This window comes from Miscanthus floridulus, chromosome 1 (genome assembly GCF_019320115.1).
Source record: "Miscanthus floridulus cultivar M001 chromosome 1, ASM1932011v1, whole genome shotgun sequence".
Taxonomy (NCBI): Eukaryota; Viridiplantae; Streptophyta; class Magnoliopsida; order Poales; family Poaceae; genus Miscanthus; species Miscanthus floridulus.
In genome coordinates, this window is record NC_089580.1 from 112,760,994 (window position 1) to 112,905,172 (window position 144,179).

General features: G+C 42.8%; 5 protein-coding genes, 1 long non-coding RNA gene and 2 pseudogenes across 8 annotated transcripts in view; 7 read left to right on the plus strand and 1 right to left on the minus strand.

The window, feature by feature from the left end:
* Window positions 1-36,664: 36,664 nt before the first annotated feature.
* Window positions 36,665-38,076, minus strand: LOC136491179 (GDSL esterase/lipase At4g26790-like). Its single transcript, XM_066487417.1, has 2 exons — window positions 37,558-38,076; window positions 36,665-37,475 (listed from the first exon to the last, which is right to left on the minus strand). Exons 1-2 carry the CDS (start codon window positions 37,951-37,953, stop codon window positions 36,786-36,788), a joined length of 1,086 nt encoding a protein of 361 aa, XP_066343514.1. The 5' UTR covers window positions 37,954-38,076; the 3' UTR covers window positions 36,665-36,785.
* Window positions 38,077-41,765: 3,689 nt separating this feature from the next.
* Window positions 41,766-42,092, plus strand: LOC136461581 (uncharacterized). Its single transcript, XM_066460867.1, has one exon. It carries the CDS (start codon window positions 41,766-41,768, stop codon window positions 42,090-42,092), a length of 327 nt encoding a protein of 108 aa, XP_066316964.1.
* A 13,266-nt stretch (window positions 42,093-55,358) lies between these two features.
* On the plus strand, window positions 55,359-89,304 carry LOC136491187 (cell number regulator 4-like). The gene is made up of 4 exons (XM_066487429.1): window positions 55,359-55,481; window positions 55,712-55,783; window positions 55,900-56,124; window positions 88,906-89,304. The coding sequence occupies exons 1-4, from the start codon at window positions 55,406-55,408 to the stop codon at window positions 88,968-88,970; spliced, it is 438 nt and encodes a 145-aa protein (XP_066343526.1). The 5' UTR covers window positions 55,359-55,405; the 3' UTR covers window positions 88,971-89,304.
* Window positions 71,635-72,784, plus strand: LOC136510448 (carboxylesterase 15-like; annotated as a pseudogene).
* LOC136510459 (carboxylesterase 15-like) lies at window positions 76,233-77,546 on the plus strand (annotated as a pseudogene).
* A 21,550-nt stretch (window positions 89,305-110,854) lies between the features above and the next one.
* LOC136491196 (uncharacterized) lies at window positions 110,855-112,710 on the plus strand. Its single transcript, XR_010767969.1, has 3 exons — window positions 110,855-111,027; window positions 112,000-112,172; window positions 112,268-112,710. It is a non-coding gene; the product is annotated as an uncharacterized lncRNA (long non-coding RNA).
* A 20,267-nt stretch (window positions 112,711-132,977) lies between these two features.
* On the plus strand, window positions 132,978-136,053 carry LOC136491204 (protein NRT1/ PTR FAMILY 8.3-like). Of its 3 annotated transcripts, XM_066487453.1 has the most exons (6): window positions 132,978-133,111; window positions 133,281-133,393; window positions 133,835-133,937; window positions 134,048-134,265; window positions 134,372-134,895; window positions 135,018-136,053. In XM_066487453.1, exons 2-6 carry the CDS (start codon window positions 133,337-133,339, stop codon window positions 135,835-135,837), a joined length of 1,722 nt encoding a protein of 573 aa, XP_066343550.1. In that variant the 5' UTR covers window positions 132,978-133,111; window positions 133,281-133,336; the 3' UTR covers window positions 135,838-136,053. The 3 variants fall into 3 exon arrangements, with proteins under 3 accessions (XP_066343550.1, XP_066343558.1, XP_066343541.1); XM_066487461.1 differs by lacking the exon at window positions 132,978-133,111 and having other exon boundaries at window positions 133,139-133,393; window positions 134,420-134,895; XM_066487444.1 differs by lacking the exon at window positions 132,978-133,111 and having other exon boundaries at window positions 133,140-133,393.
* Window positions 136,054-144,045: 7,992 nt separating this feature from the next.
* The window catches only part of LOC136491224 (uncharacterized), a 3,591-nt gene continuing 3,457 nt past the window's right edge, over window positions 144,046-144,179 (plus strand). The window contains exon 1 of the mRNA XM_066487471.1: window positions 144,046-144,122. The gene's annotated coding sequence lies outside the window, so the exon portion shown is untranslated. The remainder of the gene's footprint in view (window positions 144,123-144,179) is intronic.

Consider the following 144,179-nt stretch of genomic DNA (forward strand, 5'->3'; position numbering starts at 1 on the left):
GCCGAACAGGCTGTGTGTCTCTTGGATAGTAGGGCGACGTTACTCGTGTGGGGCCTGGACAGCGCGCGCGGACGCGCGGGTCGGAGCGAGCGCAGGCGCTGGGAGGGGCTGGCTGGTTCAGTCGGTGCGGGGTGGGTTGGACCACGTGGTTTGCTGCGGGGCTTGGGTGGCTCATGGTGTAGAATAACCCTCTCTCTCTCTCTCTCTCTCTCTCTATATATATATATATATATATATATATATATATATATATATATATATATATATATATATATATATATTACCCTGGGTACTGAATAATAATCAGTACCCGAGTTCAAATCACCGAGCCAACCACGGGCACTTCGCCGCGCCCGTCCCCACACCCCCCGCTCCCACCTTGGATCCGTGCCTGTTCCCCCCTCACAGGCCCGGCCCACCAACTCACGAGCTCGAGCTATCCTGCTCCGAAGCTCCCCCACCCACCGATGATTTCTTTGCGGTTTCTATTTCCTCACCCCGTCTCTCCTCATTCCCTCCCTTCCCTGGAACCGCCCATCCGACCCCTCTCCCTACCACCGCTGCTGCCTACTTCTCCACCGTGCGACAGCACGCCGCCCGACCGGGCGTTCTCGGCTGGCGTTCCCCAGCGCCCCGCTCCGCTGTGGCGTCGCCCAGCGCTGTGCGGGCATAGACGCATCGTGTCACTCGTCCTGGCGTTCTCGGCCGGCGTGCCCCTGCCTCCGGACCCATCGCATGAGCCCAGCTTCGCCGCCACCGAGGGCTAGTGCCTTGTACCGCCGAGGGCTAGAGCCTAGCTTCCTCTGCCCTGGCGGATCTAGAGCCTCATACCGACACTCCTGGCGCCGCTGGCTTGGCTAGGGCAGCGGCGGCCCCTAGCCGTAGCGTCCCTTCCCCTCCGCCAGTGGATCAGATCGTGACTCGCCATCCCCTTGCCCCTCTGGTGGTTGCCGCAGCAGCTGGGCCCCTCCCCTGCATCTGGCCGTGGCATGGCCATCCCATGCGGACGGTGCTCCCCCACGATGACTGTGGCCACGACCCATCTCCCCTTCACCAACAGTGGCGGCGCCCCATCTCCGCTTCACCGGCGTGGTCGTGCCGGCGTCCCCTGGCCCATTCCCTCGTGGCGGTGGCACCCACCAGGTTGCGATCTCCATCCCTATGGTGGCGGCACCTTTAGGTGTGGCGCATCACCATGAGCACAACGCCATCATGCCCCATGGCCTCTTCAACGGCGGAGGGCATTTCCAGGCCTTCCGAAGGTTCGTTTCATACATGTATTTGTTCTGATTTTTCTGAGGTAAACCATCTCACACGCATGCAGCTTGGTAAACCATCTCACACACATGCAACTTGCCATTGATAGGACCATGCAGGAGGGCATGGGAGAATCGACATCCAATCCACAAACATGCAGAACTGATTTGAAGATTCTCCAGGTTAATTAGTCCACACTTGCTATAGCCAAACCAGAATGCATCAAATGTACTCTTTCTTTTCAAGTGTCGGGCTCCTAGATTCTTTCTTTGTTATCATGCTTCAGCCACATGTTTCTTTATTTGGTTTGACATAGATTTAGCAACAATATGACATTTTTCAGATCTATTATGACAGACATAGAAATAGATCCAGGAGACTATTTTGATCTTGTCACTTTATTTGCGGTCTTATGTACTTATGAGCTTGTTGAACTGATTGTAATAATGAATCACACCTAAGGAGACACTCACCTAAAAAACTATTGTGCATTTAATTCCTAGTAATTATTTTTAGTAGAACACATTTTCACATTTGAAAAAAATACCTAATCTGTTTGGTGTGTCATTATGCGCAATAACTGATAGGTATTGCCTCTTGTGCTAGTTAGATCAAGTTTCTGGTGAACAAGCATAAATTATTTTTCTTAACCATAGTTCCCTGCAACTAAACTGAATCTTCTTAGCTTTAGGAATATATCAGTTTTTTTATCTCAAAAGAGCTAAAATGTTTGTTGCTAAGACCTAATCAGCTACAAAATGCAATATTCAAATGTCATATCATGAAAATTTTATATGACAATTTGCTTTCACGTAAATTCTCAGCTTATAAATAATGTTTGTCTGGATGTAAGATGGGAAGCTATATTGCAATATATATTATTCTTCATCTGATGTTTTTTTTTTCAATTTCTTGTCAGGGTCCGGAGGCTAGGATTTTCCTAATGGTAAACTTCATCTGCTTACCATTTCCTTTTCAGCATGATATTTTGTTTGCCCGATGGTGGCAAAGCATTTCATGTTGCTTTTGAGCGACACTTCAGAGTTTAGTCACACCCTAAAGTTTGATCAAGTGAAACTATTCCATTTTAAGCTAGCACTCTCTTTGCATCTTTACTAGCATAAGCAGGAGAATGCAGCAGTGAAATGTGCAATCCAGGTATAATAGAGAAATTCATCCTACTATTTTGATTTTGAGATGGATTAGTTCATTCCCAAGCTTAGTTTTCTAGATTGTAGACCATGGAACTACTGCTGTGTTCTGGCTTTTGTATTTTTTATTAGAATCAATGATCAAGAATTAAGAGTATGCTTAGATGCTGTTTTTCAAATATGGGTATGCTTAGATACCTTTTTCAGATAAGTGTATGTTTGCATGTCTTTCAGATATTTTTCATATTACATTATAACTTGATAAAAAAAATTCTGATTGGATTGGAATCATGATGTTCATGAAGGGCTCGAATATATGAGGGATGAGTATGGCACAGTGAAGTAGCAAGTTCAGAGTTTATAGCTGAAGCTATCTTGTAGTGAGTGCATATATGTTTAGTTTAGATAACTTTTGTCAGCATGTAGATGCCGCAGAATTGCATATCTGTTTGCATCTACATTATAGATAGAGTTACTGCAATCAACTGGAGAATGCTTTGCTTCTGTAAATGGACTAGCCACCAGTCTTATGAAATTAGAAGTGAGTATATATGTGCACAACAAAGGGAGTATATACTTTTAGTCCCTTGTAAGATGTACAAATACTCCTCAAAATTGTATACACCATATATAATCCTTTTGTAAAGTAGTATGTATACATACTCTTTTTAGAAGTACATTTTAAGATTGTAGTAGTATCTATATATAGTACATTTTAAGATTGTAGTACTATATCTATAGATAGTCGTATGTTGTAGGTGCCTTCTTTCTCTCTCTCCCTCCCTCCCTTCCTGCCCTCCTCCTTTTGGTTTGCAAGGTCAAGTGCCATCAAGCTGTCTCCATATAAGAGTGTGCAGGTTTTGACTTTGTAAACAAGGCAAAATCAAAGCCACCAAGGTTCTAGAACTATGTATTACATGATGATTGTTGGCGCAAAAATGTGTCAATGCGTCTAGCGCACAGTAAGCCAGAAGGATTTGCTTGATGGAGCAAGGCTAGATGATCCACTTGGCTTCAACGCAGGACCAGTCGACCTTACAAATTCCTCTAGAGGGCGTGCCAGTCAATTTAACCTGCAATTGACAAAGAGAGAAAGTTTATCAGTAATTTAAGGTGGAACATGCCGATCTAACCCAGATAGATCCAAGTGTCGCTTTGGGAGCAGCCAAGGTTAGCCCACTGGATCTCTGGCACGGAGATATCTGACCACTCACTAGTATTGCCAAGCACACACTAGTGATACCGACCACGAACTATCGTTGTCCTACCTCTGGTCATAGTGTGTGGTTGGACAACGTTAGTCGTGGTCGGCAACGCTGATGAGTGGTCGACTCACCCATGCCGATGATCCAGTGGGCTGACAGTCAGACAGAAAAATCGATCTAATAGCTGATATGAGAAGAAAATTGGCTATTAAGGACTGTAACACTCGTGGGTTGTGATTGATTTTATAATGACTGCGATGTACCCAATTTTAATGATTCTTTCCCTTAAGCTATTAACATGTATGTGTCAGAGATACATCACTAGCTAAATTAGATTAGATCAATACGCAGTGTAGAGCCAATGAATTTAGTAAGAAAAAGGGATATGCCACGCACACAATCGACTGTTTGATACAGACAGACCCATGAACCATCTAGATCTAATCCATCACCGTCAATAGTGAGGTTTGACCGGATCGATGCAGCTATGATGATGATGATAGTCTAGAACCAGAAAACCCATAGAACCGACCATACTTCAACAGGTTCATGAAAGCGTGTCATATCTGTGAAAGCGCAGGCGAATCGGCTAAAAGAGCCGATTCAGGTAGAAAAAGGATCATAGCATGTGAATAATCAACTATTCAATACGAGCAGGCCTATCAACTCCTCAAATCTAACCTATCATCTTTAACAGTGGGGTTCGACCAGATCGATGGTAGCCATTATAAAGATAACAGATTAAATCTTTAAAAAAAAGATCTATTCATATTTAACAGGATCATGAAAACACACTTTGAGCATTAAAGTACAGGCGATCAACTATTTAGCCGATGCAGGCATAGCAAACAACCAAGGTCAGGCCTGGTTGAAAGCGAATCTACCAACTAGCATCCTCCGATCTTGAGTGCCAACAGTGGGGATTGACCAGATCATTAGAACCATAATAGCGGTCTATAGACCAGATTTAACCAGTCAGTAAACCACCTCAAGATCAGACATGCCTTAACCGCGTACTATGCACGGCCAAGATCGAAGTAGGACAACCGATGAAACATAATCCATCATTTAAAATAAGAATCATCGCAATGTGGCAAATAAACGGGGGACTAAAGGATATGAGGCCGATCTAGTTCGTTCTTGATCAGGCAGGCTGATGTTGCTGAAAAACTAATGATAATAAGAACATCAGCAATATCGACAACTTAATGAATCTACCCAAAGGATGCCACCCTTAGGTAGAGCCGATAACTTGACCTCAATCTAATTTGAGCAGTGGAAATCGAACTTAACCTATGCAGACGTACTTGAACTAGATAAGGATCAATAACTAGCTTATACTAGAGCTCGCAGTGGAGGTCAAACTTAACCAATGTAGCCGTACAAACCGAAGTATAAGCCATGACGGTACTTATAGAGAAGACGGAGGTCAGACGAACCGATGCAACCCTGCTTGTTGAAGAACTCACCGAGATCTACACTACTCCTACTCCTAAGGGTTGGCACGGAGCCAAAAAAAAGTAATTGGTATTGATTGATTGGATGTCTTTTTACAATAGCTGGGGTCCAATATTTATACTCGGAACCAAAGTATGAATACTACTTAAGTACGACTTGTTACAATCTTTGGCATAAGAGGAAGCATTCCTAACTTAAGATAACTTGGACCCTAATCTTGCCCTTTCTGTAGAGTCTGACATGTCTTTCCCGACGCCAACTGTAGCTTATTGACGTTATCTACTGATGTTGCCCGAAGAAAGCCGATCCTAGTGCCGCATCCAACTTAGCTGATGTCGATCCTTATGCAATCGATTCCTTGATGACACAATTTTTGGAGGCTTCGAGTTCCTGCGTCCTTCTTCCCAAATTCTGGTGTAAACATATGCCCCCAATTTTGGAATAAAAGTAATTTTATTCCAAAATTACCACGTTTGTACCCTAATGGGTCCGTATTCAAGGGTAGAGAATCGTGATCTGGGGCCTACTATCCATCATCACCCTTGCCTGCTTGTGAATCCATACTACAAAACTTTACGAGAGCATTATTGCTTCCACGGGCGCTTGTATTCATCCTTCCGGATGGACTATAAATGCCCATCTGATTTCTAGCGAGAGCAACTCAACAACTCAGTTATGTTTCTCTTCTGCTTGCCTCCTCGAGTGCCTTTGGCTCTGCTAGACCCTCCATGGTATAATCTCTTGCTATGAGGGTCTTGAGTGGTTAGAAGAATTCTTGTGCAAAGGGTGATTGTGTCGCTCATTTCAGCGCCTTATCGAGGAAGAGGATCAGCTGCTATGGTTTGAAGAATTCTTGTGACATCACCTACGTTTTCTCACCATGATCGCAGAGCTATCCTAGTGTTCGCAAGGGTTAAAAATGTGTGGACACCTTTCCCTTGTTTACTCTATCAAATGCTCATCTGGGAAACCACGTACTTCTTTCCCATGGTTTCCCAGTCACCCAAGAAATCGGTTGGATATGTGGGCATCTTTTAGTAGGTGGCCTTTTCTCTTCCCTAGGCCAATATGACTCGGTTCATGATGATTTTCGGCCTTGTGGGGATCCATACTCCCTTCAATCCAAATAAGTCTTAGTGGGTTGATTGTCGGTTAATGTAAACCTTTTGTATCAATCCCACGGTATCTTGTAATCATGGGAAGCAATAAGTTCAAATCTGTTTTTTCTTCATGATCCGTCCCCTGAACTTCCAAAGTGTAGGTCCATTTCCATGACTGACTTGAATTCCATAACCTCAGCAAAGCCTATCTTTTCACCTTCTAGGCTATATATATGGGCCATGGCTGTGGATTGAAAAGAAAACAATCTGCTTCATCCCAAACCTTCTGTGTCTTTGGTGCAATTTGCTTTTCAATAGGCTCAAAGGCATGGAGAATGGTAAGAGGTCTACTGAAGAGGCCTTTGACAGGTCTATGTCACCACGCCAGCATCTTTGTCATCCAAAGGATGCAACCCGTGAACTCGGGTGGATGGACCTTCATCTAAACACGTTGTAGGACGCTCCCATCATTGTGGAACATACGTCCGACTCCACTCAACCTTTGAGGTCATCTTCATCAACAATTTGCTGCTCGCTCCCCCGCTACTTGAGGAAGAAGATCAACAATGACGATTTGATAGTATCCATCGATCAGGTTGGCTAGAAACTCACCGACTGCCTCTCCATCATGGAATTGGCTCTGACCACTTTGGTTCAGCACCAACCATCCTCCAATTCCGATCTATCGGAGGCCAACTAGGAAACTCTAGGGGTTGTGGCCGCCATCCATCAAGATGCCCTAAGGGGCAGATTCGCTGACCAGGTGGGGGAGAGGCTGGCCGAGGCCGAGGCCAGAATCATAGGTGAGATGCCCACCATAATTTTCTGTTTCTTCTTTTGTCTTCAAGATCTTGATCATTCCTCCCTTGAATCTTTTAGATTTATTGGCCCAGCTGGAAAGCCTTCGATCAGCTGTAGAGTACGTGGCAGGATTCATTAACGCCAAGGGTGCCATGCCGGTGGTTTGCTTGTATGATGTCCTAAACCACCTCAGAGAGGTTGCCCTTCATGGTGTTCGTCATGGTGCTACCATGGCATTGGCTGCTGTGCAACCTTGCTCTGGCCATGAGCTTTGACTTCTTCCCCATAGTTTCCTAGCCACCGAACACCCTGAGGATCATGAGTGCCTGGTCAAAGACTTCTTCAACACCGCCAACTCCATAGCCCTTGCTTCCCAGGCCAAAGACATAGTGAATAAAATGTTCCCTGGCCTTTAGCTTGTAATAGGAGAACCTTAGCAAGCAATATCTTCATTTTAAGAGACTTCTCTTTTACCCTGTACTTAAGTTCCATATACTAATTCGTCTATGCTTGTTTTGCTCTATAGGAGATACATATCATATCGGCTTTTACCCGTTCGGGTCTATTCTTTGAACTATAGGCGATACCCTTCTGGTATCGACTATTAGAGCCAATGACTGAACAAATCGGCTGTTAAGTATTAGTCCAAACGCTAGCATAATATTTCTTTAGATGTTTCTTGTTGATCACTCTGTCAAATTCCTCTTCTCCTCCTAGCATTTCCAAAATATAAGCATTGCCAGGCACGTAATGTTTAATCCGATAAGGTCCCTTCCAATTAGGTGACCATTTTATAAACTTGCTAACTCTCGATCCAATCGGTAATTTTACCTTCTAGACCAAGTCTCCTTTAGAAAATTGTTTGCTTTTGACCTTCTTATTGTAATATTTCACAATTCTTAGCTTATTGGCTTCAATGTTCTCGAGAGCACGTAGTTGATGACAACTTAAGTCTTCTAAGTCATCTATCATAAGATTCTTGTAAACTTTGGCTGACAAATCATTTTGCAACGTGACATGCCTCGATCTAGTTTGAATCTCCCAAGGAAGGTCTGTATTATGACCATACACAAGTTCATAAGGTGATGCTTTAATCAATCCATGATAGGCCATCCTATATGCCCATAATGCCTCATTAAGTGTTGAATATCACTTCCTTGGTTGCTCTTCGATCTTTTTCTTAATCAGCTTAATCATAATTTGATTGGACGTTTTTGCCTGGCCATTAGCCTGAGCATAGTAAGGAGAAGAATTTAATAACTTAATCCCCATACTGGTAGCAAAATCTTTGAACTCTTCTGATGTGAACATTGTTCCTTGATCAGTAGTGATAGTTTGAGGAATTCCAAAATGATATACAATATGCTCCTTGACAAAATCAACCATGTTCTGAGGTTACTATCATCAAAGGAATTGCCTCAACCCACTTAGTGAAGTAATCTATCACTACCAATATAAACTTATGCCGTTTACTTGAAGGCGGAAAAAATCTAGTCAATTAGATTAATTCCCCAACCTTGAAATGACCATGGTTTGATTATTAGATTCATAGCCGATGCGGGTGATTTCTAAACATTACCAAAATGTTGACAATCTTGGCACCCCATATAGTATTCAAAACAATCTTCCAGCATTGTTGGCTAGAAATATCTAGTCCTACGAATAATCCATTTCATCTTATAAGCTGATTGACGAGCTCCACATATCCCTTCATGTATTTCACCCATCAACACTTTAGCCTCTTCTTGATTTAAGCATTTAAGCAACACCCCATCGACTGTCTTGTAATATAGCTGATCATCTAGCAAAACATACTTAGTTGATTTATACCTTAGCTTCCAGGTAACCTTCTATGATGGATTCTTAAGGTAATCATCTATTTCAACTCTCCAACATTAGTCGAGGTTTCACTACTTAAGACCTCTTGAAACACTCGATAACGTGACACTTTGAGCTAACCGATTGGCCTCTTGATTCTGTGCTCTCGGAATATGTTGAAGAGAAACATGAGAAAACTCCTTCAGTAACCTCTGGCATTTATCATAGTATCCCCTCAGAATATCGTCTTTACATTCATATAGGCCGAACAACTGATTAATAATTAGCTATAAATCTCCAAATACTTCAATTGCCTCGGCCTTTACTTCACAAAGAAGTTGAAGCCCCTTAAGAATAGCTTCATATTCTGCTTGATTGTTGGTAGTCATTGGTTCAATTGGAAAAGCAAACTCAAATCTCGCCCCTGAGGCAAAATAATAATAACACCAATGCCACCACCTTGCTTGCATGATGATCCATCAAAGAATAACGTCCAAGGTACCTATTCTACATAGCCAATACTTGGCTTATGGTGCTAGGTGACGAAATCGGCTATTACTTTCCCTTTGACTGCTTTAGCTGATTCATATTTCAAGTCAAATTCCGACAACATGAGAATCCACTTTCCCATTCTCCCATTTAATATCAGCATTGATAGCATGTGCTTGATCACATTAGCCTTGGACACAACTGTACACTCATCCGATAGCAAGTAATGTCTCAACTTAGTGCAAGAGAAATATAAGCACAAGCGTAACTTTTTAATAGGAGAATATCTCGTTTCTGGATCCAACAGTCTTCTACTTAGATAGAAAATAACTCATTCTTTTCCTTCAAACTCTTGTATTAAGGCTGATCCAATTGTTTGGTCATCGGTCGATAAGTACAACTTAAAAGGCTTGCCTTGCTGAGGAGGGACTAGCACGGGTGGACGTTTCATGTATTCTTCTATCTCCTCAAACGCCTTTTGTTGTATGTCACCCCACTTAAATTCTTGATCATTTCTCAACTTCAACAAGGGAGAAAATGACACAACATTTTCTAACAAAATTGAAATAAACCTCCTGATAAAATTAATCTTACCAAGCAAAGATTGTAACTCTGTTTTAGTAGTCAGGGGCACTGCCTCATCAATTGCTTTCATGTTTTTCTAACCAACTTCAATTCCTCTCTCGTGGACCATAAAACCCCAAAAAAGTCTAGCTGATACTCCAAAGGCACATTTATTAGGATTCATCTTTAGACCATGTTTTCTTGTGCACTCCAAAGTCTGCTGCAAATCAGCTAGATGTTCCTTGTACCCCTTAGATTTTACCATCACATCGTCAATGTAGATTTCAACAATCCTACCGACCAACTTATGAAAAATATAATTCATCGCCCTTTGATAAGTTGCACCAGCATTCTTCAAACCAAAGGTTATCACACCCCATTCAAATAAATCGATTGTGCCAGGGGACCTAAAAGCTATTTTTGCTATGTCTTCCTCAGCCATAAAAATTTGATTATACCTTGCATTATCATCCATGAAACCAATAACCTTGTGCCTGACCACTGCATCTACCAACATATTGGCTACCGGCATCGGATAACCATCCATGGGTGTAGCCTTGTTTAGATCTCTAAAATCGATGCAAACTCTTAATTTCCCATTCTTTTTACACACAGGAACAACATTCGATATCCACTCTGCATATCGGCATGGTCGGATAAATTTCACTTCTAGTAATCTTTTAGTCCCCTTTTTGATATCATCAAGAACGTTTGGGTTGAACCTCCTCGGAGCTTGTTTAAACGGCCGATATCTAGGTTTGATTGGCCACCGATGCTCAATAATTGATCGGTCTAGACCAGGCATCTCATAATATTCCCAAGCGAAATAATCTTTAAATTCCTTTAATAAATCCACCGACTCTTGCTTGTACTTAGGATCCAACTTGGCACTTACATACATCAGCCTAGGCCTATCTCCGAAACCAATATCTATATCTTCTAATTCATCGGCCGATGTAAAGCCATGTCCTAGTTTACCATCCGTACCATCTATCAGATTATCCATTAGAACAATCTCTCAAAGCCGACTTCTTGGATCAACTGTTGGCTTTCATCATTGATTTTAATGTGGCCTCCTTCCCATAGCTTGCCAGAGAAACACTCGAAGTCTTCTAGCTCCCAATACATTGGATCGACTGTTGCGATACTTATAGAATCATCAGCGCGAACTAGCTCAACATCATCTCCATGCCACTGAATCAAGCATTGATGCATAGTTGATGGTACACAACAATTTGCATGAATCCAATCGTGACCAAGGAGTAAACTATATGACCCCTTTCCATCAATGACAAAGATCATGGTGAGCAAAGTTTTACTGCCGATTGTCAATTCGACGTTCATTGTCCCCTGGTCTTGGATGCATTACATCCAAAATCCTTAAGCATCATATCAGTTTCAATTAAATCTCATGGTCCTTTGCCAAGTTTACAAAAAGTAGTGTAAGACATGAGATTGACAGAAGCACCTCCGTCCACCAACATTTTGCTCATCAGCTTCCCATCGACAAAACCTCTTACATATAAAGCCTTTAAGTATCGATGCTTGACTGGCTTATCAAATATAGCCTGTTGTGTTACTGCCAACTTGGCAACTATCTCCTCATACTCTGATTCATCAAAGTCTGAATAGACTTCTTGGTCTACTAGAGCCCTAAATTTTGACTGCAACAGAAAAGCCATTTGAATATTAGTCAATTTGTTTAGCATGCCATACTTGAGATCTACCAGATGCCTAAGCCTGTTCTAGCTCTTTGTTCCTTAGGCGTTGCACCCTTCTTTTCTGGCTTCTTGTCAAACCTCCTAGACACCATTGCCCCTCCTGCCAAACACACTCTTCCTCATTATCTTCTTCTCCATAATCAGCCCAATTTTGATCAATAACTCGCTTCCCAAGCCGATCATGAACACTTCTAATTTTTAAGCACCAATCCATGTTGTTATGATGATACTCATCTTGAGCATGGACAGACCGACGGTTGACTTGAGATTGCCTAAACTCCCAATATTGCTCACTCCACTTTGGACAATTATTTCTAGTAGGCAATTTCAAACCTTTATTCCACAAATGTCTGAAGAAAGGACAATTCCAATACAATTCAGCTTGTTTTGTTTCATACCTCTCATCTTCTTGTTGACGCTGGTATTCTTTCTCCTTTAACCAACGCTGATAATCCTTTTCCTTCTGCCGCTGCCATTTATTCAACAAAATTTGAGATGTGACACGTGGCCTTATCGCACCATCCCTTGACATTTCTCCCTACTCATATCAGCTCTAATGTTGATCACAACATCTTTTAATCTCTCTATATTTGTTAGCCAATATTTGCATCTTCGGATTGATGGTTCTGGCTTCTTTGTCCCTAGTTGAGGTTAGGACCTTAGTCTTCCCTTTGAGCAACCTAGCATCGACCATGTTCTGACCCCTTGGGAAAGAATTATCATTAACTTTCATCTTTCGAGGTGTATCAAATTTGAGCCTTCCTTGCTGAATAGCCCTCTATATGTGTTGCCGAAAAACTCCGCACTCAATAGTAGAATGAGAGGTAGCATTGTGAAATTTGTAGAACTTTTTATTCTTCAACTGATCAGGAGGCAACATAACATGATTGTCAAGTAACTTGATTTGTCCCCTCTCAAGAAAGAAATTGAAGAGCTTGTCTAATTTTGTGATGTCGAAATCATAGCTCTCTTCAACTCCTTTTCCCCAAGGATTTGGCACCATTACTATTTTCTTTCCCCAATTCCATTCAACCGCAACAATCTCTTCTTCCTCGTTGTCCTCATAGTCATCATCAACTGAATATGGATTATAGGCTTCGGCAATTGCGACATTCTTCTAGAATAGGGTATCTCTGCGCATACCCTAGAATTGGCTATTGAGTATTGCCACCCGTTGAGCCAACTGACCTAAATTGTCAAATTCTTTCCTAAGCAGCTTCTCTCTCCATGTTAGCAACATTCCTTGAATGGATAAAGCAGCTAGCTGATCATCAGTCAAGTTTAATGAGAAGCACAAATTTTTGGTCTCTCGGAACCTCTAAAGAAACTCGATGCCTGATTCATTAGTCCTCTGCCTTATGGTTGTCAAATCGGAAACTTTCTTTTCTCCTGTATCAAACTTCTTCGCTAGGTCAGCCCAATTGGTGATGGAATTGACTGGTAGTGATGAAAACCAAGTGAAGGCTGGTCCTGACATGGACAAGGAGAATAAACGAATTCTATGGGCCTCTTTAATGGATGCTTCGCCCAACTATGTAAGATACCAACTAACATGTTCTATTGTACTTGTGCTATCTTGGCCAGTGAACTTAGCAAACTCCGGGAGCCTATAATTTGTAGGAAGGGCAACCAAATCATACCATTCTAGATATGGACATTTGTATGAAAAGGTCTACCCTTTTAGCTTCAAACCAAACTGATTCTTCATCATCTCGGTCACTCTAAGCAATAACTCATCAGCACTTAAATATGGATTTCTCTGCAAATGTTGACCAATCAGCAGATTAAAATTTCGGGTACCTTGATACCCCGAGTTTGGAATCATATGTAGGGTATTGTAATATATTCCATAATGATATCCTTATGGAATCTCCATCTATTGGGCCCTTGGCTGGTTTGCTGCTTGAAGTGTCTGGTTGTAGATGTCAAGATTTGTATCTCTACTTATCCTTTGGACAAATGGCGCTATTTTTTGAGCCGACGATGGTATTTGGCCTGATGCGCCAAAATTAACCACTTGATTCTGAGCTTGCCTCATTGGCTATAGCACATGCTGTACTGATGGTCTAGGATTGTACTGCATCTGGTTATTAGTAGCACCCTAAACTTGCTTAGATGAGCTCTGAACTGCCTAGACATCATCATTGCCATTTAGTGTTGCTTCTTCATGGCTAGTATCGGCTTGATTGGTCCCTGAGTCGATTGATGTGGAATATTATAATAAGCCGGTCCAACCTGATCAATAGGATATCCATGAAACACCTCCTTCATGGTATTGTGGAATGTGTTCAAAAAAGTTGTATTATGGTTCAATATGGCATCATGAACATATTTGTTTATGACATCAACGAAGAAACACCTATCCTCAACTTCGTCTGCATCTGACTGCCCATGCATCAAAACTTTTGGTAGTGGATATTTCTGAACAACTTTATTGTCTCATGTTTTGGTGTAGGACAATAAACACTTATTCTGAAATTCTTCTATAGCTTTACTAATGACATCCTTATCTTTACCAGGTAGGTCTTCATAAGGCACCATGAGAATGTCACTATTGTTGTAAGTTTTCATGACGATTGTGGGGTCCCACCGAGAGTGCCAAAACGTGTGTCGGCGCAAAAATGTGTCAATGCGCCTGACACACAGCAAGCCAGAAGGATCTGCTTGATGGAGCATGGCTGGATGATCCGCTTGGCTTCAATGTAGGACCAATCGACCCTATGAATTTGTCGACACATAATTTTGTCCCATGCCGAGGACACACGCAGCAAGCCAGAAGGGTCCGCTCAATGGAGCAGATCCACCTAGCTTCAGCGCAGGGGTGGTCGATCCTACGCAATCCTCCCGAGGCATGCTAGTCAGTTTGACCCTGCAATTGACAAGGAGAGAAAGTTCATCAGTAATTAAGGGCGGAACTTGTCGATGTTGCCAGACAGTTCCGAATGTACGGCTGTGAGAGCCGATATAAAAGGAAATCGGCTAAATAGCCGATTCCAGTATATTCATGAGAATAAGTCTGTTAGAGCTCATGGGGTCATGTGAAGAGAATCGATTATCATTCAGGATAAACATCATTTAAACGGATATTAATCAATGGCAACAAGATGTCAATGATGATCGGTCCATACCGAGCCAATGATTATGAGTAATCGAACTCTTTTTTATATAAAGAAACAATTCAACATCACTTAATCGTTTAATAAAGATAAATCTAATGAACATGTTAGATCTCATCCATCACCACGACCAGTGGGGCATGAGGCAGAATCATGCAGGCCATAGAAACAACAATAGACTCGACGACCCTAACTCATTACTAATATCAGTGGGGCATGAGGCAGAATCATGCAGGCCATAATACAATAACAAGATCATGGGGCTAACACATCTTTCAACTTATCTCTACTTCAACGATCTCGTGATGTGAACTATTCGTGAAAGCATTCGATATTGGCTCAATAGCTGATTCAGGCATAGCGCACAATTAAGGTCTTGTCTTCTCAGGAATGGGTCTATTAACCAACGATCCCCACTCCATAGTGCCAATAGTGGGGTGAGAGGTAGAATCCCATAGGCCATGGTGATGGGCCATGAAACGGTTCTCGCTAACCGATAGATCTACTCAAGATCGAACATGCCTTAACCGCACGCTATGTACGATTAAGATTGACGCAAAACAGCCAATAAAACATAACTCATCGCTTAAGATGTAGATTAGATCAGTTCTAGATTAGCGAACGATGAGTTAAACAAGATGTAAGGCCGATCCAGATCAATCTCAATTAGGTAGAGTTATATTGTTGTAATTAGATCAACAATGAAAGCAATAAGCAATATCGGTAACTTAATGAATCTGCCAAAGACTGCCACTCTAAGATAGAGCCGATAACTTGACTTTGATCCAATTCAAGCAGTGGGGTGTGAGGCAGAATCACATAGGCTATACTTGAATTAGGCAAGAGTCAATAACTAGCTTATACCAGTGCTGTAGTGGGGGTCGACCAGATCGATGTAGCCATACGAACAGAGGTATAAACCATGACGGTACTTACAACAAGCAGTGGAGGTCGACCGAATCGATGCAGCCGTACTTGCCGAAGAACTCACCGAGATCTACTCTACTCCTACTCCTAAGGGGTGGTCGGAGCCGAAAAAAAGTAATTGACTTATATTTGATTAATTGGTTCCTTTTCTACAATAGCCGGGGTTTGGTATTTATACCCGGAGCCTAAAACAAACCCTACTCGAGTATGACTTAATACAATCTTTGGCATAATGAAAATATTCCTAATTTAAGATAACTTAGACTCTAATTTTTCCTTTTTGTAGAGTCCGACATGTAATTTCCCGATGCCAACCGTAGTTCATCATTGCTGTCTGCTGACGTCACCCTAATATATCCGATTCCAGAGCTGTATTTGAATCGGTTGACATCGATCTTTCTTGACTGGCACAACCTTGAAAGCCTATGAGTTCCCGCATTCTTTCTCCCAAATTTTGGTGTAAACACATGCCCCTAATTTTGGGATAAAATAGTTTTGTCCCAAAATTCTGACTCATCGGTTTACCGTGCCGCAACCGTCCTTATCCGAGAAATACGCATAACTCCTGACTTTTTGGCCTGAGCCTCACATAACATCAATAGTGCCTCTTTCGACACACTCAGCCTTTTTGTTTTCCCCTCTTTTCTAGAGCCAACTTCAACAACCGACGCCGCCGTTACTGGGGACCCAAACCCTTGCAAATCCGCCGTTCCGTCAAACCGTTTATTCGAGCTATCTTTGTTAGATCTAAACTTGCTCTGGCTGTGATGGTGACCTATGATCATGTTCCTGAGGTATGTTTCTAGTTTCCGTTCTCTAGGTGTTGGCTGTTACCCTGTATTTCTGCTCCTTTTGAATTTATTTTATCTGATTTCTAGGAAATGAAGAATGAGATCTTGATTCCATCGGCTATTGTTCCTAATGCTTACTTCCTCGGGCCGATGGGAGACCCTAATCCATCTAATTTTATCTACCAAGAAACCCACCAGATCCCTTTTAAAAGGTCCATAGTGGACTTGTCTTCTTGGAACAAGACTCCCTTTAGAAACTGGCCTAAAGCACCTAAGGGATGGAGAGACTGGTTTTGTAGGGTATCCGCGAAAAAGGATGGAGATTGGGAGCTTTATGATCTAAACCAGTGTCTGACACTTTCATTGTCCGAAATGGAGAGAAACGATTCACTCTTGATCTCTGCTTCTTATTTTTGGTCCAATGCTCTAAATGCTTTCATTTTTGGCCATGGCCCGATGACCATTACCCTGGCTAATGTATGCATGTTGACCGGCCTTAGAACTACTAGATCAATGCAACCTTATGAGTACTTGACTGCTGGTTCCAAAAGACTGGCAAGATAGCAGACTGTACTAGATGGGCAAGTTACATTCTGAATCATCTTGAGGATGGATCATCTATTAGTGAACGAGAGTACATGGCCTTTCTGAATATGTGGTTAGAGAAATTTATCTTTTGTGGGTCGTCTTATGGCCCGACTTATAATTACAAACTTATGGCAGAACACCTGCATTAGGTAAGGATATCCCTCTTGGAAAATATCTACTGGGAGCTACTTATCATCTAATGTACCAAGTGGCTGCTCAACTGCTGAAGAATGAACCAGTACAGACTATCAGCATCCCTTGGTGGCTGATACAATTGTGGCTCAATCTATACATGCATAAGTCGGTAAGGCCTGATCTTAGAGATCTGAGTTTTCCTTCCTCCAATTTTGATGAGGAATACAGAGGCGAAGAAGGAAGAACCTGATAGTGTATGAATTATGGTGAGGCTGCATCGGCCATAACCATTGACTTAGATGTTGGCCACTTCTTCAAAAAGCTTTACAGAGGGTTTGATGTAGCTGTCCTGACTTGGCTACCTTACAAGGAGGATGATGAACTGATCTTTCCATTCAAGTTCCGATTTGAGTCTGGCTGCTCAGACGAGATAGCGGCCGCGATCTTTAATACCTTTATCAAGCCTTGTGTTCTTCCGGCCGAATTTCATCATGGTCGTGGCAAAATAGTCAAAGGCTCCTCCACCCTAGGCAATCCTCCGACCTACGAGTTCTACAACCCTTCTTTTGTTGCCCGTCAGTTCGGCCTCGACCAACTCCCCCCCCCCGCCTATTCTTTGAGAACATCTTGAAGCCGAGGGAAGATGTCAGCGACGTGCTGGAAGCTTCCAGAATCTTTCAATTAGGGTTAGACCTTCCTTCTTTTTCCTTTCACGACTGGGTCATATCCAATTTCTCTTCCAACCTCTTCGACACCAGGTGGAAAGAATGGCGTTCCCATCTTTTTCGTGGGCCAGTCCACCCTCTGTGTATAGCTCTGGACAAGGAATTTGCTTCTGGTAGTGAGGTAATCTTTTATTCCCTTTTCAGATAGACTATGTGGCGAATCTTTTTGCCAATCGTTCTGATTGATCCTTTTAGGATGTCGAATTCGACCCTCCAAGCCTAGACAGGAGAGAGCGTCCCATAGATTACCAACCCTCATGCCTAGTTTCAAGAATGGGATCAGCCGCACCTTCCTTGAAGAGGTTGATGAGAACCCCTACTGCTCCCACAATTGTGACATGTCACCCCCCAAAGCGCAAGGCGTCTCTAGGGGTAACTCAGAAGGCTACTAATGGGAAGAGACTGTGTAGAATGAGACCATCAGCTATTCAGGTAATCAATTCACCTTCTCCTCAGATTGGTGTTTAACTTTCTAATCTCGTTCCTCCATAGTTATCGAGCATTGCATCATAGTCTACTTTGGGCGTAGGATTGCTATCCTAGGCATTTGATTCAGCCTTAACTGAACCTTCATCGGCTGATCGACGAATGGAGTCGATCTTAGCTGAAATAACCGATACTCCCATAACAACAGAAAATGTAAGTTCCATCTTTGAAATTTATTGGAGCATCCTTCTTGATTTTCTTGATTCATTGTTATCCCCACTTCTTATTTGGCTATTCATTATTCCAGACATCCTTTGATGAAACATTCATGCAAGAACAAGAATCTAGTAGTTCACCTATTGGCAATGATCCAATTGACATTGGGAATAATCCTGTGGTCGATGTTCATACTGCCGATGCCCCAATCCGGCACACGCCTGATGGTAAGGAAACTATACGTTTTTTCCATCGCGATGATCATGAACTAAAAATTTCCCCTATCATTGTAGATGCCAATGCTGGAAGTTTAGAGCCGACTTAGTTGGATGTTATTGGAGCATCATCAGCTGCCCCTTCCCCTCCGACAGAGGCCGCTATAGAGAAGGCGCCATATCTTCTTTGTTGTTGACTTTGCAATAAATCGAGCCAAACCTTCTAATCAAGTTTTCCCTTGTACACAGGCATCCAATCTTCCAGCCCAGAGCCATTCTCTCAATTTTGAGGAATATTTTGATGAGGATGAAATCAAATCGTCAGCTACTTCTCCTAGTGAAGCCTTGTCAGAAGAGACCAGAAAGCGGTTAAGACATATATTGCCAATGCTCGAGAAGGACGTAGCCGATCTGATCCAAGACACCAACTCGATGCAAAGAGTCTTCTTGGCTATAAAGGGTGATCCATCTCCAACCCTCTCTAGAGTCTTGTTATATTTGTCTTCTTTTGAAGATCAAGCTCTGAAGGCGAAAAAGATTCAGAGAAACCTATCCAACCACAAAGCTTTGATGGCCTAGGACAGCTTTAACAAGCAAGAGGCTAAAGAGTTGATGTGGCTAATTGATGATCTAAAAAATTCCTCCTCTAGGACCGATCTAGAACTTTCCCAGCTAGAAATCAAACGTGCTGAACTTGAGAAGGAACTAGAAAGCGTGAAAGCTGCTATTGACCGTCGCAAGTTTACTTTGGCCCAAATCCCTGATGCCATCAAACAGAAGAAATAGGAATTGCTGGCCAAAGTAAAAAGAAGCAGAGCCATTCATAGCAGTCCTGAGAATACTCCTAGAATAGCAGAAGAGTACGAGCAAAAGATTGCAGAAGTTGATGTCGTCTGGCTAGAACTATTGAAAATTATCTAGGATGTCTTGAACTTGTAATTCATAAGTTAATGCATGTATGACCATACTTTCCTATTGTCTTGTTATATCTTTGTTTTGACCAAAGAGCTGATTTAAAACAACTGATCTCAGACTTCTGATCTTAATCCAGTTGAGTCTAAAAACATGGCTTCTATTAAGAGAATCCTTCAATTTCCCTCCTTCAGCCGTTTGGTACCTTTGTGTATGACTGTTTTTTCTTTTGCCTTTGTTCTATAGGCGATACACATCGTATCAGCTTTTACTGTTTTTGAAGATTTTTATTTTTTGAACTAGAGTCGATACTCCTTTGTTACCAGCTATTAGAGCCGAAGAATGAATCGGCTATCGAATGTTGCCCGGGTGTCAGGATAACGTACCATAGAAACTTTCACATCAAAAGTCAAACGAGCAATCGACCCAGGTCAAACATCCTGTTAAGTGAAACATGACTTCTTCAAATCCATTAACTCTGAATTTGCCACCTTATCTAGCATTCATGCATCGGCCTAAACCTCACAACTAATACTTGTTTTCCTTTATTCCAATGGCCGATATGAAGCCGTAACCTTTTTTACTAAAATAAACTCTCAGAGCCGATCGCTTGCATCGGCTGTTGGCTTTCATTGCTGATCTTAATGAAGCCTCCTTCCCATGACTTGCCAGAAAAACACTCGAAATCTCCTTATTCCCAAAAGACTGGATCAGCTGTTGCGATGCTTATGGACTCATTAGCACGAACCAGTTCGACATCATCTCCATGCCATTGAATCAAACACTGATGCATGGTCGATGGTATGCAGCAATTCGCATGAATCCAATCATGACCAAGGAGTAAACTGTATGATCCTTTCCCATCAATGACAAAGAATGTGGTGAGCAGAGTTTTACTCCTGATTGTCAGTTCGACGTTTATTGTCCCCTGGGTCTTGGATGTATTTCCTCCAAAGTCTCTAAGCATCACATCGGTCTCAAGCAAATCTCCTGGTCCCTTGCCAAGCTTACGAAAAGTGGTGTATGGCATAAGATTGATAGAAGCACCTCCATCCACCAACATCTTGTTCATCGGCTTCCCATCAACAAAACCTTTCATATATAAAGCCTTTAAGTGCCAATGCTTGACTGGCTTATCAAATATTGCTTGCTGCACAACTGTTAACTTAGCAACCATCTCTTCATACTCTGACTCGTTGTAGTCTAAATAAACTTCCTAATCTATCGGAGCTCTGAATTCTGATGGTAACAGAAAAACCATTTAGATATTAGCCGATGGTTGCCTCTTATCAGCTATCTGCTTGGTACGCCATACTTGAGTTTTACCGGGTGCCTGAGCATGTTCCATCTCTCTATTCCTTAGGCGCTGCACCCTCCTCTTTTGGCTTCCCGTCAAATCTCCTGGGCACCACTGGCCTTCCTACCACGTGTATCTTCTTTTAGTGCCTTCCTCTTCATGATTAGCCCAGTCCTGTCCAATGACTCTTTTTCCCAACCGATCATGAACACTTTCATTTTTTAAGCGTTGATCCATGTTGTTATGATGATATGCATCTTGAGCATGGATAGACCAGCGGTTGGTTCGAGATCTATACTCCCGATATTGATTGCTACATTCTGGACAGTCATGTCTGGTAGGCAACTTCAAACCTTCATTCTAGTAATGTCTAAAGAAGGGACAATTCCAATGTAATCTAGCTTGTTCCCTTTCATACCTCTCTTCTTCTAATTGATGTTGGTATGCTTGATCTTTTAACCAACGTTGATAATCCTTTTCCTTCTGCCGCTGCCATTTATTCAATAGAATCCGAGATGTGACCCATGGCTTTGATGTCTCTGCTTTTGATGTCTTCCTCTGCTCATATCAGCTCTTTGCTCGGCACGACGTCTTCTAATCTCTCTGTACTCATCAGCCGATATTTGCATTTCAGGATCGACTGTCCTAGCTTCTCTTGATTTGGTCAATGTTAGGACCTTGGTTTTTCCTTTGAATAGCCAGCATCAACCATGTTCTGATATCCTAGGAAAGGATTATAATCGACTTTCATCTTCTGAGGTGTATTGAATTTGAGCCTCCCTTGCGAATAGCTCTCTATATATGCTGCCTGAAGATTCTGCATTCATTAGTGGAATGAGAAGTAGCGTTATGGAATTTGTAGAACTTCTTGTTCTTCAACTGATCAGGGGGCAACCTAACATGACCATCGGGCAACTTGATCTGCCCCTTCTCAAGCAAGAAATCGAAGAGCTTGTCAGATTTGGTAACATCAAAGTTATAACTCTCCTCAACTCCTCTTCCCCAAGGATTTGGCACCATCATTGTCTTCTTGCCCCAATTCCATTCAGCTGCAGCAACCTCTTCTTCTTCGTCTTCATAGCCATCATTGACTAAATATGGATCGTAAGCTTCGGTTACTATGGTTTTCTTCTAGAATCGGGTATCTCTATGCATACTCTAGAATTGGCTATTGAGCGCTGCTATCCATTGAGCCAATTATCCCAAGTAGTCAAACTCTTGTCCTAGCAGCTTTTCTTTCTACATTGGCAGCATTCCTTGGATGGCTAAAGCAGCTACTTGATCATCGGCCAAGCTCAATGAGAAACACAGATTCTTAGTCTCTCGGAATCTCTAAAGAAACTCAGTGCCCGATTCATTAGTCCTTTGTCTCATGGTTGTCAAATTAGTTATTTTCTTCTCTCTAGTCCCAGTGTAAAAATATGTATGAAACTTCTTCTCTAGGTCGGCCCAATTGGCAATGGAGTTGACTGGTAATGACGAGAACCAAGTAAAGGCCGGCCCTGATAGGGACAAGGAGAAGAAACAAACTTGATGGACATCCTCAACTGATGCTTCGCCCAATTGTGTAAGATACCGACTGACATGTTCTATTGTGCTTGTACCATCTTGACTAGTGAACTTGGTGAACTCTGGGAGCCTGTAATTTGCAGGAAGAGTGACCAAATCATACCATTCTGGATATGGGCGTTTGTACAAAAAAGTCATTCCTTTTGGCTTCAGACCAAACTAATTCTTCATCATCTCGGTCACCTTGAGCAGCAACTCGTCAACTTGCGGATTTGGATTTCTTGGTACTTACTGACCCATCTGTGGATTGAAATCCCACGTGCCTTGATATCCTGGATTTTGTATCATGTGGAGGGTGTCATAATCCATGCCATAATGATAGCCTTGTGGAATCTCAATCTATTGGGTCCTTTGTTGGCTTGCTGCTTAAAGTCTCTGATTATAGACATAAGGATCTATATCTCTATGGATCCTCTGAACGGATGGTGCTATCTTCTGAGCCGACGACGGTATGTGGCCTGATGTGCTAAAATTGATCATCTGGTTTTGACTTTGCCCTACTGGCTGCTGCATATGCTGTACTGACGGTCCATGATTGTATTGTATCTGATTTGTAGCAGTACCCGGAGTTTGTTCAGATGAACCTTGAAGTGTCTGGATGCCACCATTACCAGTTGGTGCTGCTTCTTGATGACTGGTACTGACTTGATTAGTCCCTTGGGTTAACAGATCTAGAATATTATAACAAGTCAATCCAACCTGACCAACTGGAATTCTATGAATCGCCTCTTTCATGGCGTTGTGAAATGCGTCAAGAAAAGCTTCATTACGGCTTGATATGGCATCATGAACAGACTTGTCTATGGCTTCCGTAAAGAAACGTCTGTCTTCAGCTTCGACCATATCTATCTACCCATGTAGTAGAACTCTTGGTAGTGGAAATTTCTGAATAATTGTGCTGTCATGTGTTTTGGTGTAGGACAACAAACCCTTCTTCTGAAATTCTTCCGTAGCTTTGTTGATGGTATCCTTATCTTCATCAGGTAGGTCTTCATAATGTACCATAAGGATGCTGTCATTGTTGTAAACCACCATGACGATTGTGGGGTTCAACCGAGCATGCCAGAAACATGTGTCGACATAGAATTTCGTCCTGTGCCGAGGACACACGTAGCAAGCCAGAAGGGTTCGCTCGATGGAGCAGACCTGCCTAGCTTTAGCGCAGGGGTGGTCGATCCTACACAATCCTCCTAAGGCATGCCAGTCAATTTGACCCTGTAATTAACAAGGAGAGAAAGTTATTCAGTAATTAAGGGCAGAACTTGCCGGTGTTGCCAGACAGTTCCAAATGTACGGCTGTGAGAGCCGATATGAAAGGAAATCGGCTAAATAGCCGATTCCAGTATATTCATGAGAATAAGTCAGTTAGAGCTCATGGGGTCGTGTGAAGAGAATAGGTTATCATTCAAGATAAACATCATTTAAATGGATATTAATCATTGGCAATAAGATATCAACGATGATCGGTCCATACTAAGCCAATGATTACGAGTAACTGAACTCTTTTTTATATAAAGAAACAATTCAACATCACTTAATCGTTTAATAAAGATAAATTTAATGAACATGTTAGATCCCATCCATCACCATGACTAGTGGGGCATGAGGCAGAATCATGCAGGTCATAGAAAGAACAATAAACTCGATGACCCTAACTCATTACTAATATCAGTGGGGCATGAGGCAGAATCATGCAGGCTATAATACAATAACAAGATCATGGGGCTAACACATCTTTCAACTTATCTCTACTTCAACGATCTCGTGATGTGAACTGTTCATGAAAGCATTCGATATTGGCTAAACAGCCGATTTAGGCATAGCGCACAATTAAGGTCATGTCTTCTCAGGAATGGGTCTATTAACCAATGATCCCCACTCCACGGTGCCAACAGTGGGGTGAGAGGCAGAATCCCACAGGACATGATGATGGGCCATGAAACAGTTCTCGCTAACCAATAGATCTACTCAAGATCGAACATGCCTTAACCGCACGTTATGCACGATTAAGATTGATGCAAAACAGCCGATACAAACATAACTCATCGCTTAAGATGTAGATTAGATTAGTTCTAGATTAGCAAACGATGAGTTAAACAAGATGTAAGGCTAATCCAAATCAATCTCAATCGGGCCGAGTGATATTGCTGTAATTAGATAAACAATGAAAACAATAAGCAATATTGGTAACTTAATGAATCTACCAAAGACTATCACTCTAAGATAGAGCCAATAACTTGACCTTGATCCAATTCAAGCAGTGGGGTGTGAGGCAGAATCACACAGGCCATACTTGAATTAGGCAAGAGTCGATAACTAGCTTATACCAGAGCCGCAGTGGGGGTCGACCGGATTGATGCAGCCATACGAACAGAGGTATAAACCATGACGGTACTTACAACAAGTAGTGGAGGTCGACCGGATCGATGCAGCTGTACTTGTCAAAGAACTCACTGAGATCAACTCTACTCCTACTCCTAAATGGTGGCCAGAGCCGAAAAAAGTAATTAACTTGTATTTAATTGATTGGTTCCTTTTCTACAATAGCCGGGGTTTGGTATTTATACCCGGAGACTAAAACGAACCCTACTCGAGTACGACTTAATACAATCTTTGGCATAATGAAAACATTCCTAATTTAAGATAACTTGGACTCTAATTTTCCCTTTTTGTAGAGTCCAACATGTAATTCCCTGGTGCCAACCGTAGTTCATCATTGCTGTCTGCTGACGTCACCCTAATATATCCGATTCCAAAGTTGTATTTGAATCGGCTGACATCAATCTTTCTTGACTGGCACAACCTTGAAAGCCTATGAGTTCTCGCATTCTTTCTCCCAAATTTTGGTATAAACAGAATTCCTCCCGAGGGCATGCTAGTCAATTTGACCTGCAATTGATAAGGAGAGAAAGTTTATCAGTAATTTAATATGGAATATGTCGGTCTTGCCCAGATAGTTCCAAGTGTGCCGCTTTGGAAGCAACCAGGGCTAGCCCACTGCATCTCCAGCACGGAGATATCTAACCACTCACTAGTGTTGCCGAGCACACACTAGTGATGCCGACCATGAACTATCATTGTCCTACCTCTGGTCATAGTGTGTGGTCAGACAATGTTAGTCGTGGTCGGCAACGCTGGTGAGTGGTTGACTCACCCTTGCCGGTGATCCAGTGGGCTGACAGGTAGACGGAAAAATCGATCGCATAGCCGATACAAGAAGAAAATTGGCTGTTAGGGACTGTGACACTCGTGGGTTGTGATTGATTTTATAATGACGACTATGATGTACCTAGTTTTAATGATTCTTTCCCTTAAGCTATTAACATGTATGTGTTAGAGATACATCACTGGCTAAATCAGATTAGATCAATACGTAGTGTAGAGCCAATGAATTTAGTAAGAAAAAGGGATATGCCACGCACACAATCGACTGTTTGATACAGACAGACCCACGAACCATCTAGATCTAATCCATTACCGTCAACAGTGAGGTTCGACCGGATCGATGCAGCTATGATGATGATGATAGTCTAAAACCAAAAAACCCATAGAACCGACCATACTTCAACAGGTTCATGAAAGCGTGTCATATCTATGAAAGTGTAGGCGAATTGGGTAAAAGAGTCGATTCAGGTATAAAAAGGATCATAGCATGTGAACAATCAACTATTCAATATGAGCAGGCCTATCAACTCCTCAAATCTAACCTATCATCTTTAACAGTGGGGTTCGACCGGATCGATGGTAGCCATAATAAAGATAACAGATTAAATCTTTAAAGAAAACAGATCTATTCATATTTAACAGGATCGTGAAAACATACTATGAGCGTTAAAGTGTAGGCGATCGGCTATTTATCCGATGCAGGCATAGCAAACAGCCAAGGTCATGCCTAGTCGAAAGCAAATCTACCAACTAGCATCCTCCGATCTAGAGTGACATTAGTGGGGATCGACCGGATCGTTACAGCCATAATAGCGGTCTATGGACCAGATTTAACTAGCCAGTAAACCTCCTCAAGATCAGAGATGCCTTAACCACGTACAACGCATGACCAAGATCAAAGTAGGACAACCGTTGAAACATAATCTATCGTTTAAAATAAGAATCATCATAATGTGGCAAATAAATGAGGGACTAAAAGGATATGAGGCCGATCTAGTTTGATCTTGATCGGGCAGGTTGTTGTTGCTAAAAAACTAATGGCAATAAGAACATCAGTAAGATCAGTAACTTAATGAATCTACCCAAAGGATGCCACCCTTAGGTAGAGCCGATAACTTGACCTTAATCTAATTCGAGCAGTGGAGGTTGAACTTAACCGATGCAGCCGTACTTGAACTAGATAAGGATTGATAACTAGCTTATACTAGAGCTCACAGTGGAGGTCAAACTTAACCAATGCAGCCGTACAAACAAAAGTATAAGCCATGACGGTACTTATAGAGAATATGGAGGTTGGATGAACCAATGCAGCCCTGCTTGTTAAAGAACTTATCGAGATCTACACTACTCCTACTCCTAAGGGTTGGCACGGAGCCAAAAAAGTAATTAGTATTGATTGATTGGATGTCTTTTTACAATAGCCGGGGTCCAATATTTATACTCAAAACCAAAGTATGAATACTACTTAAGTACGACTCATTACAATCTTTGGTATAAGAGGAAGCATTCCTAACTTAAGATAACTTGGACCCTAATCTTGCCCTTTTTATAGAGTCCGACATGTCTTTCCCGATGCCGACCATAACTTATTGACGTTTTCTGCTGATGTTGCCCGAAGAAAGCCGATCCTAGTGCTGCATCTGAATTAGCTGATGTCAATCCTTATGCAATTGATTCCTTGATGACACAATTTTTAGAGGCTTCGAGTTCCTGCGTTCTTCTTCCCAAATTCTGGTGTGAACAACGATTTAGGATTCATAACTGCAATAATCAACGCTAGTAACCCTACTTGCCACACAAGACAGTTTACTAGAAAATAGGTCTTTAGACTCCCATATTAATCAACTAGCTTTTTTCCTATTGGCTTGTTGGATAAAAATCCACATCAGTTACCAAAGCGATGCATATGCACATGCTTACTTTTTTCAGTAAACATGTATAGGTCACAAAAGCACAACACTTGTAGCAAGTTGGCCACCATTGTTATGCTGGTTATGTGGCAGACCCTAAATAGCCTACACGACTAGATTGAGACATTGTATTACACGTTGAGTACTACCTAAAAAATGATGTGTGTGTGTGATTTTATCAACTGTTTGCTTAATTTTCTAGTTGAACCTACCAATTTTTATATGCATGCTAATGTTTCTGATTTTCTAGAGCTATATTACATTCTTGTGTTCTTTAGCTAATGTTTTAGATTATGTTATTTCTTAAATAGTGTAAATACACGTTGTGTTAAAGATAATTCTTTTTATAGTTGAATCAGAAAAATACAAGTTAGGAATAAAAGGGCAATAGATACCACCGAGTGCATCATGGCAGCATCTTTGTTTGCATCTTCATAACCATAAAATTTTATCCTCATTTCATCTATGATTGTTGTGACATTTACATATGCTTTTGATTGTATTCTTGTGTCAAAATTATTATTTGCTGATCCATATTGACAAATTGTTCTGTTAATTTTACTGTAGGTTCTTGCATGCATGTTAATCCCCTTTTCCTTGTGGTCCAGATATGCTGACAAATTCTTATAAGCACTACAAATGATCCCACAACTTTGAAGAATCAGGACACAAAGAGGATGCATCCTAGGACCTACCATACATGTCATTTTTTTTTGCTTAACAATCTTAAATTTCCCTTACTGTGAACGAAACAGCCAATACATATTGCTCCTGGTGCTAATTAGATCAAGTTCCTACAATTTTTTTATGAACAAACATAAATTAATTTTGTTGCAGAAGCTTAACAAAGATTCGAACATAGTAAATAGAAAAATGAAAACATAGACGCTGGTAAAGATTTGTTGGAACTTCCTGTCACTTACCTTTACTCTAATTGAAGTAGTTTCTGAGCTCTAAACTTGATTGAGCATTTAAACTTGCCAGGAGTGAAATGTTGTATGCAGATGGTATGTGATGAACTACTATGTACAATTAAGGTCAAGGTTTATAACCTCTTTTATCTTATTCTCTTTCCTTAATGCAGCACAATTTCATTCCAAGGTGAGGAGCTTCCAAGACTGTGTATGCCCTCTGCTCCTCAGCATCCTCTTTGTCCACTTCATATTTCCTTGTCAAATTAATTCTTTGTGTGTTCATTTGGTATCAACTTGTCTGAATCAGAAATCTCTAGATATCAACCTGTTAACTAGATTGATTGTGCACTGCATGTTAGAACCTATGTTTGTCTGAATGAAACCCGACAACATCTTTATAACCTGCTCCTGTCGTGGTTATGATTGTATAGTTGCTGGCTTGCTGCCATTGTGTACATCTTCCATCAGCTGATTTCTCAGGGGAATAAAATTTCATAGGACAAATTTAGTAAATAAAATTTAGATTATCTCTGATAAATGACACCCACCTTCCATTATTTTCATGCTTCGGTAGTTTTTCTTTCTTTTTGTTAAAAGAAATACTTTCATTAAATAGTTTTGGATACTTGAATTCTTCATAATAAATTCAATAGTACAAAAATGTTTTTTCTAAATACTATGTTTCTAAGTGTCATATTTGAAGAACTTTATAAATTGTCAATCTATTTACTTATTTACCTCATAGAAAATAAACACACGGAGAGATCACAATTGAAAAGGAGACATTACCAGATTGGTGTGTAGATAGATTCTTTGTCTACCTATCACTCTAGTTAGGTTTCATGCATATGATAGACTGGTAGTTTTCATAGGAACCTTTTATTAATTGGTTTCATGCAGATAGATTCCTACATTCTAGTTAGGTTGCATGCATATAGATTCCCGCAGGCCTTTTGTTAATCAAAGCATTTCCAGTTAGCTTTTCCACTAGTTCATTAGAGGTTCATTAGTATTCAATATATTTGTGTACTTCAGGTCTGCATGAAGGCATGTGTGTCAGAAGCCATTGCAAGGGAACACAACTGATGCTTTTTATATCATCGCTTTGTGTTTCATAGAGCAAGGGTTTTTGTAGCAACTTCTAAACCTTAGAACGATCAGTTTCTACTAGGCTTGCTTTTTATAGTCAGCATTGCTCTGATATCACTTTGTCGCACCCAGTTTTAAGAATAAAACCAGGTACACACCATATGTGAGCCTAGGAAGTCAAATATCACATATAGCTACAAATAAAGGTAATATCAATAGACAATGCTTAATATATAACATACTTAGTATAAAGGACATAACCTTAGATAGCAAACAGCGAAAAGACAACTCTGATCTTTGGGTGAAGACTCCAATTCCACAGGGAAAACTAGCTGATTGATCACAAGTCTAATTCCTCCAAACTCTAGCAATCTGGTACCCATCTGGGATTTTTATCCAAATAGTTGAAAAATAAAGCAAGCGTAAGTACATGTCGTACTCAACAAATATAACATGGGGTTCATGAGGCTCAAAAGGCTGACACTGGTTTAACTGTGATTAGCATTTAATGAGTCATGATTTTAGCAATAGGGTGACAACAAGTTTATTCACAAGCCTGTATAAACACATGATCAAGTAAGCATGAATAATGAATAACATAAATAGTAATCATTAGTGAGCATCTTCATCATCCGTATCATCAGTGTTCATCATCTATTCCGTAAGGGTTCCAAGGCTGCTCGTGACCATGAGCACAGCTGATATACCAGTTTGACACTTTGCAGAGGTTGTACACTTTCACTGTGAGTCATGATTTACCCTTTCGCCCGAGGTAGCTAATCTCTTGACCCACTTTCAAAGAAGGTCAGCAGGGTTCACTATGAAGCCTTTCAAAGGTTTGTCTAAAAAGTTAGGGCCATTAGATTCACTCGACAAACAGATGTAGAGCCCCCCTTCCTGATGGCACAATGACACGTAGCCTATACACAAGGGGACAGAGGCTGCACTATACCCGATTCAGCAAGCCATTCTTATGCCAATAAACGTAACCACTAACAAGCTAGAAAAGGTCCTCATACTGAGCTAAAGCCAGAGCCATGTAGCCCTTATAGATGTACTGTATGTCTCGGATGATCACTTATAGATAAGTCCTTAGGGAGAGGAATCTAGAGCACCATAAAAATAGCCCAATACTCTAGCCCCATGGTTCCATGTTGCTAAAACAATATTTTAATGTTTATTGCATATTTCATTAGTCAAGTTACAAGATCATGGCTTTAGTTGAGCACTAGCATCATACTACCCAATACAATAACCCATAGGTATCAAGGAACTAGGTACAAAGTATTAGGAAATCCTTAGTGGTAATCAAGGTAGACACATGCAACATGGATTAAATGATCAAAGGTGTATAGGACAACAAGGAAGATCCCATGCTATACTTGCCTTAAACTCAGATCCTTCTTCAAGTCCAAAACTTCAAAGATCTGCTTCTTGATTCACCACATATAGCTCACCGACTGGACATGTTCATAAAGCACCACACAAATATCCATGCAATCATACATGAGGCAAACAATAGAACTACATTAGAATAGTACACCAAACATATGAAATAGCAAATGAAAAGGTTTTAAAGACGTTCTACACATTACTACAAACACATAGACACGAAAAACATGCTAATCGGAGCTATAACGAAAAAGTTGTGAATTAAACAAGATTTCATTTAATGAAACAATAGATTAAATCTAACCTCAAATTTCAAAATTTGAAAATATATTTAAAAGTAGGATGAACATGTAAATTACATAATTACGAATCTAACGCAACTTGAATGGATCAAATCGAAGTTAAAATGGAGATTTTATGGCCTACCAAAGGTAGTGGCAATTTTATAAATAGATGGAACTTGATTTTTGAATTTAAAATAATTAAAATCTGATTTTAAATCTGCCTAAGGACTGCAGGTACTATTTAAAGAAAAGTTAGGGGTTCTTTAGAAAAATGATAGGGACGACAGGTTATATTACGCGAAATTGTAAGGCACTTTTGTAAATAAACCTGGCGAAGGGGTATGGTGAGATCTAAGCCATTAGATCTAACTTGGATGGCCTGGATTAGAAGAGGGGAGGGAAGACGTGGCTGGCCGGCCGGAACAGGGCCAAACACGGCGGGACGCCATTACCGGCGGCAAGCGCTTCGCCGGAGATCGTGAATATGGCCCTAGACACCATGGCTAGACTCGGGGATAGCACGGAATGATAGAGGGCGGTGACGCAAACTCACCAAGGTGGATTTCGGCGGTGCAGAGTGAATGGAGGCGACGCACGATGCTCGGCAGCAGACGGTGAGACGCGGCTAGGGTTATGTGGCAGCGCTGCAGCTCTAGACGCGAGACAATGCAGGCTAAGGTTATGTGGGGGCCGACGTGGCTTAGGAGCTCCTATTTAAGGGGGCGGTTGGCGTGGAGCGCACGGCAAGGCGTGATGGCGTGGGCAGCGCGGACTCCTCGGCGGCGGCGGCGGAGTCCCACCCGGTGATGTCGCGAGGAAGATGGTGAGGAAGGACACAACACTAGTGGCTGGACCTGGGCTGTCAGCGACAGCACGCGCCGGCTGGGCGCGTTCGAGCGTGGGCTACGAGGAATGGAAACTAGGCCACGGGGCGCTGGCGCTGCTAGGCCGGGCAGAATTGGAGAGCGGATCTAGGCCACGTGGGGAAGCAAGGTCGAGCGGGGTTGGGTCGGCTGAAGGATGGGCTTCTAGCGGAGTGGAGCAGGCCAGGCCGAAACTGAGAGGGAAAGGAGGAGCAAGCAAAGCTAGGCCAGAAATGAGAGAGGGAGAACTGGGCCGCTCGGGCCAGAAATAAAAGAGGGAGAGTTTTCAATTTTTTCTTTCCTTTTGTTTCTATTTCAAAGCCATTTTCAAATCTATTTTCAAAACCAATTTGAATTCATTCTGAATTTCACACAATACAATAAATCCAATGCAGAGGCATGAATGCTCCAATAATGTTTCTAAACTTTATGATAAATTTTAATTTAATGAATTGTTTTCCTATATTTCATGAGCACAAAATTTAAAATAAATCTTTTTAGCTATATTTCAAAAAAAAGCAAATTTTAGGGTGTTACAACTAAAGGACTAAAATATCATGTTACAATGTTTTAAAAATCATCACAAAAATCATGTATTTAGTACACCTAAAGTTAAGTGTAGCTGCAACAATTCAGATTAAAATTCATCTATGATGCTAAGATTAAAAAAAGCAGAACTGTTAATATTACAGATTTAAGGTTAAAAAAGCAACAATTTGGCATTGATTTTATGATTTATCCATCTTGATCTATGTATGCACTTGATATTACAGATTTAAGGTTTCGGACTGTTAATCATTATGGTACGCTTTTGACAATTACATGTGTGAGCACCTGATGCTCATATGCTCTTGAACCCCAAAGCTGATCATTGTTGTTCATATGCTCATGTATTCTAAAATTTCCGTATCCTATTATGCATGCCACTTTGCTTCATGTAAGACCATTTGTATACTGCTCATACTTATATGTTTCATGGTTCGCTGGATTTACCCCAACTTTATCAACTATGCGATTGCAGGCTGATAAGATTTTTTCACTCACATGTGGCACCACAACATGATCTTCCTTTTCTATTTCCTTTTGAGCTGATTAGTTCACACATGTCAGGACAGATTTGTTGATGCCTTGTGACATTCCATTCAAAGTTTTGAAGATTTTTATTGCTATCTAGCACTAGTATGCCTTATAATATTGAAATTGCTACCTGACATGAACCTCAATCAAGATGACTTAAACTAATGTTCACACCCATACTATGAATGAATCCAACATCCAAATTTCAAAACATGGATGAATGTGTGTTGAATTGGTGATTAGTTTGGCTTCCAATTTTGATTTTTTTCTATCATAATTTTCATGGTTCCTGAACAATATAGACAGATTCCTGATTGTTATTATGAATCTTGTTTAGTCATAATTATACTTTTTTCTTTACCTTTACAGTGGTTTAAAGAAGCCATCAATGGGCTTGCTGATGCCGGATGGTCTGTGATTGAAAGTTATCTCTCCAATTTATCAAATCTCTTTTGCTTAATGTGTTCATTTCTTAATTTCTTATGTAAGTTTCTCGAGGTTATAAAATTGGGAAATGATAATAATTATCAAACGCGCTCCTGCAGCATGACCTGTTTGTATGCATTTTTGCGATATCAAATGTTAGTGTTTGCTATCTTCCAGCTTAGTTCAACAAACTTCAATGATGATAAGCTTTTGTCAGATGCCAGAAGTCAACATGTTGTTTTAAAGTCCACTCTAAATATCTTTGATCATGCTTTGTGGTTAGAGCTAATATTTTTATCAGTGTTATTTATCTCTTTTGTTCTTTCTTAGGTTCTGTGTGCAAATCACAGGCGTTCTCCATAAAAGCACCCACCTCCAGGTACACTGCACTCTAAATATATTTGACTAGACATTTATTTTCTAGGCTTGTTTTCCATGCAAATTGAGTTATTCTGTGGTGCTTTCAAATTAAACTGCAAACCACTCACATTTTCCTTGTGGCTACAATAAGATGAAGGTCGACTGGGAGAAGCCTTGAACTTTGCCTTGTGGAGCTGTCTCCATCAGATGTGCTGCCTACTGGACCACAAATGCCTATGCCTTGATTAGTGTTGTACCTTAAAGTAGCATGCCCTCCCAACTTACTATTTATAGTAATGTATAAAGGTTCGGAGGCATGTTTATATACCAGGCGTGATTTTTTTACATACCACTTGGTGGGTATGTGTCTAAGCAACGACTGTGTGTGTGCTGATGTTGAAAAAAACATTACTGACAAAAAGGTATGATTTTTTTATTGCCCTTTCTTTGTGACACAAATAATTTAACAAATCTTATATGATGCCTTTCATCATAGAATAATGCCCTTATCCCTACAGCCATTTATATGAACAAACAAATATTAAACCACAATAACTATAGTCACACTTTTCAATACCTTTGTTATCTAATCTTTTCTATATTTCTAACTACAAATTTATTTTTTCCGGTCTCTAGGAAATTAATTTCCCTTCATACCTAAATAGGATATCTATATTGCTTGTCAACAAATCCCGATCCACCTAGTCAGAAATTTTAAAAAGAGAAAGCTAGCTGGACAACAACCACGTCAGAATTTAATAAAAAACATAGAAAAACCAGATGGATAACAACCACGTCATATTTTTTTTTTAAAAGTAAAACCGGCAGAAAGCAGATCGTAGAGGCGCACGCTAGAAAAACCAGCCCATGGTTCGAGGCGCGTGCTGTAGAATCGGGCAACCGGCCGTCTGAGCGGGCGCAACCTGGAGGGGTCGGGTACTGAATATTATTTAGTACCCAGGTACCTACTAGCATATATATATATATATATATATATATATATATATATATATATATATGTGTGTGTGTGTGTGTGTGTGTTAACAGAGAACTCGGACAGATTCGAGTTTCAAATTCTAAAATCTCGAGTTACTATTCACAACACTATTCAAATTCGGCTTTCACTATTCAAATTTGCGGTTACTATTCAAATTCGGGGTATGAACAGTGTGCAAGCACTCACCCGAGAGCTGCTCAACCACTTTACTATTTAGGGCACGGGGCCTCTGCAGATATGGCGTGATGTCGCTTTCGCGCGCAATTATTTTATGGATGAGTGAGTGATTAACGAATATGAATATTTCTCAGGATGATATGTCACGTTCACGATTAGTTAACCTAGTGCTTAGTGAATATGTGTATGCGGATGAATATTTCTAAGGATCTTTTGCAGGCTGGCGAGACCAACAGTTCAGCCGGTCGTGCGACTATGATTGTGACAGTCCTACTCGGTACTCACCGTATGCATCACTGGCTCGCTTCAGAATCAGGCTAGCCCGGTCTACTCCCTCGCTATCCCCAGCCACACACACACAGGACTCAGGCTCTATCGTCTCTCTAGGTAGTTCCACCCGAAGGGAACACTTCTCTGCGCACATAGGGTTCTCTACAAACACCGCTACCAGGGCTAACACGAGAACAACACACGCAGAGGTTTCTCCTCTAGGGTCCCTAGCACAGAGACATCGCCCTATATGAACGAGCTTAAAGGAAGGCAGGGATTAAAACAGGAAAGCTTAATTCATTTCCACTGAGCAAGCTTACATACGGCTTTTCCTTTCGGGAAACCCCAAGCACTTGGCACAAACCTTAGGGATTACCTTACAAGCGCAGAAAGATCACGGGGACCTCCTTTATTCTCTAATTTACAAAGGTGGAGTGATACAGTGGTAATGGATGATTACTACTAATGGTGGATGATTCTCAGAGTCGTTCTGAGATCATGTCTTCATGGTGTATGTGTGAGTGGAGAGTTGGTGGAAAGGGTGGTGGATGAGAGTGTGTCTGAGGCTGGTGATTCTTGGCTTCTACTTCTTCGGTTGATGCTAGGTTCTTCGATGCTGAATGAATGCGCCTGACGTCTTGCTTTATAGCACAAAGGCAGTGTCCTTCATGCTTATCGTCTGAAGGAGCCTTCGAGGCAAAGTCTTTAATTATTCCTTCTTACTATTGCCTGGACAGCTGGACGGAGAATAATTGTCCTGGAATATATATATATATATATATATATATATATATATATATATGGAGAGGCTATTCAGCAGCCGGCTACAAAATAAGTTATTCTGTAGCCACCTCTATTTACCATAATTTTATATACTAATTTACCATAATGTCAATATATATTTACGATAGTTGGGTTACTATAACACATGGGAATATTTACCATAACTTTATAGTAAACCACTTAGTAAGGAGTTACTATAATCTCATAAATTAACATAGTAATTATCGTAACTCAAAGTGGCTACAGAATAAGTTATTCTATGGCCAGCTACAGAACAGTAGTTCTATATATATATATATATATATATATATATATATATATATATATATATATATATATATATATATATATATATATATATATATATATATATATATATATATATATAGAGAGAGAGAGAGAGAGAGAGAGAGAGAGAGAGAGAGAGAGAGACACAGCACAACACTACAAAATACGTCATAGTGCTTATGCTTACTTTCTGCATTCATAGCTTAGAATGCTAGTTACCTCCTACATTGAATTAGACTCGAGTACAAGACGTATATATGTATAGAATTCAAATTCACCGAAACGAGATAATAATAATGCCACTACTAACTACTCGGGTCTGTGTGATGCGGCATGTACAATTGCGTCGGCTATGATCTTGTAGGCTGTGTGTGATGGATGGACCGCATCAAAGAAGACGTATTTATCCGCATCCTCGCATGTGAGCGCATTGTCCAAGCTGCACAGCACTCCTGTCTCGAAGTATCCCGTGCCGCAGCATCCTCGCACTGAATTCTCAAAACCATACGCCCATGGCCCGGCCATCACGTCCGCCAAGAGACGGTAAATGTCGACGTACACCACCTGCGCCCCCGGCAGGTCCCGGCTGAGCCTCGTCGCCATGGCTCGGAGCCCGCGGTTGAACCTGCGCGCCACCATGTTGTGCCACCGGTTGCAGTCCCCGGGCGTGGCGAGGTTGACGGTCCGCTGCAGCGGCAGGCACCCCAGCGGCGGCAGCCCCGGGAGGCGGACCCGCCGCGCGCCGAGCGCGTACACGGCGCGCACCGCCGCCTCGGCCGCGCCGACGAGGTACGCCCCCGCCTCGTACTCCAGCAGGGTGCAGCGCCCGCGCCTGACGGGGAAGAGGAGGTAGTTGCCCAGGAAGTCGCTGGCGCCGACGCTGAAGAGGTAGAGTGAACGAGCGACGATGTGGTCTGCGGCGGCGCCGCCCAGCTCGCGCCGGAGCTTCTCTTTGTACTCCTTGAAGTGCTCTATCTGCTGAGTCAGGGTCACCGCCGACTGCATGCTGGAAATTGAAGTTACGTGATTTTTTATAATACTGTAATAATGGAAAAAACAACTAATTGGATTGGAAACTCACAAAGATTTGCGCAGTTATATCGTCGAGCCCACTACCAGCCGAGGCGAAGCTGACACCCGACGCGAGCCGGTGGATCCTGTGGCCGGGGTCGAGGTACGCCGGCACAGCGGGAGGCAGGCCGAGCCCCTGGGAGACGAAGTCGGCGGCGAGGCGGCCGTTGGAGAAGCGGCCGGTGGCAACCCCGCCGGCGAAGTCCCGGCCGTAAGGCGTGTAGTTGCCTCGGAGGAGTGTCTGGATGAAGTTGTTGTTGCCAGTGTCCGCGGTCGAGTCGCCGAACACGATCACCGCCGGGACCCTGCTGTCTGCCGCGGCGCCGCGGAGGAGTTGTAATAACAGCTGCATTGCCAGGAACATGTCCAGGAACACCTTCGTCCTGGCGAGGAGAAGGGATGACATCGTTCGTGCTACCTATGCTCCAACATGAAATAGGTGGTGATTAGTACTTGATTTGTTGCAGAGGGGTTGTCGCTCATTTGTGGTGGATTTATAATTTTGTCCTCGCAGCGCGCAAGGAACCGAGGACAATTATAGGTGCACAAGTTCGTCGGCCAGTGCTTTCGATTTTGGTTGGAACAGCTTAGGCCGGCACGCCAAATGATGGGACGGTGGCCGTGCTTCGTGTTCATCCATCTCACACTCAGGCTGTGGCGCGCGCGGCTGCTGCATGCACCCTCTCTGCTGCAGACTTCTCTGTGCATTTATTTGATCCGAATTCTCGGTGCAACCCGTCGCTTCCAAATAGTCTTCAAGATGGACCTGGAGGCTGCTACAGTGGGTGTCGTTTATACATGTCCAATAGGGCCGCGCCTTAGCGGGCGCACGAGTCACAACCCGAAGAGACTCGTGCCCATGCCGGTCCGGCCCACGGCCTAGTGCTCGGGCGGTTGGGCCGTACCTATGGGGGTAGGTACGATTCTGTATATCCATGACATACTATATGGATTGCGTCGCCGGGGTGGTCCAGCCCATAAAGACGAAGACTTACGGTGTATGGTACTGCTCGGCATGTACCGCAAGACGTCAAGGGTGATATCCTGAAGATGCTACGAGATCTGTTAGGATATGCTTGATCCCATGATTCCTGTAATCTGTTATTACTTACCGGTTATCTCCCAAATCTAATCGACTTGTAACCCTATCCCCGGCTATATAAGGCGGGTAGGGGACTCCCTCAAAACACACGCAATATCATACGATAGTCAATACAAACCGACAGACCACATGAGTAGGGTATTACGTCGTGCTGATGGCCCGAACCTATCTAACTCTTGTGTCTCTGTTGCCTTCTTTTTCTTATTACGTGTACCACTGCCGATCAATCTACCTTCGTGGGATACCCATCGAAAGACTGCCGACGATAAACTGCCGATAGTTGGCGCGTCAGGTAGGGGTGTGCGTGCTGTTTCCATAACGAACAAGATGGTACATTTTGCAGGCTCTTCGTCCTCTCCAAAGCCCGACCAGATCTTTATAGTTGGATCGATCTCTTGGGCCATCAATGCTGACGGAGACAGAGAGATCATCGAGCCGGTGCAGATCGATTCTGCGCCAACCATACCAACACCTGCAACGATAGATCCGATCTCAGAACCGCCTCCGAGGTTGTCATCACCAACAACTCGCCGCCTGTTCTCCCGCTACCCGAGGAAGCGGATCAGCAACGACGATCTGATTGCATCCATCGATCAGGTCGACCAGAAGCTTGCCGGTTGCCTCTCCCACACGGAATCGGCTCTAACCACTCTGGTTCGGCGCCGACCACCTTTTGGTTTCGATCTATCGGAAGCCGAACGGGAAACTCCAGGGGATACGGACACCAACCATCAGGATACCCTACAGGACAAATTCGCCGATCAGATTGGAGACATCTACCCTCTCACCAACCCGAACGCTGACCAGCTCTCGTCGACTGTTAATATGCTGCAAATCGGCCAATGTCCCAAAGAATCCCTCCACACCATCCTGGAGGAAAATCCGGACTCCGAGTCCCAAGGCTCTACGGAGATTGTCACCGAAATCGACGGCGTCCAACCTCCTTTTCTGCCCTTCCGAGGAGGTGGGATTTTTAATGTCAGCATCGATAGTCCTCCTCAAGATGGAGAAACCAACGAGGACCACGCAGCTCAGGTCAATAGAAACACCAACTATGCACAGCGCCGAGCGAATGAGGACGCCATCGCGCTAGCTGAGGCTGCTCGCAACGGAGAACAACTCGACTCGCAAGGGAGGCCATGCCCACATCGCCGCAACCTCAACGATGAATTCGTCCGTGTTGATGGCCACAATGTCTACAAGACCCCAAGCGCCAACATGGTAATGGCCGCTAATGAGCTCGCTCGGCTTGAGCAAACGCCAGAAGTCACCAAGGTCACCGCAATGCTTAAAGCTACACACTGCCAGGTCAATGAGATCCTACAGGATCAGGGACCTTCCTACTCGATAAGCTCGAATCGCCGATCCACCGCGCCAAGATCCAGTCGCCACCCCAGTAGAAGCCATTTCACCGACCAACATCGTGATGATGGACAACCCCACCAGGGGAAGCTAGGGGGAACCGTATCAACTACCCTCGCCAACTCGACCAAGATGTCCAAGCGCACATCAACAATCTCTGGGATGCGTGACGTCATATCGACGGGTGCCGTTTCACTTGGCATGAGGAGGAAGTACGCCAGCGTCAAGAATACGAGCAAGAATTTGGTAATCCGGATGCAGCCCTCCAGCCACTTAACGCTAGCAATGCTGCTGATCCTGACGGTGATGATCCCGAAGGGCCCCGAGCATTCACGAGAGCACTCCAAACATTCCAGTGGCCCCGTGGTTTCAAAATCACCGAGGTCAAGCCCTACGAGGGGCGGATGAACCACACACAATGGCTACAAGCTTATGCCACCGCTGTGTGCGCCGTCGAGGGAGGTACCAGTGTCATGGTGAACTATCTGCCCACCATGCTCACATCGACCGCAATAAACTGGCTTACAAGCCTCGTCCCAGATTCTTTTGAATCTTAGGAACAGTTGAAGAAGGTCTTCACCGACAATTACATGGCTACGTGTACTCGGCTGGGCACCAAGCACGATCTGAATCGAATCTATCAGAAATTGTCCGAGCTCCTCCGTAGCTACATCAGACAATTTTTCGAGATGAGGAATTCTATTCCAAACATCATGGAAGCTGAAGTCATCACCGCCTTTATTAGAGGACTCCATCACTTTGACCTCCGCTCCAAATTCAATCGTAAGCCACCAAAGAGGATTGGCAAGATGATCACAGCCGCCGATCAGTACACCGACGTTGAAGAGGCCAAAGTTCGCTTCAATGAGGATGCGGGCACTCACTGCCCAACTCACCGCAGCGACGAGCGCCCCGACGAACGATGCCATAGTGACCGCCGCTATGACGACTGCGGCCACCATCAGGACAGTGGCCGCAAATAGTCGAAAGGGTCTAAAGCTGGTCAGTATCGCCGCCATCGACCAGACCACATCATCGCCACCGTTGACAAACCTTGCGCCAAGCGTAATTACGACGAGCAGTACAAGAAAATCCTTGAAGGCCCATGCCCCCTCCACAAGAACAGCAAGCACAAGATAAAGGATTGCCTTGGCTTGGCTAAGGAGTTCTAGATCAAAAAGAAGGATGACGACAATGATGAAGGAGCCAGAGGTCATCGACCACCTAGGGACAACAATAACACATTCTAAGATCATGACAAAGTGGTCGCCACTATCTTTGGGGGCCTCGCCGTCGTCAAGAGCAGAAGAGATCGAAAACTCACCGCCCACCGGGTGCTCACCGTCAACACAGATGACGCTATCGCTGACCCTAGCTATTGCCCCTGATCTAAGGTCCCCATTAGCTTTAGCAGGGCCGACCAATGGGCGGACATTCCTTACACAGGGTGTTTCCCCCTCATTCTCGATGCAACCATCAAGAAAGTACTCTTTAGGAAAGTACTCGTCGACAGCGGAAGTGCCCTGAACCTCCTCTTTGCCGGAGCCCTAAAGGAGCTGGGCCTTGGAGTAGAAGACCTCACCCCCTCTGACTCCTCCTTCTAGAGTGTGGCACCTGGCAGGGCATCCAAACCGCTTGGAGAGATCACCCTCCTGGTACAATTTAGCACGGCTAGCAACTTCCGTGTCGAGCAGATCAACATCTACGTCACCGACTTCAACACCGCCTAGCACGCCATACTTGGTTGGCTAGCTATGGCCAAGTTCATGACCATACCACACTACGCCTATCAGGTATTGAAGATGCCTTCGCCTATAGGAGTTCTGGCCCTACGGGCCAACCTCTCCATCGCCTACCCCTGCAAAATAGAGAGTCTCTCCCTCATCGAAGCCATCGACCTCTCCATCCAGATGGCCAGTACAGTCACTGACGCCAAGACGGTGCCTGCCGATGACCTAGAGATCCCAGCGCTGGAGCCTCCATGTGCCTCCGCTAAGTCTAAGGAAACGAAGGAGGCCAACCTCGGCCTCAACGATCCCACCAAGATCGCTAAGATTGGGGCTCATCTTGACCCCAAATAGGAAAGCGCGCTCGTCTCCTTCCTACGTGCCAATGCCGATGTGTTTGCATGGAAACCTGCAGACATGCCGGGGGTACCACGAGAGAAGATCAAGTACTCCTTGAATGTCTCGTCGACCACCAAGCCGATCAAGCAGAAGCTCAGACGATTCACGCTAGACAAGAAGGAGGCTATTTGGGTAGAAATAAGATGGCTCCTAGTAGCTAGATTTATTAAAAAAGTGTATCATCCTGAGTGGTTGGCAAACCGAGTTCTTGTTCAAAAAAAAGAATAAAGAATGGAGAACATGCGTTGATTACACTGATCTCAACAAACACTGCCCTAAAGACCCATTCGATCTACCTCGGATAGACGAGGTTGTGGACTCCACCGTCAGCTATGAACTCCTCTCCTTCCTCGACTATAACTCTGGCTATCACTAGATATCTCTTAAAGAGGATGACCAGATCAAAATATTGTTCATCACACCTTTCGGTGCGTATTGCTATACCACCATGTCATTTGGACTAAAAAATGCCGGGGCGACCTACCAATGGGCCATCCAGATGTGCTTGACCAACAGATAGGCCGCAATGTCAAAGCTTACATCAATGATGTGGTCGTCAAATCCAAAACCGCCGATAGTCTCATCGCCGACCTCGAAGAAATGTTCGCCAACCTGAAAAGATACAGATGGAAGTTGAACCCTTCAAAGTGCATCTTTGGAGTTCCATCTAGCATACTCCTGGGCTACATCATAAGCACCCGCAGTATCAAACCCAACCCCGACATGGTCTCTGCCATTACCAATATGAAACGATCGACCTGCGTAAAGGATATAAAGAAGCTCACGGGGTGCATGGCTACTCTCAGCCGCTTTATATCATGCCTTGGCGAAAAGGGACTATCATTCTTCAAACTACTTAAGGCCTCCGAGCGCTTCTCCTAGTCAGAGGAGGCTGATACAACCTTCGAGCAGCTCAAGTTGTTTTTAACGAAGCCCTGGGTCATGATGGCACCTCAACCAAACAAAACCCTATTGATCTACATCGCCGCTACCTCTCGCATCGTTAGCACAGCTATCATCATTGAGCATGAGGAAGTTGGACACGCCTATAAGGTACAACGTCCGGTCTACTTCATTAGTGAGGTTCTTAATGAGTCCAAAACTCGTTACCCTCAAGTTCAGAAGCTGTTATACGCCATTCTAGTCACGTCGTGCAAGCTCTGCCATTACTTCGAGTACTACAAGTTTGCCATGGTTACCGAGTTCCCTCTAGGGGACATCCTCCATAACAAAGAGGCCAATGTTCGCATCATCAAGTAGGCAGTCGAGCTCGGCACTTATTCCATAGAATTTAGAAGCTAGATGACCATTAAGTCGTAGGCGCTAGCCGACTTCATCGCTGAGTGGACTGAGTTACAGTACCTTCGTCGGTCATAGATTGGAGGGAACAGTTCATCAAGTACCTCACCAGCGTCGACGTACCCGCCGATAAGACCAAAACTGAACGCCCCATCCGTCACAGCAAGCATTACATGCTGGTAGATGGGAAGTTGATGAGGGAAAGCGCCAAGGAAGGGATACTACAGAAATGTATCACCCATGAAGAGGGTGCAAAATTACTCCTCATAATTCACTCTAGTTCCTATGGCAATCACGCGACCTCTAGAAACCAGGTCGGCAAAGCTTTTCGAGATGGCTTTTACTAGCCCACGTCCATCTCCAATGTGGAAGACCTCGTACGACATTGTGAAGGATGTCAATTTTTCGCTAAGCAAATACATGTGACGGCGTAGGAATTGCAGACCATCCCAGCTTCTTGGCCTTTTACATGCTAAGGACTCGACATGATTGGGCCTTTCAAGCCTACGCCACATGGTTTTTGGTACGTATACATCGCCATTGATGGGTTCTCCAAGTGGATCGAATACAAGCCGTTTGTTTCGGCTACTGCAAAGAAGGCAGTCGATCTCTTCGAAGATATCATCCATAGATTCGGTCTCCCGAATAGCATTATCACCAACCTCGGAACTACATTCACCGGTCACCATTTTTGGGACTTCTACAAAGACCGATGCATCTTTGTCAAATACGTCTCTATTGCGCATCCTAGAGCCAATGGTCAGGTTGAACGGGCGAACGACATGATCCTCGATGCCCTAAAAAAGAGACTATACCAGAAAGAGGAAAAAGCATCTAGGCAAATGGCTCAAAGAGCTCCCAGCTATGGTCTGGGGACTACGCACTCAAGCTAGTCGCAACACCGGTGTGTCTCCATATTTTTTGGTCTATGGCTCAGAAGCCGTACTTCCGGTGGACATTGCCTTTCGAGCACCTAGGGTGGAACATTATAATGAAGAGCAAGCCATAGCTATTTGGTCAGAGGACATCGATAGAGCCAAAGAAGAAAGCCTGATCACTTGCATCTGCACAGCCAAATACCTAGAAGGCCTGCGAAGATACTACAATCGCAATATCAAAGGTCGTTTATTTGCGGTCGGTGACCTCGTTCTCTGTAGAAAGCATAAAACCAAAGGGATGCACAAGCTCTCCTCCCCCTAGAAAGGGCATTACATGGTCAAAGAGGTTACCCAACCAGGGTCTTACCGGCTATGTGACATGGAGGGAATCGATATCCCCAATTCATGGCATATCGAGCACCTTATACGTTTCTATCCTAGAAACGCTCCAGATATGTACTCTTTACTCCATAATAAATAAAGTTTTCATCATCATAATTTGTCTCCATTTTTCTCCACTCCAGTTTAATCTCCATTTATGATTACCAGCTCTAAGATACTCCTTAACAAACTCTGACAATTATACGTGATCTCAATAAATGCTTCACCCCATTTCTCCATACTAAAATATCTTTAACATATTTCGCCAACCATTGAGCAGCAAACGTTCCGCTCTATGTTCTTTGGAGAAAACCCTATCTCCGATCTCTCCCTATACGTGCTACGGGCTCCAGCGCTCTGCATTATGGGTCGTCGCTGTGGTTCTTCGGTCACGTCTGTTCCTCCTACACGTGCATGGGCTCTAGCACTCGACATTATGGAATACGGGCTAGCCAAGGACAAGAGCCCTATAACAAACTAACTGCTCAGACGCTACTTATACCACATATAAATGCGTTAGGGTTAACAACATGTCTCCTTTTCACCGCAAGTGCTAGCAAGCCGCCTAAACACGCACATGTGATCCACTTACAACATTTATACAAATATACAAATGTTTGCTTATGCCCTCGTGCATCTAACTCCCCTTTCTAGATGTTCCATACAGGTTCCTCTCCACTCAGGCTATTGAGCTTGGCCGTCACCATCTACCTTGCCGAACATATCGACATCGCCGGCCAGCCTCTTCGCCGTGTCCTCCACCTCATCTTTCAGCTGCTCTTCCTTCGTTGCACCGTCCCTCTAGCGAATCCGGCCCCTATCGCTCAAAGATTGATTATAGGGTAGTGAGACCGGACCACCGCCAGGGCATGCATCATGATGGAGACTATGGCTTCTTGGTTGAAGCCTTTGAAGTTCTCCCACACCACCTTGCACCTATCAATGATGGCGTCTGGATGGGGCGACCTATTGTCGGGCTGAGGAGCTACCTCCATATCGATACAGTCGAGCACCGGCCTGACTCCGGCCACCATGGCGTCAAGTTTTCCCCTCTAGATGTTTGCCTCTAGCTCTAGCACATCAAACTATGCCTTAGTTCTACGACGGTATTCTGCAGACACTAAAGGGATCCATCGAATGAAGAAATCATTTCAGCAATAACTCAACCATGAACGACTCACCTTCCAGATCCTCAGCCAGTTTCTCTGCTCGCCTAGATGCCTTTTCCTTCTCCTCTTGGAGTTGACCGATGACTTGACACAACCAGCCGAGCTCCGCATCTTGCTCTACAAATCTAACAGTCGACAGCAACATCAGGACTGTTTGGCACTATAGAACAAATTCACCGATCCGCAATACCTTTCTTCTGTTTTGAGACGCTTTTTAGTTGCTCGGAGGTGCGCTCCAGCTGTTCAAAGACATTTTTTTCTTCTCAGAGGCGTGCTCTAGCTGCTCGGAGACGGTCTTCAACTGCTTGGATAAGGTGCCCTTTTGGTACTCTAGATCCTTGCTGTTTGATTTAGCAAGATCCCTTTCGTGCTGGGCCCTCTGGATGTTCTTCTCCATCAGTTTCATCGTCTCCCTTAGTTTCTCGTTCTCTTCGGCAAAGGGCTCCATCCTCTTGATCAACTGCTGCCGTTGTGCAGTAGTCCACGCTATGCCCTGCAAAGCAACAAGATTATAAAAGACCATAGTCTCCAACGCCAAAGACGGACATCGTTGATATAATACTAACCTCAATTTACTTCATAGTTGTGTAGAGGGTGGACCGTAGCCTCTTCACCTCCCTGGTGGTGTCCTCCTCTTCTATGACCACAATTTCCTCCCCTCGCTTGCGGAGGATGCAGACGGCTTGAGGTCGTGATCCTTCATGCTTAATCTCCTTGACCTCGTCCTCTTCCTCCACAGCCGATGGTGCTCCCTGGGACTCCATAGAACCATCTATAGTTATCAGATATCTCATTCCTATGTCATCAATGCCTACTTGTCCTATGTATGTTGAAGATTGGACTCCCAGCTAAGGATAGCTCGAATTGTAGAGCCATATTAATGAATGCATCCATTCCTCGTAGATTATCCAATAACTTATCAATCGAGCAAAGGATACTTACTCTAGATGATGAAGCCCTTAAGTGATATACATCCTTTGGGTATCACCTTTCTTATCAGATTAACCGATTCTTCCAAGTGAGAGCTAGAGAGCATAACTAAACTTCATATGGCACCTTGAGCATTCAGACCCTTCTTAGTTGGATAGTTTGCATAGGCGTGATCATGTATCTTATTGATCTCCTCCAAAGGTGTTTGTTCCTCTACATTGACATCTGAAAACTCACAGTCCACTTTACTATCCTTAGAGTACACACCTTCTAATAGATCATCCTCGTATTCCCTAGGTGCAGGTTGAATACCCTCATACTCAATTCTTTCTCCTGACGATGTTATTAGAAGCACCGAACGTTAGGCATTCTTAATCACTCCCTTACAAGTAGACAACCATCCCTTTCCAAGGATAACATCAATGTCCCTTAACCTCAAAGCAATAAGGTTTGCCTTAAAGTTTACGCTCTTTACGTCAAGACTAACATTCGGGCATATGCGGTTTGCGTTCATTTCTCCTCCTAGAGAGCTAACTATTAGGGGTTTCCTCATCGGAAGCATAGTTATCTTATGATTTTCTACATATTCCCTAGATATGAATGAATGTGAAGCACTGGGGTTAAACAAAACCATGGTAGTGGTTGAGCTTACTGCAATCAACCATAAATGACCTCCTTAGCTCCATGAGTGGTAATCATATATACATTATTCAACCTGCCTTGAACGTAGTTTCACTTTAACTTATTTCCTTGCAGCTGCTCCTTATGGACATTCTGTTCTAGCTCCTACTACTGTTGATTCTGGCTTTGATTACTCTCAGCAACCGTCTCATGACAATCGTTCTTATAGTGTTCAATCTCACCACAATCATAATCTTCCTCGCTAGTAGGAGTATTTGTCCTCATCAAGGTGATAGTAGAAGGCGACAAACATGGTTGTTGAGAGCTAAAATGCTACACTTCATCATTGGGTTGCTGATACTGATCCTGATCTGTACTCCCAAGTAGATTCATAGGGTGTGACTGACATTCTAGTTGTGTAGCAAAACGACGATGAGTGTTTCTTAACTGGCGTTGAAGATCACACTTTCTCTTCCATCTCTCGACGCTTGTTCTCAATTACATTTGCTCTATCCACCAACATCTAATAGTCAGCATACACCACGATCATTAGCTATACTTGCAAACCATCATTCAGTCCTTTCAAAAAGTGTTTTTGCTTCTTAGCATCACTATCCACCTCTCTTGGAGCAAAGCGTGACAATTGAGTGAACATGTCACGATACTCACACACAGTCATAGATCCTTGCTTGAGAGCTCAAAACTCATCTAGCTTGAGTTCTACCACACCTATGGGAATGTGGTACTACCTGAAGCTCTCGCTAAACTCCTTCTGTCCAACATTGTTGGGACGTCCATACTGGTAAGACTCCCACCAGTCTTGTGCTACGCCCTGGAGTTGGTCGAACGCAAAAAGCACCTTCTCATGGCCATCACACTGAGCTATGTCCAATTATCGCTCCACAGCTCTAAGCTAGTCATCAGCTTCTAGTGGTTTGCTTGTATGAGAGAATGTCGGTTCCCTTCATAAATTCACTATGCTTGTCAATAGGTGGTGCTTGATGTAGGTGGTTCAACACACTTTGAGCAATAGTCTGTAATAACTGAGTCTACGTCATCAAAGCTTGCTCTATAGATGTGGGATTTGATGGTGGTGGATTAGAATTGGCAGGATTCCTTCGGTCATCATGCGAAGCACTTCTCCTGGTAGCAACCATCTATTTTCAACATGTATGAATTAGAACTCAAGTCGTTCATAACATCCTTAATTGTAGCTTCAAGAGATGACAAGATAGGATTGATGGCAATAGAGACAAGAGAAGACCAAACCCCAGAGATAACTAATACTCCCAAACAAAGCGCTAGAATGTAAGAAACTTCATCTTATGAATACTTCAACTTGGCTACCGCCCATAAGAAAAGATCAACTAGGGGACACAAAAAGGGTAGCTTGCATCTTCTTCTTGGTATGCTGACTATCATAATGTCCTTCTGACGTGCCAAGGAATGCATGTGCATATCTAAGAACAAACAACTTAATTTTTCCTCGCGGGATGAAAAATAGTAGGGCAGTAAAACAGCTGTAACTCTCATTCTATTAATCTAATGAAGTTGTAGCTTATACCGTTGGAAAGCTTATCAAATCCTCCACAACTTCCTTATAGAACACTTTTCCAAATTCTGCAATTCATGTAGTCAAAAATAGTACACAACAGAAACTACTCTAGATTTTAGACAGCACGGTTGCATCATCTTGTGATTTTCATAACTCCATAACCAAAACAGATATGAGGGTGGTTCTTGCGGTCATAGAAAGATATTGAAGTCTACTATTGTACAGAATTTTCTCATGATTTTTTGTCATCCAAGAATAGAGATATAAGCCAATAAAGCCAGGATAGGGAAATCCGAAGAAAACCATAACTCAACTATTTATTTCATTAATCCTTATACCCTAGGCCTACAAACTAAATGAAATAGTGGGAACACCCAACAAGATCATTGCAATCATTACAAAGATCCAAAACAAGCATAAACATAATGATAATTCAACGAAACACTAAAGGTGCACAAGTCATTCATTGACTCGACTTGCGATACTATCGTCCTCATTATACCAGGGGTAACCATCCTAAGACTCATCTTTAGATTATGCAAGAAGGTGGTGAGGAACAGTTCTAAAAGCATATCACACCAAGGATTGAAGATGAGAACAAAGACTTTAAAATAAGCACCAAGGTAGAGTGTAATAGCAAGGGTAGAGATATAGTAGAGAAGAAAATATCAAGGTTCACAGAGTAAGGGTTTTTGTAGCAACTTCTAAACCTTAAAATGACCAGGTTATACTAGGCTTGTGTCCTACAGTCAGTATTGCTCCTGTACCACTTTGTAGCACCTAGTTTTAAGAACAAATCCAAATACACACCATATGAGAGCCTAGGAAGTCAACTCTCACATATAGCTACAAATAAGGGTAATATCGAAAGACAATGCTCAATACATAACATACTTAGTATAAAGGATATAATCTTAGACAGCAAATAGCGAAAAGACAACTTCGATCTTTGGGTGAAGACTCCAATTCCACATGGACAACTGACTTGTTGATTACAAGCCTAATTCCTCTAAACTCTAGCCATTTGGTACCCATCCGAGATTTTTATCCAAATAATTGAAAAATAAAGCAAACGTAAGTACATGTCGTACTCAACAAATATAACATGGGGTTCATGAGGCTCAAAAGGCTAACACTGGTTTAATTATGATTAGCTTTTAATGACTCATGGTTTTAGCAATGGTGGAGTAACAAGTTTATTCATAAGTCCACTTACACACATGATCAGGTAAACATTAATAATGAATAACATAAATAGTAATCATTAATGAGCATCTTCAACATCAGTATCATCAGTGTTCATCATCTATTCTGTAAGGGTCCAAGGCCATTCGTGACCATGAGCACGGCTGTTATAATAGTTTTACACTCTGCAGAGATTTGTACACTTTCACTGTGAGTCATGATTTACCCTTTCGCTCGAGGTAACTAGTCTCTTGACCCACTTCCAAGGAAGGTCGGCAGGGTTCACTATGAAGCCTTTCAAAGGTTTGTCTAACAAGTTAGGGCTGTTAAGGTTTCCCCATCAATAAGCATGACCCCCTCCAAGGAATGACTAACAAAATACCAAGAAACCAAAGTGCACCCTCTTGGTAGGTCGAGATCATACCTGTCAGAGCCCCTCTTGCGCCATAAAGGTAACCACTAACAAGCTAGAAAAGGTCCTCATACTGAGCTAAAGCCAGAGCCATGTAGCCCTTACAGTTGTACTGTAAGTCCCAGATGTTCGCTTATAGATAAGTCCTTAGGGAGAGGAATCTAGAGCACCATAAAAACAACCCAATGCTCTAGCCCATTGTTCCATGTTGCTAAAAAGCATCTTTTAGTGTTTATTGCATATACCATTAGTCAAGTTACAAGATCATGGCTTTAGTTTGAGCACTAGCATCATACTACCCAATGTAATACCCCATAGGTATCAAAGTACGGGGTAACAAAGTACTAGAAAATCCTTAGTGGTATTCAAGGTAGACACATGTAGTATGAATTAAATGATTAGAGGTGTATAGGACAACAAGGAAGATCCTATGCTATACTTGCCTTAAACTCAGATCCTTCTTCTATTGAATTGTAACCTCCAAAGGACTTCTTCTAGATCACCAACTTCTTTTATATCACCAACACAAAGCTCATCCACTGGACATGATCATAAAGCACCACACAAGCATCCATGCAATCATACACAAAGCAAACAATAGAATTAAATTAGAACAATACATCAAACATATGAAACAATAAGTGAAAAGGTTTTAAAAATATTCTACACGTTGCTACGAACACACAGACACGATAAACACACTAATCGGAGCTATAACAAAGAAGTTATGAATTAAACAAGATTTCCTTTCATAAAATAATAGATTAAATCTAACCTCGAATTTCAAAAGTTAAAAACATGTTTAATAATAGTATGAACATGTAGATTACGTAATTACGAATCTAACGCAACTTGAACGGATTGAATTAGAGTTAAAACAAAGATTTTATGGTCTAAAGAAAACTAGTGGCAAAACTATAAAGAGATGAAAACATATTTTGAATCTACTAGAAAGAAACTACGCTTTCAGAATAGGAAAACGTATTCTGGAAACACGCCTTGGACTGTGGGTTCAATTATGTGAAACTGTAGGGGGCTAAGCGCAAAAGTGCGACGGTGGGTCGGAGGCGACCAGGTCAGCGGTGATGTGGTGGAAACCGGTTAAGGTGCGAAGGGGTATGTTCTAATCCTGATCGTTCCACCTAGATTAGATGGCTACCGAAGGTTGGGAGGATTACTCTGGCCGGCACAGTGTCTCCGGCGTGGTGGCTTCCATGGCTGGCAACACAGAGCTCATCGGCGATAACATGGACAACCCTAGAGGCCACGGTAGACTCGGAGATGGCATGGGGAGAAAGAGGGGCACACGGCGAGCTCGTCTAGGGGGATCTAGGGCGGCTGCGAGCAAGTAGAGGCGGTGCGGCACTTGATTTGACGGCTCTGGCTCGCCGGCGATGGTGCGAGAATGACAGAGAGCTAGATGGGTAGAGGTAGATGGCACCTACGGCTTGCTTACCTCCGTGCGAAACTTGGCAGCAGGTCAGGGACGGAAGGGGAGAAGCAGACGACGTCGACAACCTTGCTCTGCCCATCGGCGAGATAAAAAAGCGGGGCGCTGCAAGCTCGGGTGGAGGCGGCGGCTTGCGCTAGAGTTATGCGGTGGGGTGGTGGCGATGCAGCGTAGGGCCTCCGGCTTATAAGGGGGCTATGGCGTGGGGAGCACGCCACATCGCGCGGAATGGGGCAACGACGGACTCTGGTGGAGTAGAGTCCGGTTCCAGGATGGGAGGAAAGAGATGACGCTGACAAATGGGCCCGGTGCGTTAGTGACTACGCGCGAAGAGGAGGCGGGGTCCGTTGGTCAGCGAGATAGAGCAAGGGAGAGAGGAGGCGCGGTGATGCGGGCTCTGCTGGGTCGGGTGGTGTGCGAAGTTGGGCAGGCCTGCGGAAGAAGGGGAAGGAAAAAGAGAGAGTAGGCCGTGGGGAAGAGAAAAATGGGGAGCTGGGCCAGCTGCTTGCTGATTTTGCTACCAGGCCGAAAGAGAGTGAGGGGGAGAGGAAATTTTTTTTAATTTTTTTTTTCAAATCCATTTGAATCATTTTGAATTTTTGACAAAGTTACACATTCCAATAATTCCAATGCACAAACAAGTTGCTAAACCTTATATTTGATTTTCATTTTAACAAAGTTTTTTTTCTAGGTTGAAATGCTTACAAAATACCAAATTAAATCAAATTTACCTATTTGAAAATCTTGTAATTTTTATGGTGTTACAGCGGAGCGGAGGGGGCAGCAGATGTGTAGCAGGCCTGTAGCCAAGCGAGTAGCTGCCTGATTGGACCCTTGGATGGGCTGGGCTGGGCCTGGTCCTAGAAGAGCGAGTGTTTATCTTTCTGACTCCGTTAATTATTAACTTTTATGATAATCCGATTTCCCCTTTAGAAAACCAGAATTTTAACCCCTTTTAGTTTAAATTTTTATATAAAATCATTTGTTTGTATACTCTATGTTTTTTTTTCTAAAACTGTAAAACAACATCACGCCAGCTGTGTCACGTCACGTCAACTACAAGGGTGTACAGTAGATCGGACTTCGTGGTTCAGGGGTAATTCAGACTACAAATATTTCTTTTAAAAAATATTACATGTTTTTTTAGAAAAAAATTACGATTTAAAATCCCAAATCTAGTTTAATATAAGAAAAATCATAGAAAAATTGTTTTAGCTTAGAATTTAGCAAAGTACTTTCATTTTTTTTTCAAAAATCATATATATCACTATACCACAACCCATCTTTAACTTCTCCTTATATGTTGGTATATAGGCTGTTTCAATGAGTTACGTTCAGTCGTTATATATCAGTACTGACTTTTTATATTGTTGATAGTGGTGCTCATAAATATCTTATGGTGGCTAGTTTGAAATTTTTTTATTTTTTGTATGAATTCCTTTAAATGTTTATTTGCTAGCGGATACTCTCGCTATTTATTACAATTAGTTGATGCTGACCAGCCAAACTACGTAGAAAGCTAAGTGACACAGACTATTCTCGCTATTAGATACTCTCGTTATCTATTATCTTTTAGGCTTTTTCTAAAATTTGTTTTGTATTGCTAGTTTTTCTGGAGTGGTATCTATAAGTCATGTCATCCATACTTTGACGACAAACAATGCATGCTTCCTATACATGGCCATACATAGAGTCAAGTGACACTAACATGATCAGACAACACTTGTTTTATACTAAGATAATTATAATATATACAAGTGCATCCATTGGCAATTAAAAACCAAAACAAGTCCATAGAAGACTCAAATAGTTCCAATTTAGGCGCCATAATATGAGCATGATTTGAGGACGAGCTCTTCCTTATCAAAAAAAAAAAGAATGAGCATGATTTTAGAAAAACTATGAAACTCACGTTTACACTATATGGTACTACTCTAATCTCAGACTAGAGCATCCACTAAGGAGCAAGGAAACTCATGCTATGAAGGATCCCGTTATACTAAACAAGACTAAGATTATAACCCTATGGTTTAAATAGAGATCAAGGCAACTGCAAGGAATAAGTTGCACTCAAATGATGTATGTAGAAATATAATATACTGATAACTTGAAATGTCTTACAAAGGGAAATATATAAGAGCTGTACCAGACTCCTGAAGACTACTTCTAGAACCCACCAAGCAATGCTTGACTCAACTCTACCTCCCAACTAAGCCAACCTAAACTAAAGAGAGAGTAACTAGAGTGATGTTTGGAGAGTGGTGCCAACACCTCTTTTTATGGTGTGTATGAGCAGAGGGGGCATTTTTAGCTAAAGGGAGAGGTGGTTTGCCTGCTAGGTGGGGTTGAGTGACTCCTCCCAAGTGGTTGGCTGACCATGGGATACACCGCCTCATGATCCTACGCTTCTCAATGCTTCTCCAAGGCGGTTGGTAGGTATCGAAGGTAGTTTCTCCGACAATTTGTGATTTCTTGCATGGATGGTGGGCCCTTTATCCCATGGGATGCTTCATGACAGCCCTAGGATCAAACTGTCATTAGATTAACACATGAGATTGCACCATGGTGTGTTTCATGTGGCTTGTGCCACAGATTGAGGTCATTTGGGCTACTATGATGTTGATATAGTCTTTCACTTAACCGATATGTTGATTGTCGGATTTGTCATATAATGACCATAAAAAATACTGATTTTATCTTCACCTTGTATACTAGCTCAAGTGCATCTTTGCATTCTATGGACTATTGTACCGGCCTTCTGTGCTCGCAATCATTGTTAGTCCAAATGGTTACGCTGTCAGTCAACAACCAAAATCACTAAAACCTTGATAGGATTGGTATTTCTTACAAGTTTGAATAAAACCAGCGGTGAGATTGCCATTGGCGAAAACCATTTTGACAATGGCATAAGTCAATGTAGTGTAACTTTGACAAGTTTATAGAAAAATATATTAATATGTACAGTATCAAAAAAAGTATATTTAATAGTGTATATAATAAATCTAGTTTGGACGTTGTAAATGTTTGTGCATTTTCTATAAACTGGATGAAAACCAGATAATGAAGTTTGATTTATGACAAAGCTAAAACAACTTTCCTACTGGAACAAAGGGAGATGAAATTAAATAAATCCTATAGGTAGCAAATTAAATTCGATGGAGTCTCCGTCTCCCAGCATATATATAATATCAAATAAGATGTCCGTTTATTTTTGGCATAACCAAATCCATTCTTTAATCTGATTGGTAGAACAGACAGCCTAGTAGCCTACAGCCCCTGGCCTTTCTAGACCGCATCTATAAATATGGTTAATTGCCAAGCTGATGCACTCGCACTTATATCTCGATTGTTAATTGTTATAACCTCGGATCCGCGCTAGAACTAGAAGATGAGCGGCGGGTATCCACCGCCGGCGGGGGCATGGACCACCGGCCTCTGTGGCTGCTTCAGCGACTGCAAGAGCTGTGAGTCGCCATTCTTCTTCTGGAAAAACAACTAAAGCCTTATTCAACACAAATCGATTATAATAGATTATATTCTTGTGTAATTTTCAGTCCAAGTTGCAGTAATAATACATCATATAGATTATTAAGCGTATACATATGTAAGTTCTTGTGGAATTTTTCCTGCGAGCCAAATTAAAGACGACGACTTCACCAGCTACAGCTGGTAATAACCGACGGTGGTGCTGCAGGTTGCCTGTCGTTCTTCTGCCCGTGTATCCCGTTCGGACAGGTGGCAGAGGTCTTAGACAAGGGCGTCACATGTAAGATACGATCTCTGTTTTCTGTTCAAACTGAACTGAAGTGGAACGATAGAAGAACAACTTGTAGATTAACAAGCAAGTGTCGTCTTACGTTGTGTGCATCATCACTTCATCAGCCTGTGGTCTGGCCGGCCTGATCTACTGCCTGCTGCTGCATGCCGGGGTGGTCCTGGTCCCGTGTCACTGCCTCTACACCTGCACCTACCGTCGCAAGCTCCGGGCGGCGTACGGCCTGCCGCCGGAGCCGTGCGGCGACTGCTGCGTCCACTTCTGGTGCAGGCCATGCGCGCTCTCCCAGATGTACCGAGAGCTCAAGAACCGAGGCGCCGACCCGGCCGATGGTAAGCAAGGGCGCCTGCAATGTCTCATCACTACGGATCGGATACGGACGGATATCACCGATATTACATTTGTTTTCATATTTCTGTCCGGATTCGGATTCGAATACGGATACTGTCAACTATGTCGTATAGGATACGATTGGATATCGACATCATAAATATGCGATTTGAGTATTCGGATACGGATACGGTATCAGATGTTTGATATCCGGACTCGGATACGGACAGATCTCAACCCCTCTAAACGGATTCGGTTTCGAATACGGTCGGAAAATATCCGTACCATTTTCATCCCTACTCATCACTCATCTCAGCAGTGCCCTGCGCTCCATGGACTATATATATATATATATATATATATATATATACACTACCACTAGCGGGCTATAAAATAACTTATTCTGTAGCCACTTTGAGTTACGATAATTACTATGTTAATTTATGAGATTATAGAAACTCCTTACTAAGTGATTTACTATAACGTTATGGTAAATATCTCCATGTGTTATAGTAACCCAGCTATCGTAAATATGTATTGACATTATCGTAAACTAGTATATAAAATTATCGTAAAGGGAGGTGGCTACAGAATAACTTATTTTGTAGTTGGCTACTGAATATACTCACCATATATATATATATATATACTCCTTTCATGTATGACAATGGTAACAATACTCCCTCATTCCACAAAAAAATATAATTCTTACATTTTGAGAAGTCAAACAGTTTAGACTTTAACAAAAATTAGATGAAAAAGTACTAACATCCTTGAGACAAAATAAGTACATTAGATTAGTTATAAAATATATTTTCATAATAAATTTATTTAGAGACATAAATGTGAATACTGTTTACTATAAACTTGGTCAAAGTTAAACTAGTTGGACTGACACATTTCCCATAATTGTATTCTTTTCTGAACGGAGGGAGTACATCACTACCAAAATGATGAGATTCTCCTAGTGTTTTTAAGTAGTTGTAAAACACTATCACTTGTTATAACACAGGGGAATCCTCACTTGGCAGCATTTAGTAGAAAAAATTTATACTAAATTTTGAATGCTAAAACACTAGGACAAGCCGTCACTAGAAGTCTAAAATTCTGGTTGTTGGCCCGTTTGGTGTTTGGACCCTGGATTATAAATTGGTAGGTAAAAAATCCCTATAGTGCAGAGTATTGTGTTATAGTCGAATGATTTGAAATTTGACTAATTTAGTCATAATTATATAAAAAAAGTACTAATATTTCTAATACAAAATAAGTACCTGCAAATTAAATATGAAATATATTTTTTTTCATAAAAACCTAGTTAGAAATATAAATGAATTAAAACTATTCAATATAAATTTATTTAAAGTTAAGCTAGTTTAACTTGCACAGATCTTATAATTCATTGCATCTTTTTTATGGAGGCAGGAGGGAGTAGTACTGGTACGCAATACTTTCGAAATCGATTCATCTCACGATTAGCCGCCTGTTCGGCTGGGGCGGGCGGGCTGGCTGGGCTGGCTAGGCCAGCCAGAACAGTATTTTTCTCTCACACAAATCAGTCAGCAGTACTTCTTCATGAACCAGCAACGATACGAACCAGCCAACCGAACAGGCTGTAGATTCTAAGTCTGTGACTACGAGATGGCCTTACAAGGTACATTGGTCACATCAGCTATTCCTCGTGAAACATTTTATGGCGCTGTTTCAAACTACCACATCAGCTAGAATTAATGCTGTAAAATTTGAATGAAACAACTATTTTTAATATATAATTTTATTTTATGATAGTCTCTTCATAACATTCAATTCCATGACTTATCCATAGCAATAAAGTGAGCTAAACCATTTTATGAAACTCATTTTATCTCTCTTCTAAAAAATATTGTCATGTCATAAAATGGCACTCACATCATTGTATTAAAACCTGCTCAAATCACAAACTTTAAATACTACATCTGTCCTGAAAAGAATACAACTATGGGTTGCATGTCACAAAAACTTGTTCATGTTTGATCAAGTTTCTAGTGAATAATATTCACATTTATGATTTTAAATTAATTTATTATGAAAAACAAATTTTGTTATTAATCTAATGGTATTTATTTAGTATTATAAACATTGATACTTTTTTATTTATAATTGGTCAAATATAAGGTACTAAAATATGACACTATACTAGAATTGCATTGTCTCTAGGACAGAGGTAGTGCTAGAGTTCTTTGAAGGCTTGGGGCAACCTATACAACAGTATTCCCTAAAAATCCAAATTGCAAGTCATTTTATTTTTTATTAGATACATAATTTTTGTTATGTATCTAGATATATGTTATGTCTTGATACACGGTAAAAACTATGCACCTTAATAAACTAAAATGACTTACAATTTAGAACGTAGGGAGTACTATACATTGTCCTTGTTCTATGGCTGCATATCCTTGAGAAGGCAAGAAAATATTTTATTTTAAAAACCGGATGAGTCTAGTGCCATGTCACAAAATAAAACACAGGAGGTTAGGGCTAAGTAATAAGACGTGTCTGTGACGTTCACTAGTATAGAGACGGCCTTTACTTCCGGTGGGGAACCCCCTCTAGTCCCGGTTCCCCACCCGGGAGCAAGCATCCGGGACTAAAGGGGGTCCTTTAGTCCCGGGTCAGGAACCGGGACTAAAGGCCGGTGGGTAACACCAACTGGGATTAAAGGTGCCTCCTGACATGCCACGAGGCCGGCACCCTTTAGTCTCGGTTGGTAATACGAACCAGGACTGAAGTTTTTTTTTTCTTTTTTCATTTCTTTTCATTTTTTTGTTTTCTTTTCAAAATAGGTTTTCGAAGTCGTATTGTACGCTGCTAATAATATATTTATACGCGCGTATAGTATGTTTTGGTTCAAGCACAATGAACATATTAAATCACACAATTCAAGCATATATATATATATATATATATGCATGCATGCATCATATATATATTTACATGCATGCATGCATATGTGTATTTTACATTATATTATTTTATGTGCATATATTACAAAAGATTGTATTACAGTTGTTTGTGATATAACAAGTTTCCTCTCATTCTCTAGCTTGACTTCCATGGCAGTGTTGGGTCAAAGTAGAACTTGCCTTTGGAATCGATGACCTGGTCATTAAAAAATCCGGCTATAGACTCTTGAATTGCTTTGATTTGATCTTGTCGTATGACCTTTTCCTCCAACCATCGAGCCTACAGGTTTGACTTAAAGGAAAATAAATTAATATATGTACATACATATATATATATAAAGACATAGTAACACAATCAATAATAATAATTAAATAAATATATAGTGTATTTTTAACGTACTTTGAGTCTCTCTGTAGGAGTTCTTTGGGAGAGCTCTTTGATAAACTTGCAAACATAGTAACCACAGTAGTTGTTTCCCTGTTCCTACCTTAGACACCACTTTACGAGAAAAAGATTTGTCATCCAATCTGGTGATCCGATGAAAGCTATATGTTTAATTAATAAAGATGATGCGATTTAGGGGACTTACTTTCAAAGGGATTACATTCAGTGGCGCTTTGCATTTCCCATGTGTTGCTTCTCAATAAAGGTTTTCCAAACACTGCCCAATAAAAAATTTGCCACATCATCAGATATAGTTAATCATCATGTTTGTGTGTATATATAGTTGCTAGAGATACCGAAATTACCTCTGGATAATATCTATCATATCTTGGTAGTCTTGTTGTGGTTTTCTCATCGAGTCATAGATTATCAAGTGACTTTTCACCAGATCGATGTCCATCAATATCCAGTGATTGCTGAATGTGTTTATAGGATATAACGCATGACACTCATTAATTAACTAGAATCAACATATGAGCCATTAAGGATGATCGACATTATTAACACTCACTTGAAGTTGTAGGGAAAGAGTATATCCTTCTTATGGCATTGGTTCACTAAGAAGTTCATGAGGTTACTCTCTGACTTAGACTTCCAATTAGGCTTTAGAGTAACTGGGTCTTTGAATACTATATGGGGATCAACAAAACCAATTTTATTGCAGCCTTTCTTTCTGTGCTCTATCATTGTAAATCTGCATATATATAGTACTTGTTAGGATAATTTATATGCATATACACACATATGATGAGTTTAATAATAGATCGAAAGAATTATTACTTACAGGCAATAGCAGCTAATGATAACTTTGTCTAGAGAGGTCAGATGGCATAGTTGATGAAATTCTGCAAAGTCAACATACATAACATCATCGTCATGGAACCAATGTTCGTCTCTAATTCTGACATCAATGCAGAAGTATCCACCGGTAGACGCCTGCATGTACCACTTGTTTAGCAGGTACATTTGTGTCTCTAGATCACCTAAGGCTTGAGGGTTGTATAGACTCTAGTCTAGTACAATTTTTTTCTTCCAAATATCAACCTCCGCCGCACTCTCAATGTTTCCATCACCAAACATCTGGTAAAGGTCGAGACCAGTCTCTTCAATAAATTCACCAAGGTGATCCAAATCGATATCCGGAGGTATGTTTGCCTGATGCATTAATCCTAAATTCAAAGCATATTCATTACCAACAACTAGCGGGGGACTGATTGGTGCGATTGTTGTTCGAGTTGTGCAACTCCTTTCCCTGCCCGCTTCTTTTTCTGTGCCGCCTCAATTGACTTGGTGAGACTGCGGTCATAGTCCGTTAACGTTGATTTAGACGGCTTACGAGATTCCCGCTGTTGTTGCTGGTAAGAAGCCACCTTTTTTCTTAGAATATCTAGAGCTACGAAGAAGTATGGTTTCTCCGGGTTACTCCTTGCTTCTTGATCCTTTTTAAGTTTATCATAGAATCTAGACATATCTTTTTTATATGCATCAGTTACTTCTTCCTTCTCTTCAGATATTATTTTGGGAATAGCCCTTGGTTTCACGATGGCTTTCTTTACCGGCGGGGGGCTAGTTCTTCGTTTGCGGGGCTGGCCTCTTGCTAGTACTTGGCTTCTTGGTAGGTGGGGGCGGGGGAGGCATTGGAGACCTCCTTGGAGGTGGTGGCAGCGGCGTTGGAGACCTCCTTAGAGGTTGCGGTTGCGGCGTTGGAGACCTCCTTGGAGATGGTGTGGATGCAGCCTCGCCTTCCAACACATTGTCATCGTATAGAGCACTATGATGATCTGGCGATTGAACAATTGGACTTAGGTTGGGGGAGGATCTACTACAAAAAAAGGAATGACATTATTATGAGCAAATTGTTAATTATTTAAGCCAATATAAATTAATGATGTAGTGTTTTCATCCGCACCTATTGTGATGTAGTTCAGGAGGAGGTGGAGGCGACATCCCGGGAATGATGATGTAGCGCTTACGCCATAGAATGAATGTCTTCTCTGCTTCTCCAAGAGTCTTCTCGCCATCACCTCTAGGAATGTCAAGAGGCAAATCACTAAAACCTTTTTTAGCTTTATCTACCGAGATGGTAGTATATCCTTCTTGGATTATATTTCTATGAATCCTTGGTGTCTTGGTTCGGTCGATAGGATTAACAAGACCGATAGCCACCTTGATTGTGGAATTCCCCTTCGGAATGTGTAGCTCACACGATGTACAAGGTTAAGTGATGTCATCCACAGGGAAGCGTAGTCCTGTGTCCCCTTGATTTGGTATCTTTGTGGAAGCGCAGCTGCTTTTCAACTAAATAGATTGGCTAATGTTGATTCCTGGCTCTGATGCCTGCTTGCTTGCACTCACTGCTATTTACACTTGCCTTCTGATTTCCTCCTGCATTCTCACTTCAAGGTTTTTTTCCCACTCCTGTGCTTCACGCACCGCTTCCTCCAACCTCTAGAGCCGCTGTGCCTCTTCTTCCTTCTTTCTCTGGCGGCTTCTTTAGGAAGGTCTGTCCTAAGGGAATCCATGCTCGCATGAGACACTTCCTTTGCCTCTGTAGCACCCGGTTTTAAGAACAAAACCAGATACACACCATATGTGAGCCCAGGAAGTCAAATCTCACATATAGCTACAAATAAGGGTAATATCAATAGACAATGCTTAAATACATAATGTATTAGTATAAAGATTATAACCTCAGAGTATAGATAGCGTAAAGACAACTCCGATCTTCAGGCGAAGACTCTAAATCCACAGGGACAACTAACTGGTTGATCACAAGCCTAATTCCTCCAAACTCTAGCAATCTGGTACCCATCCGGGATTTTTATCCAAATAATTGAAAATAAAGCAAGCGTAAGTACATGTCGTACTCAACAAATATAACATGGGGTTCATGGGGCTCAAAAGGCTGACACTGGTTTAACTGCGATTAGCTTTTAATGAGTCATGATTTTAGCAATTGAGTAGCAACAAGTTCACCTCAAGCCCATAAACACATGATCAGGTAAACATAAATAATGAATAGCATAAATAATTAACCATTAGTGAGCATCTTCATCATCAGTATCATCTGTGTTCATCATCTATTCCGTAAATGTTTCAAGGCCGCTCGTGACCGAGAGCACGACTGATATACTAGTTTTACACTCTACAGAGGTTGTACACTTTCACTGTGAGTCATGATTTACCCTTTCGCCCGAGGTGATCAGCCTCTTGACCCACTACCAAGGAAGGCCGGCAGGGTTTACTATGAAACCTTTCAAAGGTTCATCTAACAAGTTAGGGACGCTAGGTTTCTGTGGCCTGCGAATGTAGAGCTCCCCTTCCGGCAGTCATAATGACGCGCAGCCTATACACTGACGGATAGAGGCCGCACTATATTCAACCCAGAACACACCCCTCTTGCGCCATAAAGGTAACCACTAACAAGCTAGAAAAGGTCCTCATACTGAGCTAAAGCTAGAGCCATGTAGCCCTCACAGCTATACTATAAGTCCCGGATGATCACTTACAGATAAGTCCTTAGGGAGAGGAATCTAGAGCACCATAAAAATAACCCAATGCTCTAGCCCCCTTATTTCATGTTGCTAAAAAGCATCTTTTAATGTTTATTGCATATTCCATTAGTCAAGTTACAAGATCATGGTTATAGTTGAGCACTAGCATCATACTACCCAATGCAGTACCCCATAGGAGTCAAGGTACAAGTACAAAAGACTAGGATATCCTTAGTGGTAGTCAAGGTAGACATATGCAGTATGAATTAAATGATTAACAGTGAATAGGCAACAAGGATGGTCCCATGCTATACTTGCCTTAAAACACCGATCCTTCGGTAAGCTTTAATCTTCAACGTACTTCTTCTTTTTCTTCTTGATCACCACGTATATCTCACCGACTGGACGAAATCATAAAGCACCACACAAGCATCCATACAATCATACATGAAGCAAATAATAGATCTAAATTAGAACAATACACCAATCATAAAATCAAAATGAAAAGTTTGTGAAACGAATCTACGTCTCGCTACGAACACAAAGACGTGAAAAGCACTTTACTCAGAGCTATGGTTGAAAAGATACAACTACCGAGAGATCTACTCATAAAACCATTAGCTTCATGTGTTTTAATTATATAAAACCATATATAGGATATTCTATAGGTAATATAAATTAAGTCAAGTTTAAGTTTGAATTGTAATCCTAAAGTAAAACAAATCATATTTTATTTATAAAACCCAGTTGCGTAATTGTTATTCAAGTTATGATTTAAACCATGAAATTCCAGTATTAGTGACATGATAAACACTGTTACTAACACATAGATCTTGACGCTATGAATCTAACGCAACTTGAATGGACTAAAACAGATCTAAGACACAGAAGATATGATTTAAACAAGATTTCTTTTAATCGAATAATAGATTAAATCTAATCACGAATTTTAAAAGTTAAAAACATATTGAACAGTAGTATGAACATGTAGATTATGAAATTACGAACCTAACGCAATTTGAACAGATCAAATTGGAGTTAAAACGGAGAAGTTATGGCTAAAACAAAATCAGTGGCAAATATGTAAATAAGAGAAAACGTATTTTGGATCTAAACCGACGAAACTACGCTTTTAAAAGAAGAAGACGAAATCTGGGAAAATATTTTAGATGGCGGTCTTACCTGGGGGTCCCTCGGCGGCGTTGGAGGAGCAAGACGACAATGGCAACGGCGACGGCGACAGCAACGGCGAGAGAAAGAGGAAAAAAATATAATTTACTACACGAGGGATTTCCCAAACTAGGGGCTCCCCATATGATAGTTTTGGTGTGCTTTGCCTAAGGGGTTGGTTGATATATATAAGAAGAAAAACTCCCCACATCCACGTCAACTAGCGATATGATACTAATTGATGTTACACCCTCTATATTTACTAATGGGCCTAGATAATCATTAAAGCCCATTAGTAAATAAATGCATGGGCCTTTAGGATTTATTAGGATTATTGCACATGGGCTTTGAGCGTTGGGATAAATGAGAGATTTATTATTTTCGGAATTAATTAATTTCGTGGATAAAATAATTCTAGAAAAGTCCAGAATTGATATTTAAGCCACGAAAAATACTCCGGGACCTCCAAAAATTTGGGGAAAATTTCCAGAGACACTTTGAAACATGATGAACCCAAATAAAGTATTTGGAGCTCATAGAAATATTGTTGGGAACTTGGAACTTAAAGATTAAAGTGAAGGAGTCAGGAATTAAATTCCAGAAAGAAGCTGGAAAATTCCTAGAGATAGATATTCATCTCCTAAACATATAAAAACACACATTTTGCAGATAGAAACACGAGGTACGACCGGCATGAATGCAACAAACACGTTTCTACCTTATGATAAATTTTAAATTAATAAAAAAAATTATTTTCCTATGTTTTCATGTGCACAAAAATTCACAAATAAATCATTTTAACTCTATTTTTAAAAGTGGCAAATTTTGGGGTGTTACAATTCTACCCCCTTAAGATGAATCTCATCCTCGAGATTCGGATGACATTGACTAGGAGATAGGGATACTTCGTTCTTGGTTTCTTCTTTACTTCCTCGTGCAGTTCCATCGTCCTGATAAGAATTCCGTCTTACTTTGCATACCTGTGAATCTTATTCAAAGTAACTTATCAAACTGATTCCAAGATTCTGATAGATACCTTGGACAATTCCCAGGTAACTCCAATCACTAGGCCACCTTCCTATAATACCAATTCTCTTTCTTAAAATATCCACCTTCCGAGGAAGCCGGACGAACATCTTGTTAGAAGGAGATTCTACCACCAATCTTCAAAACATTAATGTTTTTGGCTAAGTTGCTCGATATGGGAATACAACTCTTAGTCCTTGGTGTCACCTGAACCTTCTTAGCATGATTCTCTGTTGCTAAGGGCATCGGCTGCGACTTCTACTTCTCTAAGGTATAGCACTTTTCCAAGTCATAATCAATCTCGTTCCAACGAAGATATTACAAGCTCAAGACCAACATGGTGAAGATGTCCTGTAGATTCTTGTGATCCTCCTAGATGTCACTCCTACTTCTAAGAAGACAGTACTTCCATGCTCCATAATGGATAACTCCAGATAACATGTTAGATAGTTCAACTCACACTTCCTTAGTTGACTTAATGAACTAGCCACTACTTTGCTTCTCGCATAAGGACACATCCCATACCTTGACAAGGTGCATCATTGTAGATATGAAACTCTTGTCTAGATCTGGCAAAGCTAATACATGGGTTTTACTTCAACCTCTTCTTGGACTCCATCAACACTTAGCTGAGGTTTCTTGATCCAAACTAGCTTGAAAACTTCTCCGGTAGCTCTACCAAAATCTTGTTGATCTTGGATAAACCTTCATTGAACCAAACTTGATTGAAACTCTGAGTTTCTCTCACATCTTTGGGTACCACCATGCTTCCGCTGCGCAAACAAGAACGTATGACACTTCAGCTTGCAAATTATTCAACTTGGCTACCCCCTTAAGATGAGATCAACAGGGTAGCTTGAACCTTCTTCTAGATGGATTAACTAGCATAAGGACATCCTGACACCCCAAAGAAGCTCTCGTGTAGGGCAAGAACAAGAAATCTAGAATTTCTCACGAGATGAAAAACAAAAGTGCAGTAAAACAGCTGTAACTCCCATTGTGTTAATCCAATGTAGTTGTAGCTTATACCGTTGGAAAGATTATAAAATTCTCCACAACTTCTTTATAGAACACTTTTCCAAATTCTGCAGTTAACTTGGTCAAAAACAGTGCACAACAGAAACTATTCCAGGTTCCAAACAGCACAGACACATCGCCTTGTGATTTTCATATCTCCATAACCAAAATAGCTATTAAGGTGATTCTTACGCTCAGAGAAAGATATTGAAGTCTACTATTGTCTAGAATTTTCTCATGATTTTTTATCATCCAAAATCAGAGATATATGTTGAAGAGTGCGAACTGCTCTGAAACAACAGGATAGGAAGAACAGAAGAAAATCATAACCCAACTATTTATTTCACTAATCCTTATGCCTTAGGCCTATAAACTAAATGATTTTGTGGGGACACCCAACAAGATCATTGCAATCATTACAAAAATCCAAAACAAGCATAAGCATAATGATAGTTCAACAAGCAATAATGGTGCACAACTCAATCATTGACTCAACTTACGATACTATCGTCCTTATTGAATTAGGGGTAACAATCCTAAGACATATCTTCGGATTACACAAGAAGGTGATGAGAAATAGTTCTAAAAGCATATCAAATCAAGGAGTGAAGATGAGAACAAAGACTTTAAAATAAGCACCAAGGTAGAGATGAATAACAATGGTAGAGATATAGTAGAAAAGAAAATATCAAGGTTCATAGAGCAAGGGTTTTTGTAGCAACTTCAAAACCTTAACACGGCCAATTTCTAACTAGGCTTGTGTCCTACAGTTAGCATTGCTCTGATACCACTTTGTAGCATCTGGTTTTTAGAACAAAACCAGATACACACCATATGTGAGCCCAGGAAGTCAAATCTCACATATAGCTATAAATAAGGGTAATATCAATAGACAATGCTTAAATACATAACGTATTAGTATAAAGATTATAACCTTAGAGTATAGACAGCGTAAAGACAACTCCAATCTTTAGGCGAAGACTCCAAATCCAAAGGGACAACTGACTGGTTGATCACAAGCCTAATTCCTCCAAACTCTAGTAATCTGGTACCCATCCAGGATTTTTATCCAAATAATTGAAAATAAAGCAAGCGTAAGTACATGTCGTACTCAATAAATATAACATGGGGTTCATGAGGCTCAAAAGGCTGACACTGGTTTAACTGCGATTAGCTTTTAATGAGTCATGATTTTAGCAATTGAGTAGCAACAAGTTCACCTTAAGCCCATAAACACATGATCAGGTAAACATGAATAATGAATAGCATAAACAATTAACCATTGGTGAGCATCTTCATCATCAGTATCATCTGTGTTCATCATCTATTCTGTAAATGTTCCAAGGCCGCTCGTGACCGAGAGCATGGCTGATATACCAGTTTTACACTCTGTAGAGGTTGTACACTTTCACTGTGAGTCATGATTTACCCTTTCGCCCGAGGTGATCAGCCTCTTGACCATTACCAAGGAAGGCCGGCAGTATTCACTATGAAACCTTTCAAAGGTTCGTCTAACAAGTTAGGGCCGCTAGGTTTCTGTGGCCTGTGAATGTAGAGCTCCCCTTCCGGCAGGCACAATGACGCGTAGCCTATACACTGATGGACAGAGGCCGCACTATATTCAACCCGGAACACACCCCTCTTGCACCATAAAGGTAACCACTAACAAGCTAAAAAAGGTCCTCATACTGAGCTAAAGCTAGAGCCATGTAGCCCTCACAGCTATACTATAAGTCCCGGATAATCACTTACAAATAAGTCCTTAGGGAGAGGAATCTAGAGCACCATAAAAATAGCCCAATGCTCTAGCCCCCTTGTTCCATGTTGCTAAAAAGCATCTTTTAATGTTTATTGCATATTCCATTAGTCAAGTTACAAGATCATGGTTGTAGTTGAGCACTAGCATCATACTACCCAATGCAGTACCCCATAGGAGTCAAGGTACAAGTACAAAAGACTAGGATATCCTTAGTGGTAGTCAAGGTAGACACATGCAGTATGAATTAAATGATTAACAATGAATAGGCAACAAGGATGGTCCTATGCTATACTTGCCTTAAAACACCGATCCTTTAGTAAGCTTTAATCTTCAACATACTCCTTTTTCTTTTTGATCACCATATATATCTCACCGACTGGACGAAATCATAAAGCACCACACAAGCATCCATACAATCATACATGAAGCAAACAATAGATCTAAATTAGAACAATACACCAATCATAAAATCAAAATGAAAAGTTTGTGAAACGAATCTACGTCTCGCTACGAACACAAAGATGTGAAAAGCACTCTACTCGGAGCTATGGTTGAAAAGATACAACTACCGAGAGATCTACTCATAAAACCATTTGCTTCATGTGTTTGAATTATATAAAACCATATATAGGATATTCTATAGGTAATATAAATTAAGTCAAGTTTAAGTTTGAATTGTAATACTAAAGTAAAACAAATCATATTTTATTTATAAAACCCACTTGCGTAATTGTTATTCAAGTTATGATTTAAACCATGAAATTCTAGTATTAGTGACATGATAAACACTATTACTAATGCATAGATCTTGACGCTATGAATCTAACGCAACTTGAATGGACTAAAACAGATCTAAGACGCAGAAGATATGATTTAAACAAGATTTCTTTTAATTGAATAATAGATTAAATCTAATCATGAATTTTAAAAGTTAAAACATACTGAACAGTAGTATGAACATGTAGATTATGAAATTATGAACCTAACGCAATTTGAACGGATCAAATCGAAGTTGGAACGGAGAAGTTATGACTAAAACAAAATCAGTGGCAAATATGTAAATAAGTGAAAACGTATTTTGAATCTAAACCGATGAAACTACGCTTTTAAAAGAAGACGAAGTCTGGGAAAATATTTTAGATGGCGGTCTTACCTAGGGGTTCCTCGGTGGCGTTGGAGGAGCAAGATGGCAACAGCAACGACGACGGCGACACCAACGGCAAGAGAAAGAGGAGAAAAATATAATTTACTACACGATGGATTTCCCAAACTAGGGGCTCCCCATATGGTAGTTTTGGTGTGCTTTGCCCAAGAGGTTGGTTGATATATTTAGGAAGAAAAACTCCCCACATCCACGTCAACTAGCAATATGATACTAATTGATGTTACACCCTCCATATTTACTAATGGGCCTAGATAATCATTAAATCCCATTAGTAAATAAATGCATGGGCCTTTAGGATTTATTAGGATTATTACACATGGGCTTTGAGCATTGGGATAAATGAGAGATTTATTATTTTTGAAATTAATTAATTTCATGGATAAAATAATTCTAGAAAAGTCTAGAATTGATATTTAAGCCACGAAAAATACTCCGGGACCTCCAAAAATTTAGGGAAAATTTCCAGAGACACTTTGAAACATGATGAACCCAAATAAAGTATTTAGAGCTCATAGAAATATTGTTGGGAACTTGGAACATAAAGATTAAAGTGAAGGAGGTAGGAATTAAATTCCAGAAAGAAGCTGGAAAATTCCTAGAAATAGATATTCATCTCCTAAACGTATAAAAACACACATTTTGCACATAGAAACACGAGGTGCGACCGGCATGAATGCAACAAACACGTTTCTACCTTATGATAAATTTTAAATTAATAAAAAAAATTATTTTTCTATGTTTTCATGTGCACAAAAATTCACAAATAAATCATTTTATCTCTATTTTTAAAAGTGGCAAATTTTGGGGTGTTACAGCCTCTAGTTCGGCCACCGTGTTCAATAGTCCCGATGGCGTATGTCAGTTCATCCTTCTCTCTGTTGGGCCTGAACGCACCACTAGCAGTAGCTCTCTGAGCATAAAACAATCTTTCTGATGCTTCTTGCAGTCTTGCGCCATAAACGCACTTCCCTATCTCCTGGTCCAGTGTTCCCCCATGAGCGAAAAACTAATTCTTTGCATGCTCTCCTCACTCGAGTGATTCTGGTGTGATACCCTTGGTAAGAATGTCTGCTTCTATTTTATTCCACTTCTTAATGGCAGTCGGGTAGCCACCTGATCCCAAGTTATGGTGTTATGTATTTTATTGGGCATTACGTTGGTTCTTTATCACCCGACTCACACCCTCTTCTGACATCTTGTACTATACAAACTCATCCCAATAGGGCCTCTGCTTTGAGATCAGGCCTAGGACAGTAAAATCTGGTGCTATGTTCTTCTTGATATACATCGTGTATAGGTGTTTCTTCCAAGTCTGAAACTGGGTGGCCATCTTCTTCATTGCCCAATCCCTAACTCGCTCCTTCAATTCATCACCATCTATTATATCATCATAACCATCTGTTTGGAGCATAAAATGTTCCAAGACATCATTCCAAATTAACGTCTTGTCACGATCGGAGACAAAACTAATATGAGGAGCATTGGTCTTCTTCTTCCATTCGCGGGTACTGATCAGAAGCCGGTCCCATACAAGGTAACCACAGTGGTGCAAGAATTTCATTTTATTTGGCCCCCCAGTTCGCCTGTATCCACATTGAACTCTGAGATGATGAAGCGGCCCTCCAATGGCTTTTTGGGACCTCGAATATTTTTACTCTTCGTTGTAGTTGTTGATGTCGATCCAGAGGGCTACAAAACATAAACATTATTTTTAATGTCATGAGCACACATAAGACATATGATAATATAAATAGCTAATAATAAAAAATATATACTTGACCAATATGTTCTTGCTCATTTTGTTCAAGAGCTAAGTACTGACTCCCGTCATCTGCATCCTCTTGCACGTTATTTTTAGCACCATCATCGCCAGCAACTTGAGTGCCAGTGTTGATTAAATTCATCATCAACTCCTCCTCATCCATGTTTCTTGGGTCGGCCATCTAGCTTCAAAAAACAAAACCAATATATAGTACGTCAAATCTTTGCTTACATGCATAAAATCTACGAACAATATGCATTATTAAATCTTGCCCCTCGGTCACGGACGCAATTCGCCACACCAGGGCGAACTGCGTCAGTACTAGGGCGAATTAGGGCTATACATAAACGACCGAGGGCAAATTGCGTCGGTGACTAGGGCGAACCACGTCGGTGACATCAACAACGCGGTTCGCCCAAGTCACCAACACAATTCGCCCTAGTGTGATTGTTTAGCGTTAACGATAATGATAATACGAATGTTGATCAACTAGGCCGCGAGAGAGGGCGGTGTGACGAGAGTGACGGTGCTCCGCTCCATCGTATATATGTTTGTACACATGGACGAACGAGGGCGGCGGTGCTCCGCCATATAAACCGTAAACCCTAGGGCGAACGAGGGCGGCGGTGCTCCACCGTATAAACCCTAAACCCTAGGGTGAACGAGGGCGGCGGTGCTCCACCGTATAAACCCTAACGAGGGCGGTGGTGCTCTGCCGTATAAACCCTAAACGTCATGGAGCTAGCCGAGGAGTGAACTTCTTCTTAGCGACCGCGCCGCACGTCGTGGAGCTAGCCGAGGAGTGAACTTCTTCTTAGCGACGACTACCTCGACATCATGCAGCTTCTTAGCGACAGCACCGTGACGCGCTCCGTGAAGTACTCCGCGCTCCCTCTCTAGGGCAAGGTGCCGTCCAACCTGCTCGTCCAGTGGAAGGACGTCATCTACAACGCCACGCACGCGCTCCGCCTCCGCAAGTACAGGCCCACCGATGACAACACGACAACGGCCAATAAAAAGCTGCCGGTGCTCGTCTACTTCCATGACGGCGGCTTATGCCTGTGCAGCTTTGAGCGGCCCCACTTCCATGCTGGCGCGCTTAGGCTCGCCGTGGAGCTCCCAGCGCTCGTGCTCTCCGCCGACTACCGCCCGAGCACTGCCTCCCTGTGACGCACCGTGACGCTGAGGCCATCCTGTCGTGGCTCCGTGCCCAGGCCGAGGCCGACCCGTGGCTGGCCGACGACTCGGCCGACCTGGGCAGGGTGTTCGTCTATGGCGACTCGGCCCGTGGCAACATCATGTACCACGTCGCCGTCCGGTACGGCAGTGGCCAGCTCACCCTCGACCCCATCATCCGGATCGCCGGGTGCGTCCTAGTCTGGCCCTTCTTTGCCGTCGAGGAGAGGATGTTGTTCGAGGCAGCTGGCCTTGTTGACGAACACGGTGCGGCGCTGTTCGACTAGGCGTGGCGCCTGGCACTGCCCGTTGGCACACGACCCGGCAGCCAACCCGTTCGGGCCGGACAGCGTCCCGCTGGACGATGTCGCCTTCCCACCGCTACTCGTCGTGGACCTGGACCAGGACGTGCTGCACGACCGCATACAGGACTATGCCACTAGGTTGATGGTGATGGGGAAGCCAAACTTGCCGTGTTGCCGTGTTCAGAGGGGGCCAGGGCCACGGGTTCTTCATCTTCGACCCGAAATGTGAAAGCCGAGAGAACTCACCTCAAGACTGTGGAGGCGCGCGCGGTGGAGGGCTCATCGGCGCGAGGTGGGGTGGCGACCGGCGGCGGCACGAGGAAGAAGAGGAGAAAGGGTGGCTATTCGACGAGGAAGATGAGGAGGGAATTGATCTGCGCCAGGCACTGGCGCATATATACTAGGGAGATTTACTCCCGGTGCCAGCCACCAGCCGGGAGTAAAGGTCCTTTACTCTCGGTGCGTGTTACCAACCAGAAGTAAATGTACCTTTACTCCCGGTGCTTGTTACCAACCGGGAGTAGTTGGTAACACGCACCAGGAGTAAAGGGTTTTTTTTGGCAGGCCATGAAACTGCAGCCCACCTTTACTCCCGGGTGTGCTTCCCACCCGGGAGTAAAGGTGGGCTGCAGTTTCGTTTCCCGCCTGTTTTGAGCAAATTTTTTTAATAAAATGCAATAGTCTTGTTAAATACATAATAAATTAAATAAAAGGCATAAAATTATTTTGTTAAAAATATGGATTTTTTTTCTTTATTGCACATAGGAAAAATCTATAACCTAACTTTTTTTTATTTTTTGTTATAATTATAAAACATAATGTAACTAATGTTTATTATTTCATTAATGCAAAAATGTAGTGTTTAATTAAAAATATTAAAACTATTGGTTTTGGACAGGAAATTTGTTTTCACATCATTTTAACGTTAATATTTTATAGGATATTCTATAGGTAATATAAATTAAGTCAAGTTTAAGTTTGAATTGTAATACTAAAGTAAAACAAATCATATTTTATTTATAAAACCCAGTTGCGTAATTGTTATTCAAGTTATGATTTAAACCATGAAATTCCAGCATTAGTGACATGATAAACACTATTACTAATGCATAGATCTTGACACTATGAATCTAACGCAACTTGAATGGACTAAAACAGATCTAAGACGCAGAATATATGATTTAAACAAGATTTCTTTTAATCGAATAATAGATTAAATCTAATCACGAATTTTAAAAGTTAAAAACATACTAAACAGTAGTATGAACACGTAGATTATGAAATTACGAACCTAACACAATTTGAACGGATCAAATCGAAGTTAGAACAGAGAAGTTATGACTAAAACAAAATCAGTGACAAATATGTAAATAAGTGAAAACGTATTTTGGATCTAAACCGACGAAACTACGCTTTTAAAAGAAGAAGATGAAGTCTGGGAAAATATTTTAGATGGCGGTCTTACCTAGGGGTCCCTCGGTGGCGTTGGAGGAGCAAGATGGCAACGGCAATGGCGATGGCGACAGCAACGGCGAGAGAAAGAGGAGAAAAATATAATTTACTACATGAGGGATTTCCCAAACTAGGCGCTCCTCATATGGTAGTTTTGGTGTGCTTTGCCCAAGGGGTTGGTTGATATATTTAGAAAGAAAAACTCCCCACGTCCACGTCAACTAGCGATATGATACTAATTGATGTTACACCCTCCATATTTACTAATGGGCCTAGATAATCATTAAAGCCCATTAGTAAATAAATGCATGGGCCTTTAGGATTTATTAGGATTATTGCACATGGGCTTTGAGCGTTGGGATAAATAAGAGACTTATTATTTTCAGAATTAATTAATTTCGTGGATAAAATAATTCTAGAAATGTCCAGAATTGATATTTAAGCCACGAAAAATACTTCGGGACCTCCGAAAATTTGGGGAAAATTTGTAGAGACACTTTAAAACATGATGAACCCAAATAAAGTATTTGGAGCTCATAGAAATATTGTTGGGAACTTGGAACATAAAGATTAAAGTGAAGGAGGCAGGAATTTAATTCCAGAAAGAAGCTCGAAAATTTCTAGAGATAGATATTCATCTCCTAAACGTATAAAAACACACATTTTGCACATAGAAACACGAGGTGCGACCGGCATGAATGCAACAAACATGTTTCTACCTTATGATAATTTTAAATTTATAAAAAAATTTATTTTCCTATGTTTTCATGTGCACAAAAATTCACAAATAAATCATTTTAACTCTATTTTTAAAAGTGGCAAATTTTGGGGTGTTACAGCCTCTAGTTCGGCCACCGTGTTCAATAGTCCCGATGGCATATGTCAGTTCATCCTTCTCTCTGTTGGGCCTGAATGCACCACTAGCAGTAGCTCTCTGAGTATAAAACAATCTTTCTACTGCTTCTTGCAGTCTTGCGCCATAAACGCACTTCCCTGTCTCCTGGTCTAGTGTTCCCCCATGAGCAAAAAATCAATTCTTTGCACGCTCTCCTCACTCGAGTGATTCTGGTGTGATACCCTTGGTAAGAATGTTTGCTTCTATTTTGTTCCACTTCTTAATGGTAGTCGGGTAGCCACCTGATCCCAAGTTATGGTGGTATGTCTTCTATTGGGCATTACGTTGGTTCTTTATCACCCGACTCACACCCTCTTTCGACATCTTGTACTATACAAACTCATCCCAATAGGGCCTCTACTTTGAGATCAGGCCTAGGACAGTAAAATATGGTGCTATGTTCTTCTTGACATACATCATGTATAGGTGTTTCTTCCAAGTCTGAAATAGGGTGGCCATCTTCTTCATTGCCCAATCCCTAACTCGCTCCTTCAATTCATCACCATCTATTATATCATCATAACCATCTGTTTGGAGCGTGAAATGTTCCAAGACATCATTCTAAATTAACGTCTTGTCATGATCGGAGACAAAACTGATATGAGGAGCATTGGTCTTCTTCTTCCATTCACGGGTACTGATCGGGAGCCGGTCCCATACAAGGTAACCATAGTGGTGCACAAATTTCGTTTTATTTGGCCCCCCGGTTTGCCTGTATCCACATTGAACTCCGAGATGATGAAGCGGCCCTCCAATGGCTTTTTGGGACCTCGAACATTTTTACTCTTCGTTGTAGTTGTTGATGTTGATCCAAAGGGCTACAAAACATAAACATTATTTTTAATGTCATGAGCACACATAAGACATATGATAATATAAATAGCTAATAATAAAAAATATATACTTGACCAATATGTTGTTGCTCATTTTGTTCAAGAGCTAAGTACTGACTCCTGTCATCTGCATCCTCTTGCACGTTATTTTTAGCACCATCATCGCCAGCAACTTGAGTGCCAGTGTTGATTAAATTCATCATCAACTCCTCCTCATCCATGTTTCTCGGGTCGGCCATCTATCTTCAAAAAACAAAACCAATATATAGTACGTCAAATCTTTGCTTACATGCGTAAAATCTACGAACAATATGCATTATTAAATCTTGCCCCTCGGTCACGGACGCAATTCGCCACACTAGGGTGAACTACGTCGGTACTAGGGTGAATTAGGGCTATACATAAATGGCCGAGGGCAAATTGCGTCGGTGACTAGGGCGAACCACGTCGGTGACATCAACAACGTGGTTCGCCTAAGTCACCGACACAATTCGCCCTAGTGTGATTGTTTAGCGTTAACGATAACGATAATACGAATGTTGATCGACTAGGCTGCGAGAGAGGGTGGTGTGATGAGAGTGACGGTGCTCCGCTCCGTCGTATATATGTTTGTACACATGGGTGAACAAGGGCAGTGGTGCTCTGCCGTATAAACCCTAAACCCTAGGGCGAATGAGGGTGGCGGTGCTCCACCGTATAAACCCTAAACCCTAGGGTGAATGAGGGCGGCGGTGCTCCGCCGTATAAACCCTAACGAGGGCGGCGGTGCTCTGCCGTATAAACCCTAAACGTCATGGAGCTAGCCGAGGAGTGAACTTCTTAGCGACCGCGCCGCACGTCGTGGAGCTAGCTGAGGAGTGAACTTCTTCTTAGCAACGACTGCCTCGGCATCGTGCAGCTTCTTAGCGACGGCACCATGACGCGCTCCGTGAAGTACTCCGCGCTCCCTCTCTTGGGCAAGGTGTCGTCCAACCTGCCCGTCCAGTGGAAGGACGTCGTCTACAACACCGTGCACGTGCTCTGCCTCCGCATGTATAGGCCCACCGATGACAACACGACGACGGCCAATAAAAAGCTACCGGTGCCCATCTACTTCCACGGCGGTGGCTTCTGCCTGTGTAGCTTTGAGCTGCCCCACTTCCATGCCGGCGCACTCAGGCTCGCCGCGGAGCTCCCAGCGCTCGTGCTCTTTACCGACTACCGCCTGGCACCCGAGCACTGCCTCCCCACGATGCACCGCGACGCCAAGGTCGTCCTGTCGTGGCTCCACGCCCAGGCCGAGGCTGACCCATGGCTAGCCGACGACTTGGCCAACCTGGGTAGGGTGTTCATCTATGGCGACTCGGCCGGTGGCAACATCACGTACCACGTCGCCGTCCGGTACGGCAGCGGGCAGCTCACCCTCGACCCCATCATCCGGATCGCCGGGTGCGTCCTGCTCTGGCCCTTCTTTGCCACCGAGGAGAGGATGATGTCCAAGGCGGCTGGCCTTGTTGACGAACATGGCGTGGCACTGTTCGACCAGGCGTGGCGCCTGGTGCTGCCCGTCGGCACATGACCCGGCGGCCAACCTGTTCAAGCCGGACAGCGTCCTGCTGGACGATGTTGCCTTCCCACCGCTACTCGTCATGGACCCGGACCAGGACGTGCTGCACGACCGCATACAGGACTATGCCGCTAGGTTGACGGTGATGGGGAAGCCAAACTTGCCGTGTTGCCGTGTTCAGAGGGGGCCAGGGCCACGGGTTCTTCATCTTTGACCCGAAATGCGAAAGTCGAGAGAACTCACCTCAAGACTGTGGAGGCGCACGCGGTGGAGGGCTTGTCGGCGCGAGGTGGGGTGGCGACCGGTGGTGGTGCGAGGAAGAAGAGGAGAAAGGGCGGCTATTTGATGAGGAAGAAGAGGAGGGGATCGATCTACGCCAGACACTGGTGCATATATACCAGGGAGATTTACTCCCGGTGCCAGCCACCAGCCGGGAGTAAAGGTCCTTTACTCCCGGTGCGTGTTACCAACCGAAAGTAAATGTACCTTTACTCCGGGTGCTTGTTACCAACCGGGAGTAGTTGGTAACACGCACCGGGAGTAAAGGGTTTTTTTGGCAGGCCACGAAACTGCAGCCCATCTTTACTCCCGGGTGGGCTTCCCACCCGGGAGTAAAGGTGGGCTGAAGTTTCGTTTCCTGCCTGTTTTGAGCAAATTTTTTTAATAAAATGCAATAGTCTTGTTAAATACATAGTAAATTAAATAAAAGGCATAAAATTATTTTGTTAAAAATATGGATTTTTTTTCTTTATTGCACATAGGAAAAATCTATAACCTAATTTTTTTTTATTTTTTGTTATAATTATAAAACATAATGTAACTAATATTTATTATTTCATTAATGCAAAAATGTAGTGTTTAATTAAAAATATTAAAACTATTGGTTTTGGACAGGAAATTTGTTTTCACATCATTTTAACGTTAATATTTTAATTTTTCATCACTCAATATCCTAATTTAACTTTTCGAGAGAGAAATCCCACCAATTCAAACATTGATTTAATTTGAAACATGACATAATAAATATCTGAATTCACAATTATTACATAATATCTCAAACACACACTACATTAAATCACTATATCATCAAGTGGGCACAACAGTGAACTTCTTCTTTACGTATGTCCCTTGGTTATGATCGCGTCGTAACCATGGAGTGTCCTCATCATTTACCAAGATGCTAGGGTCTTTGTTCACTTTGAAGGGTGGAATTCGGTCATCCTTTTCATAATCTTCTGACATGTCCGACTTGTCCTCAATTCCCACGATGACTCTTTTTCCTGAAAGAACTATGTGGTGCTTTGGCTCTTTGGTTGAGTCATTATCATTTTTCCCTCTTTTTGTTTGGTAGACATATCATTGACATAGAACACCTGATTCACATCCTTGTCAAGGATGAATGGTTCGTCTTTGTACCCAATATTACTAAGGTCTACTGTTGTCATTCTATACTCGTTGTCTACTGTTACCCCGCCTTCGGTCACCTTGACCCATTGGCACTTGAACAATGGGATCTTCAAAGTAGGTGCATATTCTAGTTCCCATATTTCATCTATGCGGACATAATATGTCTGCTTATTCCCATTCGGGTCTGTGGCATCTATGCGGACACCACTGTTTTGGTCGGTACTCCTTTTATCTTGGGCTACTATGTAGAATATATTCCCATTTATCTCGTACCCTTTGTATGTGACGATATGCCATGATGGTTGCATAGCCAATAAATATAGTTGCTCATGGATGCTCTCATCACCTTGACATTTTTTTCGCAACCAACCGCCAAAAGTTTCTATGTGCTTACGCGTAATCCAAGCTTCAGTCTTCCCTGGAAACTTGAATTGTAAGAGATCCTTGTGTGTCTCAATATACGGATCTACCAAAGAGGAGTTCTGTAGAACTGTGTAGTGCGCTTTATTGAAATAATCATCCTCCGTACCAATATATGTTTTCCTCCCTAGTGTCCCCTTTTCGCTTAGTCTCCCCTCATGTCTCGATTCAGGAACACCAATTGAGTCAAGGTTGAGAATAAAGTCAACACAGAACTCAATGACCTCTTCTGTTCCATAGCCCTTGGCGATGCTTCAATCTGGGCGAGCACGGTTGTGAACATATTTCTTCAGGACTCCCATGAATCTCTCTAAGGGGAACATGTTGTGTAGGAACACAGGACCGAGAATGAAAATCTCCTTGACTAGGTGAACTAGGAGGTGTGTCATGATATCAAAGAAGGAAGGAGGGAACACCAACTCAAAGCTGACAAGACATTGAACCACATCATTCTATAGTTTAGCTAGATCAGTTGGATCAATTGTCTTCTGAGAAATTGCATTGAGGAATGCACATAGCTTCACGGTGGCTAGACGTACATTTAGAGGTAGAATTCCTCTTAATGCAACTGGAAGTAATTGCGTCATGAGAACATGATAGTCATGGGACTTTAAGTTATAGAATTTCTTCTCTGGCACATTTATAATACCCTTTATATTCGAGGAGAATCCAGATGGTACCTTGATGTTGTTTAAGCATTCAAACATGATTTCCTTCTCTTTGCTTAGAGTGTAGCTGGCAGAACGTAGGTAATGGCGTCCATCATCTGTCTTCTCTAGATGCAGGTTGTCTCTTTATCTCAAACAACATAGGTCCTATCGTGCTTCAAATGTGTCCTTAGGCTTTCCATACACACCCATGAAGCCTAGCAGGTTCACACAAAGATTCTTCGTCAGGTGCATCACGTCGATCGAGCTGTGGACCTCTAGGACTTGCCAATAGGGTAGGTCCCAAAATATGGACTTCTTCTTCCACATGGGTGCGTGACCGTTAGCATCGTTCGGAACAGGTTGGTTACCATGTCCTTTTCCAAAGATGACTTTCACATCATTGACCATATCGAGTACATCCTCACCAGTTCAGTTGCGAGGCTTGGTCAGGTGGTCTGCCTTCCCTTTAAAATGCTTGCCTTTCTTTCTTACGGGGTGATTTGCAGGAAGAAATCGACGATGGCCAAGGTACACGACCTTTCGACATTTTTTCAAGAATACACCTCTAATATCACCGAAGCAGTGTGTGCATGCATTATATCCCTTATTTGACTGTCCTAAAAGATTACTTAGAGTAGGCCAATCATTGATTGTTACGAACAACAATGCTCACAGATCAAAGTGTTCCTGTTTGTACTTATCCCACACACGTACACCTTCTTTATTCCACAAAATGAGAAGTTCATCAATAAGTGGTCTCAGGTACACATCGATGTCATTGTCAGGTTGCTTCGGGCCTTGGATGAGCACAAGCATCATAATGAACTTCCGCTTCATGCATAACCAAGGAGGAAGGTTGTAGATACTTAGAGTAACATGCCAAGTGCTATGACTACTATTCTGCTCTCCAAAAGGGTTGATACCATCTGTACTTAAAGCAAACCTTAAGTTTCTTGCGTCATTTGCAAACTCCGGGAATTCTCTGTCGATTGCTCTCCACTGGGACCCATCAGCAGGGTGTCTCAACATATTGTCTACCTTACGGTCTTCTTTGTGTCATCGCAACAATTTTCCATGTTCTTTGTTTCTGAACAGATGTTTCAAGCGTGGTATTATAGGAGCATACCACATAACCTTGGCAGGGATTCTCTTCCATGGACGTTCGCCCTCAACATCACTAGGGTTATCTCGCCTGATCTTATACCGCGATGCATGGCATACCGGGCATGCATCCAATTTCTCGTACTCTTTGCCATGGTACAGGATGCAGTCATTAGGACATCCGTGTATCTTCTTGATTTCTAGCCCCATAGGATAGGCAACTTGTTTTGCTTCATAGGTAGTGGCGGGCAATTCATTGTCCTTCGAAAGCATCTTCTTTTGGATTTTTAGTAACTCTCCAAATCCCTTGTCAGATACACCATTCTTTGCCTTCCATTGCAGCAATTCTAGTGTGGTTCCCAACTTTTTCTGCCCTGCATCACAAGTTGGGTACAATAATTTCTTGTGATCTTCTAGCATCCGCTCGAACTTGATATTCTCCTTTTCACTTTCACATTCTCTTTGTGCGTCACGAATGACCTAACAAAGATCATCAGTAGGCTCATCTTCTGTGGCTACCTCTTCTTCAGCTTCTCCCATTGCAGTATCATTGAAGCACGCACCATCGGGAATAATATCATTGTCATCCCATTGTTCTTCTTCACCTTCTTCCATTACAACGCCGGTTTCTCCGTGCTTCGTCCAACAAATATAGTTTGGCATGAAACCCGACTTGAACAAGTGTGAATGAAGAGTCCTTGAGCAAGGATATTCCACCGTATTCTTACATATGGCACATGGGCAGCACATGAAACCGTCGCATTTGTTTGCCTAGGCCGCACGTAACAAAGAATGCGCCTTGGGAGCGGCGATCGGCATTGTACATCCAATGCTGGCTCATCTGCATTATATGACATAAATACCATATTAAAACCTAGATCATAATTAATTATTTATACAACATGCGTGCCACCACAAAAGGTACAAATTTATGAAAGCATCGCTATAATGTAAACAATCCCAACTACCACTAAAAGAACTAAAGCTAAAATACATTTCAGGAGCACAAGGATTTCGTGACCAATCTCAACTAAAACAGACAGATCCCCCGATTGTGCAACATCTTTGGGCTTCTTCGGCTGAATCACTACCTCATTAGCCGCCGTATCTGCCTGTTGTGCAAGATATTTTTGCACGAGTTCAACATACTCTTCCTCCCAGTAGAAGCCTAAACATCGTCCACTGCCATCCCACTGAAATTAAAACAAAAAATTAGAACTTTAATCACAACCATCATGAAAATAGGTATAAACTAACCATAATCATTAAATACGATAAAATAACTCACATTGTGATCCGGACACTTGTAGAAGATACGATTCTTGTTGGGACCCTCCTTCTTCACTCAGTACTCCATCACAATCTTTGTCTCATCACGACACTTGCCGCATGGAATAAGAGGGAGGCCCAGCCTAAGTCGCTTTGGAAACCCATGAGAGGCCGAGGACCCGGAAGCAGTTGCCTTCTACTCTCTATACTCATTTTTTAATACACTATAAATTTCTCATTTTATAAACAAATAAAATTAAGAAACTATAAAATTATCTATATCTCTAAACAATGATATTTTTAATGGTCATTGTGTTCTCGTCTTTTACTGCGGTAGGTAAGTAATTCACATGATATTTCTGCAAATTAACAGAAGAATGGGAGTGTACACACATAACAATCGATTATCATTTATATTTATATATATACTACGTTTGGGTACGGTGATTGACAGACTACTGTGACGATATCAGGACATGTGAATAAATAACCATCCGTACTACTTAACCTTGCTTACGTGATCATCTCGGCGAGTATTTCTCCACCGGATGGCACCGTACTTGGCCACGGAAGAGCTCCGATTCTACAAGGAAGGGAACATGGTCTTCCATGACCGTTGCCGCTCTTCCTCATAGAATCAAAGCTCCTCCTTGACGTCCGTTACCGCTCGGCAGAGAACATGCTCGCCGAAATGAACATGGTCCGCTAGTTCAACTAGCTACTTTAACCTTCCATCATGTAAATATGCAAGCTTGAAGTGATTTTGAGCTCAAATTACTTACAAATGAAAAAACCACAATAAAGAACCATATATATATATAGTGAACAAAATGGGATAAGACAATGATAAAACATGAGAGTATGAAGTTGGTAACCTTTAAAACCGAAGAATCGATGGAGGAATCAAAGAAATCGATGGAGGAATCGAAGAATGGATGGAGAAAGAGCAAGAACACTGCTTAAATTTGAACTTAAGCTCTCGGGCGGGCTCGAGGAGGAAGAAGATGGCCAGCAGGATTTATAGCTCAAAAACATGTTTTAATAAATAACCATCCGTACTAGTTGACCTTGCTTACGTGATCATCTTGGCGAGCATTTCTCCACTGGACGGCACCGTACTTGGTCAAGGAAGAGCTCTGATTCTACGAGGAAGGGAACACGGTCTTCCACGACTGTTGCCGCTCTCCCTCATAGAATCAAAGCTGCTCCTTGATGTCCATTACCGCTCGGCAGAGAACATGCTCACCGAGCTAAACACGGTCCGCAAGTTCAACTAGTACGGATTTTCTATAATTTTCTAACTATTTTCTAAGTTTTTCATTTCATAAAAAGTTAAAATAAAATGTTTAGTCGTGGAGTCCATAGAAATGACCATATTTTGACCTAGCAACGCATTATCAATTGTCATTGCGTTGCATTGCACTCTGGATCGGACTCCGGACAATAAAATACTATGGTCGATCGATGCCGTTCTTTGTCGTATAGTCGCACGGCGATGGCCGATGGACCCGTTCAACCACCAAATCTGTCAGGCCCGGCTGTTCGGGCGTATCGTCAAAAGAGAATGGATTTGCTTCCTATCGCACGGCCTTGCATTGCATCTGTCATACCAGTCGGAGGCACTAGTCCCTATACTCATTTTTAATACACTATAAATTTCTCATTTTATAAACAAATAAAATTAAAAAACTCTAAAATTCTCTATATCTCTAAACAATGAAGTGTGCTATGTATGCTACAAATGAACGGTGAATACTAGTTTTTAATAGCTACTTTAACCTTCCTTCATGTAAATATGCAAGCTTGAAGTGGTTTTGAGCTCAAATTGCTTACAAATGAAAAAAAACCACAATAAAGAACCATATATATATAGTGAACAAAATAAGATAAGACAATGGTGAAAAATGAGAGTATGAGATTGGTAACCTTTACAACTGAAGAATCGATGGAGGAATTGAAGAAATCGACGGAGGAATCGAAGAATGGATGGAGGAACAATGGAGGGAGGAAGTAAGAACACTAGTGCAGTGAGCTTCAAAATGTGCTGAGCTCAGGCTTGGGGAGGAAGAAGGAGACAGCCGGGATATAAAGGGGGGACCTTTAGTCCCGGTTGGTGGCTTCAACCGGGACTAAAGGTCCCTCCCAACAGCTACTGCGCTAGACAGAGGTGGCAGAGACCTTTAGTCCCGGTTGGAGCCACCAACCAGGAGTAAAAGTCTACCTTTAGTCCCGGTTGGTGGCTCCAACCGGGACTAAAGGTCCCTGCCACCTTTGTCTGGCGCAATAGCCATTGGGAGGGACCTTTAGTCCCAGTTGGAGCCACCAACCGGGACTAAAGGTATCTCTAGTCCCGGGCGCAAAAAATGCTGGGACTAGAGCCCATTTTGACCGAGGATCAAAGGTCTGTTCTCTACTAGTGGTTATTATTCATCAAACTATGATTAGGCCTATTTATTCACCTTAGTATACGATGAGTATTTGCCAATCCTTCCGATAGCATGATAACTTTGTTGTGTTTCATTGCAAATTCGTCGATGAGCCCCAGGTGGCTAGCTGGGGTCGCCGGGCGGTGAGTCCACCCGAGACGTACTCTACGCCTAAACAAAATATGGCTCCACTAATGATTTTTTTAAACGAATCAGGCATGAGAGCTGCCGATTATATTAAAAAGTAGATAAAACTCACACCAGATAAAAATAAACAGAAACAACATTATCAACACGCACTGAAAACTCCAACTTAAAGAAGAAGAAAAAACAACTCTAGCCGGTCGGATTGGGACATCGACTTGAGCCACAACTCAACAAGGACACACGCTTCACCGCCACCTAACCACCATGAACTGGTCACTACACTGCACTGCCATCCCCCAAAAGACAAAGCCATCAAGACGAAATCACCCTCGTCATTGCTTCCGCCACACTGGACACCGAAAACTTGAATCCTCAGCTAGGCCTCCACCTTTCTCGCCACGATGGAGGCGGCCGTCACAGATTGATAGGCACGAGCTTCCAAAACGACGCCTCCAAGGAGGAACATGACGCCACTGGCACCACCGTCGCCTGACTAGGAGGTCAAGGTTTTACACCCAGGAAGAGCACGCCACACAAAGGGAAGAGGGCCGATCGATTGGCGCTTCCAAGCAAGAATACAGCGCCCGAAGGCGCCTCCGCCATCGGTCCACTGGACATAGCTTTCTCCATGGCACCTCAACCCTGTGCGCGGCGGTGGCCAAGGCCCTTGTGTACTTGTTGTGTCAGCTCCGCCCTGTTGGTGAAGCCAACCCATTGTTGGCTGCCATCGCCGACGTCGGAGCCGCCGCCCATGCGCCAGCACAAGCACCGGTCGAGACCACCGCGTCCCCAGCACCCGTCATCCACCCCCATGACACGGCAGCTGCAGGGGAAGAGGCTCGCTCCAGGCCGCCCCTACCACGCCTGAGCTAGGCCTGCGTCGCCGCAACGCCACGCCGGGGGGCCGCTCTCTCATGCTGCCAAGCCGCTGCATGCGCCTCTGCGCCGTCACGGGGAAAGGGACCGGACACTCACGCGAGAGAGGCGCCGGCCAACTCACGTCAGCTGCTTGCGTAGCCTCCGCCCACACAGTGCCCTCGCATGGACCGCCGAGGCCGTCGCTGGGAAGCGCCCTGGCGCCCCCAAATCTGGATCTGGAGGGCCGAACCGCAGAGAGACCGGATCTGGACGTCGTCGCACAAACCCGAGCTCGTCGTAGCTTCCCGATGTCACATCTGCGAGGCAGTATCGTCACTGCCGAGACAGCCACCGGCAACCACCGCCAGCAGTCGGAGACCAAGGGGCCACCCTCGCGGCGAGGAGAAGGGCCTCGCCACCGCCATCCTCGTGGGCGCCGAGCCTAGCGGCCAACTCCGAAAGTGGCGAGGGGAAGGGGAGGACGGCATGTGGCGGTGGCGGCGGCAAGTCGGGGGCTACCGCCCATGTCGCCCCTTGCGAGAGCAACACGGGGGTCGGGTATGATTAAGTTATTTGTTTGGTGGAACATGTGCACCAGGGTTAGGTTCTTGATTTGGCACATATGCTTGTATTTTTCTTGAATTCCTTAATTAGAAGAAGAAATGGTGTTGTTTTTTTTAGCGTGGCCACGTTCACGTGCTCGTGGATAGCAAGATACTTTCTATGACTTCATCAATCCAGGTTAATTTGTCAGCGCTGCCTTTTGAAGGTAGTTGTATATATATAGGATACTGGAAGATATCTGTACACTACTGCAGGACTACAAATAATTTGAACTTGAATTAACTAGAGATAACGTGGATAGCTTGCAATTAAGAGGTTAGAAATTAGTGTGATAAAATTAATTCTTCTATATTGTGAGGATTAGCTTTATAAGATATAGAAGATACATGCTTATTAACTGCTTATGATTATAAGCGTACTGCACGGACATATATGTAAACATCTATATTTATTAAACTACAGTAGTGATCAGCCCAGTCTATGCCTTCGCGAATCCATGAATCCATGAATTCGATGGAGCAGAGACAGAGATAGAGACATCGAAGCTTTATTTGTAACTTTGCTCCATTTACGTTGGAGCCTTGGAGGTTAGAGGATCTCAATCATAGTGGAGTAGTGTGGTGGTGGTGAGGGTCACGGCAGCTGGAGGTCAATGGAACGATAATGTGTTCTTATGCCGTATAAGAAATCAGAAAAAAGCCTACATATATGCATTGTCCTAGGATCATGTCGAGTGATCAGTCATTTGATTGCGGGTAGACGTGACATTTAAATAAAAGAGTACTCTCTCGGTTCTTAATATAATGCATTCCAAAAGTTTTTCGAAAACTCAAGAGAACACTCAAATGGCGTATTTAAACCCATTAAAAAGTTTCTCTTGTAATTCTTGCAATTTTGTTTCTTTCCTTCTGTGTATCCTGATTGTACTGTTGAAACTAGTTGTTTAAATTAATAAAATTCCAGTATGGCTCTTACCCCTCCTGTTTCATCAAAAAAAATTATAGTTTCCTTTTTTATGACAAACTTTGCCAATCTGAGCATGCACACTACATATGATACATTATATTTCAGTACAAATTTTAGAAATCGCAATGCACTGTTATTTGAGGGAGTATATCTTAATTAGCTCGTTGTAAACTTTTGTTCTAAGTTACATTTCTCTAGTTTTGATCAAGTTTATAGAAAATACATAAACACCTACCACATCAAACCAAATTCAGTAGAAATATACAATATGATATATATTAATTTGATTTGATATTAAATATATTTTAATAAAGTTTTATATAAATTTGGTCAAACAAATTAATTTACCGGAAATGGGGTAATAACATAATATAATGTTAACTGACCTTTAGATACATCATACATGCATGATTACACTTACACGTCGTCGTACACATGCATGATTGCTAGTTACATGTATGTACGAGGCTAGGAGCAACAAATATAAAAAGTTTGAGGTACCATGTTCGCTTGGCTGATAAGCCATAGCTGAAAGAACTGTTGGCTGATTTATTGTAAGAGAAAAATAATATTCGTTGGCTAAAAAAGTATGTCTTATAAGCCAAGCGAACATGATGTATCCTGCCGTCACTCCAGATCATAGAGGGGACAAGGAGCACTAGCTAGGAGGCAGTGATCGGTGGATTGTTGTGGTGGCAATTGCACCGGAAATAAGGGCGCGCGGCCGACGCCGATGGCCGGGGCAACGACGGCCGGCCGGCAGCAAAGAGCGCACTATATATGTCCCGTCTCCTGTTGCTGGTTTAGTTCCATCGCGGGCCTGACCATCGTACCTAATCTCCACTCCCACTCAGATATATTCTCTCGACAAACTTGTCAACTCCTACCTGGTCCTAGCTAGGCCTCCTTGTCCATAATTATATAATAAGTTGTTCCATAAGAAAAAACTTAGCGACCATGCTTTTGACACGGACATGCAGTACTCCCTTGGTTAGTTTGTTTGATACGGAGGAGTCAAATATACAACTTTGACTCGATATTCACAAAAGGTTATTGCTCTCTTGGTCACTACAAAATTATCAATGCAAGATTCGTTCTGGTCGAACTTTATTTATTTTCACTAGGTTCGTAGAAAACCGCAATGTAACCAGCCACAATCCAGTAATCGGTAAGCCTCTTGGAGCTGGTGGCACAGTAGTGGAATTCCTTTGAAAGACACGGACAGGGTTGTGGTTGTTTCTTTCTTTCCAAAGAAGCCAATTAAGAGACGAGAAGGACGGACCAAGGAATCGATCGAAACATTTTCTCAAACCCTTGCATGCCATCGACAAGCCCAACATGGATACTTGTGTGGAGATCGTTTCCCATCCCAGAGACCGGATCGATCGGTGGCTCGGTGCACCAACCACCAGACTTGTTTGCTGTAGATGCAGCCAATCAGCAGCTGGTGATGGATCCATTGTTTCTGACTCTAGTTTGGTCCTAATATAAGGGCTTGTTTGGAACGCGGGAAAAAATTCCTGTTTCTGTGTTTTTCCTGTGAAATTGAATTGATTCCTTCGAAATTCCTACGTTCTAAACAGACCATAAAAGACCCCAGCGCCGCGCACTCATCATGCATGCATATGGTTCCGATCGAAGGTTTATGCCTCCAGAAACTAGAACGCCTCGCTGTGGTGGGTTTGTCTTCCACGTACAGCACTCTGGCACCGTCCATGCCAGTGGATCCTGTCCTATGCACTGGAAACTAGCTAGAAGAGAGCGCCTGCATATATGCGGAAACAGCTGATCGAATACTCCCCGCGGGCCGGCAGACCAACGCCTGGGGCGAGAAGACTAGCTAGCTAATGGACAAGACGAGAGGGATGTCAAAATGACACTATATATTTTCATGTAATTAATTAAACAGCCTAGATGAATTTTGTAACTTCCTTCCAAAATGTTATGGTTTTCCTTCTTCTTTTGAATGATTTTGTTTTCATGTTTTCAAGGATGGGAAGCGCTCTCGAAGAAGATGACTACGGCTCCTGTACCAATGCAAGATATGACGCGCTGACGAGAGAGCAACTCTTCTCCTAATAAATCACGCACGCTATGGAAAGCCAGCCGGATCGATATCAGCAACCAACTACGTGTTTTATGTACAAAGTAGCCTTGTGTTATGCCCATATCTAGCTGTAAAATATAAGTAAATGGGGTCCATGTCACCTGACTATATATATAGATCGATCGCGTCGTAGTAATAAGCTAGTGAATAAAGTTTTATATGTATTGCTAAAATATGTAAATAATAGGGTCCATGCATGTTTAATTTGGATCCCATAACGAACTGTTTGTAATAATATCTAGGCATATAAAAGCTGTAAAAAATAGCTTGTAGTAAAACAATAAATAATGATGATGCATGTTTTTTAGTCAATTTCTCCAAGTCATAGGTGTGGTTGCTATGTAGCATACGCGGGCCTGCCCCACCTACCATAAAAAAAACCCTACTAAGATCCAAAACCACTTATAAAACCTATACAAGATCTATCTAGATGTGCACTAAGTTGTTCTAAGTATCGCTATCTTTGACACAAAAAGAGTTTTGCACCCTATATTCCAACCATATCCAATAAGCTAGCATGCTGAACTAAAAATGTAAAGCGAGCGCGCACACACACCAAGGAATGCATAATAAATATAGAAACATAAATGAGTTACTGCCGATGATCCTTTCAGTATTCTTGAAATCCCATTACCACTAAGCTAAAAGCGTCCTTCAGGTTTTGCAAGGCGACGGTGAAAGTGGACAATGAAAATCATGTTGGTCACCACTGGTCTGCAAAATAGTGGTGATAATCGATTAAAATTTTTAAAAAACATGCTTGTGTTGCTGCCACGCCTATTGCTTGTGCTGCCATTCATGCTGCTGCTTGTTACGCCCACGACACCACGATGCTGCCATTGAATGTTGCCACTGCCGACTAGATCTGCCGCCACCCTTGGTGCCCCCGAGCTCACTGTCGTGGAGGAGAGCCAGCTGCCATGGACGAGGGCGCTGCACTAGTGTGGTGGGACGATAACCGTGGGGCACCACCATAACTATTGGTCTCACCCATGCCGCCACCAAGGTGTCACGCAGTCCATGCCCAAGGGGCCGCCCCAAGGGACGAGGGCCGGGGGGCCGCCCCCTGGGGCCACAACCGCGCCCATGAGGGACCGCTGCTAGGGGGGCGCACCATGGGCTTATATATTTTTTGGCTAGTCTCTTGGATGGCACACATTCAAATAGCACCCTCCCAAAATTTCTTACAAATTTACCACCGGATACAGAAGAAATCTTACAAGTTTGCCAAAAACAACCTTTTTTGCATGTGTGGTGTGCTAGGTCACGATGCAAGCGTGGAGGCGGCTTGCAAAAAGATGAAGCTGCCCTACCCTCAGCAACACTAATCGGCACGGTCCTTGTCTCTCTCTCGTGCCCAATCCATTCGGTGGAGCGTGGAGGCCTCCTTCACATCGTTGTCCCGTGCCCCCAGCCGCCAGCCACCGTCATCGACCTCTTCCTCCATCGCTGAACTTGTGTCCCACGCCAGATGCAATTTACGCCAATGCGCCCTCATTGCACAAACTCATTTCCCGCGTGGGTTTGCCTGTGGATCTTGCCTAGGGTTTGTATTTGATTCGTACTTTCGTAGAATCTCTGGTTGGGGGGAATCTTGTGTGGTTCAGTGTAGCACATGAGGTGCTTCTAGGGGGTGGACCCCTTTGCAATGGAGGTGCCGCTGGTCCGACTACCACTAGGGAAGGATACAGGGTTCCCTCTAGTCAAGTGCCCATGGTGCAAAAGTGCAAGGGTGATTGAGCTTGTGGCCAAGACAGATTTGAACTTTGGTCAAATTTTCTTCAAATGCCCCTTCAATATAGAATATGTAAGCTGAAACACAACATGGCGGAAACATGACATACATCGCCAACAAGTTCACAAACATAAAAGGTTCATGCCTCTTACAGAACATGACATAAGGTTCTACAATACCATAAGTGTCTACAATGTCCCTTTTGCATGAACATGGAGTTAATGTTTTGCTATCACTAAGTACATATACTTGTGGTAAGAATATCATAGGGATCTACCTCACCCACTATACACTCAAGTTATTACATCTATCATTAATGGTCTATCCCTTGAATGTCATTATGCTTAATTCCTATCATTACATTCATCCCTGCTCTAGCCATGCTGGTATATTGATTGATAGATATTCCTTTGTTACTCAATAAATCTTTATTCTATTGTTTCCTTGTGGTAAAATATAAATAATGATACCTGGAATACTCACGGTGAAATGCCACACTGATGTTCTGTGCACTTGTGGAATATTTAATATTACATTTGCACTCACAACCGTCAACATCCCCCCGAATCCGTGCATGGAGCGACCCACCACGTCCACGACCATGCGTCGCACTTAGGAAACTTAACCTTGGGACGGCCCTTAGATGGGCTCGAGGCCACTAAAAGGGTAGGGGAAGGTCGAGATTGGCCTCAAGCGACTCTTACTAGTGGTGTGGAACCTCTTGACCATCTCTCCCTATGTTCAAGTCGTTGGCTTCGAAGTCGCCTGGGTTGAACCCCTCTAGGTGGAAGGCATCTTGCCCTTTGGTCGTTACAGAAGGTGGTCGGGGACCAATGAGTTTGATGGTTGATGATATATGGGACGTCTCTCGACGAGGCATAGCCAAACTTCACGTCGATTGTTGGAGGATATCGGGTCCCACTCGAATTACCAATGACCTCAACGAGGAGCACCGCTCGACCAATGAGGTTACAGTGGACAGTCTCTCCCCGCGTGGGGTGAAAACAAACCTGGATGTAACAAGGCATCATGACCTCTCAGGGTCAACTAAGACACCTAGGAAGAAAGGAGTTAGGTCCCCATGACCTCGCTAGAGGTCGGGGCCAAGCCCCGACTAGCTCCTCCCTGTGTCCACGGTCGTTGACCTTAAACCAACTCTAGATTCTCATAAACCGGTAGGGGCCAATGACCCCCTATGGGAGAGATCGGTTGGCAGTCACCGACCAAAAGCCAGCTCTGGGGTCTCACAAACCGATAGGCGTCAATGACCCCTATGGGAGAGATCGACTAGGCATACGGCTAAGGATCACGCAATGGCACCTTCCTTGTGAAGCAATGTGGAATCCAAACAAAACACGATCACGGCTTGGTCGTGCACAAATCAAGAAGGTCCTTGACCCACGAGACAAGGCTCGATCGAGGGAAATCTCAGGATCAAGCAGAGGGAGGTCATGAAATGACCTCTCACACAAACATGGCAAAGCGATCCTTCCAGCCTAGCGACCTTATGCCTAGGGCTAGATATCGATCTAGCTCGACTCGTTATGGCTCGGCTCATTATGGCTCATTATATAAACGAGCCAGAAGACTAGCTCGGCTCGGTTTGTTAGCGAGCTCGAGCTAGCTCATTTGGCTCGTGAGCCAAAACACAAAAACACATAACATAAAGATTATAACCTCAAGTTAGCAACAAACATATCACATGCATATTTAAAATAGAATAAACAAAATACATATGAATTTTGGACTTAGTCTCGCATGAGCATGATGCCGTGGGTTAGGCCGTGTTTACACCAAAAATTGGGAAGAATAACGTGGGAACTCGAAGCTTCCAAGATTGTGTCATCAAGGAATCGATTGCATAAGGATCGACATCAGCTGATTCAGATGAAGCACTAGAATCGGCTCTCTTCGAATGACGTCAGCAAAGAACGACGATGAGCAACGGTTGGCGTCGAGAAAGACATGTTGGACTCTATAAAAAGGGAAAGATTAGGGTTCAAGTTATCTCAAGTTAGGAATGTTTTATACCAAAGGTTGTAATAAGTCATACTTGAGTATGATTCATGCTTAGGTTCCGGGTATAAATATTGGACCCCGGCTATTGTAAAAAGGACATCGAATCAATCAATATCAATTACTTTTTTTGGATTCACGTCAACCCTTAGGAGTAGGAGTATTGTAGATCCCATCAAGTTCTTCAACAAGCATGGCTGCATCGGTCTGGTCGACCTCCGGCTTGTCTGTAAGTACCATCATGGCTTATACTTCTGTTCATAAGGCTGCATCGGTTAAGTTCGACCTCCACTGCGAGCCCTAGCATTAGCTAGTTATCGATTCTTATCTAGTTCAAGTACGGCTGCATCGGTTAAGTTTGACCTCCACTGCTCGAATTAGATTAAGGTCAAGTTATCGACTCTACCTAAGGGTGGCATCCTTCTGGTAGATTCATCAAGTTACCGATCTTGCTGATGTTCTTATTTTCATTAGTTTTTAGCAATATCAACCTGCCCGATCGAGATCGATCTAGATCGACCTCACATCCTTTTAGTCCATCGTTTATTTTATTACATTGCGATGGTTCTTACTCTATACGACGGATTATGTTTCATTGACTGTTCCACTTCCATCTTGGTCGTGCATAGTACGCGGCCAAGGCGTGTCTGATCTTGAGAAGGTTTACTAGCTAGTTGAATCTGGTCCATAGCTCGCTATTATGGATGTATCGATCCAGTCGACCCCTACTATTAGTACTTTAGATCAGAGGATGCTAGTTGGTTGATTTGCTTTCGACCAGGCATGACCCTGGCTGTTTGTTATGCTCGCATTGGCTAAATAGCCGATCGCCCGTGCTTTAACGCCTATAGTGTGTCTCCATGATTCTGTTAGATGTGAATAGATCTGTTTATTTTAAAGGTTTGATTTGTTGTCTTTATCACGGCTGCCATTGATCTGGTCGAACCCCATTGTTAAAGATAATGGGTTAGGTCTGATGAGTTTATAGGTCTGTCCATGTGAAATAGTCGATTGTTCACATGTTGTAATCTCCTTTTCTACCTGATTCGGCTATTTCAGCAAATTTGTTTGTGCTTTCACACGTATAGCATGTCTTTTAGAAAACATGTCAACGTATAGACGGTTTTATGGATTCTTCGGTTTAGTTTGTTATTATTATAACACCCTAGGTGTTTGGCTTCCACATAATTGCATTTCATTTCATAAACATATGCATCATCTATGTCATCATGCCATTGTCACTGAAACATACATATGCAACATTCACAAATTCTGAATGTTTCATACTTGGTTGCTTATGAATGGTAGTAGTGCAACATGTGAATGCAACATGAGTTTCTTATACCTTGAAACATGGCAACATGGTAGTAATATGACAAGTATAAAATAACAACAAAGTCATGAAACATGTGAAACATTGAATTGCAACATTTGGGTGAATTGCTTGTTTTGTTGCTTCATCACATGTGATCATTTGAAATGGGTATAGCATTTGTGTAAAGTGGTTGATTATGGTCTAATACACCTTAACTACACTTAGGGTAATTGTTGGGACATTGTTCATATAGATCAAAATGACAAAAATGCCCTCAAGTGGAGGTTTGACTTGAATTGACCCTTGGAGTGCCACTGTTTGATTGATTCAAAAGACCAACTTAGAGACCTTGCATGGCTGTGCACTCTTTACCAAAGTTGTAGCTAATTTATCAAGGAACAAAAGTTGTTTTATGATCATCTCATGAAAATGGCTAGAACATGCTCAAACATGGCCCACAAGTCAGAATTCCATGCTGATTTCACACTTGGAAAAATTACTAAGTCATAATCCATTTTCAGTTTGATTGAGCCATCTTTGGCTTGATGTAACTTCTGATCCATGGCGATTTAGATGATGGTCCTTGAAAAGAAGTTGTAGATGGATGGTAGGCCTACATTTTTCATGTACACAGTTTTTGCAATGGGTCAATCGTTTAGCCGTGTCGACACGTTGAAGTCATGCTGTCAGTCATAGTCATCGAACTCTGAATCGAAATTTTAGAAAATCGTCAGAGTCGCCGCGGCCAACCGCCGCAGGAGCTGCTTGCCGCGTGGCATGCATGCTCTGCCGATGCCACCACGTCGCATGTCCGCGCTCCAGAAGAAGGCCAGCGCCTGCCTGACGCACTCGCCTGCTCCAATTGCTTCTCCTTTGCCTTCACCGCGCGTAGCGCCGAGTCGCAGCCACCCTCCATTGCCGGTCGAGCTTCGCCACCGCCTAGCTCATGCGCCTTTGTAAAAACGCGTTGCCCAGTTCGCCTAGAGCCTTGCTGTGATCCCCTCTACCACCTCCACCATTCAATCGAGTCTTGGTAAGCGTGTATTCATCAATTCTTCCACCGCCGCCATGGTGGGACCTCGCCGGAGCTAGCGCTCCACGTGGCCCACTGCCACCGCAGCCTTACCGTCCCTTCTATCCCTTGCACTAGCTACTATGAGCGCTGCTGAAGCTCGTAGGGTCACCATTTAGGGCTGCGACGCCGTCGTCTCGCCGGAGCCGGCCGAGCCGTGGCCGAGCGTCGCCATGGCTGTCACCACCCCTCTTGCTGCGGTGATAGCCAAAATTGATGGCACCGCTTGATGCGCATTGATGAGGCGAGCACTGAAGTACCGCTGGACTCACCGGAGAGGCCACCGGCGACGAGTTGCGCCGTCGTCTCCTTCTCCTCCCCTGTCTGTCTCGCTGTCGCGTGGGTCCCGTTTGTCAGCCGTTGATGCCAAGGCGGGAGCTAGCCTGGGCTGCGCCGTGTCTGGGCCACGCCAGTGCCTGCGTACGCACGCGCGTTGTGGGCCGCCATTCTTTCGAGCCGGCCCAGTAGCTGAGATAGGTTTTCTTATTTGTGTTTTGTTTTATTCTTTTCACTGATTTGTGTATATATTCAAAAAATGTATCTCCTAGATGGTAGATCCCAATGATGTGGTTCCAATTTTGTTGAGTTCATGATAATGTCTAGTTTCTATTAAAAATATAATCCATGCCATGTTCTGTTATGAAAAATGGAGTTGCTAATTATCTCTTTTAATCATGAAGGAAATAGGGGTGATTATATCTTTTTCTATGTAGCTCCAAATGGCATGAAATTTTTATGGTGTACTGCTCATATCATGAATAGCTTGTAGTTAAATTTTCATATATTTTGGACACTGTATGTAGGAGATAGAAAATTCTCTTTTTTGCATGGATGGATCTTGTGTGAATTTTCATAATTTTTCTATAGATCCAGTAAGGGTAAAATTTGGTGAGTGCTATTCTTATGCTAGAATGATGCTAGGAAAAATGTGAAATCTTTTGCTTGATACTTTTCATTAGGGTTTCCTAATTATGCTAGAAATAGACATGCCACCTGTTATTTTGGGTACAACAAGTTTTGCTTGCCCAATGGCTTTGAAATTTTTATGGTAGACTATGTGAAGCATGAGATAGCTACTGTAATTTTTGTAGATTTTTTGGAACAATTTTACTATATATTGCTTTAATCACCTAATTAACTAAATAAATTAGAAAAGGATATTAAATAATTTATTTAGAAGTTGGCACTATACTTTCTAGTGTTCCTCTAGTATGTGCAACAAGTTGGTAAACTTGGTTTGGTCCAATTATGCTTTTGCATCATCATTAAATAATTAAGTTAGTAACCCTGTCATTTCTGGACAGATTCTAGGTTTACTGGAATTCGATTTGGTTAACGTAAGGATCATGCTTTGATGTTTACAAATGATTTGTAGAGATTTTCATAAGCTTTCCAGAATGTCCTCTTGCAAGTCATTTGAATTTATAGAACTCTGGTTATGATTGAATTAAGGAACTATCCGTGTGCATATAAAACTTTAACTATTGTTTTAAATATGCCGTTACTATTTCTAAGTTTGTGGTAATGTTCCTAGGTGTTAGGCCTTTAACTGAAGATGAGCATCTTTATCTTAGGTTATGCAAGTTAGGTAAGTTGATCTTGTTCTTCAAGTTAAGATAGATACATGTTTTAAAGTGATTTGAATAGAGCTATTCTTAATCGGTAAACGAGTGTCCAGTGATGCTTTCGTTAAACACTTACTGTGATTCGTTCATCATGAGCATCATGTCATTCCTTGTGCACCCATGATATTTATCTTGTGCATCGGCATGCAATAGGTGTATCGGAGGGTGTGACACTACTGGAATTCAAGGAACCGAGCGAGCAGCAGCAGCCAACGCCGGAGGTTCAGGAGGTGCAGCCTTTAGGAGAAGTGCCAGACGAGGTCACCGTTGAGTGCCCGGATCACCGTCCATGCAACTTTGTGAACGGCAAGCCCCAGAGCATATTAAGCCTCCTAATTTCCGAAATGCAGTTAAAGTATTATTGTTACATATATATATTGTTGCATTAAGTTTAGGTGTTGGATGCAAACACTTGCTGCATTGATTATCCAATCCTGGTCCAGATATTGATACCCTGAATCCTATATAGCTCGGGCTCATGTAGTGCTTAGCCTTGCTTAATCATGGTAGAAGTCAGATGATTTCCTGTCACCTACGAGATATAGGGACATACATATGGCACGGTTGGCTATATTTGCTATCGTAGAAAAGAACCAGTCTTAATTTGAAATGAAGACCGGACGAAGGCTTGCCGGTTTGCAGTGACTCCGTCTGTGTCGCTTAAGGACTGAATCTTGGAGCCTTTCCTGTTCATGTTGAACACATGCCTCTCTCTTAGTTGGCTGGGTCTGGAGACCGACCACGAAGCCAAGTAGCTCACCTCAGGCCGGGAGTTGATAAGTATAAAGTGCGCCTCGGAAGGGAGCCGTAGGTGTGAGTCCAAGGGTAGGTGATTTAAAAGTCCTAATCGTCCTGGCAGAAGGGTAATCCCTGAGAGTGCTGGTGCTGATCGAACCCGCGAATTTGGTTCCTGAGTTGTCCCAAAGGTGACCCACAGCTACCCTTGCAAAGTATGCCAGGGTGAGAGTTAGGAATACCCCCTCAGCTAAGTTGTAATTCGATTCGAGTCGCCGTCTCTCCCGGTTAGTGAGAACTTGATGGGCTTATCTCCAAAGTAGATACAATAAATAACCTAATGGTTCGGAAATAATGATATAATGATGACAACCTTATTATACCTGCTATGGTTAATATTGATTGCTTCTAATAAGTGAGTGCTCTAGTATAGGTGCTAATCTAGTGGACAGGTAAATGATGATAAGCTTGATGCTAAGTTTAAATTGGTTAGTATAATCATAAGCTCTTTTTATGCAACTATGTCAAGCTCGCCCACCTCATAAGCCTTGCATGACCCTTGGTGTCTTTTATTTCTGGTTTTAACGGGTAAGTCTAGATGAGTACCTTCTCGTACTCAGGGTTTATCTCCCACCTGTTGCAGATGACCAGTTCTACTTTGGTTGCTGCAAGTACTGCCATCTCCCAGCGGGGGATGAAGACTAGACCGTTGGGCGCGGTCTCTCCTAGTTCTCATACCTGATGATGCTTTTGTGGGACATGACTCAGATCTGGCAATGTATTTGAAACTATGAAGTTATGTACTAAACTATGTTGCTTCCGCAAATTCAAACTTGGTTTGTAATATTTATTTGAACTCTGATGGATGTAATCCGAATGCTACTTGTGAAATGTTGTAATGAATGATATGTTGTGTTGAACCACTACGGTCTTAGTTTGTATGTCGAGAGTTGGTTGAAATCCTTCATGATTTCTGGACTACCAGGATTATGGGAGCTTAAGTACAGGAATTTGATCGCTTTGGTGATTGTTTTTGTACTTACGTTCTTATGATTTGGTCAGTTCTGTTACAGCTGGCATCAGAGCAAGATTCGACACTAAACATGTCATTTGTGTATTTAAAACAAAAGTATTTGTGAAAATCCTAAATTAAATACTAAGTATTGCCAGTGGTCATATCCCTTATGCCCAAATAAGGACTCTTAGGTGGCTTATTAAAGTACTAACTTGGGGGTTCCTGCTTGTTTCTATTTCATCGTCCATACGGCATGCTATTGTATGGATGCCATCCGCTTGGGTGGTAATGTATGGATCAAAATACCTCTATGCTCTGGTAAGTGGGAGTTGTGAGAGCATGACCGTCCAACCGTCGGTCTAGGAGAGAGTAGTTGTGGTTGCTCGCATACTTACATGTTCAATCATGTATCTATGAGAGTACTTAAATGTGGGTATCTCTGACGGGTAGCTGTGATACTAGAGTATATGCATCGCGGGATGTATGTATGAAAGTATTTAGTTTACATGCCTTTTTGGGAAATTATTGGGCTGAAATGAAATTTTCTACAGGTACACTAACAACGTATTGTTGTAGATCGACTAGCTACCGTATATGAGAGAACGTATGTATGCCACCGTATATTTCGCTAGCCTTTAAATTTTTCTAGGTTTGTGAGGATGTACGGATCGTGCATGCATCATGTTCAAGCATACATGGCATTTCTTGCATTACTCCCTCCTTTAAAATATGATTGTCCCGACTAATTAAATTTTGTATCCCTTAAATGATTCTCCCCTTATGTTGCAACTTTTTGCTACAGATGGCGCGCACGAAATTCACTGCTTGCAAGTCCACTAGAGGCAGGGCGCCTCGTCACTAGTTAGCTCCTCGTGAGCCCCGTCCAGAGCCAACTGAGGCAGAAAGGCTGAGGGCAGAGCTGGCCCGGGTGACTGCTGAGAGGAATGCGGCTCAGCACCGTTCGGAGCAAGTAACACAGGAATGGGATCAAGAGACCCTGGAGGTTCAGAGGTTGATAGTTGCTCACTGCAACTACGAACGTATGTTGATTCACGTGCTGAACCAATGGAATGAAGCCTGGCATGAAGAGAATGTGTTGAGAGCACGACAGGTGGAGCTAGAGCAGCAGTTGGCAGTTGCCAAAGAGTACAATGACCATCTCCATGAGGAGGTTCACCTGTTACACAATAAACTTCACCCCCTCCTGCCACCTGATGATGAGGATGAGATGGGCTCTGGTGTCATCATGGCTGAAGGTGATGATGGCATTGAGGTCAATGGACCTGAGGACGTTCCACCTGATGAGGAGGAAGATGAGGAGTTAGAGCCTGCTAGTGATGAAGATGGAGGAGAGATCTTCGACACTGACTTCGAGGACGATGCATAGTTTAGCTTACTACTTAGCTAATGCGCTAGAGCTAGTCTTTTGTTGATCCTCATGCTTGAACGAGTAGCTTTGTAATAAGTTAATCATTAGGATGTAATATCAAACCTTAAGTTATCTTTGATGTCAGTGGGAACCTCTATGGCTTGGATGTAACCTATCCATCGTGTTATGCTCCATGTATGTGAGCCTTTGACAATTTCTGTCTGTGCAGTCTATCGATCTCATTACTGGTTAAGTTCATTGCATTAATGTGTCAATTGATGCGCTTGATGAGTTGTGTGATTGTGATGGATGATTGTGCCTCTGTTGATAGTATAAATTCATTTTCTCCATTGGAGTCAGTTTGGCATAATTATACAATTCATCTACAAAAATTTCCACATCGTCAGTGCTCATTGGCTATACATTTTGTAGATGGCTTATAACCTTCGTCGCGGTCGTAGCATGGGAGATGAGGAACAACCACCTCCTCCACCACCCACACTAGCTGAGCTAATGTAGACAGTTGTTGAAAGTTAGCACATGCTAGCTGAGGCTATGCGCCATATGGCTAACCGCGATGATTGACATGTCCACCAGGGACCCGAGCCAAACCAGTACAGCAGCTTTAAGGACTTCATGGACACAAAGCCTCCTATCTTTCATGAGGCAGAAGAACCATTACAAGCTGATGAATGGTTGAACACGATAGAGCAAAGGTTTGGATTGCTCCGTTTGACAGAAGGTATGAAGGCCTCGTATGCAGGACACCAGCTCCAAGGCCCTACAGGCATCTGGTGGACCCATCACAGGACCACCTTCCCTGCAAAAGTTGAGATAGTTTGGGACCAGTTCTAGGCAGCTTTCAGGGGATATTTTATCCCTCCTGGTCTCATGGCCATTAAGCATACCGAGTTTATGAAGCTAACCCAAGGCAACAAGAATCTTAATGAATACCTCTAGGCATTCAACAACCTGGCAAGGTATGCTCCTGAGTTCGTGGATACTGATGCTAAGAAAATAGCTAGCTTTAAGAGGGGGGCTTTCCCCTAAACTGATGAAGTCTATGGACAACTGCAAGTGTGTCACCTTCAATGAGTTTATCAGTGACACCCTGACTCAGGAGAATAATGATAAGATATATGCTGCTTCCAAGACCCGTAAAAGAAACTTTGAGGCAGGTGCTTCTCAGTCTAAAGCACCAGTGGTATCCAAGACCCAGTATCGTCCACCCAATGCTAATGTCCGGTACCGCCCACCTCAGAAGAAGAATCAAGCTAAAACTGGTTTCTGCAAGGGGTACACAATTTCCTTGCCAAAGAATACCTCTGGGCAGGGCAGCTCCAATGTCCCACCAGCTAACAGGCCGTGCTAGAACTATAACTAGCCTGGTCACTGGGCTAATAAGTGTCCCTATCCTTCCAAGCAGAATGCTTAGGGAAATGTCCGTCAAGGGCGTGTTCACTACACTACTATGGAGGAAATTCCTGCTGGTGAAGTGGTCACCACTAGTAAGTTCCTTGTTAATGATCACCCTGCAGTTGTGCTCTTTGATTCGGGTGCTTCGCATTCCTTTGTGAGTTCTACTTTTGCATCTAAGCATAAGATGAATGTGATTACAATTGTCAAGGGTGGTTATTGTATTAGTGCTGCTGAAAATAATATCCTAACTAACCAAGTAGTTAAAGATGTAAAGATTGAGATTGTGGATCGAGAGTTCCTTACGGATCTTGTAGTTCTACCGGGGGTAGGAATCGATGTAATCCTAGGAATGAAGTGGATGAGCGGAAATGGAGTGTTGATCGATACATCAACCCGTGTGGTAATATTGAGGGATCCTGTGGATAAGAAGGGTTTTCTAGTGCAGTTACCTCATGATATCTCTATCCACAATACAGCCAATGCTACCCTAGCCAAAGCCATTGAGGTTATACCGGTTGTCTATGAGTTTCCAGATGTCTTTCCTGATGACTTGCCTAGATTGCCTCCGGACCGTGATGTAGAATTCAAGATAGAACTCATTCTAGGTACGGCTCCTATTTCTCGAAGGCCCTATAGAATGCTGTCCAATGAGTTGGCTGAGCTGAAGAGTCAGTTAAATGAGCTATTAAAGAAAGGTTTGATTCGGCCTAGTTCTTCTCCTTGGGGTTGTCCAGCTATCTTTGTGAAGAAGAAGGACGAGTCTCTGTGCATGTGCGTGGATTATCGCCCCCTTAATGCTGTTACCATCAAGAACAAATACCCTCTTCCTCGCATCGATATTCTGTTTGATCAGCTCTCCAAAGCTAAGGTATTCTCCAAGATCAATTTGAGGTCTGGCTACCATCAGATCAAAATTCGTCCGGAAGATATACCTAAGACAGCTTTCTCTACTCGTTATGGCTTGTTCGAATACCTCGTCATGTCCTTTGGGTTAACAAATGCTCTAGCACACTTTATGTACCTGATGAATTCAGTATTCATGCCAGAATTGGACAAGTTTGTCGTTGTGTTCATTGATGATATCCTTGTATATTCTCATAATGAAGAAGAGCATGCTGAACATCTGAGAATTGTTTTAACTCGGTTACGTGACAACCAGCTTTATGCTAAGTTCAGCAAGTGCGAATTCTGGTTGAACAAGATACCTTTTCTGGGTCATGTGTTATCTAGAGATGGAATTTTGGTTGACCCTACTAAGGTGCAAGAAGTCCTTGAGTGGAAGGCACCTACTACGGTCATAGAAGTCCAAAGTTTCCTGGGTTTGGCTGGCTACTATCATCGCTTTATCCTAGATTTCTCTAAAATCGCCAAGCCCATGACTCGACTGCTTCAAAAAGATGAGAAGTTTGTGTGGACTCCGAAGTGTGAAGAGGCTTTTCACACTTTGCGAACCTTACTAACCTCTGCTCCTGTATTGGCACAACTTGACATCAAGAAGTCTTTTGATGTCTACTGTGATGCATGTGGCACCGGTTTGGGGTGTGTTCTTATGCAGGAGGGCCGGGTCATTGCTTATGCTTCGCGCCAGCTTCGAAAGCATGAAATCAATTATCCTACCCATGACTTAGAGCTAGCCACGGTTGTTCATGCCCTGAAGATTTGGAGACATACTTGCTGGGTAATGTGTGCAACATCTATACTAACCATAAAAGTCTCAAGTACATCTTTACTCAACCTGAGTTGAACGTGCGTCAACGACGATGGTTAGAATTAATCAAAGACTACAACCTTCAACTGCATTACCATCTTGGTAAGGCAAATATGGTTGCTGATGCCTTAAGCAGAAAGGCCCATTGCAATTCCTTAGTTAGTGAAGACTTTCATCTGGCACACCTCCTTCATCCTGTAGTACTCCACAATATCACTGTGGATTGCTCTCTTAGAAGTCGAATTATCGAACTCCAGAAGACTGATGTAGGTGTGTTTCATATCAAGCGGAAGATGAAAGATCAGGAGACCAAGCACTTTAGGGTCGATGACAAAGGAATTCTCTGGTTTAATGATAGGCTTGTAGTACCCAAAGACAAAGAACTTAGAAATCAAATTATGGTTGAAGCCCATTCTTCTAGATTGTCCATCCATCCTAGTAGCAGTAAAATGTATCAAGATCTCAAGTTGTATTATTGGTGGACCAAGATGAAGAAAGAAATCACAGCCTACGTGGCAAGGTGCGATAACTGTTGCAGAGTCAAGGCTATTCACATGAGGCCTGGATTATTGTAGCCACTCTCTATTCCTGGCTGGAAGTGGGAAGAAATTGTCATGTATTTCATTGTTGGATTACCCACTACCAAAAAGGGTTGTGATTCCATCTGGGTTATCGTAGATCGTCTAACTAAATCCGCTCACTTTATTCCGGTCAAGTCTACCTATCACCCTCACAATTATGCTAAGATTTATTTTCAACAAGTGGTACGTCTCCATGGTGTACCCAAATCCATTATTTCAGATAGAGGACCGCAATTCACAGCTCGCTTTTGGGAGTGCTTACATCAGAATCTTGGCACTCAACTAATCCACAGTTCTGCCTATCATCCACAAACATCAGGATAGACTGAGCGTGTTAATCAAATTCTTGAAGACATGCTTAGAGCTTGTCTTATCTCTTGCAAAGGCTCTTGGGAGGAATGGTTGCCTCTCGCTGAATTCTCTTATAACAACAGTTATCAAGAGAGTATCAAAATAGCTCCTTTTGAAGCTCTTTATGGCCGCAAGTGTAGAACTCCTTTGAACTAGGTGGAACCCGGAGAAAGAAGATTCTATGGTATTGATTTTGTAAAAGAAGCCGAAGAGCAAGTCTGAACTATACAGAAGAATATGACTGCCGCTCAGGCTAGACAAAAGTGTTATGCTGATAAGAGAAGAAAACCTATTGAGTTTGAAGTAGGTGACCATGTTTATCTAAAAGTATCCCCTATGAAAGGAGTAAAGCGTTTTGGAATCAAAAGGAAGCTTGAGCCTCGATATGTTGGACCTTACCGTATTATTGAGAAAACTGGAAGAGTAGCATATAAGCTCGATCTACCACGTGAGATGGGAGCTATATTTCCGGTATTCCATGTGTCCCAGCTGAAGAAGTGTCTCCGTATTCCCAAGGAAAGAATAGCAACAAGGAAAGTCAACTTGAAATTTGATCTTTCTTATGAGGAGAAGCCTGTGCAAGTTCTAGATACTCAAGAAAGAGTGACTCGTACGTGAGTAGTTAAGTTATACAAGGTAGTTTGGAGTAATCATAGTGAACGGGATGCAACATGGGAGCGAGAAGATTATTTAAAGGAAAATCATCCAACTTTCTATACTAAATGGTACGCTTTCCAAATCTCAGGACGAGATTTTTCTAAGGGGGGAGGGCTGTAACACCCTAGGTGTTTGGCTTCCACATAATTGCATTTCATTTCATAAACATATGCATCATCTATGTCATCATGCCATTGTCACTGAAACATACATATGCAACATTCACAAATTCTGATTGTTTCATACTTGGTTGCTTATGAATGGTAGTAGTGCAACATGTGAATGCAACATGAGTTTCTTATACCTTGAAACATGGCAACATGGTAGTAATATGACAAGTATAAAATAACAACAAAGTCATGAAACATGTGAAACATTGAATTGCAACATTTGGGTGAATTGCTTGTTTTGTTGCTTCATCACATGTGATCATTTGAAATGGGTATAGCATTTGTGTAAAGTGGTTGATTATGGTCTAATACACCTTAACTACACTTAGGGTAATTGTTGGGACATTGTTCATATAGATCAAAATGACAAAAATGCCCTCAAGTGGAGGTTTGACTTGAATTGACCCTTGGAGTGCCACTGTTTGATTGATTCAAAAGACCAACTTAGAGACCTTGCATGGCTGTGCACTCTTTACCAAAGTTGTAGCTAATTTATCAAGGAACAAAAGTTGTTTTATGATCATCTCATGAAAATGGCTAGAACATGCTCAAACATGGCCCACAAGTCAGAATTCCATGCTGATTTCACACTTGGAAAAATTACTAAGTCATAATCCATTTTCAGTTTGATTGAGCCATCTTTGGCTTGATGTAACTTCTGATCCATGGCAATTTAGATGATGGTCCTTGAAAATAAGTTGTAGATGGATGGTAGGCCTACATTTTTCATGTACACAGTTTTTGCAATGGGTCAATCGTTTAGCCATGTCGACACATTGAAGTCACGCTGTCAGTCATAGTCATTGAACTCTGAATCAAAATTTTAGAAAATCATCAGAGTCGCCGTGGCCGACCACCGCAGGAGCTGCTCACCGTGTGGCATGCATGCTCTACCGACACCACCATGTCATGTGTCCGCGCTCCAGAAGAAGGCCAGCGCCTGGCCGACGCACTCGCCTGCTCCAATTGCTTCTCCTTCGCCTTCACCGCGCGCAGCGCCGAGCCGCAGCCGCCCTCCATTGCTGGCCAAGCTTCGCCATCACCTAGCTCATGCACCTTTGCAAAAACACGTTGCCCAGTTCGCCTAGAGCCTCGCCGTGATCCCCTCTACCACCTCCACCGTTCAATCGAGTCAATTGAGTCTTGGTAAGCGTGTATTCATCAATTCTTCCACCGCCGCCATGCCGGGACCTCGCCGGAGCTGGCGCTCCCCATGGCCCACCGCCACCACAGCCTTACCGTCCCTTCTATCCCTTGCACTAGCTACTGTGAGCGCTGCTGAAGCTCGTAGGGTCACCATTTGGGGCTGCGACGCCGTCGTCTCGCCGGAGCCAGCCGAGCCGTGGTCGAGCACCGCCATGGCCGTCACCACCCCCCGCTTGCTGCGGTGATAGCCAAAATTGATGGCACCGCTTGATGCGCATTGATGAGGCGAGCACCGAAGTACCGCTGGACTCGCTGAGGAGGCCACCGGCGATGAGTTGTGCCATCGTCTCCTTCTCCTCCCCTGTCTGTCTCGCTATCGCGCAGGTCCTGTTTGTCAGCCGCTGATGCCAAGGCGGGAGCCAGCCTGGGCTACGCCGTGTCTAGGCCACGCCAGCGCCTGCGTACGCATGCGCATTGTGGGCCGCCATTCTTTCGGGCCGGCCCAGTAGCTGAGATAGGTTTTCTTATTTGTGTTTTGTTTTATTCTTTTCACTGATTTGTGTATATATTCAAAAATATGTATCTCCTAGATGGTATATCCAAATGATGTGGTTCCAATTTTGTTGAGTTCATGATAATGTCTAGTTTCTATTAAAAATATAATCCATGCCACGTTCTGTTATGAAAAATGGAGTTGCTAATTATCTCTTTTAATCATGAAGGAAATAGGGGTGATTATATCTTTTTCTATGTAGCTTCAAATGGCATGAAATTTTTATGGTGTACTGCTCATATCATGAATAGCTTGTAGTTAAAGTTTCATATATTTTGGACACTGTATGTAGGAGATAGAAAATTCTCTTGTTTGCATGGATGGATCTTGTGTGAATTTTCATAATTTTTCTATAGATCCAGTAAGGGTAAAATTTGGTGAGTGCTATTCTTATGCTAGAATGATGCTAGGAAAAATGTGAAATCTATTGCTTGACACTTTTCATTAGGGTTTCCTAATTATGCTAGAAATAGACATGCCACCTGTTATTTTGGGTACAGCAAGTTCTGCTTGCCTAATGGCTTTGAAATTTTTATGGTAGTCTATGTGAAGCATGAGATAGCTACTGTAATTTTTGTAGATTTTTTGGAATAGTTTTACTATATATTGCTTTAATCACCTAATTAACTAAATAAATTAGAAAAGGATATTAAATAATTTATTTAGAAGTTGGCACTATACTTTCTAGTGTTCCTCTGGTATGTGCAACAAGTTGGTTAACTTGGTTTGGTCCAATTATGCTTTTGCGTCATCATTAAATAATTAAGTTAGTAACCCTATCATTTCTGGACAGATTCTAGGTTTACTGGAATTCGATTTGGTTAACATAAGGATCATGCTTTGATGTTTACAAATGATTTGTAGAGAATTTCATAAGCTTTTCAGAATGTCCTCTTGCAAGTCATTTGAATTTATAGAACTCTGGTTATGATTGAATTAAGGAACTACCCGTGTGCATATGAAACTTTAACTGTTGTTTTAACTATGCCGTTACTATTTCTAAGTTTGTGGTAATGTTCCTAGGTGTTAGGCCCTTAACTGAAGATGAACATCTTTATCTTAGATTATGCAAGTTAGGTAAGTTGATCTTGTTCTTCAAGTTAAGATAGATACAAGTTTTAAAGTGATTTGAATAGAGCTATTCTTAATCGGTAAACGAGTGTCCAGTGATGCTTTCGTTAAACACTTACTGTGATTCATTCATCATGAGCATCATGTCATTCCTTATGCATCCATGATATTTATCTTGTGCATTGGCATGCAATAGGTGTACCGGACGGTGTGACACTGCTAGAATTCGAGGAACCGAGCGAGCAGCAGCAACCAACGCCGGAGGTTCAGGAGGTGCAGCCTTCAAGAGAAGTGCCAGACGAGGTCGCCATTGAGTGCCCGGATCACTGTCTGTGCAACTTTGTGAAAGGCGAGCCCCGGAGCATATTAAGCCTCCTAATTTTCGAAATGCAGTTAAAGTATTATTATTACATATATATATTGTTGCATTAAGTTTTGGTGTTGGATGCAAACACTTGCTGCATTGATTATCCAATCCTTGTCCAGATATTGATACCCTGAATCCTATATAGCTCAGGCTTGTGTAGTGCTTAGCCCTGCTTAAACACGGTAGAAGACAGGTGATTTCCTGTCACCTACGAGATATAGGGACATACATATGGCACGGTTGGCTATATTTGCTATCGTGGAAAAGAACCAGTCTTAATTTGAAATGAAGACCGGATGGAGGCTTGCCGGTTTGCAGTGACTCTGTCTGTGTCGCTTAAGGACTGAATCTTGGAGCCTTTCCTGTTCATGTTGAACGCATGCCTCTCTCTTAGTTGGCTGGGTCTAGAGACCGACCACGAAGCCGAGTAGCTCACCTCAGGCCGAGAGTCGATAAGTATAAAGTGCGCCTCGGAAGGGAGCCGTAGGCGTGAGTCCAAGGGCAGGTGATTTAAAAGTCCTGATTGTCCTGGCAGAAGGGTAATCCCTGAGAGTGCTGGCGCTGATCAAACCCGCGAATTTGGTTCCTGAGTTGTCCCAAAGGTGACCCACGGCTACCCTTACAAAGTATGCCAGGGTGAGAGTTAGGAATACCCCCTCAACTGAGTTATAATTTGATTCGAGTTGTCGTCTCTCCTGGTTAGTGAGAACTTGACGGGCTTATATCCAAAGTAGATACACTAAATAACCTAATGGTTCGGAAATGATGATATAATGATGACAGCCTTATTATACCTGCTATGGTTAATATTGATTGCTTGTAATAAGTGAGTGCTCTTGTACATGTGCTAATCTAGTGGACAGGTAAATGATGATAAGCTTCATGCTAAGTTTAATTTGGTTAGTATAATCATAAGCTCTTTTATGCAACTGTGTCAAGCTCGCCCACCTCATAAGCCTTGCATGACCCTTGGTGTCTTTTATTTCTGGTTTTGACGGGTAAGTCTAGCTGAGTACCTTCTCGTACTCAGGGTTTATCTCCCACCTATTGCAGATGACCATTTCTACTTTGGTTGCTGCAAGTACTGCCTTCTCCCAGCGGGGGATGAAGACTAGACCGTTGGGCGCGGTCTCTCCTAGTTCTCGTACCTGATGATGCTTTTGTGGGACATGACTCAGATTTGGCAATGTATTTGAAACTATGAAGTTATGTACTAAACTATGTTGCTTCCGCAAATTCAAACTTGGTTTGTAATATTTATTTGAACTCTGATGGATGTAATCCGAATGCTACTTGTGAAATGTTGTAACGAATGATATGTTGTGTTGAATCACTACGATCTTGGTTTGTATGTCGAGAGTTGGTTGAAATCCTTTGTGATTTCCGGACTACTGGGATTATGGGAGCTTAAGTACAGGAATTTGATCGCTTCGGTGATTGTTTTTGTACTTACGTTCTTATGATTTGGTCGGTTCTGTTACAATTATCATCATAGCTGCCATTGATCCAAAGCGTTTGTAGATCCATTTGTACTAGACAATCGATTTGTTCGTATGTTTTATCCTTTCTCATTAGATTCATCGGCTCAATGCTTTACATCGGTAATATCCACCTAGCTGATGATTTTACTTATGTCTGCATGCATTGTACTTGTCATCATAAAATCAATCGCAACCCATGAGCTTTACGGTCCTTAATAGCCGATTTCTTCGTGTATTGGCTGTTTAGTCGATTTCTCTGTCTGGCTGCTCCTGAAGTGGCACACTTGGAACCGTCTGAGAAAACCCGGCATGTTCCACCTTAAATTACTGATAAACTTTCACTCCTTGTCAATTGCAGGTCAAATTGATTGGCATGCCTTCGGGAATTCGCAGGATCAGCTAGCCCTGCGTTGAAGCCAAGCGGATCTCCAGCCTTACTCCATCAAGTTGATCTTTCCTGCTTGCTGTGTGCCAGCCGCATCGACACATTTTTGTGCCGACACACGTTCTGGCACGCCAAGTGGGACCCCATAATCGCATGACAACTCACAATAACAGTGACATCCTTATGGTACCTTATGAAGACCTACCTGATGAAGATAAAGATGTCATCAGCACATCTATAGAAGAATTTCAGAACAAGTTTTTATTGTCCTACACCACTACACCACAACACCGTTTCACCGTCAGACATCTGAGGCTAAAAATTATATTTGGCGATAGATGATCTGACGCTAAAGATAACTCAGAGACCATCTGACGCTAAATCCTCATTTAGCGATTTAGTGTCTGTCGCTATATGTATTCATATTCAGCGTTGAACCGTCTGTCGCTAAAACCAAGTGTACCGTCAATCTATCTGTCGCTAAAGAAAATGGACCCACCTACCGTGACAAACTCTAGGTCCTCTCCCAAATCCTAAACACAGCCGCCGCCGCCTATTCTTTCATCTTCTGCAAGCCACCTGTAGCTTTTTCCTCCTCCACTCTCTCTCCGGTCTCTCCCTCCTGATTCCAATCCGCCCCATCCCACCCCACGCGACTATGGCGGAGCTCCGTTCCCTCATTTCCCCCATCTCCTGTCTGGATTAGAGTGGCGGCGGCGGCTCGATCCCACCCGGTGGTGCCCTCTCCCCTCCACCTCGAAAGCCGGTGGCCTTCCCCAGCTCCCTTGCCGGCGCATCACGTGGATCCATCGAGGAGGCTGCAGATCTGGCGGCATCTTCATCCTCCCCACCTATTTGGGCATCACCAGCTGACCTCCTCCGCCGTCGATGCTGGTGCGGGCCCATCGACGTGGAGGTGAAGGTCCATCATCGTTGGTGAGGCCTCGATTTGGGGAGGATTCGTCACCAGTGAGGCCTCGATTTGGGGCGGATTCGGTGACGCAGCCTCGATTTGAGGCAGAGGTGGAGGCGAAGGCGGTGGAGGCTGATTCGAGCGTGCTTCGGGCTGAGGAGCAAGGGGCCCTATGAATCCGCCGCCCATCGAGACCCGACATCTGCAGTCAGGACCGGGAACAAGGATCCAAACCCTACTGTGACACGACTGCCGGCCGCGCGGCTACGAGGACGTCGACATCGTCACCGGCGACGGTCTCGAATGACTCCAGCTCCTCCAGGTACGCGCCGCCGCTTCGATCGCCTGCCCCTCCCCGCTCTTCGCCCCTCTTCTCCCATTGGTTGCGCGTGCGAGACTTGTGTGCGTTGCGCCGGTCGTTCCGTGATCCCCGACGTCGTGTTCCGCGTTGGTGGGTACCGACTGTGAAGGCTTGCATTAGAGCTGGGTTTGCTTGCTCCTACATTGGTGGGTACCGATTTATTTATTGTTAGGTTCATCTGTTATGCACAAGGAATTTGCTACAACTTTTTAGGTAGTGTATGGCATTCTGATGGCAAGATGCAATCTAACAGTGATTTACTTTACTGGTTCTGGATAAGCAACTGAATTAGCAGACCTGGGTAACGGGTGCGTCTATTGCCTAAGCTACAACTCCATATAAAGTTACTAATTATCGGTTGCCGCCTTTGTAATTATGTGAGACTGCACTTTGGTCAGTACAAATATCAGAACCTGACTATAATAAACCTTAAATGTTTATTAGTGTTGTCAATTAACTTATCTTTGCCTAGGTTGGTGATTTCTGGTTGCCATCACAACCAGTAGCTCTAGTCTGCCCCTGTTTTAATCTGCTTGGTTTGACCCTTAGACTGGTCTTGCGTTGTGGTCTTGCGTTGTGTTTTGCATGGCACATGGCAGTATGATCAGTGACTCAGCGTTACTTTGAAATTAAGCTATTTGCAGCCAGCAATTCAGCATTACCTACTGGTCTTATTCATTAGTTGTTGAGGCAACAGCAAAATAACCCTAGTTTTCTGTTGCAAATTCTTATGAGCTGGTAGTGGTGTATTGGAATTATTAATCCATGACACAAACATTGTTTATTAAAACTAATGAAATCCATTCTGTCATTTAACCTGTAGTTTGTTAGGTACAAGCTTGTTATTTTTCCAGATTATTCTACTGCCTACTTGATCGGATTGCATGCCCAGATATTGAAAGACACCTGTTACGTGTTAACTGCAAAGCGCAGGATATGGGGTGATCAAGGTCAGGCTGCACTGGAGAAGGCTAGCATATGCTTGCTTAACTGTGGTCCTACTGGAACAGAAGCGTTGAAGAACCTCGTGCTTGGAGGAATAGGAAGTGTGATTGTTGTTGATGGCTCCAAAGTTGAAGCATCTGATCTGGGGAACAATTTTCTGTGTAATTTCTTCGCTTTGTGATTCCACCTGTTCTTCTGAATTCATCCCCACGAAATTGATGGAACTCATATTCTGGGACCTTAAATTTGCATGCAGTGGATGAAGGATGTTTGGGGCAACCAAGAGCTAAATCTATATGTTCTTTCCTACAAGAGCTTAATGACGTTGTTAAAGCCAAGTTTGTTGAGGAGTTTCCAGCTCATTTGATAGACACTAATCCATCGTTCTTTTTCCCAGTTTACTGTTGTCATTGCTACTCAGGTGTGTTCTTCAGTCTACTTTTGAGATAAATTGCAAGAGCATGATTAGTCTGCTGGTGCTATCTAGAACTTTTGATTTTATGAACACTTATGTTTTACGTGAAACAAAAATGTTTAAGAGATGAAACCAGCAAGAGGAATATTAGTAGATTTCATAGCTCTCAATAACCATACATGTCATCGCTCAATTTATGTTCTAATAAAGTTTATACTCTGTGAAAGAAGTTTATATGAACGAATGATTCTTATTAACACTTTGAATGTCATGTCTCTCCTATGTACCAAAACTGCACTGTGCCATTTGTATTCTCAGTGCTTGTTTAAAGCATTAAGCCTTATTCGTGTAGTCAAGCTAGAAGAATGTCACATTTTGTTCTAAAACGAATTTGGATATTCAATATTGCTCTGTAACATCAACTTGGCTACTGTGTTGCTGCAGGTGTTCACCAGCTCACGCAGTTGGTGCTCTGCTCTTTTATCGCTGCTCCACCACTGCTGCCGCCGCCCCGCCTCCCCTCCACGACTGGACGCTGCTGGTGCGGCCCTCGACAGGATGCCGCTCCTCTGCCCCACCCACACCCCCATGCCGCCCCTCCGTGAAAGTACGCCGCCGGCTGGTTCCGACAGCACACCACCGCTCCGGCCACCTTCTCTTCCCTTGCTGTTGTGCTTCGCCGGTGATGAGCGCACCCACTAGGTATGCACGCCCCTTCTCTTCCCTTGCTGTTGTGTGAAAGCCAGCACCCGAACCCTAACTTAAGCTATTTTGCAGATCTGAGGAGGAGTCCGGGGAGAAGAACCGGAAGTCACAGCTCACCCGATTGATTCCTTGCTGCAGCATCCCTCCCTCGAGCAGGACAGTAGGTACCTGATTGATTCCTCTACTCTGTATTTTTCTACTTGCTTCTGGTGTCTTCTCTCGAGCAGGACAATAGCATGCCAATTTATTTATATTTGTTTTGCTTAAGCCTATCTTGGAAATTATAATTTGATGTGACTAGCATATCATAATTTTGTAGGTTGAAATGTTTCTCTAGTTTTTTATGCCATGTGGTTTAAAAAAAAGAATTCAGGCCTTACCAGGGCATATTACACTTCATATCATGCATGTGCTATGTGTATGAATGATACAGTTGACGTGCTATGTGTTTCAATGTTGTGATATACATGCATGTGCTATGCTTCTCAGCTGAGGTGGCATGAGAAGATAGTGCACACATTCCAGTTTCCACATTTTTTATGGATTTCTTCTCATCCATATTTTGTTTGATATTTAGTTCATTTGAATTATTCGTGTACCAAAGACTGAAAGAGTGGCTTTTGCCACAGAATATTCTTTTATTTGAAGCACACTTTGATGCTATTTTTCAAGCTTAGTGTTATTCTCCATGGCCTCAATCAGTCTGAATGTTATGACTTATCATGCTGAATTGAACATATATCATTTATGCCAATATGAACAAAAATTGGATGATTGATAATTTATTTTAGTTAGTTTTATCCTTCAAGCCTTCAACTATCTACATAAAGTGATTGGCAACAAGTGTTAAGCTATCAGAAATGTAACTTTACAAATGATCTTTAGTGTTGGTTGAATTTGCCCTGGTATTCTATTGGAAGTGATAAGTCAAAACCTGATTCTTTTTGGACATGTTTGATGTACAGCCAGATGAATCTCCGGTTCAAAAACAAAAAAAGAAGAAAAATGAGAACATGCTTGTCTTTGTCCTTCCTTTGGTTTCGATTTCATTGTTCTTTTCGTGTGGCATTCAAAGACAGTTTGCCTGTGCTTGTATTTTCTGCGAACTGCAAGGCATTATTACATACTCAACTGCAAACTGAGTGTTGCTTATCTTGCGAAAAATATGACCTGAAGGTTTAGTATTCCAATTGAACTGATTCAGGAAGCTCATGAATCCATCTTATTCCGGTAGCTGGTGGTCCCTCAATCACTAATCCACTAAGCATGCCCCAGCTTTTATTTTGGAGATGCGGTTGGCCGGTTTTGCATTAGATCTTTTTGGTTTCGGATAAATGTGCCAAATCTCCTAGCCTTTAAATGTTGCAAAGCTGTGCATATTTCTAACCGATGCTTAAATTATTTATTCAACTATTTTCTTGCCATCATATATGAGAGCACTATCCTCCATTTGTTTATTGTTGTGACTGTGCTTTGTTATAACTATAATTCAAAAAGAGAACTCTTTCGTACATATGTCTGCTTGTTACTCAGTAGCCATCCAGTGGTGCACAAGTGCTGCTTCTGGCAAAGGAAAATTGTGATTCAAAAAATGGTTTGGTTTTGTAAGGTCAATTCTTACTCTTTATTATCACCGTACATTTTGCTAGATTCACTAGACTGCTCGTCAGCTATGCCCACCTCCACTACATCAATTCTTACATTTTCACTATTTTGCTCAAGTCCTACGAAATCTGTTCATTTTGCCTGTTAGCTCAGTTTACTTCTTTTCTTTCATCGTTCAGTTCACCAGGTAGCAGGTAGGAACAGTTGTTTTCTTTGCATTCTGCTTACAAAGTATTACTCCTTCAGAGATTGTGCAATGGATAAAAGGTAAAAGTAGTGGTAATTTCCTTTCTTCTATTTGCACGTGTTAGCAGATCAAGATGATCCAGATGAATGGCATGATCCTGACTCTGATATGGAAGTGGATGATCACAAGGCTGTGGATGAGTCAGCGAGGTCTCTCTCTCCCTCCCTCCCTCCCTCTCTAGCCCCTTCCCTCTCTGAGTGACTGTACTCATTACGTTTTGGGTTTTATTTTTCATCCTGATGTGTGGCCCTCGTCAATTTTTGTAGGAGGAGAATTCTAGGTATAAAAGCCGAGAGAATTTGGTGAAAATGAGACCAAAGTACAGGTATTTTCATTTTCTTTTGCACTTCTGTTTGGTCGACTAATGTGATTATCTGCTGACATTCGTATTGATCTTGTATTGTGCAGGATGGTGGCAGAGTTGCATCTGACCATAGAAGACTGGAACCCATGGCAGAAGACATTGTGTGAATCAGTAAATCTCCCAATGTTTCTCTTTGGTAAATACTGCAAGTCTGCTACAGGGATTTTTTTCCTCCTGGCTTTTATTTTGGGGGAATATCCTCTAGGTGCATTAACACCCTGATGTTGATTCTCACTCGAACACTTCGTTAACATTCACATGACACAACCTAGAATCCCTGGGACTGGAATCTCCTGCATATCGTGGACATTCTTAAATTGAGTTCATATATAATTAAACTGTATTTTTTTCATTTTAGTAGTTTCAGCATTGAGGAAATAACTAGATAACTCCAAGTATCAGATTGCACACCCAGTGCCTATGTGGGACTGATATACTAACCATTGTGGTCACTCAGTACAAGAAATGCCAAACCATTCGTCTTCCAATTTAACAAATGTATTTACAACAAACTAACTGATGAAAGTCTGGGCTCACAGTTTTTCTGGACCAGATTTCTATCAACCAGCAACCCCCTAGTGGAAACCAGCTCACAGTTCATATCGATCGGTCACTTCGTGTTAGTGTTACTCATGCAGCTACTTTGCTATGTAGTTTAGTATCCAATTTTTTATGCCCTGTACTAGAGGTCACAGCTTTTCATCTTCTGTTAGCCGTTTAGTCCATGTAGTGTTAGTTAGGCAGCTGCTTTGCTACTATCAAGGACAAAAATGACCTCTCTAAATAGTGAATACATTGTGTTCATAACCTGACCATGCTAATCTCATTCTCATATACTGACATTATTTGGTTCGTGGTTGTTGACCTGTGGTGCTAGGCTCAAATTACTGAACTTTAGCTTTTATTGTTTCTCTGTTCTTGACTTATATTTGGATGAAGCCATTTCTCTTTAGTACTATCATCTTGAGGAACTAACTGGAATGGTTGTCCTCCCACAGTACATGATGGTTGTTCTCAAGGGTTCGGTGCCTATGGCATTTGGAGGTACCCAGGAGCCCGCAGCTTACGGTGAGCTGGTTTCCATTGGAGGCCTGAACCCTGATGTGAATAAGAAGCTGAGTGCTGGCATTGCTTCTATCCTGGAGTCAAAGCTGTCCGTACCCAAGTCACGCTTCTACCTCAAGTTCTATGACTCAAAGGTAAGCAGCCACTTGTACTTGGTCACCTTATGTAGTTTGGCTGTGGCATGACATAACAAGAAGTCTGATACTCTGTGGGTTACTTCTAAGATCTGTTACTGTAACACCCTCGGTGTTACATTGCACTGTTTTGCTAAACATCGCATGAGCATCATGGTTTCGTGCATATGTGTATAACATGAGTTGTAAAGCAATGTTCGGCCCTTGAAACATTTATATGAAACATGAAACAATGGTTACGTTTCGCGTCACATAATGTTGCTGAGCATTCTAATCGAATTGTCATCAAACAAAAATGTTATAAAACATTTGGCGAACGGCGATAAACATGTGCAGTCGAGGACATGGATAACTAACTAGTACATCCTGTAGGTCGAAATGGGGATTCGATGCGAAATCATTCGGAGTGACGTCGTTCGTGTAGGTTTGCAAAGGGGTCGACGAAGCCATCTTTGGTGATATTTGTAGAGCGATCGGCTTAGGAAGTGGTATGATATCTTAGATCGACAGCCCAATGTACTCTCTTGTGCTTCGAATAGTTGGTTCGGCTTTTGGAGCATCGTGTACAAATTTTCTAGCTGCTTTAAAAAGTGTGCACGACATGGGACTTAGGTCTGGGCGTGGTCACCGCTTGGCCTGGCACGCTGCTGGCTTGCCAGCGCGCACTGCTGCGGTAGCCGCTCACGCTGCCACGCTAGCTGCCCTCCACCGCCGTGCCTGAGCTCGCGCATGGCCCTTGCGCTACGCGCCAAGGTCGCCTGCCTCCATTGCTGGCCGCGTCCATCGCTGCTGCTCGCCTACCGCTGCGGCTGGCCCACCCAGCACACTGAGGCGTAGGCCACGCCTTCATGTCGCTGGGGATGCAACGCGAGCAAGCCCTGTGTGGCTGCCTTGGCTGCTTGCTGCCCTCATTGCCGTGCGGGTCACCTCGTCGACTGACGCGCTGCGCCCAGGACACCGGTCGTGCTCTGCCGTGCCATGTCTGCCCTGTTTTGGCCGAAGGTGCACTGGGCCACGCGCTTCACGATGCCAATGGCCGAGGCCTGACACTGCTCCGTTGACTCTCCTTGGCTGCTCACGCGGAGGACGATAGCCTGCTCTACCATCCCTTCCACATCACATCGCATTGCCCCTTTGTCTGGCGCTGCCCGCTGCAACGCCGTGCCAAGTCTCGTTGGCTTGTAGCCAAGGCTGCGTGGACAGTGGCCTAGGGCATGTTCCGCTGTCCCCCATCGTGGTACGTGTTGGCTTATTGCATTGGCAACCACGGCCGCTCTGTGCCAAGCCACGCCAGGACTCCCCTGCCTCCGCTGTCTCCATGGCTGCCGGGGTGGCTTCTTCAAATTCACTGTGGTGATAGTACCGTACCTCGATTGGTCTCGCCCGCAGCCCCGCTAGGCATCCGGTCTTCCAGCCTTCACCCACCGCGCTACAGTTCTCACCGTCCTGTGCTCTAATTTCTAAATGTCGCGCCATCGGGTCCTTAAGACCGGACAGACGCCCCCCCCCCCCCCCCCCGACGGTAAGCCAGCCACTCCGAGCACCTTGTAGCAATTTAGTGTACCCTTAGCTTAGCCGTACCCTCCTGATCACCCCGCGCACCTCAGCCATAGCTTTATAGCATGCCAGCCACCACCGCCACGGCCGTGCCATCACCGGGCGTGTCGCCTCATCGGTGTGCACGTGGACAGCTCAACTCGGGCCTTCTCCGGCCAGACCGTCACCTCCATGACCTCCGTGGGTAGTACCTTGTGCTCGCTGGCTATTGGGTTTGCTTCGTTTGCACTGTAGCTCATAGGAACGTATCCGCCATTGCAGGACCGAGCTCATCGCCGGGGAGGGAACTCGGGACTGCGCCTCAGCTCGTCGTATCACCCCTAGTCGCCACGCGTGGTCTTCAAGGTAACCATCGGCCCCTTAGCTAGGCCTAGGAGGCTCGGGTGGCGCCGGCGTGGTCGCTCGGTGCCTGCGCCAGCGCGCGCACGGCTGTCGGGGACTTCGTCGCGGGGAAGAATGAGAAAGGGGAGGGTGGAGCTGTAAAGCCGTAGACTGGTGAAATAGTGTCCTAGAGTTCGCTACGAATTCATAGTAGTTCGGGGGTGTTCGTGCAATTCTGCCATCGCGCGCGGTCCTTCCCCTGTCGCGGGTCGTTGGCCGGCTGGGCCGTGCCCCCACGTGGGCCACGCTGTGGCCTGCTGGCACGCGCGGGACACGCGCGTGGGCCGCGCTGCACTGATGCACGTCACGCAGTCGTGGGCCGAGCCAACGCGAGTTGGGCTAGGAGTAGAATTCGGTTTTCTTAATTCCAGTAAATAAGAAATGTTTATTTATTTTAGTTATGAATTGAACTTCGATAAATCGTAGTAAATTGCGTAGTTGTCCAAAAATAGTGAGACTAATTTTGTTAGGTTCACAAAAATATCATCTACTGGATAGTTCAGTTGGATTACAATTAGCAGTGACGAGCATTCGGTGATAAATTCAAAGCTAGAGTACTAATATCAGGTAGGTTAATACTTGTAGGAATATTTGTGGGTAATTGGTGCTAGCTATGGACATAAAAATTTTATAGTAGACTTGTTAGGTTATTAGGTACTTGATGTAAATTTTGCAGCCGTAGGCTAGGGTGTTAAATAAAATAGCTATCACTCTTGTTTTATCGTACCTCGATTAAATCGGTATTAGGAGTAGTAATACCTGTAGTTGCTATAAGAATGTAGGTTGTGATTCATACTTGTTAGTAGTAACGGTACATAGCTTAGCCTTTAGTGGGTAGGCCTCAGTTAGAGGTTTAATAGATGTACTTTTGGGTTAAGAGTTGCTGTTGTCATATTATTGAACATTGCATCATCATTTCATGTAGAGCACGAACCGGTAGACTTCGTGCCCATCGGTGAGCCAGAGTACGACGAGGTGATCGAGGAATACGAGGAGGAGATCTTCACACAGGTGGAAGCCCAGGAGCCTATTGGTGCTGACCCTGCTGACCCGGCGCCTATCCAAGGCAAGCCCCGGTGCATAACCCATATTTTTATGATCATTGAATATATATATATATATATATATAATGTGCATTTAAGTTATAGGCATTTTATGGAAACTACCTGCATAAAAATACCTACTCATGAGTCCTACTAGTACAGGTCGAGTAGCTGCTATGCTCAGGATATCGGTAGCCTGAGTAACCTGCCGTTACTCACAAATAGGCAATAAAATATGAACAATCATGATATAATGGTAGAAAGGAAAATGGTGACTGGGCAGGGATATGGATTGGATACTGGTGGGTGTAAGGGGTTGTGTCCTGCGGCCAACAAGGCATGACTTGGTTACATTTTTCCCTGTCTGTGTCGATTAAGGACCGGTCGTTGCATATGACTCTAGGCAAGTCATAGATTATTGTCCCGAGCGCATACTTGGGTATGGGTGTAGGGAAGGCTTGCAGCTCTCTTGTTGCGGATCCGGCTCTTTTCGGACTGACTGATGGGAAGAGGAGGTGGTGGAGGTCCTTGCACCACACTGAGTCTGGGACTCAGGAGTGGGGGCTTGGAGTCCAAGTTTGGACGAGGACCTGGACACCCAGGATAGGAGAGTGGTGGGTTAGTCCTGCTTATGCCTGAGGTACAAGCGGGGTGTGTGTTTTCGGGGCACCTAGCTGGGCACATTGATTCGTGAATCGCCGGGCGATCTGGTATGGCTTGTCTGTGGTTTAGCACCGTAGTAAGAACTAGAAGTGGAAAAGGAGAAGAAATATAACTGATTGCTCAACCCTTGCTTGAAAGTAGAAATGATGCTTATTTAGACTGACTAGATGATAACTTAATATGGCTGACAATAATAATACATAAATAAGGACTCACTACTAGTATTGCTTTCTGCTAAAGAAAACCAGCAAGCTATAAAGCTTATCATATTCCTTGGAGTCAGGAAATTACTCCCATTAGTCGGGTAAGTCTTGCGAGTACATTGTGTACTCAGGGTTTATTTACCCCTGTTGCAGGTGATGCTTGAAGAGTACCTTGTGTGGAGGATCCTTCTGGTGGGCTCAGACGGAATCCTCACCCCTTACCGCTAGATGTTACTTTTAAATTCCGCTGTTATCATTCCGCACTCTGGTATTTGGTATTGTAATAATATACTTTTTAAGAAAACTCTAATGTATGAAATGTACTTGTGTTGTAACTCATTCTCATTATTGGATCCTTGGGAAAAATGTGGATCTTTCGGGTTCTCCCTTGGGGTGTGCCCGACGGACATCGCTAACTGTAGCTTGCTTCCGTGGTGCTTAGTGTCTGGTGGAAGACGAGCGCCTCCGTAAGTATGCTATATTAGGCGGTTCTACCATAGTTACATCCCAATAACCTGTATCATATGCATTATATACCGTCTTCAGAGACCCACTTGTACTTGGTGCCATCGAGCTAGTAGTTTCTTTCTTATGTTCTTTGTTAGTATATGGCCATGATAAGTTGCAATTCGGTACATTTGGATTCCGCGAACCCAAAATTCTGATCCATGTTGCTTCTCTCTTCAATAGATCGTTCTTATGTATAGAAGCAGTGGCAGATGATGCCCTACCGATCAGGAGGAGAAACATCTTATCTAACTTGAAGCAACCTGGCTTTAGTTGAGCAAATATATTATGCTTTTCATCTAGTCAACTACTTAGATGAAATCAATAATATTTATATCCTGTAGTGAAAGAGTATAGACTTGTTGATTGTGCAGGTTTATAATTTTTACAGGCATGTAACTTTGCTTCTTTTGAAAGCAGTGTTTATATGCATCTAAAATGGAGTGATTCCTACTTTTTATAATAATACATCATACTGAAGCATAGTAACTTTATCTGATCATGGATCTATGTTTCAGGTTCATGAATGAATCTATTTGTATGAGAAATGTGCACAATGATGTTACTTTTGTATTAATTTGCAACCAAATGGCCTTTTATTTTTTTAAATGTATTTAATTGATCTCATCAAACCATCAGTCGCTAAAAACATTTGTAACTTTAAATTGTCTATCGCTATAGAGTACTGGCAGGCTATCTGATGCTAAAGAGTAGCAGCAGACTATCTGTCATTAAAAAAATTTAGGGCAATGGATTGTCTGACGCTAAAGATATTTAGCGACAGGACTTATAGCGTGTGCAGGAGTCTATCGCTATAACTTTTTAGCATCAGATTGTCTGTCGTTGTAGCCGCTTTTAGCATCAGACCGTCCATCGCTAATCTTGGTGTTGTGGTGTAGTGCACCAAGACACGTGACAATAAAGTTGTTCAGAAATATGTACTACCAAGAATTTTGTTTCATGGGCAGTCAGATATAGACGAAGCTGAGGATAGGCATATCTTCATAGAGGCTTTAAAAAATCTGTTTATGATGCCATATTAAACTATAATACAGTTTCTTGAACACATTCCACAACACCATGAAAGAGGTGTTTCATAGATATCCAATTGATCAGGTTGGACCGGTTTACTACAATATTCCACATTCGTTGACTTAGGGGTCTAATCAAGCTAGTACTAGCCACCAGGAAGTAGCACCAGCTAGTAATGATGATGTCCAGGCAGTTCAGAGCTCATCTGAGCAAGTTCAGGGTGCTACTACTAATTAGATGCAGTATAATCTTGGATCGTCAGTGTAGTATGTGCAACAGCCGACAGGACGAGTTCAGAATCAAATGGTTAATTTTGGTACAACAGGCCATATACCATCGTTGGCTCAAAAAATAGCGCCATCAGTCTAGAGAATTCGTAGAGATACAGATCCCAGCATCTACAACCAGAGACTTTAAGTAGCAAACCAGCCAAGGACCCAACAGATAGAGATTCCACGAGGATATCATTATGGCACAGATTATAATACCCTTCATATGATTCCAAATCTGGGGTATCAAGGTACCCTAAATTTTAATCCATAGATGGGTTAACAATTGTAAAGAAATCTAGATTTAAGTGCTGATGAGTTGTTGCTCAGAGTGACCGAGGTGATGAAGAATCAATTTGGTTTAAAGCCAAAAGGGCAGACCTTTTTGTACAAATGTCCATATCCAGAGTGGTATGATTTGGTCACTCTTCCTACAAATTACAAGCTCCTAGAGTTTGCTAAGTTCACTGGCCAAGATAGCACAAGCACAATAGAACATGTCAGTCGATATCTTACACAGTTGGGCGAAGCATCCATTGAAGAGGCCCATCAAGTTTGTTTCTTCTCCTTGTCACTATCAGGACCAGCCTTTACTTGGTTTTCATCATTACCCATCAATTCCATTACCAATTAGGCTAACCTAGAGAAGAGGTTTCATATATATTTTTATACTGGGACAGGAGAAAAAAAAATTACCGATTTAACGACCATAAGGCAGAGAACTAATGAATCAGGCACTGAGTTTCTTTAGAGGTTCCAAGAGACTAGAAATTTGTGCTTCTTATTGAACTTGACTGATGATCAGCTAGCTGCTTTGGCCATTCAAGGAATGTTGCCAACATGGAGAGAGAAGTTGATGGGACAAGAGTTTGACAATCTAGGTCAGTTGCTCAACGAGTGGTAGCGCTCAATAGCCAATTCCAGAGTATGCGTGGGGATACTCGATTTTAGAAGAATGTCGTGATTGCTGAAGCCTATAACCCATATTCAGTCGATGATGGCGATGAGGACAAAGAAGAAGAAGAGGTTGCTACGACTAAATGGAATTAGGGTAAGAAGATTGTAATGGTGCCAAATCCTTGGAGAAGAGGAGTCGAAGAGAGCTATGATTTCGACGTCACAAAGTCGGATAAGCTCTTTGATTCCTTGCTTGAGAAAGGACAGATCAAGTTGCCCGCCAATCATGTTATGTTACCTCCTGATCAGTGGAAGAATAAGAAGTTCTACAAGTTTTATAATGCTACTTCTCATTCTACGAACGAGTGCAGAATTTTCCGATAACATATACAGAAGGCTATTCAGCAAGGGAGGCTCAAATTTGATATACCTCGGAAGATGAAAGTCGATGATAATCCTTTCCCAAGAGATCAGAACATGGTTGATTCTAGGTTGCTCAAAGGAAAGACTAAAGTCTTAACATCAACTAGAGCCAAAGAAGTTGAGACCATCGACCCCAAGATGCAAATACCGGCTGATAAATATAGAGAGATTAGAAGGCATCATGATCAACAAAAGAGCCAATATGAGCAGGGAGAGACGTCAAGAGATGGGGCGATAAGGCCGCATGTCACATCCCAAATTTTATTGAATAAATGGCAACGATAGAAGAAAAAGGATTATCAGCATTGGTTAGAAGAGAAAGAATACTAGCGTCAATAGGAGAAAGAAAGGTATGAAAGAAAGCAAGCTGAATCACATTGGAATTGTCCTTTCTTCAGACAGTATTGAAATGAAGGTTAGAAATTGCCGACTAGAAATAATTGCTTAGAGTGTAGTGAGCAATATTGGTAGTTTAGGCAATCTCAAGCCAACCGCCAGTCTATCCATGCTCGGGAAGACTATCATCATAATAATTTGGATCAGCGCTTAAAAAATAGAAGTGTTCATGATTGGCTTGGAAATCGAGTTGTTGATCAAAATTGGGCTGATTATGAAGAAGAAGGTAATGAGGAAGAGTATGTTTGGCAGGAAGGGCAATGGTGTCCAGGAGATTTGATGAGAAGCCAGAAAAGAAGGGTGCAACGCCTAAGAAATAGAGAGCTAGAACAGACTCAGGCATCTGGTAGACCTCAAGTGTGGTGTGCTAAACAAACAACCGATAGGGGTCAACCATCGGCTAATATTCAAATGGCTTTTCTATTGCCGTCAGAATTTAGGGCTCTAGCAGATCAAGAAGTCTATTCAGATTTTGATGAATTGGAGTATAAGGAGATAGTTGCCAAGTTGACAGTGATACAATAGGCTATATTCGATAAGCCAGTCAAACATTGGCACTTAAAGGATTTATATGTGAAAGGTTTTGTTGATGGGAATCCGATGAGCAAAATGTTGGTGGACGGAGGAGCTTCTGTTAATCTTATGCCTTATATTACTTTTTGCAAGCTTGGTAGGGGACCAGGAGATTTGATTGAGACCGACATGATGCTTAAGGACTTTGGGGGAATGCATCCAAGACCAGGGTTGATAATCAAAAGTAAGACTTTGCTCACCACATTCTTCGTCATTGATGGAAAAGGTTCGTACAGTCTACTCCTTGGTCATGACTGGATTCATGCAAATTGTTGTGTACCATCAACCATGCATCAATGTTTGATTCAGTGGCATAGAGATGATGTTGAGCTGGTTCATGCTGATGAATCTATGAGTAGCGCAACAGCCGATCCAATGTATTGAGAACTAGAAGACTTCGAGTGTTTTTCTGGCAAGCTATGGGAAGGAGGCTTCATTAAGATCAATGCTGAAAGCCAACAACTGATCCAAGCAATTGGATCTGAGAGTTTGTTTTAATGGATAATCCAATAAATGGTACAGGTGGTAAGCTAGGGCATGGTTTCACGTTAGCCGGTGAATTAAAGGAGATAGACATTGGTCCTAGAGATAGGCCTAGGCCGACGTATATGAGCGCTAAGTCGAATCCTGAGTACAAGCCAGAGTTGATAGATTTATTAAAAGAAATTTAAAGACTGTTTTGCTTAATGAGATGCCTAGCCTAGATCAGTCAATTGTTTAATCTTTGGTCTGAATAGTTCTGGTGCAACCTATCAAGAAGCGATCAATGGAAAATGTTTGAAGGAATAGTGTCCTAGCATTTGGATCAATACTTGATAGCTGATTTGTTCAGTCATCAGCTCTAATAGCCGGTACTAGAAGGGTATCGCCTTTAGCTCAAAATTAACCCAAAAAGGGGGAAAGCTGATCTGACATGTATAGCCTATAGAGCAAAAACAAACATAGAAACAATCACGATGTATACAAAGACATTGTAGAAGTACGCAGAGATATGATCATGGAAAATAGAAGTTTTATTCATTGATTAGTTTGCCCTAAATACAAACTAATCAAAGACATTGTTTATCACATCCTGAGCGGATGTGATGTCCACAATGGCCTCCGCTGCGTCGATGAATTCATCGATCAACTTCTTGTGCTCCTCGGGGCCATCACCCATCGGGAAACTAGTCTCCATGGCATGGAACTCGTACTCGGTCTAAACCTGTGCCGCAGCCAGCGCCACTGATGCGCCATGACGGATGTCATGAATGGCAATTTCCTAGATACGGGTTGGGACGTCATGGAGGCGGGCATTGATGAGGGGGCCCCGGGCATTGATGGTCGTCGTAGCCACGTTCTCCGCTAGTTGGAGGGACTCCAACTGCACCATCAGGGCTGGCAATCATAGAAACAAAGAAGATATCAAGGCAAAAATAGTGGAAATCAAAATAAAGGTGTTCTTGGAATCCATCTTACCCACCACCATGGCGTCAGACTTAGCCAGCCACGCCCGAGCAGCGCTGGCCTCTTCCTTGGCAGCATGAAGGGCGGCTTGAGAAACCCCAAGGCAGATCTCAAGCTGGTCGATTTCCCGAGTTGCCTCAGAATAACTGTCCTAGGCTGCCCTCCACTCTCGGAGAAAACACCGGGCATCGTCGCCATTGTAGGAATCGAAGGAGTCCAACGACGAGTTTGGCCCGGAGGTAGCAGTAGATATGGCATTAGAGGGCTTGCCAGTGCTGGGAGGAAGAGGACAAATGCTGTCATTCAAGATGAACCTATAAATGAGTTAGAAGAAGTTCATCACCATGAGCAAAAGATATTGATCTCACCTCATACGGCGGAGGCGCTGGCTCATCGGTAGATTCTCCTTCGAAACCTCCTCCGCGGCGCGCTTGCCCCGATTATCCTCGCCAACCATAAGGTTGATTGGATCTATGAGAAGGGGGAAGAAAACCACTACAGGGTTTGTGAAGGCGGAGAAGTGCAAAGGAACAGGGGCAGTTGCGAGTATAGATGTGTTCGAGGCTAGAGCACTCGGTTGGTATTTGTAGCCATGAGGTGAGGTGGTCGATGTCTCAGGACATGCAAAAGGCAACCACAATTAATAGGAGGCAAAGCACCACCGCACTAATGCCAAAGAGAATGCGGCATTGATAACTAAGGATAGAAGGTTGAGGGGTTCTCTTAATAGAGGTCGTGTTTTTAGACTTAATCGGATTGAGGTTAGAAGTCTGGAATCGGCTATTTTCAAATCGGCTCTTTAGCCGAGACAAGAAATACAATAAGGCGATAGAAAATATGGTTATCACTGGTTCTACATAAAATACATGTTGATATGCAGATTACAAGTTTAGAACATCCTAGATTGCTTTCAATGCTTCTAGCCGGATAGCATCGACTTCTGCGATTTGTTGCTTGTCTTCTTCGGCTGATCCAAGAATATCCTCAAGACTGCTACAGATGGCCCTACCTTCTCTGACCTTGGTTAGCAGTTCTTGTTTCTTCTGCTTAATGACATTGGGTATTTGGGCTAGATTAGACTTGTGGTGATCAATGGTAGCCTTCACATTCTCCAGCTCCTTCTCAAGTTCTACATGCTTGATTTCTAATTGGTTCAGCTCTGGCTCGATCCTAAGGGGGGAGTTCTTCAAATTGTCGATAAGTTGTGCTAGCTCTTTGGCCTCTCATCTGTTGGAATTGTTCTTGGCCAATAAAGCTTCATGATTAGATAGATTCCTTTGAGCCTTTTTTACCTTTGGGGCTTGATCTTCAATGATGGATAAAGATGACAAGACTTTGATAAGATCTGGGGATAAATTATCCTTGATGGCTAAGAAGACTCTTTGCATTGAATCTGTATCTTGGACCAAATTAGCTATATTCTTCGCAAGCATTGGCAATATGTCCATTAGCCGATTTCTGATCTTTTCTGATAAAACTTCTTTAGAAGAGGTGGCTGATGAGCTGATTTCATCTTCATCTATATACTCTTCAAGATCAAAATAGTAGCTTGGAGCTAGAGCATTAAGTATCTATATACAAGAAAATCTTGTTAGGAGGATCGAATCAGTTTATAATATGATAAATAGTAAAGTGAATACAATACCTTTTCTATGGTAGTCTCTATTTGAGGAGAAGGAAAAGCTAATGATGCACTAATGGTATCTAGTTGAATCGGCTCTAAACTCTCAACACTGGTATCTACAAACATCGAGAAAAAAATTTTAGTTCCTATTTGTTGCAGAGAGATAAACTAAGCATATGACTTTCTTACCATCAATTATTTGCCAGTCATGCAAGCAGAAGGAAGGAAGATCTGATCCTAGTTGAAAGACTCTGGAGGCTTCCATTACTTCACTGATACCTTCTCTTGGCTTCAGTGTATTCTTGAAGAACAGTTGAGTAGGCAATTGACCAAGGCTGAACTGACGAGCTACAAAAGAAGGGTTGTAAAACTCATAGGTTGGGAGGTTGCCTGAAAGGAAAGAACCTGTAGACATTTTTCTGCTGCCATGATGAAATTCAGCTGGGAGGACACAAGGTTTGATGAAGGAATTGAAGATTGCAGCTGTCGTTTTGTCTGAACAGCATGATTCAAATCGAAATTTGAATGGGAAGACCAACTCATTGTTCTCATCCTCATCATAGGGTATCCAAGTTAGAATATCTGCATCAAACCCTCTATAAAACTTCTTGTAGAGATGGCCAATATCGACAGCAATTGTTATGGCCGATGCAGCTTCGCCATAATTCATGCACTGATGGGTTCTTCCTTCTTCCCCTCTATATTCCTCATCAAAGTTGGAGGAGGGAAAGCTCAAATTATGGAGATTTGGCCTTATAATCTTATGCATGTACAAGTTTAATCACATTTGTATTAGCTACCAAGGGCCACTGATGGTGTGCACCGCTTTATTTTTCAGCAGCTAAGCGGCCACCCGATGTATCAAATGGTAAGCTGATCCCAATAGATATTTGCCAAGAGGAATCTCAACGCCTACTACCAGATGCTCTTTCATGAGTTTATGATTGTAAGTTGGACCACAAGATGACCCGCAGAAGATGAATATTTCTAGCCACATATTCAGGAAAGCTACATATTCTCTTTCGCTAACAGTTGATCTATCTCCAATATGGTTCAGAATGTAGCTTGCCCATCCTGTGTAGTCTGATATTTTGGCTAATTTCTTGGATCCAGCACTTAAGAAGTCATAAGGTTGCATTGATCTAGTTATTCTAAGGTCGGTCAATATATAAACATCGGCCAAAGTGATGGTCATTAGGCCGTGACCGAAAATGAAAGCATTTAGGGTGTTAGACTAGAAATAAGATGCATAAATCAGGAGTGAATCATTTCTCTCCATTTTAGACAACGAGAGTGTCAAGTATTGGGTCAAGTCATAAATCTCCCAATCTCCAGCCTTTTTCCCGGATATCCTACGGAACCAATTTCTCCATCTCCTAGGTATTTTGGGCTAGTTTTTGAAGGGAGTTTTGGTGTTCCAGGAGGACAAATCCACTACAAATTGTTTAAAGGGGATTCGGTTGGTTTCTTGACGGATAAAGTCAGATGGATCAGGGTCACCCATAGGCCCAAGAAAATAGACATAGGGAGCAACAGCCGAGGGAATCAAGATTGCGTTCATCATTTCCTAGAAACTAGATGAAATAAATTTGAGCAGAAAGGAAATGTAGGGTAGCGGCTGGTACATGGAAAATGAGAACTTGGAAGCATACCTCAGGGACGTGGTCGCTGGTCGCCATTGCAGCCAAAATAGATCTGAATCTGGGAAGGGTTGCTTGAATAACAGCTTGATGAAGCAGAGGATTTGCTAGGGTTGAGGCCTTGTTGATGGCAGTTTGGTTGTTAAGGCTCGCTAGGAGAAGAAGGGGAAAGTAGACGGGCCGAATGAATCAGAAATGATACTGTTGGGGTATTATATAAAATTCGGACCGAGAATACCAAGAGTCACGCGTATATCTTGGAATAAACGGTTGCAACATGGTGAACAAGTAAATAGGAATTTTGGAATAAAATCATTTTCATCCCAAAATTGGGGGGCATGTGTTTACACCAAAAATTGGGAAAAAGAACGCAGGAACTCGAAGCTTCCAAGATTATGTTATCAAGGAATCGATTGCATAAGGATCGACATCAGCTGATTCAGATATGGCTCTCTTCGAATGATGTCAACAAATAACGACGATGAGCTACGGTCGGCGTCGGGAAAGATATGTCGGACTCTACAAAAGGGGAAAGATTAGGGTCCAAGTTATCTCAAGTTAGGAATATTTTATACCAAAGGTTGTATAAGTCGTACTTGAGTATGATTCATGCTTAGGTTCCGGGTATAAATATTGGACCCTAACTATTGTAAAAAGGACATCCAATCAATCAATACCAATTACTTTTTTCGGCTTCATGCCAACCCTTAGGAGTAGAAGTAGTGTAGATCTCGACGAGTTCTTCAACAAGCAGGGCTGCATCGGTCTGGCTGACCTCCGGTTTGTCTGTAAGTACCGTCATGGCTTATATTTCTGTTCGTAAGGCTGCATCGGTTAAGTTTGACCTCCACTGCGAGCTCTAGCATAAGCTAGTCATTGATCCTTATCTAGTTCAAGTATGGCTGCATCGGTTAAGTTCGACCTCCACTGCTCGAATTAGATTAAGGTCAAGTTATCGGCTCCACCTAAGGGTGACATCCTTCTGGTAGATTTATTAAGTTACCAATCTTGCTGATGTTCTTATTTTCATTAGTTTTTAGCAATATCAACTTGCCCGATTGAGATCGATCTAGATCGGCATCACTTTCATTACATTGCGATGGTTCTTACTCTATACGACGAATTATGTTTCTTCGACTGTTCCACTTCGATCTTGGTCGTGCATAGTACGCGGCCAAGGCGTGTCTAATCTTGAGAAGGTTTACTAGCTAGTTAAATCTAGTCTATAGCTCGCTATTATGGATGTATCGATCCGGTCGACCCCCACTGTTAGTACTTTAGATCGGAACATGATAGTTGGTAGATTTGCTTTCGACCAGACATGACCCTGGCTGTTTGCTATGCCCGCATCGGCTAAATAGCCAATCACCCGTGCTTTAATGCCTACAGTGTGTCTCCATAATTATGTTAGATGTAAATAGATCTATTTATTTTAAAGGTTTGATTTGTTGTCTTTATCATGACTGCCATCGATCAGGTCGAACCTCACTGTTAAAGATAATAGGTTAGGTCTAATGAGTTTATAGATCTGTCCATGTTAAATAGTCGATTGTTCACATGCTGTAGTCTCCTTTTCTACCTGAATCAGCTATTTCGACCGATTCACTTGTGCTTTCACACATATATCATGTCTTTCAAAAAACCTGTCAACGAATAGACGGTTTTATAGATTCTTCGGTTTAGTTTGTTATTATCATCATAGCTGCCATCGATCCGGTCGAACCTCACTGTTGATAGTAACAGATTAGATTCAGAGCGTTTGTAGACCCGTTTGTACTAGATAGTCGATTTGTTCGCATGTTATATCCTTTCTCGTTAGATTCATCGGCTCAATGCGTTACGCTGGTAATATCCACATAGCTGATGATTTTACTTATATTTACGTGCATTGTACTTGTCATCGTAAAATCAATCGCAACCCACGAGCTTTATAGTCCTTAATAGCCGATTTCTTCGCGTATCAGCTGTTTAGTCGATTTCTCTGTCTGGCTGCTCCCGAAGCGGTACACTTGGAACTGTATGGGCAAAACCAGCATGTTCCACCTTAAATTACTGATAAACTTCCTCTCCTTGTCAATTACAGGTCAAATTGACTGGCACGCCTTCAGAAATTCGTAGGATCGGCTAGCCCTTCGTTGAAGCCAAGCAGATCTCTAGCCTTGCTCCATCAAGCTGATCCTTCCGGTTTGCTGTGTGCCAGGCGCATCGATATGTTTTTACGCCGACAGGCCAGTGGGGTGACTGGGTGGGGCCATGGGGTCTATTGGTCTAGAGTTTTAGTGGTTAATCGTGTCCGGCCATAGGTAGAGGGATATATGGATTGCTTGAAGTTGTATTGGGCTAGGCCGAGGGATATATGGACTAATTGTAGTTGTTGTTATATGAATTACCTTGGCTCATTTTGGCTCATGAGCGGCTCGCGAGCTGACTGGAGCTAGCTTGTTAATTAACCGAGCTGGCTCGTTAATTAAAAATTCAAATGAGCCGAGCTCGAGCCGAGCCACTAACGAACGAGTCGAGCGAGCTAGCGAGTTACGAGTTTTTTGTCCAAGCTTACTTGAGCCAACCGCACAGCGTTGACCCAATGGCTCGAGGGCTCGCCATGACCACAGGGGGAGCCATAGCCCTTGAACAAGAGATCCCTCTTTATTCTATACCCACAAGTACAAGAGCGGTCGTGCCGCTTACAAGGTACGAAAAGCACGATATCCCCCTATTGGTGGTATCGATGAAGTCCTGAGGGCGAATGCTACAAAAGCAGGGAAGGTGAGGTCAAGGAGTACCTCGCAAGCTTCCCTATAATATGGCACCAGGGCCAAAACGCATGGGGAAAGAGACAAAGGCCTCGACGGTTCTGGGAGTACCTCCACACGCACCAGGGGACTTTCAAAAAGCGCCCCCAGAAGCTGTGGAGTTACCCGTCTCCGGCAAGGGCCGCCACTATCCCTTTGGCAACAAAGGGAGACCGGCCAGCTACCGAAGTGCAGCCATGTCACTACCACGCCATGCACGACGCAGGCAGCGTGACTTACCCTTATGGAGTTCCACAACCATTGCCATCAAGTCATCTTTCATTAAATTCAAAAAACTTGATAAAACAGTGGGAGACCATCTGGATCGGGTTGTGTTATGATTATCTGGAAAATTTTGCCTCTCGTTGCTCGTCCTAATAAAAGGTGCTACTAACTTCTCTTTTTCCCGGTTTGAAATTTAGGAATATCATCATGATATGACTCGTCCATCGACACCGAGTTGTTGCTCGATGCACCAAACAACTTCTTATAGTATTTTGTAATATACTTTTTGAGGTTTACCTTCCTCTTGCTCCAACTGAAAATTAGTTAGTTGAAGTGGAAATTAGTTAGTTTTCCACTCATACTCACCTCAATCTATGTGCTTTGAAGTGAACTGACGTGAAAATTAGTTAGTTTTTCACTTCAACATACGTGGAATGATGTGGATATATACAAATCCAGTTAAACAAGTCTTCAGTAAGAAATACCTCTTTAAACTTGTGTAGCATGGAATGAAGGAAATCGCAATGCTTGATCTACCGTTCTCTCTCAATGACCGTGATATGGACTAGTGGACACGGGCTGCATTTATTGGCTGCCCAATGCATACGTAGAACAGACTGTGAGCCATGCGCAAGTACGGTCGAGATATCTACATCGAAATTCGGATGTTGTGTCCTGGCGGGCCCAGGCTTTGTTGGCCGGAAGTGCTGAAGATAGCGAGATGACCACTGTCAAGTGTCGACCATCCTTGCTTGCAACTGGGACTTTGCTCAACCTCCAGCTGTCATGATGGATGTGAATCTCCTTCAACTTTGTTTTGAGATTAATAAAATCCGCAGGAATATCTTGTAGGTTCTCCTGTTCTGAGCACCGTACGTCTTCTGAAAGAGAACAGTAAGCTCCTCGTCAGATTCCACTGCTTCTTCTTCGTCTTCCCATATATTCTCCTCAAATATCTTCTTTCTTTTTTTCTATGTTTTTTTCGACTTATGTTAATACTTTCTTCTGCTTGCACGCAAAGTATTGTGCTGGGAAATCTTGCTGAAGCCTGCTTTCCCTGCAGCTGACTGACAGAGTAACTGACAGAGCAGCTGCTCCGACGAGCCAGGAGGTTGCTATATGGAAGCAGCCGACGGGGAGAACGCTCTGCTTCTTCATCTCCAACCTACTCCGCCGGTACTCTTTGTCTTCTCTTACTCAGCTGTTGTGCTTTCTGATGCTTACTCAGTAGTTTTTGTTTTGGTGCTTTGTGCCCTTGTAATCTTCTTGTTCAGCCGTACCCTCTTGTTTGCTATATATATTTTCTTCGATAATAGTATATTATATAAAAGTTTTCAAGAAAAATATATCCAGGTGATACAAATTCTTGGAACAAGCTTCTAACCTCTACTCAAACAAGAGAACAGAGATAGGATAGGAATAGAGATGACACATATTACAGTGACTATTAATCCTTAGACTAGGCCTCATCCTATGTGCCTGAGATTCCACACAATTTAGTGAGTATCGATCCTAAGAATAATTAATCCTCTTGTTTGCTGTATATATAATATAAAAATGTAGGCAGGGGCCTCCCCTGCTTCCAAATAAAAAATCTGATGTGCTTTGGTGATGCAGGTTGTAGCTTCGGAGTACGCAAGTGATGGATCAGTTGATGTCAACAAACAACCTGCTCTCAAGAAAAGTACAGGGAACTGGAGGGCATGCTATCCCATCTTAGGTACCAGAGAAGAGAGCAGCAACTCATGCAACCAAAAAGTTCCTCCTGGTTGGTTTTGTTTTTTCTCTTCTCTAGTATAATAACCAGTTCACTTGTTCAACGCACATCAGGTGTTGGATTCAGTGAATGCATGCTGTTCTCTGCAATCGCGACGAATTTGGTGACCTTACTCACCACTGTGCTCCACGAGAGCAAAGTGGATGCAGCGAGAAATATCTCCTCCTGGGCCGGAGTGTGCTACCTCACACCACTTCTTGGGGCTTTCGTTGCGGACAGTTACTTGGGAAGATACTGGACCATGGTCGTATTCCTCCCAGTCTACATCGTGGTAAGTTCTTCAGAGCAGCAACTGATGGAATCGATCTGATCGATCTGCGATTGAATATGAATGTAATTAATCTGCAGCTAGCTCTGAATATGTTGCTCTTTGTCAGGCAATGCTCGTCCTGATATCTTCAGCATCACTCCCAATGTTGTTCCAGAGCGACGTTCACCCTGCACTGGTTTACCTTGGTCTCTACCTTGCCGCCATTGCCAGCGGTGGTGTCAAGCCCTGCATCTCTGCCTTCGGGGCTGATCAATTTGACGTCAATGACCCGGTGGAGCTGGTGAAGAAGGGCTCCTTCTTCAACTGGTACTTCTTCCTCACCACCACCAGCTCCCTGCTGTCTGGCACGGTCATTGTTTGGCTTCAGGACAATGTTGGGTGGGCAGTCAGCTACGTGATCCCAACAGTGCTCATGTTCATCTGTTTCCCTGCATTTTTAGCTGGCTCGAGGGTATACAGGTTTAAGAAAATGGGAGTAAGCCCCCTTACCAGCATACTTCAAGTGGTTTTTGCAGCTGTCAGGAAGTGGCATATCAAACTGCCGGATGATAGCTCGCTTCTATATGAGCAGGCCAATTCACCTTCTACAACTGAAGCAAGTCATAAGAACAAGCACACCAATCAGTTCAGGTGATTTAGTTTTTACTTTTTACATACAAAGTGCAAGTCAATAATGTATAGTCAAATCGGCATCAAGAAAAACTGTTTCCGTTAAACTAATATAAATCTTGTAAACCATGTTGTTTTTTCAGGTTCTTTGACAAGGCTGCCATTGTCGTCCCATCAGGCAACGAATCCACGGCGCAGACGAGTCCATGGAGGCTCTGCACAGTGACACAGGTCGAGGAGCTAAAGATGCTGCTCTCGACGCTCCCTACCTGGGCGTCGTTCGTGGTTTTCTACGCAGTCACGGCTCAGATGCAGTCGACGATGATCGAGCAAGGCATGCTCATGGATAACCACGTTGGCTCGTTTGCCATCCCACCGGCGTCCATGCCCATCATTGGCGTGCTCAGCTTCCTCATCTGTGTCGCCGTCTATGAAACCATCCTAGTGCCGTCGGCGCGGCGCTTCACCGGAAACGAGAAAGGCTTCTCCCAGTGGCAGCGCCTCGGAATCGGCCAAGCTCTGTCCATTCTGACAATGGCGCTCGCTGCGTTGCTGGAGACAAGGAGGCTGGCGATCGCGGAAGCCAACGGCCTGAGGCATCAGGAGGTGCCGGTGCCAATGAGCATCCTGTGGCAGGGCCCAGTTTTCTTTGTGCATGGTGCGGCCGAGATGTTTGGTTCCATTGGCATGACTGAGTTCTTCTACGACCAAGCCCCGGTGACCATGAAGAGCCTGTGCGCAGCGTTCGGGCAGCTCGCGATTGCCTCCGGGTCTTACTTCAACTCAGCCGTCCTCAGCGTCGTTGCATTTGCCACAACACGCGGCAGCCAAACCGGGTGGATTCCGGACAACCTCAACGAAGGCCATCTCGACTATTTCTTCTGGATGATGGCCGCTCTTAGCTTGCTCAACTTAGCTCTGTTTGTGCGTTACTCAATGAGGCATGGAGGCAAGGCAACATAAGAGGCACTGAGCAAGACCTTGGTTTATCATAATTCAGGAAAATATGAACAAAGCAGACCATGGAAGCTATATGGACAAACTACTCATAAATACTAGCATTGTATGAAGCAGCTAAGGAACGATAATGTGCCTAGCCAACATGAGTGTCTAAGCATGCACAGAATGTTGAGTAAATGACGCAGAAATCAATAGCAATTATTTATCTTATCTTACTAATTATAGGCTCTAACATAGCTTTCTTCTTCATTCTCATCAGGTACTCCATTCTCACAATAATAAAAACATCTACCCTTTAATTACATAGACTCTAATTATTATCGCTAATTTTTTTGCGAGTAATTATTATTGCTAATAAGAGTCATTGGATCTTTTTTTAAAAAAAAATCATACAATTACTATATAGAAATCCACCCGAGCCTTCACGTTAATTCTCACCAGACACTCTAGAAAAAAATATATAAATCCTAGAAATTTTGACAATAATAAAAAACATCTATCCTTTAATTTGATATACTCTAATCATGCTCGCTAATAATAGCCATTGAATCTACTTTGTTTTATAAAAAATACCCAACTCTGGCATTAATAAAATAATCATGAATCTTGCATCTAATTTCCACCTCTGCCATTATGAAAGATAACTAAAAATAACTGTCTAAATTTGCATCTAAATTACCCATATCAGGCATTAAATATAATTCAAAATAACCACTAAATTTATATCTAAATTACCCACCACACCCATTATGAAAGACAAAATAACATCCTTACAATTTCTATAAATTATCCACCTCTACTATTGTGAAAGATGCAAAGTAATCCATTTGCATTTGGAGTTAGTATATTTGAAAAGCATTTGAGAGAACTGCTTGGTACATGGTTTTGTACCCACCAGATTTATCCAATGCCCCTGCCGGGGAAGCACCAGAGAAAGCGGTACATGGGTGTTGCTTTTATAGTAGCTAAGATTAAGTAACGAATTTGTCCGAGGCTACCCTCTAACACGCACCAGAGAAAGCGGACAGCTGAAGGACATGTGCCAAAGTTCTGTGCACGTAGGAAAGTTTGAAACATGGGCAGCGGAAACCCCAGTGGGGACCACCAGACTTCCAGTGACCCAGGAGCGCTTGGGTAGCTCACCCGAGAGGTTCTGGACACCGCCAAATTTCCAGTGATTTTGACCAGACATGCACAAGGGCACGTAGTGAAAGCTCTATGTTTGATTTTGGTAACTGATTGAGGCAACTAGTGGATTAACTTTTTTGCTAAGTGTGATTAAGCTAGGTTGGGTCCACAACAAGATTGAGAGCAAGGCTTGAAGATGGATGAAGAGTGAGCAGTCTAATTGGAGCAAGCTCTCGCTTGGAAAAGAAGAAAGAGAAAACAAAATCCAAAGGTGCGAAGGAAAATGTATAATTAGGGATTTTGTTTGGCCGGTCAAGACGCAATAGAGTGCGTGATCGGATTTAGGATAGATAGCCGTTCTATTATGAGGAAAACTCTAAAGTCAAATCGGTTATCTAAGTGCCACTATGTGCGAAAATACATTGCTTATGCATTAGACCTAGTGATGTGATGAGAAGCAAGTGAAAATCTTTGAAAAATTATTTGTGAAAATGCTAACTCACTTCCACATATGTTGGATATATATTGGAGTTAGCATATTTGAAAAGGGGTCGAAAAGGAGCTCAACGCAGGCTGAGTGACCATCGGATTATGCCGATGTGTCACTCCAGAGGCCATTGAAGTATAGGCCACGTTATGCTGAGTTGAACAGGGGCTAGGGTTAGCCATCGGATTGTTCTGATAGTTACCTCCTACCACTATCGGAGCATGCACTGGCTTGATGGACACATGGCAAGCCGAAACCTCTTTGGATGGTTGCCTGGTTGTTGACGGTAGTTTTTTTTTCCACACCGGTAAACCGAATTTCATTACCGCAGCAACGAAATTACAAAGTTCAGTTTGTGACCGTCTAACCACCCGACATAAACCAAACTTTCCGTTCGAACATATGAACGCGCAGGGAACATATGCCAGAACGCACTCTCCCAGAAAACATCACAAAAGCTCCATAGCTAAAAACCCACGGACAAAACAAAGAGCGTCCCATTCACCACGGGAATAAGTGGCTTTGCCGAGTGCCAGGGGCACTCGGTAAAGCTCAATTTGCACTTAGTAAAGGCTTTGCCGAGTGCTGCACTCGGCAAAAAACACTCGGCAAAGAACTCGTCGGCAAAGACGTCTTTGCCGAGTGTCTTTTGTTGGGCACCCGGCAAAGCCTTTGCTGAGTGGCCGATACTCGGCAAAGTTGAAACCGAAAAAAACCCGAAAAAAATGGAAATTTTTACCCAAAAAAATAGAATTTTTTTTATCGATGAAGGCCCCCACCGGCCAGCGCCCACCCATCTCCGACATTTTTCGCGTGAATTTCATGGCTACGCGGCCAACGCGATTCGAACCCGAGACCTCCCGCTATGCACGTACCTCCTCTACTACTACACCACACTCTCACTTGTGTCTGGATTTCGTTTTAGTTCCCAATATATTATACTAAACCGAGTGTAAATTGTATGTTTGAGGCCCTAAACGAATTCAAATAAAAAAGTTGTAAACTACAAAGTTTCATAACTTTTCGAGATCTACACTTTTAGTTTAGGAAGTTTTTCCATCCGAGGTCGTTTACAAAATTTGAATTTTAAAATTTTGAAATTGAAACACAGTTTTGCATGACAAGATGTTTTCAAATCAAAAAGTTGTCAACTACAATGTTTCATAACTTTTTTAGATCTACAGAGTTTATTTTGGTTGTTTTTTCATCCGAGGTCGTTTGAAAAGTTCGAATTTTAAAATTTTGAAATTCAAACGCAGTTTTGCTTGACAAGATGTTTTCAAATCAAAAAGTTGCCAACTACAATGTTTCATAACTTTTCGATATCTACAGAGTTTATTTTGGTTATTTTTTCATCCGAGGTCGTTTGAAAAGTTCGAATTTTAAATTTTTGAACTTCAAACACAATTTTGCATGACAAGATGATTTCAAATCAAAAAGTTGCCAATTACAAAGTTTCATAACTTTTCGAGATCTACAAAGTTTATTTTGGTTGTTTGATCATCTGTTTATCCGACATGGTCGTTCTAACATTGTTCACAAATCTTATATATCTCTCTTGTAGTTTCATAAAGTACAAGAGAGATATGTTAGATTTGTGAACAAATTTATTTTCACTTTGTCGTATGAAGAAAATACCAAAACAAACATTGTACATCTTGATGAGTTATACAACTTTGTAGTTGAAAACTTTTTCATTTGAATTAATTTACTGCTTCAAAATGTGCTTTGAAATTTTCTTTGCCGAGTGTTTTTTTTTTGACACTCGGCAAAGAAGCTCTTTGCCGAGTGTAAAAAAAAACACTCGGCAAAGAAGCTTCTTTGCCGAGTGTAAAAAAACACTCGGCAAAGAAGCTTTTTTTGCCAAGTGTAAATTGCATGTTTGAGGCCCTCAACGAATTCAAATAAAAAAGTTGTAAACTACAAAGTTTCATAACTTTTCGAGATCTACGCTTTTAGTTTAGAAAGTTTTCCCATCCGAGGTCGTTTATAAAATTTGAATTTTAAAATTTTGAAATTCAAACGCAGTTTTGCATGACAAGATGTTTTCAAATCAAAAAGTTGCCAACTACAAAGTTTCGTAACTTTTCGAGATCTACAGAGTTTATTTTGGTTGTTTGGTCATCTGTTCATCCGACATGGTCGTTCTAACATTGTTCACAAATCTTATATATCTCTCTTGTAGTTTCATAAACTATAAGAGAGATATGTTAGATTTGTGAACAAATTTATTTTCACTTTGTCATATGAAGAAAAGACCAAAACAAACATTGTACATCTTGATGAGTTATACAACTTTGTAGTTGAAAACTTTTTCATTTGAATTAATTTACTGCTTCAAAATATGCTTTGAAATTTTCTTTGCCGAGTGTCAAAAAAAATAACACTCGGCAAAGAAGCTCTTTGCCGAGTGTAAAAAAAAACACTCGGCAAAGAGCCACTTTGCCGAGTGTTAAAAAAAACACTCGGCAAAGAGCCTCTTTGCCGAGTGTCAAAAAAAACACTCGGCAAAGACGTCTTTATCGAGTGTCCGAAAAATAACACTCGGCAAACTATCTGGCACTCGGCAAAGAGCCGGTCTCCGGTAGTGATTACAGGGGCACTAGCCCAAAACAACGATGTGACAAAGCACCCTCTGGAGCCTGCCCTAAGCAGCAAATGGAATCAACTGATTCTCCTCCTGCGGCTGAGACTTCAAATCTTGCTTGTGGAAGAAAAGCGCCGCGCCGTCTTGATCGCCTCCGCTCCTAGGGACACCTGATTCTTCAAATCCTCCTTCAGAAGCCCTGCTCAGTATGTAAGGAAGGAACATATCATACAGACAATCTCAGTAGGAGATTTAATTCTTTTGTTATCAAAGCACACTGCATTTCTAGTGCGCCAAATAGCCCAACAAACAGCTGCCAAGCCAACAGCATGCATACTATGTCCCTGAGGCATGATGTTATTAATCCAAATCCAATACTGGTCCAAGCTACCAGGTCTACCGTCAGACCCCAAAGAGTAAGCTAACAGGCTCCACACATATTTAACTACAAGACAACCAAAAAACAGACCATGCCCATCTTCCTTTTCTTTGTAAAACGCACAAGAAGTGTTACCTTTCCACTTACGTTTAGTCAGGTTATCTTTAGTAAGAATGGTGTTATGTCAAACAAGCCACATGAAAATTTTGATTTTCAAAGGAATTTTAGCTTTCCAAATTTTCTTAAAGCTAAGACCAACATCATGTCTACTCAAGTACTTGTAAGTGGATTTTAAAGAGAAAACACCAGACTTCTCCCAATCCCACTTAGCTCTATCATTACTGTTGTTAGTACTGAAACAGTAGATAGTGTCATACAGCTTTCTCAATTGGTTCTGTAGGTCCTCATGTAACCATCTTCTGAAAGAAGGACGCCAGTTTTTCTTCATATATTCCACCAAACAATCTTGTTCATCACTTATCTCATATAGACCTGGGAACTTGTCTGCCAAGGAGACAAGGCCACACCAGCGGTCATGCCAAAAACTGGTTGACTTGCCATCACCCACTATCATGGACCTACCCCTGGTGTAAACATTCCTCACCTTCAACATATCATTCCATTCTGGTGAATTCTTTGGGCTTTTCTTCAGCAAGGAGACCATCCCCTTTTTAAGATACTTCTGTCTAATGATATCATGCCAAATACCACTCCCATTCTCAGCTTTCCACCACCATTTACACAATAAGCTGATATTCATTCTTCTTAGGTCTTTAATCCCTAAACCCCCTCTGTTCACTACTAGAAATATCCACTCCTATGATGAAAATTCTAATGACGAATCCGAAATCGTCATAGAAGATCGTTTTTTATGACGAATATTCCCGTTGCGTCATAGATCAGTGGTGACGATCCTGCAAAAAACATCTGTGATGATCTCATTTAAACCTATGACGAACAGGGTTTCGTCATTGAACTAATTACACATCTGTGACGGACAATATTTTATCTGTAACGAACGGCTTTGTCGTAGATGTCCACACTGTGCTTTCTCCATCCGACGTGTAACTATGGGATCTGGAGTTACTCATCCGTGACGCTTGCAATTCATCATAAAAGTCTCCGTTCGATCCTTTCTCCATGCGACGTGTATTTATGGGACCTACAATTACTCATCCGTGACGCTTGCAATTCATCATAGAAGTCTCCGCTTGGTCCTTTCTCCATCCAATGAGTACTTGCGGGACCCTTCAGCATCCGACCTGTGGGACCCGACGTCTTACGTGTCACGTGTACCTGTGGAACCGTTCTCCATCTCCATCCGACTTGTGGGACCCGATGGCTTGCGTGTCACGTGTACCTGTGGGACCATCCGACCTTTGGGACCCGATGGCCTGTGGGACCCGATGGCTTGCGTGTCACTTGTTGCCGCCGGGGTTTAATAAATTAAAACTGAAAAAACCATGAGACTTGGGAGTCAAACCCGAGACCCAAATCAAGGAATAGACCGTCTTCACCATTGCACTAGACGCCTGGTTGTGTTGACATGTCTTTGTAGTATATGTTCTCTGTGTGGACAGGTTGACTTATATATTGGATATATCCCTATCCCCTACAAGTGGAAACAAATCTGTGCCCGTTGGACTTGCGGCGGCGGTGGCGGCGGCGGCAACGGAGGATCCCCAGTGTGCTGTGGTGGCTCAGGCATCCTTTTGGAGGCTAGGCTGCGGGTCTTCCCGATGGAGCGTGGTGTCATTGGCATCCATGTTCGTCGTGTGCCGTGGCAGAGGCGACAGATTCAATCCGCAGGTCTCCTTTCTCGCCTTTTTCTTGCCTTCATTGTTTTGGTTCTTGCTTGAACTTGAGCTATACAAGAAACATTATAGCGTTGCAGATCTAGTTAGGCCAATGCTGATGAAAAGAACTAGAAGGTGGCACTGGTTGGTTTTCTATTGGTATCTTTATTTTCTGCATATGTTTAGTGTTCTTACTGTAAATGCCTATGTGCAACTAGGCCTGCTAATTATAAAGTGCTTGCTTGATTATACCTATCTGTCTAGTCAAACATACATGCCCTTCACTTCTACCTTGAATTATTTTCTCTGTCCAGTGCTTGCTTGATTCTACATTTTTGTTTTGTATGCTCGAGTGCCACCGCAAGTCCTTATGGTATTTTTAACTTATAACATATCTGAGGCCATATTTCTGTGCCAATGGTGTCTACAGGGCTGTTGGATGTATTAGGATGCAACTAATATGTTTGCTTTCTATGTCTTCTCCTTGTTGACAACCAAGTTGTCCATTTGGTTCCAAACAGGAGGAAAGGCATCGAAAGCAAATCAATGCTTTATGTCCATCATTCACATCACTAAGGCCAATAATGTTTAAGCTACACATGTTGCTACTGATGCCAATGATGATCACTACCACTTGTTCACTGACATTCTACTTGTGAAAACTGAGGAAGCTCAATTAACTACTGAAATTGTAATGGTTATAGCTCCATTAACTGCTACTCTAGTTTGAGTTAGATATATCTATGTGGTACTACTCTAAATTTACATGAGGTCATACCATAAAAATTGTTAATGGTTGTTCAAGTTGCAATTTAGTATGAATTGTGGACTTCACTGATGGATCTTTGTTGGATTATTTTCCTGTTCAGTGATCTCATTACTGAGGAAGCTCTCATCGTACTCCACACTGACGAAATGGAGGAGGCCTCCAACAAGAGCAATGCACTAGCTAGCCTCACGGAGGATGTCGTTCTCGAGATCCTCCGCCACCTCTCTGCCCGCTCCTTGTTCTGTTGCATATGTGTCTGTCACTCCTGAAAAAAACTCATCGAGGACCCCAGCAACCATAAGAAGCTACCCCAGACTATGCCCGGCTTCTTCTATGATAGTGAGAATGGCAATCAAAACTTCACCAGCATCGTCCATGGTGTATGCTCCTGCTCCTTGGAATTCTTGCCCTTCAACATTGACAATGTAGCTCTCTCAGATTGCTGCAATGGTCTTATCCTATGCTGGTGCCTTAGGGCTGATGGATATCGCTATGTTGTCTACAATCCAATGACCCAGAAGTTTAAAATTCTACCACCTAACACCTATGATGTTGGCCATGCTGTTGGTGAGGCTCACCTGGCATTTGATCCGACAGCATCTTCGCACTTCCATGTGATTGAATATGTGGATGTCAACGTTGTATGTACAGGTGTGGAGATCTACTCATCTCAAACTGCACCATGGATCTATAAGAAATCTGAATGGGGCGAGCATACTGATGTGACATTTTACAGACAACCAACTGTGTTTCTTAACGGTTGTCTGCACATTATCGGGCACTCACTATACCACAGCCTAAACTAGCGTCCAACAAAAGGTCGCTAAAAATACCGAAATAGCGGTGGACGGTCGATCGGTATAGATTAGTAGCCCACGGTTGGACGCTATATCTTATTATTACGTCCGAAGGTCGCTATTTTTATTTTGGTTCAGCGTCTCATGGTCGGTGTCTCATGATCGGTCGGTATAACTGATTAACTGGGTCGGTTGGTCGGTGGGTATATTAATTGGCCCAGACTAATATAGAGCCCATCTGGCACCTTGGCCCATCTCTACAGCTCCACAACCCCATCCCCACCGTAGTCCCTTCTCGGCCTCTCCCCGTCTCCCGTGTCCCGTGCGTGGCAACCCAAACCCTTAACCCTAGAGACTTTTCCCTGTGTGCCCTTACAAAAGATCGTAATTCCCTGTGTGCCC

Coding starts and splice junctions, on each gene's coding strand:
- LOC136491179 (XM_066487417.1), bottom strand. CDS start 37,953: ATGTCATCCCTTCTCCTCGCCAGGACGAAGGTGTTCCTGGACATGTTC. Junction 37,476..37,557: donor ATATAACTGCGCAAATCTTT/GTGAGTTTCCAA, acceptor TCCAGCATGCAG/TCGGCGGTGACCCTGACTCA.
- LOC136491204 (XM_066487453.1), top strand. CDS start 133,337: ATGGAAGCAGCCGACGGGGAGAACGCTCTGCTTCTTCATCTCCAACCT. Junction 134,266..134,371: donor TCCTCCCAGTCTACATCGTG/GTAAGTTCTTCA, acceptor GCTCTTTGTCAG/GCAATGCTCGTCCTGATATC. Junction 134,896..135,017: donor AAGCACACCAATCAGTTCAG/GTGATTTAGTTT, acceptor TTGTTTTTTCAG/GTTCTTTGACAAGGCTGCCA.
- LOC136491187 (XM_066487429.1), top strand. CDS start 55,406: ATGAGCGGCGGGTATCCACCGCCGGCGGGGGCATGGACCACCGGCCTC. Junction 55,482..55,711: donor CTTCAGCGACTGCAAGAGCT/GTGAGTCGCCAT, acceptor GTGGTGCTGCAG/GTTGCCTGTCGTTCTTCTGC. Junction 56,125..88,905: donor AGGCGCCGACCCGGCCGATG/GTAAGCAAGGGC, acceptor CATGTTTTCAAG/GATGGGAAGCGCTCTCGAAG.
- LOC136461581 (XM_066460867.1), top strand. CDS start 41,766: ATGGCCAAGTTCATGACCATACCACACTACGCCTATCAGGTATTGAAG.